At 40.6% G+C, this 144179-nt stretch overlaps 5 protein-coding genes across 10 annotated transcripts; 2 read left to right on the top strand and 3 right to left on the bottom strand.

The window, feature by feature from the left end:
• The first annotated feature begins 8717 nt into the window (after nt 1–8717).
• Nucleotides 8718–30173, top strand: rag2 (recombination activating gene 2). Of its 5 annotated transcripts, XM_069905961.1 has the most exons (5): nt 8718–8868; nt 12963–13081; nt 16595–16751; nt 22977–23047; nt 27951–30173. In XM_069905961.1, the coding sequence occupies exon 5, from the start codon at nt 27989–27991 to the stop codon at nt 29546–29548; it is 1560 nt and encodes a 519-aa protein (XP_069762062.1). In that variant the 5' UTR covers nt 8718–8868; nt 12963–13081; nt 16595–16751; nt 22977–23047; nt 27951–27988; the 3' UTR covers nt 29549–30173. The 5 variants fall into 5 exon arrangements, with proteins under 5 accessions (XP_069762062.1, XP_069762082.1, XP_069762071.1 ...); XM_069905981.1 differs by lacking the exon at nt 22977–23047; XM_069905970.1 differs by lacking the exon at nt 12963–13081.
• Nucleotides 30174–34490: 4317 nt separating this feature from the next.
• Nucleotides 34491–42200, bottom strand: rag1 (recombination activating 1). The gene is made up of 2 exons (XM_069906000.1): nt 42116–42200; nt 34491–39800 (listed from the first exon to the last, which is right to left on the bottom strand). The coding sequence occupies exon 2, from the start codon at nt 39779–39781 to the stop codon at nt 36647–36649; it is 3135 nt and encodes a 1044-aa protein (XP_069762101.1). The 5' UTR covers nt 39782–39800; nt 42116–42200; the 3' UTR covers nt 34491–36646.
• Nucleotides 42201–46584: 4384 nt separating this feature from the next.
• Nucleotides 46585–66590, bottom strand: ndufs3 (NADH:ubiquinone oxidoreductase core subunit S3). Its single transcript, XM_069906032.1, has 7 exons — nt 66481–66590; nt 55623–55685; nt 54740–54837; nt 53184–53333; nt 49516–49641; nt 47967–48086; nt 46585–46882 (listed from the first exon to the last, which is right to left on the bottom strand). The coding sequence occupies exons 1-7, from the start codon at nt 66539–66541 to the stop codon at nt 46715–46717; spliced, it is 786 nt and encodes a 261-aa protein (XP_069762133.1). The 5' UTR covers nt 66542–66590; the 3' UTR covers nt 46585–46714.
• kbtbd4 (kelch repeat and BTB (POZ) domain containing 4) lies at nt 59111–83862 on the top strand. Of its 2 annotated transcripts, XM_069906021.1 has the most exons (5): nt 59111–59571; nt 64473–64650; nt 68101–68705; nt 74058–74164; nt 79995–83862. In XM_069906021.1, exons 3-5 carry the CDS (start codon nt 68120–68122, stop codon nt 80850–80852), a joined length of 1551 nt encoding a protein of 516 aa, XP_069762122.1. In that variant the 5' UTR covers nt 59111–59571; nt 64473–64650; nt 68101–68119; the 3' UTR covers nt 80853–83862. The 2 variants fall into 2 exon arrangements, with proteins under 2 accessions (XP_069762122.1, XP_069762114.1); XM_069906013.1 differs by lacking the exons at nt 59111–59571; nt 64473–64650 and adding an exon at nt 66318–66729.
• A 3909-nt stretch (nt 83863–87771) lies between these two features.
• Nucleotides 87772–107283, bottom strand: ptpmt1 (protein tyrosine phosphatase mitochondrial 1). The gene is made up of 4 exons (XM_069906041.1): nt 107059–107283; nt 97038–97118; nt 95406–95597; nt 87772–88574 (listed from the first exon to the last, which is right to left on the bottom strand). Exons 1-4 carry the CDS (start codon nt 107203–107205, stop codon nt 88407–88409), a joined length of 588 nt encoding a protein of 195 aa, XP_069762142.1. The 5' UTR covers nt 107206–107283; the 3' UTR covers nt 87772–88406.
• Between the last annotated feature and the right edge of the window lie 36896 nt (nt 107284–144179).

Consider the following 144179-nt stretch of genomic DNA (forward strand, 5'->3'; position numbering starts at 1 on the left):
TTAAACTATTAAGCCCTCATGTCTGTTCTACCATTCAATAAGACAGTGCCTTTTCATACAATAATCCCTTATTCTGGATTTCAAAAATATTTCTCCAGATCTGGACACAATATGATGTGGTCTTTCCAGGTCCTTGTCTAAATAGAGAAACATTTCTTATGTTTCAATCTTCCTGCAATGAAGACCCTCATCTTGTTTGCCTTCCTAATTGCTTCTAACTTTCAATTTACAAGGGCAAACAAATCCCTCTAAAAACTGACACCTTCTCATTTTTCAGCACTTAAAATGTACTCAGTGTATTTTTTTTCTCCCAAAGTGGATGATGTAAAGAGTACCACACCAAATACACTAAATGAAGCAGATTAGGTTGGACAATGCTCTGCCTCACCTGGAAGGTCTGTTTTTGGCCCAGGATGGAGACAAGGGAGGAGATGTAAGGATAAGTTTTGCACTTTTCGATCACAGAGGTGAAAGATGGATGGGTAAGGAAGAGCAGACCAGGGAGTTTTATAAACTGTCAGAAATAGCAGGAGACCTGTGAATTGGGAATGTTATGGAGCGCAGTAAACCCAATAAATTGATCTTAAAGAAGACAAGATAAAATATGTAAGTAAAAACAGAATGCAAGATCTCCTAAAAGAATGTAAAAAAAACAAAAAGCCAATAAGGTTAAATGTGGCTCCTTTGATGAGGAGAGATTTCATAACAGGGAATAAGGAAGTGGCAAAGAAGTCAAATAATTACTGAATGTTTATCTTTATAGAAGGTATAAGAATCATGCCAAAATTACTGCAGTTTTGTAGGGCCTAGGCGAATCTGCTCCAGGAGTTTTGGATTCCAGTGAAGTGATACACGGAGGGAGTACAGTGAAGATTCATTCAACTGCATCCAGGGATAACAGGCTTGCCATGAGAGGAAAGATCAAGTCGGCTAGGCCCATGTTCTCTTGAGTTTCAAAGAAATAGAGGAGATTTAATTGAAACATAAATTTCCTACAGAGCAAAAAAGATATGGGGAAAGGATTTTCCCATGCCTCGAGAGCCTAGAACCAGGGATACATACTCAGAATAAAGCAGGCTGTCTCGATCTGAGATGAGTAGAAATGTCTTCATTAAGTGGTAAATCTTTGGAATTCTCTACCCCCAAGAAAATGTGGAAGCTAAATATTTGAGTTCATTCAAAACTAAGACCAATAGATATGTGAATATCCATTGGAAAACAGAATTAAGGTAGCCTCATCTTTCTCTTATTTCCTATGTTATTTTGGTGATCCCTTTGTTGAAGAACTGCCTCTGTGTAATCTGTGTTATGTCCTCAGTTGTACAATCGGAGGTCTTAAAAAACTTTAAGAAAGGCTTGTAGGTTTAGAAGCACAAATCTTTACTCACATCAGGTACTGGTCATGTATTGGTACACTCACACTGAGCATGCTCACCATCAAGTGTGATGCGGCTCTTACAGTCTTGCAGTGTTCATGCTCCAGCATAAAATAGTCCCAAGTTTCCTCTGTATATAACAATCTGATAAAAATCAAAACACATGTAACTCGATATGTTAAACTCTGCATTTCAGGGTCCAAACGCATTTTCATCATCCTTAAATAACTGTCCTCCCTTTTCAAGATAGTATGTCACTACTTCCCTCATATCCAGGCATTTTCTAGCATCTTCTGCTATCTTCATAAAGGCAGGAGGTGACAGGTTTTGTTTCTTCAGGTCTTCTGGAAATAAAAAAAACACCATCATTACATTGAAACTTTAAACTATTTTTGTTCACAAGTCAAAAGGTTTGGCATTAGTTTCATCAAGAAGCAATATATATATATATATATATATATATATATAATATTTTCCCAACAGTATCAGATAGATGTTTTCGCTGTAAGAAGGAAATGGGAAAACAGTACATGCAATTTGGGCATGTGAGAAAGTGGAAAATTTTTGAAAAGATCTAAATCAGGTATTAAATAAAATTACAAAAAGCAACATACCAAAAAATCCAGAGATATTTCTTCGAAGTAATATAAGAAGTAAAGAATTAGGTCTCAAACTGGATGAAGCGCAAAAAAAGATTTATTATGATAGCCTTAGCTGTAGCAAAAAAATGTATTAATGTCAACCTGGAAATCAGAAGAGAGCCTAAGAGTACAGCAATGGTACATTGAGAAGAATAAATGTATTCCATTGGAAAAAATAACATATAATTAAAAAAATAAAGTCACATTATTTGAACAAATTTGGGAACCGTACATGGAACACAACAGAGAGGGCTTGCCTCGGACCTCCACCCCCTAAAATGAAAGAATGAGAAGAAGACGAAATGAACTGACCCAGTGTGTAAAAGTAGATGACACAATTTTCTTGCTTATTTTCATTGTGTGATGACATTGTTTAATGGGTTTATTGTATTGTATATGTTGTATGTTTAATGGGTTATATATTTTATTGAGTAATCTGTGTGAAGGAAGATCATAGCGGCATCTGAACCTGCACTCAAAAACATGAAATTCTATATGTGTTAGGACTTTTGCATAGATTCCTCAATGCAATATTGGTACAAACAATCTTTTGTTGCACAATTGACTTAAAAAAATCCCCTCTCATTTTACTTGCTGCCACTTAGAACATCAAGCACATGTACAGCCAAACAATACATTTGTAGGGCAAGTCTTTAGCTATACAAAAATAAATAAATAAATAAATAGATACTGTTTTGTGAATATGAGCATTTCGGTAGGCCAGTGGGCACAGTTCCTTTGGTCATTCAGCATTCTCTGGGAAGAAGCTGTTCCTCGGCCTGGTGGTGCTGGCTCTGATACTCCTGTATCTCTTTCCTGCTGGGAGCAGCTGAAAGATGCTGTGTGCAGGGTAGAAGGGAACCTCAATGATTTTGCATGCCCTCTTCAGACAAAGATCCAGCAGTTAGATCATATTGATGGGGGAAGGGAGACTCTAGTGATCCTCTATGCCACTCCTATATTCCTGTGGATTATCTTCCAATCCATTTCTCAGCAACAACCGAACCAAACGCTCTTGAGAGAGCCGGCCAGCACGCTCTCGATAAAGCTCCTATAGAAGGTTCACATAATTGTGGCTGGTAGCTTTGGCCACTTCATTCTTCTCAGGAAGTGTTGTTATGCCTTCCTGGCAAGTGAGGAGATGTTGAGTGTTCACTAGTTAAGTGAACTCCAAGGAACTCAGTGCTCTCCACTCTCTCTACTACCATAATGTTGATGTATAGTGGAGGGTGGTCATTCATGGTCCTCCTGAAGCCCACGATCATTTCCTTCATCTTGCCTATGTTGAGACTCAGGTTGTTATTCTCGCACCATTTCATGAGATTTTCCAATTCCTCTCTGTACTCTTCATTGTTGCTTATGAGGCCGGCTACTGTTGTACCATCCACAAACTTGATGACACTGTTAGAGCTGGAGATGTGTTAGTAGCATGAGCACACAGCCTGAGGTGCACTAGTACTCAGCATGATGGTGCTCGATTCTCTGCTACTGACCCGGACAGACTGAAGCCCAGAATCCAGTTACAAAGAGGGGGAGTTGTCCCAGTGAGGAGAGTTTATCCACCAGCTCTGGGGAATGATTGCATTAAACACCAAGCTGAAATCAATGAAGAGCAAGCAGCCTGTTCTCCAGGTGGATCAGGATGGATTGAAGGGACAAGGCTATAGCATCATCTGTGGAACAGTTTCTTCTATATTCTTCAGGTTGGTCAGGAAAGAAGGAAATCAAATTGAGTCCTCCTTGAGACAAGTCCCTCATAACAAGTCCGAAGATCAATTCTTCAATAGCAGCTGGGAAAGGTCAACAAGGATAGCAATTCACTGGGGAGGATGTGGGGAGTTTAGATGCCCATTTGTGAAGACTAATAAACCCTGAGCACAGCTACAAAAAAAACACACAAAAATGCGAATGAACGGCGACACAGTTGGTGCAGCTGTTAGCGCAACGCCTTTACAGCACCAGCGATTGGGGACCAGGATTCAAATCCCACGATGTCTGTAAGGAGTTTGTACATTTTCCCGTGTCTATGAAGATTTTTTCCTCGGGGCTCCAGTTTCCTCCCACTGTTCAAAATGTACCAGGGGTGTTGGTTAATTGAGCGGCACAGACTCGTGGGCTGAAAATGGCCTGTTGTCGTGCTGTATTTTGGCTTTACATCAAGAAAGCTGAAATCCATAAATTGTACACAATTTGGATGAGATCCCTTGGTTGTTTTCCATTAGCTTTTCTGATTGCCTTTTCATCTCTGCTGATTTTCACAATAACAGATAAATCCCTATCCTCCTTCGAAATTGGACATACCATCAAAAGAATATTCAATTTGTTTTCTCAGCTCATAATGATTGGCATCATATTCTGCACTAAAATGTATCTGCCATCATTACACTCTTTCAGTTACTCTGCACTTTTCTAACTTCCTGCCGCAATACACACTGGCTTCTAACTCTCCGTTTCCAACTTGTTTATACTATTATACATGCCATCATTCAAAACTTTAGTATGATGAAAAGATATGATTTCACTACGTTTCTAGGTAACATTACTTATTACATCCAATATGCAGAAAATAAACTATTTATTCCTTTCTCTACTTAACATGCAACAAGTTTACTCCAATTCGGATTGCTCTTTTTCACATTCTTCTCATCTTCAGACAAGGGTAGACATACGGCACAGTTACAGGGCCTTTCAGCCCACGTCCCCATGCCACCCAATTACACCCAATTGACCTACGTGTTTTGAATGGTGGGAGAAACAGACACTGGGAAAACGAACAAATTCCTTTCAGACAGCACCGGATTCTAACCCGTGTCGCTGGCTCTGTGGCAGCGTGGCACTAACCACTATGCTAACTATTCCATCCTTCTCTTTGCAAGTACCATAAATCTATTTCCTCTCACTTTTAATGCGGAATGAAATTAAGGGATCATAAACTCTATGAGCCAAATGGCCTCCTTTGGTGTTGTAAATATGATCATTAGAGAGCAATGATACTTAAATACACTTAAATATGCTGCCCAATTGCGTTTGTTAATTGCAGATTTGAACTGGTGACACGCAAATAATTTTGGGAAAAACTCAATTTGAAGAAATACACTTTTTAAAAGTTTGCCATTTTAGCTACAAATTGTGCCAGAGTTGCCTTTTACACTTAATGTAGAATATTTGTTTTTTTTTTTCTGCCATAAGGGAGCATAGTAGACTAGCTGCAGAACTCGTTATCCTCTGAGATAGACTTGATTCCTCTTTAGTTATGTGGGGTCTGACATAACAGCTGAGGTAAATGCAAAACCCACAGGTGAAGCAGGTTGGGAGGAGGTGCACACCTTCCACTACTCATGTTGAGCTTCTGTGTGCTTATGAAGAATTTACTCAAGGTTCTCAATAGCCACTTAAATTATTTTTCTATTTATTTAGTCAGTCATGGATCAGTATTCCCCCATGTTAGGTTCATTCAAACGTTCAAAGAGATTTTGGTGCCTGTTCCAAGAATCTGCCACCATGGTCTGCCCATCAAGTCAATTCAATGCAATTAGGATCTCAATGCTGGGAGAGAATTATAACTGGGGTTTGCTTATGCTGCCTGTGTTTTGAAGGATTTTGCAAAGACCTTATTGGTGATTTCTGCATGATTTGAGATACCTGCTGCAGATAGTCCTTGTCTTAGAGATAGAAACTCATTGCAGCCAGGAAATGTAAAAGTCACCCATGACACAAATACCAAGAATCCTGCCTCAGCTAAAGCCATAAATGAGGATGAACTCTTCAGTGAGTTAACATCCACAGGAAGGAACACTTGGAAGACCTTCTCAATTCTGACTCTGTCCTCGACACAAAGCCCTTTGATTCCACCGCACAAAAAACCCATTTAAGCCAGCATGGCTACCACTTCAGATTAACAAGAAGTTGAAAAAAATATCTTAAAAGAGAGTTTCAAACAGGAATCTACAATCTGGTAAGAGCAGGAGAGGCCAGAAGAATTATGGATAGGATCATCTTAATCACCATTTTAAAAAAAAAGGAGACAATTCTGGTAACCATAAAGGAATCTCTCTCCTGTCTGCTACAATGTAAGTTATTGTCAGGGTTCTTTTGAACTGTCTCCTTCCAGTGGGTGAAGAGATGCTTACGAACTACATTGTTAATTATCATGTCCTTCTCTAGGCACAATGGACAAGACCTTCATGCACAATTCTCAGAAAAATTCAAATAGCAGCAACAGCCTCAATACACAGCCTTATTTAACCTTCTCTTTCCTTTTAAAATATTTTTATTGATTTTAATAAATAACATACAAACAATAAAGATATAATTCAGTAAGATTATATGGATAGTTACACAAACAAAATAAGACATTCCATTTAACACTAACATACATAAATTGTAAATCATATCCATGATTCATATTCGAAATACTATCTACCTTTTTTTGGAAAAAAAAACCTCTAATAATGCAAAAAAAAGTGAAAGAAAATAGAAAAGGAGAAAACTAAAACTCCTTACCTATAACCACATTGCCAGATGCTTATAGGATTGGTATTAAAATAAAAACAAAGGTAAAAAAAATTAATATAAAGAACGTGGAAAAGATACAATTAAACAATTTAATATTATTTAACCTTATCAAACCCTTTGAATCTATCTATCACAAGAGACTGTGGAACACACTCCTCAAATTCAGATCCTCACAGAAATTGGTCGGCCACTGATACAATCTCAGTCCTACATCCCCAGCATCGATGCTCTGCTACACCCAGACCACTACACTGGGCATGTCACTTGCAGGCCCAATTTTAGACTCCATTACCACCTGACCTGGCTTATTGAAGATTCCACTCCACAACATTAGTCAGCCACTCCGTTCAGAAGCGGTCAGTAAGTGTTGGCTGAGATAGCGATCCCCAAATAAATAAAATAAATTCTACCTTTTTTAATTCAATCTAACAGAACTGCTTACCTTCTCTGAGGTGTACAAATGACTTCAGAAATTGCTCATACGCTTGCTCATGGCTCTTGCAGAACTTTTCCGATGCATCACAGGTTATTCCTTTCTTCTCCGTAATTCATACTCTTGACATGAATAGCATATCTAATGCATTTTTCTGCAATAAAAAGAAAGTATAACAAATTATACTGTATAATACCTATAATCATTTCATATCAAAGATACAAATATTTTCAGTAAATGAGTAAATTCAAGGCAAATAGAATGAGGGGAAGAAATTCTTTAAGTCAAATCAAATAACATGTGCTGAGCTAGCATATTTTAATTCCAAGCAGTTCAATGAAACTTGATATTTAATAGGAATTGATAATTGGTTATGTTTTTAATTGACAGTGTTATAGATAACTTGCAAATGAATGAAGAACAAACTTGTGCTTATCCTGCTCTCAAGTACAAATAAATTATAAGTGCACAGCATTGCAGTCACCTCTGTTGTGTAAGTAAATCTAGTGTCAATTTGGACTCAATAATTTCTCACAAACTCCAAAATAGATGAATAAATTAATTAATCCAATTTTGTTGCCATTCATGGCGCCACATATTGCTCCTTCAAATTTTGCAACCAATTGGATATACGGGCAACCCATTCTGATCCTATTATTTTCTAAATGCTCAAAATTCAAGAATTATGGAGAAACATATTTATGTTAAAGTATGGAAATGAACGCTAGTGAACCAAGAAAAAAAGTTTTCAGAGAGCTGGAATGTAAAGGGAATGAACTTAAGTGACAGTTAGAGATAAAATCACAAAGTACTGAATCAAGTTTGAGACACCATATCTTTGGATTGATGTATGAAGCTATATTGACCTTGGGAGTTTTGGGGCGAGATGGAGGGCCATGCTGGTGCACACAGGTTTACCCAAACAATATAGGGATGAAGACAGAATGTACAGCTCAAGCTTGGTGATCTGATTGATCTGTCTGATATAAATTAAAGGTGTATCACAGAGCATAACTTTAAAATTACAGCTGTGCCATCAAGGATGGTATCAGGAAAGAAAATCAAAAATAGTAGTAGCCCATACATTTCAACAGGGCTGGGGTTTTTTTCATTGAATAAGATCATGTTCGAACTTTTACATCAACTTCATTTTCCCACTTCAAATATTGGGCAGCTTGCCACCAGAAATCTACAGACACTAGCTGAGTTGAAAATGTTAAAACCAAAATCATTAGACTGGTGTTAAGTAAGGTATTACAGGATGATACTGGACTAAAGATATAGATCAATTTTGATCAAGCTAAATGGAGCATCATGCATTAAGGTTTCAATAAAGCAGAATATCATCAAATAATATTTTTCATTTAGATTTTTTATTGAAAATATAGGTTACCCTATTTTGTGATCATGACTTCTAATAAGGATTAAAATAACTGTTTATAAATGTCTAATGTTTTAATCAGAAACAAAAAAACATCAAATTGTGAACCTGAATATAGTTGATATTTTCAAAATGATTTACTTTTCAACAATGAAACCAGGATTCTACATCACAAACACTTCAAAACATAACAGTTAAAATCTGTAACACAGCATGCATTCAACTTCTGCAAATGTGTTCTTCGGGGAATTGTGGATGAACCAGCACAAGATGTTTACACAAGGCAACCTCAATGATTTATGCAAAACTTAGCGGTTTGGTAACAGGAAACATAATTATCTATTGTTCTGACTTCTACCATGGATAACTACATTGGGATACCTACAAGCTGCTGCAGTATTTTAAATTTGTCTGAAAACGTTGTAGGTAATACCCTTTGAGTAATCACACAATTTATTTGTTGACATAATAACTGACATCAAGAAGTGAACATGATCCCTTGGGGAACACTCAAGTTATCAAGTAAGTGTTCATATTATTTGTTCATAATGTGACTGTGTTATACAAATAATTGTGCGAGAATGCGAACAGAGCTACAGCAGATTGTAATCTTTCATAGGTCTTTGATAAAAATGAACAAAATCAATTTCCTCAAATGCAATGAAGAGATACAATTGTGTTTTTCATGCTCTATGATGGCATAAAATATGCCTCTACTAACAAAGTATAACTTCCACAAACAGTGATTGAGATGTAGTAACCTGCTGTTGTGTGGTTTATAGTGGAAGAAAAATACTGGTGAGGAAACCAGGAGAACACACCACTCTAATAAAGAGTCACGGTAACTTTCAAATCTATGAAGTTGGTCATATGACCCACCAAGTCCTCGTCAAACATCAAGCACCCACCAGTCTACTCAAATCTCTCTTTTATACACCATTTCTCCATTCAACTCTGCTGTGATTCTACAACTCACCATATACTCAGGCCAATTAACCTACTAACGTGTGTGTTTTTGGAATGTTTGGGGGTAACTGAAGTCACGGAAGGAAATGAGGAAACCCATTCAGTCATATGGGAGAAAATGCTAACTCCACCCTACAGTGCAGAAAATCTGGGCTGAAGCTGGGCTGCTGGATCTGCTTGGCAGAGCCCTTCTAGTTTGCCAGTGATACACTGGTGGACAATTATTAGCCCAAAAGTCCCCTTAATTTCAAAATCTGCCATATATTATAATTTAGAAAATAGTAATACATAATGCAGAAGGGGCAGGACTGGCAGCTCAATGTTTCTAGGTTCCATTGTTTCAGACTTGATAGAGGAGGAGGGAAGAGATGGGGAGAACTGGCATTGCTAGTCAGGGAAAATATCACAGCTGTGCTTAGACAGGACAGCCCAGAGGGCTGGTCTACAGAGGTCATATGGGTGGAGGTGAGGAATGGGAAAGGTATGACCATGCTATAGGGTTGTAGTCAGAGAGAATTGGAGGATAAAATATGTAGAGAGATAGTGGACTGATGTAAGAAACAGAAAGTTGTGATGGTAGGAGATTTTAACTTTCCACATATTGATTTAGACTCCCATACTGTAAAAGGGCTGGATGGCTTGGAGTTTGTCAAATGTGTTCAGGAATGTTTTCTAAATCAATATATAGAGGTACCAACAAGAGAGGATGAATACTTGATCTCCTACTAGGTGACAGGTGGAAGAAGTATGTGTAGGAGAACATTTTGGGACCAGTGGACATAATGTCTTAGTTTCATTTCTGGATAAGGATAGGTGTGGTCCTCAAGTTGAGGTTCTAAATTGGAGAAAGGACAATTTTGTGGAAATGAGAAAGGATCTAGGAAGAGTAAATGTGAGTAGGCTCTTTCCACTTAGATAGGAGAGGTAAATACAAGAGTTGATGGTTTTAGGGTGAAAGGGGAAAGGTCAAATATTGGGGGAACTTTTTCACTCAGAGTGGTGGGAGTGTGGAATGAATTGCCATCTGATTTGGTAAATGCAGTTTTAAAAATACACTAGATAGATGCATTGATACGTGAGGTCTGGAGGGTTATGGAATGGGTGCAGGTCAGTGGGACTAGCGGTATGATGTTTTTAAGACAGACTAGAAGGGCCAAATGGCATGTTTTTCTGTGTTGTAATATTCTATGTTACTATCATGGCCCAGGTTCGCACCACCAGGTTCAGGAAGAGCTGCTACCCCTCCACCATCAGACTCCTCGACAACAAACTCAATCAGGGACTCATTTAAGGGCTCTTGTGCACTTTATATTTTTCTTTCGGTATTGCACAGTCAGTTTGTTTACATTTCTTTATTATTTACATGTGTATGTAGAGTGCACATATTTTTTACTCTATCAATAAGTGGTAATTCTGCCTTGCCCGCAGGAAAACTAATCTCAGATTTGTATGTGATGTCATGTATGTACTCTGACAATAAATCTGAAATACTTTCCTGTCTGTTTGCACCATTCCTACACACAGGTTAAGGGTCTTATATGCAGCCATATTCCATAAGTAGCATCATGTAATCATTTTTACTGATGATGGTCAAGAAACAAATGTTCAAGATGATATTAGGACAACTTGCTGTCCATCAAACACTTTTGTGCCAACCCATGAGGACATCAACAGATTTTGTTCCATGTTTCCACCTTGCAGCACCTTCATAAATGTAGCATTTCCTCAGTAATGCATGGTATTATCAATCTAATACTAGCAATGTCGCACAATGAATCACATGGCTTGTACCATCAAATTCAGGAACAGTTACTACCCCTCCATCATCAGACTCCTCAACAACAAACTCAGAGTCTCGTTTAAGTGCTCTTTTGTCAACTAGGGGTACTGCGCCTAAAGCGAAGCTGGAGCAGCCTCTGCAGGTTGCAAGCCAGGGCAGAGTTGATATGGGGATTCATCTGTTGCCCATGCAGTGGAAACCTACCCACCCCAACTTCATGCGAATATCGATGCAGTTTGGCACCAGCAGTATCGCAGGAGTTGCTGTGCCCGTGCTGGTGCTGGGTACAGCAGTCAGCCATCTTCGGAACTCCAACTCCAGATTTTTCCTTGGGGTTTACTCCCAATGACCAGGTACAGCCACAAGGCCACAGAGGTTTGAAATCGGAGTTTTACTCAGAGTAAGGATTCTTACTTTGCCCATTATTTATTACTGATTTTTTTTCCCAATTGCAGCTTGTTGACATTTCTCTCTTTTGCATACTTATCTTTTCTTGATACGGTTTTTGCACTACCGATATATAGAAATTCTGCAGGGCCTGCAGGAAAAAGAATCTTGCAGTTGTATCTGATGTGTCATGTATGTAGTCTGACAATAAATCTGAACTTGGAACAATGTCACTTGAATCACTGATCTTCTAATAAACTGAAGAGCCTGTACTTTGTGCTGTAAGTGCTCTTACATTATGCTTTTAGATAAGTCATTTCAGGATTTTGACATTGCAACAAGAAAATCATTAGGCTGCGACAACATGCTGGAAACTATGGCAATGGCAGTCATCAGAGAGGTTATACCTTTGGAAGATGGTGCTGAGTAAGTTACTGTGGTGTATTTAGTAAATGGTACACAATGCATCTCTAGAGAGGAGGAAGTTCGGGAAGATAAAGAACAGAGTTGTGGAGGGGGAGCCAAGTTGCTTTGTGCTGGATGGTTCTGAAAATCTTAGCATCCTTAGAGCCCACTCCTCCAAGTAAAAAGGAAATTACTTTATCATGTTGTTCCTTGAATATGGTAGAAATTACATTAATTACCCCTCATAACAGATACCCACTGTATACTTCCCAACCCCAGGATATTGATGGTGGGAATTTAATTATGGTATGGCCATTGATTGTAAGGGAGGGTGGCAGCAGCTTTAGATTCTGTCCTATTGGAGGTATGATTGCCTGGTACTCATGTGGTGTGATTGGTACATGCCAATTCAAGCTTGAATGCTGCCAGATCTCAATGCATGCGATAACTATCTGCTTCATTATGCAATGAGCAATTTACTTTTTAGACAATCTTTAAAAATAAGTTTAACAGTTTCCAGTCCTTCACCAATTTGATCAACTGCTAATACTCTCCCTTCAGTTGAGCATTGTTCCTCAGTTAGTAGTACTGAGCCCGGAGTCAGAAAGTTGTAATGAACAAAGATTCTGCTCCAGAGATTCAATGCAAAATTCGTGGCTGAGGCCACAATACACAACCATAGAAGTTCTGCAATGTTGGAAATGCTATCCTTCAAATGCGATTCTAAGGAATAGCCTCATCCATCTTCATAAAAGTCTACTTATGATTACTTTCAGAATTTCTTATTCTCACCGATGTCCTGGCTAATATTTACTCCTCAATCAATTTATTCTGATATAGATTGCTGCAGGTGGGAATTGTATATTTAGAAAAATGAATTACTGCAAAAGTGATCTCACAATATAAATAGTTCTTCTTTGACTGTAAAGAATCATGTGACACAAGAACTAGCAGCCATCAACTTTAAAAACGCTCACATTTACTCCACCATTTAAAGAAATAATAGCTGGTCCAATCTTTGTATCAACACTAAATTTATTCATGTCAGACAAACTTTCTCTAAGTATCTACTTTTCAGGCTCTCTCTCAGGATGAAAGATGGTACAATTTTACTCAAAATCCATGGATCCAGATGACTGATGCATCCAAATGAATCTGCAGACTTGGCCATAAATGGGACACATAGCGTTTTACGGGGTAGGTAGATAAGTACAGTCGTTGAAGATGTTGTGCAGTCTCCACTGTCTGCATTTGGCCTCTGCTTGCAGCCGTTCCAGAAACTCAAGTGACCACTGGATGCCCCTCCTCCGTTTTATCTGGATAAAGGCCTGGAATTCCCATGAGTCAGCACACATTTCATTTTATCAAAGAGAATTTTATGTGTCCCTCAAGTATACACTCTTCTTTGGGAAGACACTTGGACATGGTGTATCTCAGGATAGGATTTTGATTTGGCTTCCAATGTCCGTCACACAGACTTTGTGGTCACTTATTGGAACTGGTTGATTTGGAGAGGAAACTGACATTAGTTCACCTATCTTTTCAGTGGATTTTGCAGAAACAGTTTTGTACTTACTTCTCCAATACTGTAAGGATGCACATTGCTGGTTTTCTGTATGTTCAAAGTATACACGTGGGTTGGATCACTGCTGTTCATTATGCTCGGTGACAGGTTTAAGGACTGTGTCTTTAAACATTTTGCCGAAGCACTGGAAGATGTTGTCACCAATGCTGAGAAATTACCCCAAAAAATGGAAAGTGAAATCTCTTTGAGTCTGCGACAATGACTAGCAGTTGCTCATTGACAAAGTGAGAGAAGTATGTTAGGGAGTGCCTAGTAATGTACCTGCGTGACTTGCCTCACTTGGATAAATAGCTGTAAACATCTTTAATGTGTGCAAGTAAGTTTTGAAATAGTGGCAAAGTGAGTTTTGGGAAAATGTATGTTAAACAGTGAGAGCTGAATGATATAGATTGGTGTTTATTAACAGTAGAGAGCCAGCTCTTCAGCGCTGGACGTCCTGTTTTGCGGAAACTGCCAAAATGTTTGGCCTGGAAGTCAGCCTGAAGAAAACTGAGGTCCTCCATCAGCCAGCTCCCCACCATGACTACCAGACCCCCACATCTCCATCGGGCACACAAAACTCAAAACGGTCAACCAGTTTACCTATCTCGGCTGCACCATTTCATCGGATGCAAGGATCGACAACGAGATAGACAACAGACTCGCCAAGGCAAATAGCTCCTTTGGAAGACTACACAAAAGAGTCTGGAAAAACAACCAACTGAAAAACCTCACAAAGATTAGCGTATACAGAGCCGTTGTCATACCCACACTCCTGTTCGGCTCTGAATCATGGGTCCTCTACCGGCATCACTTACGGCTCCTAGAACGCTTCCACCAGCGTTGTCTCCGCTCCATCCTCAACATTCATTGGAGCGACTTCATCCCTAATATCGAAATACTCGAGATGGCAGAGGCTGACAGCATCGAATCCACGCTGCTGAAGATCCAACTGCGCTGGGTAGGTCATGTCTCTAGAATGGAGGACCATCGTCTTCACAAGATCGTGTTATATGGCGAGCTCTCCACTGGCCACCGTGACAGAGGTGCACCAAAGAAGAGGTACAAGGACTGCCTAAAGAAATCTCTTGGTACCTGCCACATTGACCACCGCCAGTGGGCTGATATTGCCTCAAACCGTGCATCTTGGCGCCTCACAGTTCGGCGGGCAGCAACCTCCTTTGAAGAAGGCCGCAGAGCCCACCTCACTGACAAAAGACAAAGGTGGAAAAACCCAACACCCAACCCCAACCAACCAATTTTGCCCTGCAACCGCTGCAACCGTGTCTGCCTGTCCCGCATTGGACTTGTCAGCCACAAACGAGCCTGCAGCTGATGTGGACATTTACCCATAAGTAAAGCAGATACCCACGCAACTAAAATCATTGTTTGTTTAGCTCCGAGACTGGAAACTAAGACTACGAATTAAGATTAGATTGTAAGGACGTCACTCCCTTTCTTCGGCTCCCTGATGGCCCAGCTTATGACTCTACATCTCAAGCATAGGCAGTCCTGGTCCCTTAACTACACAGTTATCACTGTCTTGGAATCCACTGCTATGTGTATTTTGAGGTCAGCCTTTTGCCAATGTCTGGCTTCTCACAATTTCTCTAAATAGTCACCAAACAGTGCGATAAATGACACCAGTGGCTATAGGCAGCGAGCTTCCTTCCTTTAAGAAATGCATGCATGCTCTCAATTAATACAGGTTACTTTCAGTGTAGCTCAAAACTCCTGAAATTGATCCCTGTTACAGACTAACACTGAAAAATTTGCAAGATTGCTACTACCACATCAAGTCAAACTGGCATGGATCCCAGCACAACCATTTTAGCATGTGGTTTGCTGCATGGACATATTAACCATATAACCATATAACCGTTTACAGCACGGAAAAAGGCCATGTCGGCCCTTCAAGTCCGAACCGGTTCACTTGAACAACTCCACTAGCTCCTCCGCAAACTCCTGAGGAAGTAGAGGCTTTCTTCAATGTCGCACATCAGAGGTAATAATCAGAAGACTAATAAAAGAAAATATTTAAAATTTAAAACAATTATATTAATCAATCATTTGGATCTCCCCTAGAATATGAACATTTATCCCACTTGTAGCGAGTCCTGAAAATTATCCAAAAACACAATCAAGGACAATTCTCATTATGGATCAAACACAAAAAAAAAAATTAAAGCAATAATTATTTCACAATCCTTTTTCCATATAAGTACATGTTTCTTAGGATTTACAAGCCCTTTTTTATCTCTTAGCAATGACGATCTGTAAGATAATTTTGGGGACAAAATATTTTTTACAATGAGCTGATCTCACATTCATTGCATCTTGTATTTGTACAACAATCATAATTACCTTGATTATATAAGGCTTCCATTTTATAATTTTAAAAAATCATATTCTTCTCTTTGGCTTGGCTTCGCGGACGAAGATTTATGGAGGGGTAATGTCCACGTCAGCTGCAGGCTCATTGGTGGCTGACAAGTCCGATGCGGGACAGGCAGACACAGTTGCAGCGGTTGCAAGGGAAAATGGGTGGGTTTGGGTTGGATGTTGGGTTTTTCCTCCTTTGTCTTTTGTCAATGAGGTGGGCTCTGCGGTCTTCTTCCAAGGAGGTTGCTGCCCGCCGAACTGTGAGGCGCCAAGATGCATGGTTGGAGGCGAGATCAGCCCACTGGCGGTGGTCAATGTGGCAGGCACCAAGAGCTTTCTTTAGGCAGTCCTTGTACCTCTTCTTTGGTGCACCTCTGTCTTGGTGGCCAGTGGAGGGCTCGCCATATAACACAATCTTTAAAACACAATCATAAGCTACAAGCATACGGAGTAAAATTTCCAGAGAAGCATTTCATAAATGATGAATTAAAGACTGCCTGGAACTTCTCTTCATTCTCTTTTCATTTTGTGGTTTGATCTGATGAATCATAAACATCTGTCAACCACTTTTCTGAGAAGAACTTTTATACAATAATAACCACAAAGAATTGTTTGGTAAAGTACAACATGAAGAAAATGAAGTGATCAGAGAAAGTTAGTATATGCTCTTTACAGTCACAATTGAAATAGTTCTCCTTGACCTCATTGTCAGTGATTAGTTCATCAAATATCATGCAATTGCATTGCCTCATTTTTTTTTGTAGGTCCGTTTGAGATAATTCACAGAAGAACGGTTGAATGACAATACTTTCATGATAGCAGTACGTAGTTTGGAAGAAAATTTATTCAAACACGGACCATGTTCGAAATTCCAGATTATCAGTACACCGGCCACCTACATCGCTCTGAGCAAGAAATAAGGTATGTTCTCTTTTAAGTGAAGTGGAGAAACAACATTCTACTTTCTAAAAAAAAATCACATTGTAAGATTGCAAAGGAAAAAGGCAAGCAACAAAGTATATTTGCTTCTGCTTCTCCTTGAATTTTTTAAAGGATTAGTTGAATACTTTAAGACAACTGTGTCTGTGCTAGCTCAGTGCCCCACATTTCTACATTTCATTTTAAAAAATGATCAACACTTTTGCAAAGCATACAAAGCTCTCCACTGGCCTCCGTGACAGAAGTGCACCAAAGAAGAGGTACAAGGACTGCCTAAAGAAAGCTCTTGGTGCCTCCCCCATTGACCACCGCCAGTGGGCTGATCTCGCCTCCAACCGCGCATCTTGGTGCCTCACAGTTCGGCGGGCAGCAACCTCCTTGGAAAAAGACCGCAGAGCCCACCTCACTGATGAAAGACAAAGGAGGAAAAACCCAAAACCCAACCCCAACCCACCCATTTTCCCTTGCAACCGCTGCAACCGTGTCTGCCTGTCCCGCATCGGACTTGTCAGCCACAAATGAGCCTGCAGCTGACGTGGACATTACCCCTCCATAAATCTTCGTCCGCGAAGCCAAGCCAAAGAAGACAATATCCTGTGCCACAAATACTAAAACATGATTTATTCCAGCAGCCTTTTCCATGAAACAATTTCTTCCAACATTTGTTCTCACTTTCCAAACAGTGTTTAAGTTGATAACTCCTCTTACGGATTTACCAGTTTGTGGAAGTATAACTCATCTTAGCTCTACAAAAATCAAATAGGCTCAGTACATCTGGCATCAGTGGCCTAGATGTTACGGCATAACGCATAGAACACATGCCTAACCTAAGTTTGAATTCTATATCTGAGAATTTGCCTAACAGACTGGTTAAAGTTTGAAAGAATTTAAAAGAAATCCTTAGCCTTGTTCCTGATAATTCATTGAATCTAATAAAATTTCCAGTGAAAGGGAGTCTTCTTCAATCAGTACGCCAATGATTGCAGTCAATAAAAATTAGGAGATTGCCTACAGAGTGCTGCCTTCCACATGTATGTGAGTGCGTGCGCGCGTGCTTGCGTGTGTGCATGTGCGTGTGTGCGTACGTGCGTGTGTGTGTGTGTGCGTGTGTGTGCATGTGTGTGTGCGTGTGTGTGCGTGTGTGTGTGTGTGTGCATGTGTGTGTGTGTGTGTGTGTGTTTGTGTGTGAGAAAAGCATGACAAGGTAAGGTAAGATAAATTCAAATAGAAACATAAGATTCCAGGAGTGAGTGCTGTGAAGCTACTTCTTGGTGAAATCTATAATTAGGGAACACATAATGGACCATCCTTTTAAGAGAACTGAATTTCTTATTTTGAACAACTGAAAGCCTTTGGACGTCTCATTTCAGAGTGCTGTGAATGCTGAGTTATTAGGTGTATTTAAAGTTTGCAAATAGGTCCATTTTTAACAACATTGGAATTAACAGTAATGGGGAAATCTGACAGGAAGTTGGAGTAAAAGCCAACATGCAGATCAGTCATAATCTTAAGGAACTGCTGAGTAAAAGATGAGGGCCTTCAGCCTCCTGTCACTCCTGTTTTATATTTTATCATCAGATATACTCTCCATGCACAACAAAAGCAACCTCCCCATAGCCAACCATTCTAATTCTGAGTCACACTCTCAAGCTCACATCTGTCCATGGCCTTTCACACAACACCGCCCTGACCACAACATCTCATTTTTTTGTCTGGGCACCCTCCAACCCCACAGCATGAATATTGAGTTCATAGCATTCCACTAATCAGCTTGCCTCCCCCCCCCTCCCCCGCCCCCTTAACTCGTTATTCCAGTTCCTACTTCCTTTCTCTCCTCCCCCTCCTGCGGTGTTTCCCCCCCTCAACCTATCATCTCCCACCCTCACCACCTCCCCTCCCCCCCCACCCCATTCCCCCTTTTGTTCAGACATCTCTAATGTTCCCCCACACCTTGATGAAGGGCTCAAGCCCGAAATGTTGGTGATGTATCTTCAACTTTGCTACATAAAGGCACTGTTTGACCTGCTGAGTTTCTCCAGCATTTGTGCATTTTTTCACTGAACCACGGTGTCAACAGAATCCTGTGTTTTACCCCTACATAATTTTATGGATTGATATTATATCTCAATTTTCATTTCATGGATTCTGTTCAGTATAGGAACAATTCTACGTGAAATATTCTATTATAAATAACCATAGTGTAACTGTTAACCAAGAACTGATGAACTCATCACATCACTATAAAAGCCATGAGCAATAGAAGTTACGGATTAGAGATTTGAATAGCAAAATCAGAGCTAGGTCATAATTCATCAATTGTTTTATGCTGATTTAACAAATTCTTTATAGATTGCAAGGATGGCATAGATGTAAATATACAGAACTTCAATACCCAGAGTTAAGGATTTAGTCTTAATTCAGGATGAGATGTCCAAGAGATTCCACATGCTAATAAAGGGCAAGGCTAGGTACTAGTATTTTCAGTAATTTATACATAAACATATTCATTATCTTCCACATTTGAAATGCACTACGTCATTGATGCATCTGCTATGCACTAGTATTTGATCTCAACAAGAAAGTGCTTTGTATCATCTCCACCAGCTGTAAATGCTCTTTAAAATATCCTACATTGCTTCTGTACTGCACATTTACCAAGTGTTCTGCAACTTCTAGTTCTGCAAGCAATCCCAGTCTCCTCAACTTTTTGCACTGTACAGGTAATATTATTTTGCTGTAATGATCATATAAAAGGCAAGCATACTCTATTGTTTTGGTAGTCATTCTAACTAACGGCTATCGTGTATGTAAAATTGATTTCTATTATTGAATGCAAAACAAGTATTTTCAGGAAAATTAATTCTTGTCTCTTATTTGCTACTATCATTTGATGCTCAATGATTTAAATAGCTGGATTCCATATCGAGTTAACTTACTAAACTTTAGAACAATATTAATTAACTTTATCCATTAAGCTTCAGGTTAAATAACGTTACTGTTATTCTGCAAAGGAATAAACTGCTAAGAAATAAAGATCATGTTTCATTGTGAATAAGTCATTTCCTAAACACCAATTAAAAATGAGGAACCCCTAGAAGTAGTAGTTATTCAATATATCTACATTAAGGACAAGGAAGGTCTATGTACGAAAATGATACAGATTACAATAGTCAATCAAGTGCAACTGGACTAATGGTTATGTAATTGAAAATGCAGATTTAGAAAAGGTGCTGAATTAAAATATGTGAGTCATCTTACTGGCAAAAGGTTAAGGTGACTTGAAATACATCAATAAACAAAGAGAAAAGGTTAAAAAAAAAAGCACATTTAGGTGGGGTTTTTCTCATTCATCTTCTGAAGTCCAAAAGTTATTTATATCTGCAAGAGTATTTCTTGAGCAACGTGGAAAATTATTTACTGAAACGTAAAAATTAACAATTCAGAAGTGGGCTCAATATATCTGTGCCACCAAAAGAAAAGCAATCAGTTTAGTCCCATCTTCTGGTTCAATCTGTTATCTTACAGGCAGTGGCTCTTTCAAGTGTTCTTCTGGGCAAAGTTTTAATGTGATTAAAGTTATTGCCACCACCGTTCTTTGCATGGAAAAATCTATTCATTTGTAGTTCTTTCCCCAATTACCTTAAATCTATCTTCCCTAACTGAACATATCTGCCAAAGGAAATTAACCTTCTTTGACATCCTCTCCTCATTTTATATATCTCAAATCTACAAAGAATGGTCAGAATATGCAAAGGACTAATGAACAACTTGAAGTCAATCTGAATCTCTGTGGAAGCAAATGAAAGACAAAATGTGCCCAAAACTAACATTGGTTTATATCACAACTACAGTTAACAATGGCTTAGTAACAGTTGGTTTTTTGTAAGAAAAAATATATAAAGTATTGCTAAACTCTTCTTAGAAGCCAAAATAAATATAAGAATAAATACTTAAATATTAAAAGTTAATGCCAAGTTATATTAACTAATAAGAACTTGTAATACAAAAACAAAGGCGAGAAATCAGACTGCTCAAACTACAGGGGAATCACATTGCTCTCCATTGCAGGCAAAATCTTCGCTAGGATTCTACTAAATAGAATAATACCTAGTGTCGCCAAGAATATTCTCCCAGAATCACAGTGCGGCTTTCGCGCAAACAGAGGAACCACTGACATGGTCTTTGCCCTCAGACAGCTCCAAGAAAAGTGCAGAGAACAAAACAAAGGACTCTACATCACCTTTGTTGACCTCACCAAAGCCTTCGACACCGTGAGCAGGAAAGGGCTTTGGCAAATACTAGAGCGCATCGGATGTCCCCCAAAGTTCCTCAACATGATTATCCAACTGCACGAAAACCAACAAGGTCGGGTCAGATACAGCAATGAGCTCTCTGAACCCTTCTCCATTAACAATGGCGTGAAGCAAGGCTGTGTTCTCGCACCAACCCTCTTTTCAATCTTCTTCAGCATGATGCTGAACCAAGCCATGAAAGACCCCAACAATGAAGACGCTGTTTACATCCGGTACCGCATGGATGGCAGTCTCTTCAATCTGAGGCGCCTGCAAGCTCACACCAAGACACAAGAGAAACTTGTCCGTGAACTACTCTTTGCAGATGATGCCGCTTTAGTTGCCCATTCAGAGCCAGCTCTTCAGCGCTTGACGTCCTGCTTTGCGGAAACTGCCAAAATGTTTGGCCTGGAAGTCAGCATGAAGAAAACTGAGGTCCTCCATCAGCCAGCTCCCCACCATGACTACCAGCCCCCCCCACATCTCCATCGGGCACACAAAACTCAAAACGGTCAACCAGTTTACCTATCTCGGCTGCACCATTTCATCAGATGCAAGGATCGACAATGAGATAGACAACAGACTCGCCAAGGCAAATAGCGCCTTTGGAAGACTACACAAAAGAGTCTGGAAAAACAACCAACTGAAAAACCTCACAAAGATAAGCGTATACAGAGCCGTTGTCATACCCACACTCCTGTTCGGCTCCGAATCATGGGTCCTCTACCGGCACCACCTACGGCTCCTAGAACGCTTCCACCAGCGTTGTCTCCGCTCCATCCTCAACATCCATTGGAGCGCTTTCATCCCTAACGTCGAAGTACTCGAGATGGCAGAGGTCGACAGCATCGAGTCCACGCTGCTGAAGATCCAGCTGCGCTGGGTGGGTCACGTCTCCAGAATGGAGGACCATCGCCTTCCCAAGATCGTGTTATATGGCGAGCTCTCCACTGGCCACCGTGACAGAGGTGCACCAAAGAAAAGGTACAAGGACTGCCTAAAGAAATCTCTTGGTGCCTGCCACATTGACCACCGCCAGTGGGCTGATAACGCCTCAAACCGTGCATCTTGGCGCCTCACAGTTTGGCGGGCAGCAACCTCCTTTGAAGAAGACCGCAGAGCCCACCTCACTGACAAAAGGCAAAGGAGGAAAAACCCAACACCCAACCCCAACCAACCAATTTTCCCTTGCAACCGCTGCAATCGTGTCTGCCTGTCCCGCATCGGACTGGTCAGCCACAAACGAGCCTGCAGCTGACGTGGACTTTTTACCCCCTCCATAAATCTTCGTCCGCGAAGCCAAGCCAAAGAAAGAAAAAAGAAGAATACATTTTAAATGGGTGAAAATGGTACCACGTTTACCTCATTTATTGTGAACCATAAAAATGATTTTTAAAAATCAGTTTCAATATTTCTCTGATTTTCCATATACAGGCACATAATCTTTTATCCAAAACCAATGAGACCAGACACTTTTCAGAATTTGGAATTTTTCAGATAATAGAATAATAGTAACGTTGGTACATTAAGTAATCGTGCTGATTTCAGATTCACATAAAAGAAAGACACACTCCAACTAGAAGGGTTTCTGGACGGTGGGGGGGGTGTTGCAACAGCACTGGGTGGGGGGGGTATTGTGATGGCGTTGGATGGGGGATGTTGGTGGCGCTGGACGGGGGGGGGGGGTTTCGAACCCACTCAACATACAGTGAAGATCTGCGTTTTTTGCGCAATGCTATGTTTTCCTATTTTCCATTGGTTTCTGGTCATCACTGTCACTATGTACATGATGGTAATTTCCACTCCATAACCTTCAGTAAGGCACCGCACAGATACACCATGATCAAGCTTCTGCAAAGGTTTCACTTTCTGTGCTATCGATAATGACAGATTCTTCCTTTTCTGTTACCTTTAGGGGACTCTGCAGCTCTTCTTGAAATTTTCACAGTCTTCAAATTCCGTGAGCAGCAGAGGCCTGTCTGACTGGTAGGAGCACTGAGACATGCTGAACAGGTTGGGGGGGGGGGTGTCGCATCGGATCATGTAGGGCGCCAAACGCGAGCTTTGGTGTGCAGACGACATCCATGGAAAAAAATGTTTGGTGTTCGGAGGTTTCAGATTTTAGAATTTTGGATAAAAGATTAAGTACCTGTATTACCACTTTATTCAACTACTGATGTTAAAAAGTCATGAATAGATCATTAATGTACTGAAAGACCCACACCAAATTACCAGATATGATGCCAATAATTGAAATTCATCATAAGTACAGACATTTCTCATTGTTGATTCAAGAGTAAGTCCCAATTTCAGATGTTATTACGTCCTGCATAAGGCAACTTCACTATGCACAGGATTCATATTTTAAAAACTGTAAAATCTTCTTTAACTTACCATGAAGTTAAGTGACTTAAAATATTTAAGATATGGATGTAATTATGCTGCAAGTTGACCTACTATGCATATAGGATTTAAATTTACAACTGTTGTATTTTAATATGACACAAATCAAGTGCCAATTACAAGGGGTCAACATTATTTACTTTGACTTCCAAACAATGAACAAAAGCCAAAACCATAAATAAAAACAATGGAACATTATATGTAAATTCAGAATGAATAACATTAATATTTACTCCATCGAGGACATCTACATGAGGCAATGTCTTAAAAAAGCAACCACTATCCTCAAAGACCCCCACCACCCAGGCCATGCCCTCTTCACTCTGCTCCCATCGGAAAAAAGGTTCAGGAATCTAAAGACGAGCACTCAGCGGCACAAGCACAGACTCTTCCCCACTGCCATCAGATCATCAATGAACCAAAGACACTGCCTTTCTTTTTGTGCATTATTATTTTTTTGTTTATAGTAATGTTGTAAGATGGTTATAATATGAATGTTTGCTCTATGATGCTGCGGCAAACCATCAAATATCATGACTTGTTTATGGCAATAAATTCTGATTCTGATTCTAATATCAGAATATTCTGTCCCTGTCCCTATATTAATATCTAATATTCAGTCCCTACTTGAAATTACTGAAAGATTTATAAGCAACAAGTCATCAAAATTGCTCAGTGGTCAATAATAGCTAAGAATGGAACATATAACTAGCTTATTCACCACTTGGATCTTACAAATTCAAATATTAAAACCAAGTGAACAACATTCAGGTGCCAGTCCGGACTCGTGCTCAAGTATCAGTAGAGGTGTTTGAACAAACAAAACTTGTGAATCAGGAGAGCATTAGGAACTGAGCTATGGCTAACACCTAATTACAGAAACACACAATAAATCCAAACCACTCATCCTGCCAATCTCATTAAAATTCCTGCAGATTTTTCACATCTATTGCTAAAAATAAATACATCTATTCAATTAAACCCCTTTAGCACCTCAGGTGTTATAATAATCTTATTCCACCTGAAAATAAATGTAAACATAATTCTGGGGTAATCATCTGGTTATACTAATAGAAATTATTTTTCCACTTTTAAAATTACAATGAAGAATCAAATGCCCATTGCTTAATTTTACATGATATTTATGAATCATGGGGTTCTATGACAAGAATAATCAGTGAAACAGATGCATGTCCATCTAAGTTTCAGATTAAAATTAAATTCGAGGAGGAGAATATAAAATTTTGGAAAGAATAATGTCAGTAACATTTGATCAATAGATTTTTAAATATTAAGAAAATCAAGAAATATGAGGCTCGTAGAAAAATAGCACTAAGGTAACATGATCTTTCTGAATGGAAAAACAGGCAAGAGAAGCCAAGCCTTTTATTCCAGCTTTGACTTTTTTTTTGCTCCTATTTTCAAATTCACTCTCTCATTAGATGGTGTCAATTTCTTCCAGCAGTGAAATGAAAAATGAGAAAACAATGATCCCAAGCCATCTGATGAGTAATAACCATTTGTGAAAAAAATAATACCCGTATTAATAGAGGAAATGCAGAGGGAATGGGTTGTTGGGTGATACTGATTTGTAGAGGAAAGGTGGCATAAATATTAAATGAGAAAATGGAATTAAATATATGTGGGGGTAAAGGGTAGAGGGAAAATACATGGGAATTAGATCAAAATGACCATTCTTTCAGAAACATAATTTGACATTAAATCTTCCCCAGTATTTAGATTTAGAATCTTCTTTGGGAATTATATAATTTTACACCTAATTTTAAAGGATTGTTTTTTGCCTTTTATAGATTACTTCTAAGATCTAGGGATAGTTTCCTAGGTGATATTCAGAAAGTATGGGAACAAGATTTTCAACAACCATTTGCCGTAACCATTTTGAAATGTGTCCACATTTTGTGCTAGGCATTCATTAATACAATTTCCATCATGCACACTTTTCTAAGGTTCAGTTAACCAATTTTCTCCTAATTTTTCTTCTAAACAAAGGTTAAGGCCTGCATTCTGACTTTACCTTTCACATTAGCAGATGACTAATGGGTCCAGAAATTCAATGGTGCCCTGTCAGCTTTTCAGTCCAAGAAGTTACGTTGCCCTTCCTGACCCCAGATTTAAGACCATGAGATAGTTCTTAATGAATACCAGACACGACTAAACTTTTCTTCCTGGTTAGTTTACCCAACCATCTAGAATATTTCTCTCCCATTTCTGTTCCACAATCAATTCTCCTCTATCTTGATCAACCCAACCTCTCTCTGTTCTTTCTTTTCCCTTTCCTAGGACCAACCATGGGAATGCCTAGCAATGATCTCAGGTTAACAGCCCCTTCTATCTCTTTCTTCTTTCTTCTTTGGCTTGGCTTCGCGGACGAAGATTTATGGAGGGGGTAAAAAAGTCCACGTCAGCTGCAGGCTCGTTTGTGGCTGACCAGTCCGATGCGGGACAGGCAGACACGATTGCAGCGGTTGCAAGGGAAAATTGGTTGGTTGGGGTTGGGTGTTGGGTTTTTCCTCCTTTGCCTTTTGTCAGTGAGGTGGGCTCTGCGGTCTTCTTCAAAGGAGGCTGCTGCCCGCCAAACTGTGAGGTGCCAAGATGCACGGTTTGAGGCGTTATCAGCCCACTGGCGGTGGTCAATGTGGCAGGCACCAAGAGATTTCTTTAGGCAGTCCTTGTACCTTTTCTTTGGTGCACCTCTGTCACGGTGGCCAGTGGAGAGCTCGCCATATAATACGATCTTGGGAAGGCGATGGTCCTCCATTCTGGAGACGTGACCCATCCAGCGCAGCTGGATCTTCAGCAGCGTGGACTCGATGCTGTCGACCTCTGCCATCTCGAGTACCTCGACGTTAGGGGTGTGAGCGCTCCAATGGATGTTGAGGATGGAGCGGAGACAACGCTGGTGGAAGCGTTCTAGGAGCCGTAGGTGGTGCCGGTAGAGGACCCATGATTCGGAGCCGAACAGGAGTGTGGGTATGACAACGGCTCTGTATACGCTTATCTTTGTGAGGTTTTTCAGTTGGTTGTTTTTCCAGACTCTTTTGTGTAGTCTTCCAAAGGCGCTATTTGCCTTGGCGAGTCTGTTGTCTATCTCATTGTCGATCCTTGCATCTGATGAAATGGTGCAGCCGAGATAGGTAAACTGGTTGACCGTTTTGAGTTTTGTGTGCCCGATGGAGATGTGGGGGGGCTGGTAGTCATGGTGGGGAGCTGGCTGATGGAGGACCTCAGTTTTCTTCAGGCTGACTTCCAGGCCAAACATTTTGGCAGATTCCGCAAAGCAGGACGTCAAGCGCTGAAGAGCTGGCTCTGAATGGGCAACTAAAGCGGCATCATCTGCAAAGAGTAGTTCACGGACAAGTTTCTCTTGTGTCTTGGTGTGAGCTTGCAGGCGCCTCAGATTGAAGAGACTGCCATCCGTGCGGTACCGGATGTAAACAGCGTCTTCATTGTTGGGGTCTTTCATGGCTTGGTTCAGCATCATGCTGAAGAAGATTGAAAAGAGGGTTGGTGCGAGAACACAGCCTTGCTTCACGCCATTGTTAATGGAGAAGGGTTCAGAGAGCTCATTGCTGTATCTGACCCGACCTTGTTGGTTTTCGTGCAGTTGGATAATCATGTTGAGGAACTTTGGGGGACATCCGATGCGCTCTAGTATTTGCCAAAGCCCTTTCCTGCTCACGGTGTCGAAGGCTTTGGTGAGGTCAACAAAGGTGATGTAGAGTCCTTTGTTTTGTTCTCTGCACTTTTCTTGGAGCTGTCTGAGGGCAAAGACCATGTCAGTGGTTCCTCTGTTTGCGCGAAAGCCGCACTGTGATTCTGGGAGAATATTCTCAGCGACACTAGGTATTATTCTATTTAGTAGAATCCTAGCGAAGATTTTGCCTGCAATGGAGAGCAACGTGATTCCCCTGTAGTTTGAGCAGTCTGATTTCTCGCCTTTGTTTTTGTACAGGGTGATGATGGTGGCATCACGAAGATCCTGAGGCAGTTTACCTTGGTCCCAACAAAGCTTGAAAAACTCATCCCACCATGAATTAATCTCTAGTTGAAGTACACTCAACCCCACACAGGCCTCTAAAGATTTAAAAATTCCTTTGATTCTATACCCACTGATGTTCTGAAGGAAGAACAATACTCAAAATCAGAAAAATACCCTGAGCTAGAATTCCAAAGATATGGAGTCTACAGTATGAATATTTATTGAAAATGAATTCTTGTAACAATGTGGGAATACAATGACAGTGTGTATTGTTAAGAAGTCAATTTGCTTGATACTCTCATGAATAGCACAAAGCAAAACTGTAAGTAATTCAGTTTTAAAATATCTTATTAATCATCAGTTTATAGCTAAGTAACAGCATTTATACACGTAATGTCAAAGAATGATCAGCTCACCATCCTTACATTCTGTAATAATCAGTATGTCTTGATTTTCTTTTCATTTCTAACCTAATTTTACATTCAGTTTCCTTTCAGAGGTCCAACCAGAATTCTACTGCAACAATGATTCTGCAAATGGTTTCAGAGAAGACCACTACGAACCTCATCCACCCAGGATTCTCCTTATTGAATTTTCACAATGAAATCTTTCTTTTTGGACAGAAAGGGTGGCCTAGAAGATCCTGCACCACAGGTGTTTTCCTTCTTCATCTCAAGGGTCATCAAATGAAGCTTAAACCCGTTTCATTTTCATCTGACTCATGCTACCTTCCACCATTGTGTCGGCCTGCAATAACTCATTACTCTGATCCCTCAGAAACAGGAAGCCTTTTTTATCTGATTCATGGAGGGAGAACTCCAAATAATGAGCTGCTTAATTCACTATATGTCATGGTGGTTCATGACAATTCTGCCAAAAAGAGAACATCTCTTTGTTGCAGCGAAAAGAACATAAAAGGAAATGTCCCCAAAGGAAGATATGGCCACACCATCAATGTGATTCAAAACAAGGGACAAACTATATGTGTCTTGCTTGGAGGTAGAACCTACCTTCCTCCTGGTCAAAGAACCACAGAAAACTGGAACAGCTTAGTGGATTGTTTGCCTGAGATTTACCTTATTGATATGAACACTGGCCTTTGCACATCCCACAGGCTTCCAGAAATAGAAGAAGGTTTTTCATTCCATGTTTCCATTTCAAAAATTGATACTGTCTATGTATTAGGTGGACATTCCATTAAAAACAATTATCGCCCTGCAAGGTTACTGAGTCTGAAAGTAGATCTTTCAGATGATTGTCCAAGTGTAAAATGTACAATACTGGATGGAGGCATCTCTGTATCAAGCGCTATAGTGACCCAGTCGGGTAGAGATGAGTTCATCATTGTTGGTGGCTATGAATCTGAGAGTCAGAAGCGTATGATTTGTAACACCATCGCTTTGGAGAATGATAACATTCAAATTTTAGAAAAGGATCCCCCAGTATGGACTTGCGATATCAAAGCAAGCAAAAGCTGGTTTGGCAGTGATATGGGAAGCAGTAAAGTGTTAATAGGAATTCCAGGAGAAACAAAGCAAAATGTATCAGATGCAAACTACTTCTATATAGCAAATTTTGGAGAGCCAAAAGAAGAGAGCCAAATGTCTGCCAGCCAGGAATCCTTTACCGATCCCGAGGAATGCAGCACATTTGAAGATTCAGAAGAATTTCATTTTGAAGTGGATGCAGGTCCCTCTGATGATATGGAAAACTTGGACGACGGTGATGAAGAAGGATACTGGATCAAATGCAGTTCCATCTGCAATCTAAATATCAAGATCTGGGTGCCTTATTACTCGACAGAATTCAATAAACCCGCAATGATCTTCTGTTCGAATACAGGTGATGACGGACACTGGGTCCATGCTCAGTGCATGAATCTTACCGAATCACAGCTCATTCAATTCTCTCAAGAGAACATAAAGTACTTTTGCAATGAGCATTATATTGACAGAGGAATTAAAACTCCACACAAGAAGAAGCAGCTAAAGCGAACACCAATAAAATCCCCACGCAAGAAGTCACCAGCAACATTGAAAAGGACACCAATGAAGAAGAGCTTTCTCAAGAGACTGTTTGATTGAAATTCTAAAATTTACAACAGTAATTCTGCATGTGGAAATTTTTAAACAATGGAGCATTTTAAATATTGATAATTGAGATAATAGAAATATTTCAACATTTTGATTTTAGCTTATTTTAGGGTTATTACTGTGCAAAGATAGCCATCGTCGTTTTATGAAATACAAATGTCGTATTCACCAAGCCAAAACCTAATTCTAGATTAGCTTTATATCACTTATGGTGATTATAAGGTGTGAATTATTTCTTTTTACACAAATATGTAAATAATCTGATTCCATAAGAGATACTGACTGGTCACTGTGATGCAGAAGATTCGTAGATTAGTACAAGTCACAGCACAACACATTAAAATGCAATTAACCCTGTTGAATAATGGGAACCCATGTTTGAAGGATGTGTGCAAAGACTGTGAGGCTGTTGTGGTTTGATCTTAAGCTATTTTGCAACATTAGCTTTAGTATTTATTAGGAGTTACTGCCTTGAAGTCAACATTTGATGCTCAAATGGATTTTTTTTTAACTGATTGGAAGTCTTATTTTGTTGCGAGGCAATGATTATCAAGACAATGTTTATTAAATGTACAACTGTGGTGCTATGTAATAAAGAAACAAAAATGCTGGAATTGAGACTTTTGGAGACTTGCACAATAACCTTCATTCATTGCCAAGAAGTAAGTCAATGTGACAAACCTTAACATTTATGTTCCATCCCTTGTCCCATTTTTCTCAGAGTATGTCTTTTTTCGTGGATTCCAGTTTCAGATCATGTATTATAGTTGTCCGCATTCAATCTGGATATTTTCGGGTATTTAGTTGGCAAGCAGGTATTGTACCCTCACAATCTAAACCATTTAGACATACATTAATAACAAACTCTGGTATCAAATCCTAACTTGGACCAATTCACATTCACCGATCAAATGCAATCACTGACCTAGTATATCCTCCTAGCAATAGCCCCTTTTGCACTAGCACTGTCCCAGGAATTAATGGGAATTTACTGGGACAGGGAACACTCTCTGAACGCCGGCGTCAAATGACGTCATTTCATGTTGGGGATTAAACGCCTCTACCCCTACTCATAACTCTAGCATTTGCTGACACTGGTGCGTGCTGATAAAACCAGTGAAAAAGGGGCAGCAGAAAGTCACCCATTTCCATTTGAAGGTGGAACACTCCGATCCCCGGGGATGAGTTATGTTCAGTGGAAAAGCAATTAGTGGCCCAGTGGAAACAGCACAAAGGGCTTCCTATCCCGGGACACTTCACAGCCAATTAACTGAGATGCCAGTGGAAAAGGGGTTATAGATTCAACATCTTGGAATATATATTGTGTTCTGTGGAGAAAAATACCTTGGATTCATTAGTCTCTGAGTGAATAATTTTCTTACCTTATTTATAAGTCATTTAATTTGAGACTAGGGCCTTTGGTTTTACTTCACCTCCTGGGCCATCGGAAACATCCTTCCCTGCGTCCCATCTGTTAAGCCTTGTCAATTTCATTGAAATCTCCACTTGTTTTTCTAAGCCGTAGTGAGTGTCAGCCTAATCAACCCAATTTTTCTTCATGCAGCAGTCCTGCCATCCAAGGACTGTCTAATAAACTTTCATTGTACATTTTCATTGCCATGTATATTCTTCCTTCAATAAGGAGGCCGAAACTGAATGCAGTGCTCCAGATGTGGTCTCACCAAAGCCCTGCACAATGGTAGCTAGACATCCTTGTTCATGCACACAAAACCTCAAAGCCAATGAAAGCCAACACAATTCTTAACTGCTTGCTGCACCTGCAAACCTGCTTTCAGTGATAGGTGTACAAGATCTCCAAGGTCGATTTGTATCAATCTAAACTTCCTCATCTATCATGAGTTAAATCATTCACTACCTCTCTGCTTTGCCAACCAATGTGACAACTTTGCATTCTTCCCACATTATAATGCAGTGATTTGCCACCCTCCATTCAAATGGAGCAAATCCATAATCTATCGAATTTTGGAAGGTAACAAGTAGACAAGAATGAAACACAAAACTATACAGATGCTGTGATTGTAGTAAAAACACAGAAATGCTGGAGGAACTCAGCTGGGCTCGCAGTATGCATAGGAGGTAAATATATGTTATCAATATTTTGGGCCTAAGCCCTTCTTCATATCTTGAAGGTATGAACCCACTGCAATTCGGCCATCATCACAATCACTCCATAGCAAATGCAATATTGCTGGCTCTCCACTCAGCTTTGGATCACCTAGAAAACAGAAATGCATACATATGGCTGCTCTTCTTCGACTACAGATCAGCCTTCATTATTCCTCAGTGCAGGTCAAAAAGCTTCAAACTCTTAGCTTCTACACCCCTTCTGCAACTGGATCCTTGACTTCCTCATTGGAAGACTATAGTCAGTACAAATTGGAAACATTGTCTCCTCCACACAGGTGCACCTCGAGGATGCGTACTTAGCCCACAGCTCTATTCATTATACACCCATGACTGTGAAGCCAACCACAATTCCAATGCCATCTACAAATTTGCTGATGACATCACAGTTGTCAGCAAAATCACAAATGGCAATGAGGGATCAAGCAGGAAGGAGATAGATCAGCTCGTTTAGTGGTGTCATGCCAACAACCTTGAGCTTAATGTTAGCAAAACCAAGGAAATGATTGTTGACTTCAGGAGGAAGTCAGGGATACATGACCCAGGCCTCATTGAGGGCTCAGTAGTGGAGAAGGTCAAGAACTTCAAATTCCTGGGTGTCAGCATCTCCAATGATCTGTCCTAAAACCTTCATGTCGATGCAATCACGAAGAAGGCTCACCAGTGGCTATACTTTGTGAGGTGTTTGAAGAGACAGAGGCTCTCAGAAACTTCTTCAGGAGTACCGTGGAGAGCATTCTGGCCGGTTGCATCACTGTCTGGTAAGGAGGTCCCAACTCTCAGGACAAAAATAAACTCCAGAGGGTTGTTAACTCAGCCTGCGACATAACAGGCACCAGAATTCACTCCATCGAGGACATCTACGAGGAGGTGTCTTAAAAAAGCAGCCTCTATCCTCAAAGACCCCCATAACCCAGGCCATGCCCTCTTCACTCTGCTACTATTGGGAAAAAGGTACAGGAGCCTAAAGACGAGCACTCAGCAGCACAAGGACAGTTTCTTCCCCGCTGCCATCAGATTCCTGAAGACACTGCCTTACTTTTTGTGCACTACTTTTTTTATTTATTGTTGTAAGGTGGTCTATATGAATGTTTGCACTATTACGTTGCCACAAAACAACAATTTTTGTGATTTGTTCGTGATAAAAAATTCTGATTCTGCTTCTAAAACCTCATGGGATCCAGAGTCAATGTTGAAGGTTCCCTGGAGCTTTCATCCTCAATTGCATACAATTGTGCCACCATCTCTGGTGGATCAGTTTGCTGTAGAACAGGATTTATTGCTGAGACATTGGATGAAAAGTAGGACTTCATTATTTTGACTAGATTAGACTTTTACTGACCAGTCTGTTGGACAGCTCTTCTAATTTAGATCGCAAACTCTTGATATTTGTGAGGAGGACACTGCAAATCGAACTCGGCACAAGCAACTGCACTGCTCAAATATAGTGCCAAGGTCAGTTAATTGGTATGCTTTAATCATAATCCTTTGTTAGGACAATTTAGAGGGCAGATAAGAGTCAAAAACATTGGTATGAGTCTGGAGTCACATGTGGACCTGTTATAAGTGAGCCAGATGAGTTTTAACAACATTCTGATAACTTCAGGATCATTGGGGCCAGCCTTTTATTAAACAGTTACAATATCTGTTATCCTGTTTAAATTTAGACATACAGCACAGTTACAAGCCCTTCTGGCCCAGAAGCCTGTGCCACCCAGTTACATCCAATTGACCTTCAACCCCCGGGTATGTATTGAAGGATGGGAGGAAACCTATGCTGATACAGGGAGAATGTACAAACTCCTTATAGATAGCTCCAGATTCGAACCTGGGTAACACACACTGTAATTGCCTTGTGCGAACCACTATGCTAACTGTGCTGCTCCTTTTAACCACCCCTCTCCCAATTTTAATGGCAGAGTTTGCCATTAAAAGATCAAAAGGATTGAACATTCATCCTTTTTATTCCACCAAGTGTTGAATATCTTACCTCTGGAGCAGTGATTCTCAACCTTTTTCTTTCACTCACATACCACTTTAAGTAATCCCTATGCCATTGGTGCTCTGCGATTAGTAAGGAATTGTTTAAAGTGGTATTTGAGTGGGAAGGGAAGGTTGAGAATCACTGCTTTAGAACAAATTGTTGCTGAAATATTTTGCATGAGAAAAATTGTCATTGGCTCATTTTCTTTGGAGTTATGAAACCGAGCACATAACAAGGCAATTAGGTACAATTAAAACAGTGGTTTTCAAACTTTTTCTTCACACCAATTAGTAAGCAATTGCTTACTAATCACAGACCAACTATGGCATAGGGAATACTAGTGGTATGTGAGGGAAAGAAAATGATTGACAACCACTGCTCTAGTGCTTTAATGTGATTCCTGAAAGATGCTTCAAAAAGCATGCATTCAAACTCAACTTTGGTGCCCATCGGCTGTGTGGGAGCTTTTGTACTGGATTCACAGGAAAATCATTATCCCATTTGATGTTCCCCATGTCTCCTGCTCCTGCCTTGTGATCGTCTTCTTTTCCAAACCTGGGGGTTTGGGTCCAACTAATTCCTTTCCCACAGAGCCAGTCCGCAGCAGCTGAGTAGTTAGACAGCAACTGCAAATCACCATTGGCAGTTAAATGAGGCCGAAAGCAAACCCTTTTCAGGACATGACAAATAAGCCCTCAAGCCAGTTCCAGTGGTCTGATGTATTGGTTTTAGTCACTTGAATTGCAGTGGCACTGAATTTAAATAACTGTTAAGTGTAAAATACAAATTACACATCACCATCAGTTTGAAAGCTTGAAATTTTTATTTTGAAAAGAAGCAGAAAAAAATATTTGACAAGGTACATTTCCAATCTTTACAAAGAATTCAAAGACTTGGAGTTATTTAACCACAACACTCTCCACAACTGCAAAGTGTAGTAAAATTACGACCAAGCATTCTTGATTTGAGACATTTGCACTACTTCTCTGTCCTTTACAGTCTGTCTGATAAGTATTCCAGGATGTTAGTATTTTTAGTAGTTGTTTAACCTCTTGGTATGACCCTTAAGTAAATAGGTACTGTGATTGAGCAAAGATCTTTTTAAACAATTTTTGAACTGGCTTATTGAAAGCACAGAGTTTATTTGATATCAAAATTTGCTTTTTATACCAGCCAAATACAGAAAATTGACTTGATTGAATCAAACTGCAGCTTGAAATGCAACTGTATCTAGTCTGACTCATATAAGCCCTGTAATATGAGAAATTAACAATGCACAAAAACTGATTTAAATTCCATGTAGAATATAAAAAGGATAATGATTTGACAAAATAAAAATTCAATTTTAAATGAACACATTCTACCCATGATCAAAACACTTACATTTCAGTTAAGTCATATTTGAATCTGCTTTAACCTCAATCAATTAAAATATAGCTCTTCCTTCATCATATTTTTCTTCTTCAGTTGAGAGGGAAATAACGTTAGCTTATATGAGCAACATATGTCATCGTTTCCTTCCAGCTTTTTGATGGCAATATAGTACTGCTGCCAAACACACCCATAAGGATTGCAATAGCTGCATTTGGCAAGTCCCTGATTTTACATTGCAGCAGAGAGTTAAACATCAAAGCAGTTGTGTCCATTCTTTGGGATCTTGTACTTTCATATATTATTTATTTCAAAAGTAAGGAAAATGCATTGGTATTGAAAGAATAAATCTTATGCATTTATGAAACACAAGTTATACATTTGTGACACAATTTATTGCAGACTAATCCCATTCCTGTGACATGACAATGTACGATTTTCTTTTATATTTTGACAATGGAAAATAAATCACACCCGGCCATGAAACCAATGTTATATGTTCCCTGTAATTTATTGTGTCTGTAGAAAACTATCAATATAAAGCACAACCTGGCTTTCACTTGCCAAAAATGATGTAGCAATGATCATCATTGGAAAAGAAAACAGCGTCTGCACAGTGACAAAACTAATGATGCATATACTTAGGTAAGAAGATAAACTACAATGTTTTTTTTATACCTAATAAAAACCACCAGTAACCAATAAAACAAGATGTTCCAAGGGTAAAACGGTTATATGGTGGCATCAGAAGTTACAGTTTCTTTGGCTTGGCTTCGCGGACGAAGATTTATGGAGGGGTAAAGTCCATGTCAGCTGCAGGCTCGTACTGGACAGTAGAACTACGTAAAAGAACTAAGGGATGTACACTTTATGCTGCCTACTTTGAGGTTCAGACTCAACAGCTTACATCCACGAAAGAGGCCTGAGTACTGGAAAAACTCATTTAGCAGGAGTGATCTGGATGACTATGACGAGCTGTCAGTATACCATACGCTTTCACAGGCAGCTCTCTCATTGGGAAATAATTTGAGCCACTGCATTGGTTGCAAAAATCACTGGATGCATTTTACCTCCCATCTTCAATGTAATAAACAACCTTGAAGTTTAAAATTAGACAAATACATTTTTTTCAAAGCGATCAGCAAAGCACAGCAAAGCATTACAATTAATTTAGTGGCATTACGTGACTCACATGGGTTGGTGATTGTCATTTTATCCCAACAAGAAACATGCTCTTGTTGCTTTTCAAAAGGTTTTCATTTAGCATTCATAAAATTAAACAAACTCCTTCATTTGAAAAATTTTCTCTTTCAACCGGAGAACTTAACCAATGTTCTGTGATAATCTAACAAGATCCAAACAATCCAGCAAGGTTCACTGATGTGCGGTTGCTTTCCACTTGGGCTGCAGTTGGTACATACATACATATATCAACTGGCCTTGTCCACCATATCCTGATCATATTCTCTTCATCACACCACTGAGACTTCATCAACACCAACACTGCTTCTTGGTGTTGGCTACAATAAGCCACCACTGTACAGACTTCTATGGTTAAAAATTCTTTGAACCAAATTCAGCCCTAGAACTCAAAATAAATCATTATCATCTATTGGGTTATTTTTGCTTATTATTGCATCGGGGTCAAATGGAACTGTTAAATTTTCCAATGTTTTCTGCATGTACATGAACCTCTGTAAATACTTTGAAGTATACAACCAGTGGTGCTTCAGAATATCTTCTAACTCATAGCTCTTGGACTGCCTTGCATTCATCTTTCTGAAACGCCGGAAGAGCTTATTGCCTGATTCATTCCCTTCACTTGCCCACGCCCCTATTGAGCCATCTCTTTCAATGATCTCAGGGACATGAGCCAAAGTCTTATGAAGGTAGTTGGTGATCTTCCCATCATATCGGTACTTGAATTTGGTGCAAAGAAGTTCGGCAAATCTCTGGGAATGAAAGCTGTACTGGCAAAGAAGATCAGGGCACTCTCTGTTTGGGAATGTGGATCGCCACACAGGTTTCATGAGAATGTAAAGTTGCATCAGCTCTCTGAGAATCTCTCGTCTTTCTGCAGAGGGAATCAACTCGCACACTGCTTCCACAGTCTCTTTAGTCATTAATTTCCTTGCAAAGTTTCCATTCAGCCTCATGATGGGTTTCAGGTTCATCCTCTTCCGAAGATGCTTATCGAGCATTGTTTGCCACCTTTTCCTTTCCTCCTTAGACGGGTGGGGATTTTTGTGCATCTCTCCAATCTCATCCTGGAACAGCTTGTAGAATTCAGTTGCATTCCCAATGTCACAGTGCAGGGCATCAATGGAGGGCTGTGTCTCGATGAATGGTTTTGCAGAAACCCCCTTCACTCTATCGCGTAACTCCTCAGCTGTCTCATGATATGGATTTGTACGCCAAATCTCATAGCGTTCCAAATTCTCTTCATGGCTCCTTGTTATGGAATGAAGGATCAAATTTTGTGAAGCCTCCGCTCGAGTGGCATCACATAATGTGCACACGTACATAGAGCCTGAGGCTTCAAGGCCTTCGATTTCACGGACCAGCTTTTCGTCATACCCCGTGCCTTTGAAAATAAACTGAAAGGACCTGAGCAAATCCCCAATTTCAAGGATTAAATCACTGTTTTTCATTGCTTCCCGTTCTGCAACTACTGGACCCAGTATGGCTGTCAAGGTTTCGTGGTCAGATTCATCTGCCAGCATCAGGCAAAGTGGCTTGCAGCACAACTCAGAATTTGGCTTTAACTCTTCAAAGATCTTTACTATTTCATTATTTTCATTCACCACACTTATAGTCATGATCGTAAAAGAATACCTCACTGCCTTTTCTGGAACTGAAGGGCCACATCCATGTTTTTCACTAACATCCCCCATTCCATCACAGGACTCTTTGATTGTCACAGTAAATGGTCCACCAAAACATTCATCTATATTTTGGCTTTTTAAACCTTCCAAAATGTTATCCTCAAGATCTTTCAGCGCCGAAACAATTGCCACATCATATCTAAATCGTCTTGAAATTGTTTCCATTGAGCAATCATCAATATAACGTGGCCAGCCACATGTGCCATCTATTATTCCCACGTCTGCTTTGGTGGAGACATTTGCTAGAGGAGGTTCCCATTCAAATGAATAATAACCTGGCAACAATGTCTTCTCTGTGCTTCGGAGTACATGCAGTGGTTGGAAGATTTGCTTCCCAGTAGCTGCTTTAACGGTTTTGTACATTTTATGGTACTGACTGCAACTCAGAAATGTACTGACCCTGATGGCAAGAGAGACTGCTGGTTTCAGCGTCGATCCTTGTCCTTGCATGAGAGCTTCCAGTTCATCTGCTTGTCTGTGCTCATTTCCAGCTCTCAATACTAACAGAAACAGAGTGAGGCACACTGATTTCACATCACCACCTTCCTCCTTATCCGCAAATGCCTTCACCTGAAGTTTGAGCTTTCGTAGACGGTGTTTCTGAGCCCTGCGTGTGAGAGAGAGTAAATGTTGCCGTGGCCGGCCACCCTTGTTTATTGGTGAGTAGGCATGCAACATTCTTGTTTCTTTGTGATTCTTGGCATGATTGGGATATTCACCAAGTCTCACCTCCTCTCCACAGTCTGTCACTGGGCACTTTAGAACTAATAAACTGAGGACACTTAAGAAAGATTTCACTGGGCTTTTGAAGTCTGAAGAATCACAGGGAAACCAACAAACTGGACAATATTTTCCTAACACTGTGGTACATTTGAGAATGCATGTTCTGCAGAAAAGGTGCTTGCAGGGTGTCTGCACAGGATCAGCCAGCAAGTGCTCGCAGGCCTGGCATGTCACAGACTGAATAAAGTTATTGGGATAATCAAGCACAAGAAGCTTTGAATTTAGATGGCACTTCTTGCAGTTCACAATCTTTTTAGCCAGTGAAATGCTCACTGAATTTATTTGATCTTGTCTTTTAACAATCCTTGATCTAATTGGTATATCAACTGTTATTTTGGGCTTCTTAGCGACTGGAGGACTTCGCTTAAGAACTTTACGTTTGCGAGGGCCACTAGGAATATTGCACATGCTGCAAAAAGTGGAGTGTGGTTTCCACTGCACAGTCGTGCCAATGGGAAAGAATGCATCTTCGTTGGTTGTGTTGTTGATTGTCTGAATAATAATACGCCAACAATTGTAGCAAAAGTGGGTGGGATGCCTGGCTTCCAAATCCGTCCTGACATCTATGTTAAATGTGTTGTGGATGAGTTCTGGCCAAAAACTGTTTCCGAATCCCATTTTTCGCAGAACCTCTTGGGTGACCTCATCAACAGAGCCATTGACTGGGTATTTCATGTCATAACTGTTAGTATCAAAGGAAACTCCACAGATGCGGCAGAGATTTTGCAATCTTAACATATGTTCTTCTGAAGATTTTGTTTCCATTTGCCTATATTCATAAAATTTGGCTTTTGGTGGGCCGACCTCTGAGGACATATGTTCCAGGGATTTATCTTCCAAAGTCTTCTTGTCCAAGGGCAATGTTTCCAAGGACATAACTCCCAGTGGCTTGATCTGAGGGGATGACATTTGCCACATTGGACTATGAACTGGCAGAACAGCCTGAGACTCAAAAGCCTCTGCTGCAGAAATGTTGGCTTTCTTTGGGACATTATCTGCTAGTCTGGTTTCTGAATTCCTGAAATATTCAGGAATTATTTGCATAGGCATTTCCATTTCCACGAGAAAGTGATATCTAATGGAGACATAAGAGTGATTATTGATTAAAATGGGATCACTGTTCATCCTCTTAGTTTAAGACAGTATGCTTTACATTCAACGTTAACATGGTTAGCACACCAGTCAGTCCAATGTTGTTACATCGCCAGCAACTTGGGTTTGAATCCAGTGCTGTCTCTAAGGAGTTCTCCCTGTGTCTGCATGGATTTCCTCTGAGTGTTCTCATTTCCTACCACCATTCAAATGCATACCAGAGGTATAAGTCAATTGGGTGTAATTGGGCAGCACAGACTCGTGGTCTGAAAGGGCCTGTACTATTGTCTACGTCTAAATCTTTAAAAAATTTAATTCAAAATGTAAAAACAACATTCTCATTTCAATGCTAACATTGTGCTTTTCATTCCAAGTGGTATCGATCATAAAGTTAATCAAATCTAATTCAATATGAGAAAGTGAAATATAATTTAACTTGCTTGGCAGGAAACTGCAGAGTTAAGTAATCCACTCTGTCAGGGTGTGAAACAGTCCCCTATGAGTAGATTAAATTAAAGTCACCTCTAGCATTTGATGGTGATAGGGGAAAAAATGAACCTGGGCCTTACAAACTAATTCTGCTTAACCTTGGTGATGGAAAGACTTTGAAAAATAAATAATCCCAAAGAAACTTAGCAGGACTTGGTTAAATATATGGTAATAATGGAAAACTAATACAGAGTTAAAGACAAATCATGTGACAATTTTATTGCATTTACTTTTGATGAGGCAACAGAGAAGATGGGTGAGAACCGCAGAGCTGATGTTTTGAATGTAGACATTAAAATTATCTTTCAATTAGCCTGTTAACCTAATCCTTCAATTCGTATTAAACTATTTGAACTAAATTGAAGACCATGGAATAGAAGAGGCAAAAGAAGCATGAATATAAAATAAGATTTTAAAAATCCATAGCCGAGATTGGGTGATGATAACATGGTGTGACAATAATAGCTGTTAGTCAAACTTGGGGGAGAATGCAGGAGAATTGGAGTAAATTTTGCATTTAGCTTCAATTCACAGAATGGTACTTTGTTTAAATGATAAAACAAGAGACTTGCATGTTCTGGGGAAATAACTTTCAAGTTGTCACAAAATTATCATCTCCTACAATTGTTTGATCAGTAAATAATTTCCACTAAGCTGACATAAATCTCTAAGAATAATATCTATTCATAACTTAAGCAGTTTTTAGATAAAACTGAAAATATCACTTGTGTAATGAGACCAGTTACCACCATCAATTCTTAATATAATCCCAATGTTACAGGATACAAAACACTTCTGTATTCTCTGCAATTAATTAATTTTGTACTGTAAGGATATCCCCATTGAATGTGGTCAAATGACAACTAAGGAGATGTTGGTTGAGATTTATGATTACCATCTTTACTTATACCATCTTAGAGAGTAGTTAATCAGCTGGAAAAAAAAAGTTAGGATACAAAACTACAAATTTGCATCATTTGAACTACGAAACCAGAACAGAGCGCATTAAGGTTTTACAATGTTTGTCATTCTGTTTAACTAAAGGGCAGCCTCAATGCAAGAAGTGTGTGGTGCTTAGTTTGGAAACCAGTACAAATTATTTGCCATATTCAGAACTCTAGACTGAGCATGCATTATCTGGCACCAGATTGTTGGATTGCCTTCAAGCTTTTCATGCCCTTTTTAACAAATATAATTTTAAATTCATGCTCCTTTTACCTCTTCTATTCCATGGTCTTCAATTTAGTTCAAATAGTTTAATGATAATTAATCCACCATTTTAGGCATTTACCATGAATGGGATAGGACTTTATACAACCTTGAAACACTGAAGATAGACATATTGCCACACAGTTGTTAGCAATATACAAATATTAATATTAAAGTCCACTTTATTCCTGTAAAACAAGCCAGTATAGTTCTGTCTATTTTATCAAGTCATCTGGTGTAAATTTCACAGAAATCCATCCCTCAGTTTCCTATTCTGCATTATCCAGGAGAGGCTTTCTACCATCTCTCTACAACTTTATTAGAGGCTCTTCTAATGTAATTTCTGAAATAAATGACACCACCATCCAAAATTAACATTGCAATGTTTAGAAAAGCAGCTAAATTAAAACTTTAACACATTGCAATTTGTTCAGAGTTTAATGACATGGCTATTACACTTCAACTTCATAAAATGTTCTATATAATGTTAATATGATATGGCTAAAGATAAATAAACATACTCAAATGTTAATATATAGCTCTGCATCAGATTAAAACAGTCATTTTACGTGCTGGTAGAAGTGCCATTTCCTGCATTACCTTTCTCTTGCAGATTTTTTTTTCAGAAAGATCTTCCACCTGTTTCAGACCATGAAGTTAACTCTGAAATAACAGGAACTCTGTCTCCTCTGCAAGCTTTTACTTTGGCAGCTGATGTGGTGGCCTGCCTCTTTGGCATGTCACTCCTAAACTAGTGGTCAGACTTAACCACATTGTCAAACCCTGAATGTCATTTTGCATTATATTTTTTTTTCTTTAGTGGATTAGGACTTATCTACAGTTCAACGTCTGTTAGAAATGTGTGTAGTCTCAATTTTTTTTAACCTCAAAGTATGATTAAGTATGACCTTTAATTTAGGAGGAAAAGCACAATATCTACTGTCACAACACGTTTTATATAACCGTTAGAATCTATACAGTACGTATTTTTAGTTTTGTTTCATCCTTTTTTTAATGACTTTACAATAATTCTTGTATAGTATGTGCAATATTGATAGTTATTTTACCTTATGGTTAGAATTTGTAGAATTGTGTTAATTTCTTGATTGTTATTTTGCATCCAATTTGCCCAAATTCTTAGTCTATCTGCAGTATAGATGCTTCTGAGTGCCTGCAGTAGCACGCATCATCCATGGTTATTTACCTGCATGATACTGCCATCTTATGGATTAATTTAACTTCACATAATTTGTCTGGAGCTTGAGGCTCAAATCTTATTGGCCAGACCCAACATACAAAAACAAAGTTAAAAAAATAACAGCATTACTTCAACAACAATACCTTTAAAATAAGATCGAAATTACTCCTCTAGATTTTCAGGATAAAAACTTGATAGCACTGTCATTTACTGCGAGACCAATCACGGCTGCATCAAGGTCTGGTATGGAGACATCAATACCCCTGTGCATAAAGCCCTGTAAAAGGTGGTGGACAAAGCCCAGGATATCACGGATAAAACTCTCCCCACCATCGAGAACATCTACAGGGAGCACTACCATTGGAGAGCAGCAGCAATCATTAAGGATCCACAATACCCTGCATATGCTCTGTTCTCGCTGCTACAATCAGGAAAGAAGTATATGTGCCACAAAACTCATACCACCACATTCAGGAAGAACTGCTACCCCCTCACCATCACACCAGTCCACTATCAACCTGAAGGTATTGGAGATCTGGTTTGAAGGGGCAGAAGCATACAACATAAATTGGCTGGAGCAGATTGCAAAGGCCCACCAGAAATTAAAATTGTGGGCATGACTCTCCCTCTCAATAACAGTGAGGAACCTGGTTTTTGGGTGCAATGTGCTCATGGTACTGCTGCATGTGGCACAGGCATGGCCCATCCCAGGCATTCACCAGAGCAGTCTTCTAGTTCATATGGGAATCCAAGATGGAGAGAGTCCGAAGGATCGCTAAGTACAAGTCGCCATTCGACGAGAGCAATGGCATACACAAGATGGCCATCATTCTGATGACTGATGACCATCCTCGTGACTGCCATCATTCTGATGACTGATGACCATCCTCGTGACTGCCTCGGGCTCTGCATGGAATCAAGTATGAGGGCATCTAAAGCTTCTATGTGGTGAGGTTCTACCTGCCCCCGTTGCCACACAATGTCCCACGAAACTGAAATTTCCCACTCTACCTATCCTTTCCAAACACCTTTGACCAAAGATACATCCTGCAGACACTGAAAGGCGGCTCGATGGACATGTCAGGGTAGTTCCCAGAGTCTGCCCAGGTAATCTGGCAGACTGCCTCACAAGTTGGCCTTGATAGCGGTGAGAGGAGTTCTCCTAGTCAGATCCTTCCTGTATAACCAGATTATCACCTGCAACACACATTGTCTCCAAGACAACTGCAGTAAAGTGGAGTCAGTCACCCACCTCTTGCAGAATGCAGATATGCTAAGACTGTATGAAGAGGGATGCAAGGGTTTTTGTCACCAGCAACAGTGCAAGAGGACTCTGATTTAAGGGCTGTTCATGGGGATGCACACAGAGTCTGACATCCAGATTTGCTGGAAGGCCATCAACTCAGTGAAAGGCTAATTTTGAACAGCACACGGAGATATTGGTGCGGGAGTGTTGCCAACTGGCACATTCCAGGCTTCAGGAGGAAGTGCTAAGGGATACACTGGGGTTTGCTGTGAGGAAGGACCACAATCTGGAGCCTTGTCATTACTAGGCATTGAGGGGCTAAGAACAAAGAGAAGTCCCTCAAATAACAGAGGGGCAGTTACAACAGGTTGCCACAGTGGTAGCAACGCTGTAAATAGAAATGAATGTAACAATGTACAGTGATGGAAATGTATGGATGCAAAACTAATGGATTCGAAGAGACTTTCAACAGTTTTCCTTTGTAAAAAAAACGTATGTTCAATTAAACTAATGCAGATAAGCAATTTCAAATGCCAAAATATTTTCTGCTGGTTTGCAACATTGACTGACCATTCTTTTTATTCATGCTTGACCTATTGATGATTTGCAGATTTTCCCGTTTCATTCTTCATTGGAGTAGCAGACTCGTCGAAAATGGGGTAAGTAGCATGTTGTAGAGGGTTTTATTTGCATAAAGGTTGTGAATAGGGTAATTAGTAACATTCTGACTCATTCTGAAATAGTACTTAACATCCTCTTTTATTATTAATTTTATTTTCTACTTTTGACTTGACAGATATATTACATTGGGGTTTACTCATTTTTTTTGTATCCCTATGGTCTTACATTGCTCCAGTTTCTAACAGCCATATATGTGGGGAACAATCTCCTTGCCTCGAGCAATCATCAACTTATACAGTATGCTTATAGCCAAATTTAAAATCCTCCATTATTCCAATAAGGCTAAACAGCTAAAAAAAAACCTCAAAAATAAAATAGAAGATGCTAGTATTTCTCGACAGGTCAGGCAGCAAATGAGAAGAGAGAAACAAATAATTGAGCATAACTTTAAATTTAAACATACAGCACAGTAACAGGCCCTTTTAGCCCAATTACATCCAACTGACCTACAACCCCAATACATTTTTGAATGGTGGGAGGAAACTGGAGGATCCGGGATCCAGAAGCAGAGGAATCCACCATGTGGGTAATATCTGGCATAAACGCAGAGTTGTTAATCAGCACAGAATCGGACCCCAATCCAGGCACATCTTTGTGAATCTTTTTTGCACTCTTTCCAGCTTCATGCCATCTTTCCTAGAGTCGAATTGCCAGCATTGCATATAATATTCCAAGTGTGGTCTCACCAGTCTTGTTCTGCTTAATCACAACACAGCAGCATAATGCTCTGGCCGATGAAGGCAAGCACACCAAACATCATCGTCACCATGCTGCCTGACTGTGTGGCCACTTTCAGGGAACTATGTGCTTGCATAACCAAGTCTCTGTTCCACAATACTCTCAGGGGCACTACCATTTAATGACCAAAAAGTAAGCCTGCACACTTGTCAGAGCTAAATTCCAGCTGCCATTCCTCGGCCCATTGCCCCATTTGATCCAGATCAGGGGTGGCCAAACTTGCTTAACGCAAGAGCCACATACAATAAACTTCAGATGTTTGAGAGGATGAGACCGCTATTACCCTAATTTTGTCGTCATCTCCAAACTTATCATCAATGTTAATATGGCTTTTCCGTTTTGTAAATAAAATGTTAATTTAACTACTTTGTCATCCAAGTTGTTAATATCAATAACAAACAGCAGTGGACCCTGCACCAACTAGTCACCCAATCTTAAAAAACATTCTTCCACTACCTTCCTCTCAGTCCTTCAAGTTAATTTTGAATCTAATTAGCTGGCTCACCTGGATCTCATGTAGTCAAACCTTCCAGACAAGTCGAAATGTTTGTGTGTATTTTGGTCAGTATGGTTCATAGTGTGAAAATTTTTTTTAAAAATTAAAAAACCTTCCAGACAAATCTTGTCTGAAGCTTTAGTAAGAAATGAATGATATTCCATCAATTTCACAGCACATGGACTGCAAACAAATTCAAAATTAAAACCATAAAACCTTATGAACAATATGTCTATACATCCTGAGATTTGTTGAAAGGCTACATAATTTTGAGTTCAGGAACTACACAAGTAGCAAAATGAGTGTGTCTGATACGATTTATAGAGTTCTTTAAAACTGCCAGGATTACACAAATAATTCTCCTATATGCAGCAAATGGAAGATATCCTGGTTTAAAAAAAGGACACCAAATATTCATGATCCCACCCCTTCCATGGCTTCGTGCATATCCTCAGCAAGTCTCCTGCCCCACTCCAATAAAGCTTGATGATTCATCAGTTCATTTCAAATTCAGTGGTTTGTAAAACTGGTAAAGGCAGCATCTAGATTGGATTCAGTCAATCACAGAGCTAGGAAATCCATTGCTGGAACTTTAAAAACAAAACTATCAGAAATTTTAAAGGCCAAATCAAAAGACCTTGTATTTATCTCAGCATTATTCATGACACAGTGAAATTAAGAGTTGAAATCCAATGAAAACTATACATAGCAACCTTATTCAAGTAATTTATTTACATAAATATCACACAGACCAATAGGCATTACAGAACAACTGCTACTTAGGTCCACATAGGAAGTTCTATTACTCAGAGCTCTCCCAAAGATTCAGCTGCCCTTTGTTCACTTAGCCTCAGGTTTTTTCTCTCCTGCATCAAGTTTTGGTAGTTCAACTGGCTCACGGTGTGCTGGGAAAGCTTCCCATGGGCTATTAAGGTCAAATTTGCGGAATTCTTGGGCAAGTTCAACAGGCTCAGCAACCACACGTTTCACCTCATCGTCATAACGTATCTGAAAGAAAAAAAAATTATCTGACAAGCAACAGCACCTGATGCGAATATTGTTGATGCGATATTTAGGATGCAACATTTTTCACACAGGTTTAATCTATTCTTTATGATAAGCTAGTGGGTTTGAGACATGCCCCTCTCGCTAAAATTAAAAATGCCTGGGAGCAGGATTTAACCCTTACATTATCAGGTGAAGTTTAGGATCTAATTTTTAAGATGCTTACATACCTTATATACCCGTCAGTGCTCATTACAATTTAAAATTGTATATTGGGCTCATATGTCTAAAATTAAATTATCTCACATCTATTCAGATGCAAATCCTTACAGTGATAAATGTAAGAGAGAAGAGGCTTCTTTAATTCGTATGTTTTGGACACGTCCTTGTCTTGAAAAATACTGGAGGGAGGTATTTCAAACTCAATCTTAAATTTTAAATCTAAATTTAGACAATCCTCTGATTGCTCTTTTTGGCACAATTGGAGAAGATGATATTCCAACTCCAATTAAATGTCGTATTCTGTCTTTTGCATCTCTCCTGGCTAGATGTGCAATATTGTCTAGATGGAAGGATGCTGCCCTGACCATTCGTGCTCAATGGCTCAGGGACATCATGTCCTGCTTAAATTTAGAATCGATACATTATTTAATTAATAATTCAAATATAAAGTTTTAAATGTTGTGGGGGCCATTCTTGAATTACTTTCATAACTTATAGACATAATATTTTTTAAATTTTTATATTTGGCATTTTATTCTATGAATGAAGTACATATTTTCCTTAGTCGCATACCTTGGGTTAGGGATAGGGTTTAGAATCACGCTGTATGTGGGAAATTTTTTTTAAATTTTTGTTTTAATTTTGAATTATGGTTTTATGTGCTTTATAGCTTGATGAGTTATCAAATTTGTCATTTGTTATTAATATTATGTATTCTATAAATGTTTTATATATGCATGCATATATTTGAAATTAATAAAAATATTTAAAAATACAAGTGCTTCATGGGATAGAACACAGACCCAAGGTGATGGAAAAGAAAAAAAATTATCATCCACATGATTAAAGATATCAGAAACTGTACCTCCACGTAGCCAGATAATGGAAAGTCTTTGCGGAAAGGATGGCCTTCGAATCCATAGTCTGTGAGAATTCGTCTTAGGTCTGGGTGGTTAGCAAAGAATACACCAAACATATCCCATATCTAGAATGAATAGCAGTAAGACTTACAAAATTGATAGAGCAAGACATAAATAAAAGGCACAAAAGATTTGTGTATCCATCCTGTAAGATGTAATATTGTCTTCCAGGTTTAAAAAAAAAAGTACAAATTAATAAACCACACATAATTACACTGCAAGGCCAAATGAAGAGAGTTATTGCAACAAAATTTCTTCAATCAATTTAAATTTAGACTACAGCATTGTAACAGGCCCTTTCAGCCCACGAGCCCAATTTCACCCAACTGTCCTACAGCCCCGATAGTGGGAAGAAACCAGAGCACCCAAAGGAAACCCACGCAGACACTGGGAGAATCTAGTGTCCTGTTTCATGTTTCCTTCCAAAATCAATGTACAATTGGACAATAAATATCTTGTAACAGTTAATGTCAAGCCACATGATTTCTCACTTAAAATTAGAATCATCAAACACAAATGGAGAAAACACCACTCAGTTCATCAAATCCACTCTTTCCAGACAACTCAAAGCCAACAGCTTGGACTCTATTACAGCTGGCCACATACCTCAAGCTACATCCCATCCATCTCCAAAATTCAAAAACCTGGACTGCTCTCATTCATTAATAAACAACTTTCTTCCACTAATTTAATTATCTAGTCATCCTAGCATTTCTATATGCATGCTATTGATTCAATTACTATGCAAGTTACTACACACACACACACACACACACACACACACACACACACACACACAAAGTATCTCAGCAAGATCCAAATACAGAAAATTTTGGGGTATTGCTTTTTAATCAAATCAGATAGGATCCAATAGCTCAGTGGTTAGAGCACTAGTCTTGTAAACCAAGGGTGCAAGTTCTTTCCTCACTGGGGCCTCATTTCTGTGAGGGATGTTGGACAAAGTGCTGAATCTGTCTTCCTTACGGTAGATAAAGTTAAAGAATTTCATGTATGTTACATTCTAAATGTAGTATTATGTGACAATAATGGAACCTTTACCTTTATAAAGAGCTCCGAATACAAAAAAAGAATACCTTTGCAATTTTCCAACTCATCTCCAATCCTTCTAAGAAACAGAGACTTGAAGTTTTGCTTCCAAATTTAATTAAATGTACAAAGCTTTAGCCAAGATTACATTATTATAGTGCTACTTTCTTCTCTCTATGTCTATCAGATTCTATCTGCACTCTCACCTCAAATATCTAACATTGATCTGCACTTAGTTCCAGTATCTACAACTTTGTACAGCCACCTCACTCTGAAGATTGTACTTTGATTTCCCAGAGATCACCTATTAATAAAAAGGAACAAAAACAGAAAATGCTGGAAAAACTCAGAGTACCCAAAATCTAGGGTGAAACAAAAATGAATGTTTCAGGTCAATGACCCTTCAGCAGACTGGAAAAACAATTGAATTGAATTGCATCAGCTCACCTCTCTCTCGTACCAGTTTGCAGCTTGAAACACGGGTACTAAGGAATCCAGTGGTGTCAACTCATCAGTGTAAGTCTTCACACGGATACGAGAGTTAAACTGCAGTGAAAGCAGGTTATATACAATCTGTTGAAAAGCAAATAGACAATATTGTAAAAGTAAATTGAGACCACCTCTAATCAGAAAACTGAAATAAGACGGCAAAGTGAAATTCCATCAAATTGTCCACTTTTCTAAAACTCTACATCATAACACATTCTTTATTTTATTAGTAAGAGTGGAATCAAGCAAGTTTTGGTTTTCAAGGTTTTTGTTAATAATTACAGAAGTCCAAAAATCCAGATGCCAGAAACCAAACCACCTGAGAATCCAGACTTTTTCAAAAAAACTCAAACTTCTTAAATTTAGTGGGCTTTTGTGGATGTGCATGCATGTGTAAGTGCCACAGATGCACAGCGGCCACAAGCAAAAAATTTTGTATTTACATATTTGTCAAGTATTGACTTTAATTTTCTTTAAAACTGCTCGCTTTGATAATGAAGCAAGCTGCATTTGCTATTGAATAAATTATCAAAATGTATCTATTCATGTCTTCTTTATTCCTCCTTAAATTTGACTTTTAAAAGTACAGCCCGAGAATCTGAAAAATCTGAACCAACCCAAACCCCAAGCAGCCCAGATTTTTGGACTTTTACTGTAACTCTACTTTGTTTAAACACTAAAAGCAAACATAAATTCAAAAAATATTCAAAGTGCATTGATTTACTTTGAGCATCATTGTCTTTGCAAATAGCACTGATATTTAGAAATATAATGTTTACTCCACTTTACAAAAAATAAAGAGGTGAAAGTCCATTCTTGGTGTAATAGGCAATACATGTCTTGTCAGCATCTTATTTTTTTTTATTTTTCACACCATAAACCACAATGACCATGATACATACATTTTCCTTTTCAAATATATACAGTATCATTTTCTCCCCCCCCTCCCTCCTCCTATCCCACCCTCCCTCCCCCCCCATCCATTTAAAGTACAAAATCTAAGATACATTAAACCAGTCAAACAATGTTGTCATTCAATAAAAAAGTAAACAAGAAATTCCACTGAGTCAATTCTTTTCATTTCCTTCTCCTTTCGTTAATTTAGGTAGTGAATGTCTCCGGTAGGTTTTCTCTATTGTGTTTCATGTAAGGCTTTGTCAGCATCTTATTGATGATGTCATAAACCATCTGTGACCATGCACACAATCCCATCTGAACCTTTAGACTCAAAGCTGCCTTTCACACCAGAGCTAATTTTGTTAATTTCACTCAAAAGATTTGCAGTTTGATCTGGTCAAGACTGTCAGTGAGTCCTGTCCCTTTGCCTTGTCTTTTGGACTGTCATTGGAGCTTTAAATTGCATGGATAACTTTTTTCTCTTCTGTGCCAACTCCCCAAGGACACGTCTAATTCATTATTGTTTTTAATCAACCTATCCACATGCTCAAGAACCTTAATACTGGTCATTCTATCTGGCCATATAATGCTTATCATTGAGCAGAGGGAACGTGCATAAAGCATTACATTAGAAAAAGGTTCATGTCTCAACTTTTTCAACTATGCCATGGAAATCTAGACGCAGAAAGAGAAAGTACAAAGCGATACTACAGTGTAGCAAAAATCAGTAGCATTGTTAGAGACCATCAAGAAGGGGACAGGGTAATACTTGCTTATGATCAGAGCAGAACATGGCACAAAGAGAAAACTGAAGGCAATCTGTTTGAATGTATGTTGTGTTTATGGCACAAATAAAAATAAATGGATATAATCCAATAGCCATTACACAAATACGGTTGTAAAATAATCAAGGTTGGGAATGAAATATTCTAGAATATTTAACTTTTAGAAGAGACAAGCAAAGAAAAAAAGTTGGCCTGATATTAAAATATTTAATGAAAGCAATAGCAAGGAAAGATTTGTTTTAAAAATCAAGTAGATACATGTTTTGGGACAATGAAATAGTTTGTTGGGAACTTTGTTGCTATTCCAAGCAGTAGTAGCAATGCAGGGCAAAGTATAAATTTGGTAACAAAGGTGTGTATAACAAGGATAATATAATCTGCATAAAGACTATCCAAATCAAATTAGTTATAGAGAGAACAATAAATTCTTGAAGCATTTAAGAGATTTTATTTTTAAAAATCAGGATGTTCAAGAATTAACAAGGGGGGAAAAAAAGATGGAAGTTTTTCTTCATGCAAATGGTGGAGTTCTACATCTAAGAAGGCTATATTATTGAGTATATTTTGGAAAGTAATTGATCATTCATGTTAGTCAACAGCCTCCAGGCAGAAACCACAGAGACGTCCAAATTTTATGAGCATTTCATTAGGACAACAGGAAGCTCAAATATACTGATTGCCGATTCATTCCGTGGATCCTATCATTGCCTTCTACTTTACCATAAGAAATTCCCTACATAGCTCACTAATGGAACAATCTCTACAAGTCTAGGCTTTTATAGTGCCAAAATATCACTATCAGACCTTTTTGTGGTCTCATCGACAAAACTGCAAACATCCCAGACTTTTAGAATACATGTTCTTTCATTGTTGTTTTTCCTGCTGCAGGAAAAAAAACGACAGGGCACCTGCAGCTGTTGGCTAAACCCTTAAAAATGAAATGTGGTTTCTTCTTGAAGGCTGCTGAATCAATTAGGATGCTGCTACACATCTGCTCACCCAGAGATCCTGGGCCCAAGGTCATCTCTGAAAAAAGCTGAGCAAAATACTTAATGAGTACCTTGATTAAGTGTATTCATATGAACAGAAAGTGCCCATTATCTATCACAGCAAAATAAAAACAGATGTGCACATCTAATTGAGCAATATCGTGGGCTTAATTGGGTGTCAATATTGATAAAACTATTCCAAGAGAACATGATATGTTGACTTAGCAGAGATACCAATTCTATACATGGAATATTTTAACCTAGACATATAGTTTCTAAAGGCTTGGCTCTATTAAAGTCAAATGATCAATTTGGATACAGAACAGAGTACATATTTGGTACAAAATTGTAAGTTTAGCATTTTTGGACTAGAACTAAACTTTACTCAATATATTTGTTTTTGCAACAAACAAATGAGCACCACATAAAATGTAATAATTGCAAAATGGCGGCATGGTTAGTGAAGTGATTAATACAACTCTGTTACCAGCACCAGCAACCCAGCTTCAAATAAGGCATTGTCTGTAAGGAGTTTGCCCATGTCCTCCAGACATTCCAAAGGGGTTAATGGGTCACATGGGTGTACAGTAAAACCCCTAGAATCCAGCACCTATGGGGATTGGTAGATAAGTGAATTTTCCGGTTGCTTAAGAAGGCGTTTTGTGTGGATTGGAAAACTAATAGTGAGGTGCGCCAGTTTTAAACTTCCATTTTTTTTTAACCTATTTATTTTCCTTTTTTTTGCCAGTTGCTTGAATTCCAGATAACTGGAGTTTTACTGTATTTTGGCTGCACGGACTTGTGGGCCAGAAGGACCTGTTACTGTGCTGTACCCCTCAAGAAAAATTAAAATTAAAAATTGTACACAATTTAAAAGCTGCCAGAAATGTAGTGCTTCAAAACCTAATTCCCTTTTCATAATCTTTCCTGTTGCCCTCTCCATTTATCCCGTTACCTCAAATCTAAATGGACGAGTAGGGACATCCACTGCAGTCTCATCAGCAAGTGATTTAAATTGGGCGTTGGTATGATCTCGCAGGAATGTTATCACAGGTACTATGCCATCTGGATGGATTAAAAGTTCCAATTCATTGAAACAGGTCACCTGTTGAACAAAGGCAAGGAAAAGATCTTTAACTGAAAATCAAATGTTGAAAGTTTAAATACCAAAAATGCTGATATCAGTCAGCAGATCAAACAATAAATGTGGAAAGGAAATACTGAATTAACATTTCCAGGCAAAGATCAGAACTGGTAAACTGAAACCTAATATTTGGGATGTATTAATACATACAACTGATCTGAATAATAATTGGTACACAGAATACACCGCTGGACAAGAAAAATAAATTTTCAATTTTGTCATGAAAATCATTTATCACCACTTTAAAAAATTTAAAAATGAAACCAAAAATTAAGATATTTTGAGCTTTGCATGTGGCTTTTGCACTTCATTGTCACGAGTGCCCCAATGCAATAGCTTGTGCAAACTTTCACTTGCTATTCTAAATCAGGGTGACTTTTTTTTTGGTTGTGGACCACATACAGAAAAATATAAGAAATCATGGGCCAAACAATACTAAGCCAGCAGTTTTCCAGCAAGTGTTTTTAGAGCAGAAAATCCCTGTCATTGAAAATTAATTTTCTATCAAAATAACTATACGAGACTACTGAAGAGTTTAACTGTTGTCATTTCAGTAGCTTATAGATGTGCTCACATATTATCGAATGCATTTCTCTATCTGCTGCTCTTAAATCAATACAATAAAACTCTCATTCAAAAAGCAGTGCAAAATAAAAAGCTGGGTGCAAAATAACAACCGGAGAAAAGATCAAGGGACAAGGGAGTCTCCAACATTCCTCCACGACTCTCAGTGCTCACCTTATTAATTGTGATGCAATGTGTAAATCTGTAGATAGGCTATTGAAATTAATAGATTCCTTGCAAATTAAACAAACACACTTCCCCTTGTCTTCTGTGAAAATGTATTAATTTTCCCAACGTGTCTGAAATTTTCACCACTCCCATGCTGTTTTCTATCCTTTAGGTTCCACCAACTGAGGCAAATGCATTTTTTTAAAAAACTGAAGTAAACATTTTCATTGATGAGTATAATTGCAATGGTCAGTCTAGTCGCTGTTCAAAATGGCAGTGACATCTACTCTTGAAACAAAGAAGTGCAATGGTGGCCTAGTAATGGTTCAAAATGGCACCAGCATCTCGTGATAAAACTAAAAAGCGCAATGTATATACAGTGTAATTCATTGCTAGTGACTATATTCTAATTGGCAGGGGCTGTAATTTGTCCAACACAACGCTAAATGGCATTGTTCCCAGTGATAATTCTAGAACCTCATGCAAATATCTGCAAGTTAGTTGTTAGACCAAGTTTGTAGATATTCGAGTAAAAGTTGAATGTCATATTCACCCAGGTATATTTGACCATTCAGCAGGTAAAAGTAGGTAGCTTAGTGACACCTAAAGTACCACCAAATGAGCCCAAGTCCTACCTGCACTCGTTGGATATATTTGGGAAGAATTTCTGCAACATATTCTCCAAACTGTGACAGCTGGTTGCGCTGTAATTCATTCTTTGGTCGGACAGTAGCTGCAGGATAAACAACCAGGTAAACATAGGTATGGAATTTCTATCATGCGCTCTCCCTGTTAAAAACATCCAAACATCTTGCTGCACCTTACATCAAATGTCACCGAGTTTTATTCGATTTTATTTCAATTCTGAACAGAATTGCAATTCAAGGAAGTCAGAATTTGATTAATTTGCACCTGGTTTCTAGCACCACAATATCTCTCCATCACCAAATGAAGTCAGGAGCTGTCCGTATGAGCAGAGCTATAACTCTAGTCCAAAATTCAACAACATCCCGACAAAGGTAGATTATAGGGAACCCATTCATTGGCTTAACCATTCAAGCCTTCCACTATCTACAATACACAAAGCAGACAAAGCTACATCAGCAGCACTTCACATACTAGATACCATTATCACCCAGAAGGACAAGAGTCTGTCCATGTGTTGCAAAAAGCTCATCAATCGCTTCACAAAGTCAACTTAATAGTTGGCATTAAATGGCAACACTGCTGTTATCCCAAAGGGCAATGGGATATTAAAAGAAAATCACAGCTTGCAGTTGCATTTCCAAGTTATCCCAAAGCACATGATAATCAGAATATGGAACATTATCTATTATTACATAGCATACAAGTTTTCCTTATAATTTATGGTCTTTTATGGTGCTCTCAAATAATTGCTTCCCACTCCCCAGTACAGAATTATAACTATTGTCTTTACTTCAATATGACCCCAATGTCATTTGTGGATTTGTGCATTAAAACAGAGATATAAATAAATCATATTTGGCAGTTACTTACGACGAGTCTCAGGTGCAGATCCCTCATATCTGCTCTGTGATATGGAAGCACTCCAGCCGAGAGCTAAAATGAAAACACAAGCAAGATTTTTTTTTACGTAAACTCAAATTATGTTATGAATCAAAAGCACACAATGAAGAATTACATTTAAAAATTGTTTAAAAAGTTATAATTAATGAAGTCCAATCTAAAAATGTAAGCAAATATTTTGGGTGGGTAACTTCTGTACAAAATTTAAAGAATTAATTTGTAAATAGAATCGTCTGCCTGGGGCTAATTCGAGTCAGAAGAAGAACCAAGGTTCACACCATTTTGTCCATAATCTAGGATGACACTTCTCTGAATTCTAACAAATCACTACAACTCAAAAGGAATGAAGACTTTTTTTCTGGACAACTAGACTAGATGCAAGTAATTTCATGGTATTACACTAGAAATTGTCTCAGTATCTTTAACATTTATCCCATTTAAAAAATATCATTAACAATGCAAGCAAAAACAAAACTGATCAACTTCTGATTGGCAAACTTAGGAAACTGGTTTAGATGTAACATGCTAGCAAGAAAATATTTTGCCTTCCATGCACCAGAACACGAGTCCTGATGTCACAAGTGATGTGGAGCTGGCTTCAGCTTTTCGCTGTATTTATCAATAATGGTGGTTAGGCAATAAAATTGTAGATCCAGCCAAGGTTAGGTGGCATGCTACATGAGAATAGAAGATTCAAGGTTCCTTTATTGTCATGTATTAAAACAGGTGCAATATTACACAAAATTGCATTCAGATGCTGCAAGGTAAACAAAGATTCACCATCAGCAGAAATTGCCCAGCGTCCATTACGGTCTGAGAAAGAGAAGTAAAAGAGTCCCTTCAGTCACTAAGTGTTCATGGATTCGCCTCCCGCGCTCCAGCAGCCTCTCCAACCTCACAGCCTTCAGTCCAAGTCATCAGTAACCCAAGCTCCAGATCCAAACCTTAGCCCCTTTTATACTGCAAAGCCATGTTATTCCCGCAGATGTAACCTGTCTGAGGAAGCCGACTTGCATGTTCATACAGAACCGATAAAAATGAGCTCCATGAGTCAAACACATTCCATCAAAGATAGGCAAATCTAAACCCCCCACCCAATCCACCTTGTGATTCTTTCACACAGCTCTCAAAAGATGTAAAAGGGGCTTTTGACATGAACAGGAAGCCTTCAGCACCCTCTTGAAAACTAGTTCAGATATTTGGTACCCCTTCAGCCAGTCTCCAGTCTGGTGTAAGCTCTTTGACCACAGTTGCCAGCAGTCTGTGAGAGTTCCTTGCATTGAGTCACTTTGTGGCTGTGCGTTCTTCAGCCACAAAGCCCCTCACTGTCTGCCACCATGGTCACCGTTCCATGGGGTCATCTCCCGTGCTCTTTCTCAAATGGAAGAGTGGTCTCCCTGTTTTTTGGTGCCCTGCACCAGTCCTCTGCTTCCCCAGAACCTACACCCCTTGAGGCTGCTGCCAAACACAGGACATTGATTAAGTATTCAGGTAAAACAGTGGTAAATGGAGTTCAATGTCGAGACATGCTGACCTCTTGCAAACTTGGAACTGTAAAAGTAATGTTATCTATATGCTGCAAAGTAAAGAAATGCAGACAAGCATGTAGACAAAAAAAAACAAACAAGAAAATGGAAGGAGTAATCCATTTGATCTCTTAAACCAAATGATTTGAGTGTTTGGGGAACCATTTTGTTTCATGATGGAAGTGAATGGGGAGCAAGCTTAAAAATAGAAATGGGCATTCAGAAGAGACATCAGGAAATAAATTATATAAAAGGGGAATAAAAGAAAATCATACATATTCCAAACACTGGGATAATTGAAATTTTAAATATGCGATTCATATGTTCTTGTTAGACAAGTGAATTAAGGGATGTCAAAGCAGTAAATGGTATGAAGTCCATTCACTGTGCAAGGCCACACACAGCAATGATGTGGATTCAATCATTTGCTAGTGGGTAGCAGTTTGAACAAATAAGATATTGAGAAATGAACCCCTAACCAGTCCCTCTCTCCCAAAATCTTCAGCTATCCTAGCAGGTAGGATTTGGAGAGAGTTAAATTCATACATCAGTCATGCAATAGAAAACCACACTTCCATTCCTTGTAAAAACTTAACGTCGGCACTTACTTTAAAATAGCCCAATTTCATGAAACTTATTGTTGCATATCATCATGTTTTCCCTTCCTCTGGAAACTATTTTCTTGCTTATAAAAAGATTCATATCTTCTATCCAGTATTATCATCAACCTGGACACAATGATACCATGACATCCCTTTGTTTAAACTCCAATTCCTGCCAAATTACATGTACTAACAGCTGTGTGAAAGTTTGCTGTCTTAGAACCATAGAACAATAACAGCACAGAAACAGGCCATCTTGGCCGCTCTCGTCTGTGTCGAACCATTTTTTTTTCTAATCCCGTTGAACTTCCAAAATGAAACACCTCACGTTTGCCTGCATTAAACTCCATCTGCCATTTTTCAGCCCATTTTACCAGCTGGTCCAGATCCCTCTGCAGGCTTTGAAAACCATCCTCGCTGGCCACAAAACCTTCAAACTTACCGTCATCTTCAAACTTGCTGATCCAATTTACCACATTATCATCCATATCATTGATATTGATGACAAAAAACACTGGTCCCAGTACCAATCCCTGCGGCACACCACTAGTCGCAGGCCTCCAATCCGAGAAGCAATCTTCCACTACTACTCTCTGGCTTCTCCTGTCCAGCCATTGTCAAATCCAGTTCACTACTTCACCATATGTGAACCGTCCCGACTAACCTTGTCAAAGGCCTTACTAAAGTCCATGTAGACAACATCCACAGCCTTTCCTTTGTCAACTTTCCTGGTAACCTCCTCGATAAACTCTATAAGATTGGTTAAACACGAGCTAACACGCACAAAGCAACGTTGATTATTCCCAATCAGTGCCTGGCTATCCCAATAATTGTATATCCAATCTCTTAGAACACCTTCCAATAATTTACCCACCACTGTCATCAGACTCACCAGCCTCTAATTTCCAGGATTACTTTTGAACCAAATCCCCAATAATCCCTCAAAAACCAAGGTTCCCCGTATCTTTGATCCTGACAGGGACATACAAACATTATACTCTCCAAATTTCACCTTTTACCTCGCACATCCTTGCCGGAAAACAGCCTGTACCAATCCTTCCGCTTTTCCTCAAAATTGACCTTTCTCTGATTTAGAATTTCAACCCAAGGCCCAGACCTAGCTGTTATAGATAGAGAATTTAGGTTAAAAAGGGCTTAAGTTAAAATGTGATGATTAATCAGAAAAGGGGAAGCCAGAATAGACAGGGAGCTTACCATAAAAGTTCAGCTGGACAATGTTATAACAAACAGAGATTTTTCATGGTCACCAAGAGACATGTAGGAGCCAAAGATTGATAAAGGAGTGAAAAACAGAATTTAGTGTGTGCAGAGTTCGTAGTGTACGTGACTAACATGATAATTACAAATGCAAGTGTACTTAGAATGATTTTGCACAAACTAACCAATTAAAACAGTGTTAAAGAGGAGGGGAAGGACAAGCAAAAAGGTATAAAAATCAATGCACTGTATGTATCGGGGCTTGACTTGGCGAGAAGCCAGTTGAGTCCAACTCTGCAGACTTGTAAATAAAGCTTGTCGTGTCGCCGACTTTAAAGAGACTCATGTGTGAGAATTTGTACTTCTGACAACTGGGGTTTCGTCCAGGATCTGCACTCCAGCCGTGGGAGGAGGCGAGAAAGGGGGACATCGGAGTGGTGCATCCCGCTGAGTTCAGTGGCTCCTAGTCCCTTGCTCGTCGCCTCAGGCGGCTTGAGCGAGTGGTATCCGGACAAGGTGACACGACAAGACGAAAAGGAGAGGAGTGACGGTTCAATCCCCAGGAAGACACCGGTAAGTGACGACTTACGATTTTGGTGTGGGGATTGACGGATGAGACCACCCAGGTAACGGTCATGACGGAATAAAAAAAATATAAAACGATAAATCAGGTGTAGAGCCTTTGTCGTGGCGTGAGGACCCTGTCGTGGGACCTTAGGATAGACCCCAGGGAAACCTCGGCGGGAACCGGCGGAGGGATAGTACCTCCGACGAGGCGTCCGAGACGAAAGGGTCCCGAACGGGGGGGTCCTCAGCAACGATAAACGGATCTAGGCGGGAAAAATGGGAGGATCAAAATCTAAGGGCTCGTCTTAAAGATCAGGACTTTTCACGGGGGTTCCCCTTGACAGCCCTTTGGGGAGAATGTTTGAAAATTGGGATAGTAAACGATATCGAGACAAAGACAAGAAAAAGATGGTTCAATATTGTCTTCTTTGGTCGAAACAGCCTATCAAAGGTTCCTCGGTCTGGTGGCCGAAATTTGGATCTGATGAGGATTGGGTTAGACAAGCATTAAACATATATGTAAACTTGAGACAAAAGGTGAATCAAGAAGAGTCGGCGTATGCATTTTGTTGGGTTCCCTGGCCAGGATCCTTAACAAAATGTTTTAAATTGAGGGTAGCGGGAGAAAAGAAGTGGGAACCTTTGGACAACCTCCCCCCTCCTTATGTTATCCCGGTGCCCACTGCGCCCGAGGGAAGCTCGCTGCTGGAGGGGAAAGGTGATGAATCTGATTGTCCCGGAAGGGGCCGGGAACAAAGGGATGAATTAAGGGAGTCGGACCCTAAACTTCCACCGGTAAACCGACCCTGGACCAGATCCCGGACTGGTCCAGGACCATCGAAGGCTCCAGTAAGCCTAAATCCCCTGAGGGAAGTTCCTATGGGAGGACTGGGAGGGGGAACGGGATATGTAAACGTTCCCCTAACCAGTACTGAGGTGCGGGGATTTAAGAAGGAAATGAAAAGTCTATTGGAAGATCCCATGAGACTGGCCGAACAGTTCGACCAGTTCCTGGGACCAAACACATATACCTGGGAAGAGATGCACGCAATAATGGGAACATTATTCTCACCCCAGGAGAGGCAGATGATTCGACAGGCTGCCCTCCTCATGTGGGAATGTGAACAACCTGGGGACCCCAGACCCCATGAACAAAAATATCCCCTGAATGAACCCAGGTGGGACAAACGAACACCCGAGGGATTGGCAAGTATGAGACAATACAGAGAGTGGACGATTAAAGGAATACGGGAGGCTGTGCCAAAGGGTCACAATTTCGCCAAGGCATTTGGGAACCACCAGGGGAAAGATGAGTCCCCTACTGATTTCTTGGAGAGGGTGAGAAAGAATGTCCAACAGTATGCGGGTGTGGACCCTAGTACACCAATGGGTGAACAGCTTATTCGAATTGAATTTGTGTCCAAATCGTGGCAGGACATTAGGAAGAAACTAGAAAAGGAGGAGGGCTGGAATGAAAAACCCTTGAGCGACCTGTTAAAAAAGGCGCAAAGAGTATATGTGCCAAGGGAAGAGGAAGGTCAAAAGAGGGCAGCGAAGATTATGGTACAGATTATCCGACAGATAAATGCCGAGTCCAGAGGGGAAAGGAAACAAAACCCTCCTCTAAGCAACCCAAGATATCCAAGAGAGGGGAGACCCAAGAGACCCGCTAAGTGCTATTACTGTAACGAGGAAGGACACTTCAAGAGGGAATGCCCCCGATATAAGAGGGAAGTGCGGACCCTCGAACTCATGGAAGATTAGGGGGGTCAGGGGTTCCGGGTGTTGGGGACCAAGTATAAGAGGGAACCCTTGGTAAAACTGAAAATTGGTCCCCAGGGAGAAGAGGTGGTGTTTATGGTGGACACGGGAGCGGAACGAAGTAGTGTAATAACTGTGCCGATTGGGACCGAGCCTGTAAAAAGCAATTTGAAAATTTCTGGGATAGAAGGGGCTCCCAGAACGGTATCGATAATTCCCCAAGTGACAGTGAAGCTGGAAGGGAGAGAAGGGGTACAGGACCTCTTGTTGTTACCGTCGGCCGGATTTAACCTCCTAGGAAGAGATTTACAGGCTCTCCTAGGTTTGAGTGCTCTCCCCGTGGATGGAGAAGTGCGAGTCCACCTCTGTGCTCTGAAGGAGGAGGATGAACACCAGGTCATCAGCCGGTAAGGAAACGTCAGTATCCTATTTCTTTGGAAGGGAGGAAGGGGCTACAGCCGGTAACTGAGACCCTAATACGAGACGGACTTTTGGAGGAATGCATGTCACCCTATAACACCCCTATACTCCCAGTAAAGAAGCCGGATGGATCCTATCGTCTAGTTCAGGATCTGAGAAGTTTGAATGCTATTGTTCAAACCCGCCACCTGGTGGTGCCCAATCCCTATACAATCATGAGTCGGATTCCCCCAGACCATGAGTGGTTTAGTGTTATTGACCTGAAGGATGCCTTCTGGACGTGCCCACTAGAAGAGGGAAGTAGAGATATGTTCGTGTTTGAATGGGAGAATCCATGGACAGGTAGACGGAGGCAGCTTCGGTGGACCGTATTGCCCCAAGGGTTCACTGAATCTCCGAACCTGTTTGGACAAATGCTAGAACAGATCTTGGCGGACTATCCACGGTCCGATGACTCCCAATTGATACAGTATGTGGATGATCTGCTGTTATCAGGGCCCAAGGAACAAGAAATGAGGGGAGATACAATTAGACTCTTGAACTATCTAGGGAAAAAGGGTCTGCGAGTGTCCAAGAACAAGTTACAGTTCGTTGAGAGGACTGTGGTGTACCTGGGGCACCAGATAAGTAAAGGACAGAAACGGATTACCCCTGAAAGGATTGCGGGAATCACCAGAATGCCGTTACCCCGTAATAAGAAGGAAATAAGACAATTCCTGGGGCTCTTAGGTTACTGTAGGTTATGGATAGAGGACTACTCAGCATTGGTGAAGTTTATGTACGAAAAGCTGACAAATGAAGATGAATATCCATTGAAATGGACCCAGGAGGAGAAAGGATGGTTTGAGGACTTGAAACATCGCCTGACGTGGGCCCCGGTACTCACTCTGCCCTCTTTAAAACAACCCTTCCAGCTATTTGTCACTCATAACCAAGGAACAGCTGTGGGAGTTTTGACGCAGGAAAAAGGCGGTCAGCGACACCCAGTGGCTTTCCTGTCCAAAATGATGGACCCAGTGTCTCGCGGATGGCCGACGTGTATCCAGGGAGTAGCGGCTGCTGCTCTGTTGGTGGAGGAGGCACGCAAACTCACTTTTGGAGGAAGGATGACTGTGTACACCTCCCATTCTGTGAGTGTTCTATTAGCACAAACCCTCCTTCGATGGCTGACTGATTCCCGCATATTAAAGTACGAGACCATTTTAATGGTCGGAGAAGACCTACAGTTTGCTAAGAATAATAGTTGCAACCCAGCTCAGTTTTTATACGGCGGTGAAACAGGGGAAGAAGTGGAGCACGACTGTGTCGAGTTGACGGATCTCCAGACCAACACCCGAGAGGACCTTTGCGATACTCCCCTGGGAGAGGGATATGAATTCTACATTGACGGCTCCGCCAGATGTGTTGACGGAATGAGGAGAAGCGGGTATGCCATAATAGAAGGAGATGCTTGGGAAGTGGTAGAATCCGCGAGGCTACCCGGAAGCTGGTCGGCACAGTCCTGCGAACTATATGCCTTGCAGAGAGCCCTCAGAGTACTGGCAGAGAAAACTGGAACAATTTACACTGACTCCAAATACGCATACGGGGTAGTGCATACCTTTGGTAAGATCTGGAAGGAGCGCGGTCTGATTACATCAAGAGGAAAGGAATTAGCACACGAACAGATGATTACTCTGACTTTGGAAGCCTTGACATTACCCCGGGAAATAGCAGTGGTCTACATACCAGGCCATCAGAGGGAAGATACCCCGACCACAATTGGGAACAGACTGGCTGATGAAGAGGCCAAAAGGGCGGCCATGCAACAGGAAGTCCGTTTGCTGACCTTAATCGCAATAAGACAAGGTATAAAAAAAGCTTCCATTTTCACTGCTAAGGAAGAAAATGACATGGCTCAGCTGGGCACAAGCCAGCTGCCTGATGGAACATGGAAGACACTGGATGGAAGAATGGTTCTAAATAAGGAAATAACTTGCAATATTTTAAAACACCTGCATCATCAGAGCCACTGGGGCACCCAGGCCTTGTGCGACACAGTGCTTCGAGACTATGTGTGTAAGGGGATCTACACTTTGGCCCAACAGGAAGTGCAGAACTGCCACATCTGCACAAGAATTAATAAGAAGGTAATGAGGACGGGCACCGTGGGAGGTCAACCGTTGGCAATACGCCCCTTCCAAAGAATCCAGATAGACTTCACGGAGTTACCTCAGGTCCAAAAGTGGAAGTATCTGTTGGTGATGGTAGATCACTTTACCCGATGGGTGGAAGCCTTCCCAACAGTGAATGCTACTGCCTCCACGGTAGCTCGCCTCCTCCTAGAGCATGTGATCCCCAGATATGGCATAATGGATTCTATAGACTCGGACAGGGGTCCACACTTTTGCTCCAAAGTTCACCAATTGATTTATGATGCATTGCAAGTCTCTTGGAAATTGCATACCCCTTGGCATCCACAAAGCTCAGGGAGGGTTGAACGTATGAATGGAACCCTAAAGACGCAATTGACAAAATTAATGGTGGAGACTAAAATGCCTTGGATAAAGTGTTTGCCCCTGGCCTTATTGAGAATTCGTACTGCCCCACGCAGGGATGTGGGTATCCCCTTATGAGATGATGTTTGGGCTTCCCTTCTGGAGAAAAGTTGAGGGGTGTCCCACCTTGGGGGAAAGGGGATATTTTTGTTAGGAACTATTTACAGGCACTGTCACGCTCTCTTACAGATTTACGAAAGAGGGGACTATTGGCACAAACACCACCTCTAGACTTTTCTTTACACAAGGTCAAGGGAGAATTGGTCTCTTTCCAACATCCCCTCCGGTTTTTATTGCCTCTCACGAGCCGGCAAGTACCCGGTAGGAAAAAGTCCCTGCAAGCCTGTATGGATCCGCATTTCGCCTGGTAATTTCACTTGGTTTCCTAAACCCCTGACTTGGTTCCTATCCACTGTTTTTAAGACTGATTGCTTACCCCTGTCTAATAGCAGTTTTCAGCTTTGGAATTGTAGCAGCTCCACCATCACAGGACCATACCAATCAAACCCCACCCTTAAAAGGGTTTGGGAACGGGGATATGGAGTCTCCCCAAATGGGTTATTCTGGGTGTGTGGTGATAAAGCGTATACCCGCCTCCCCTTGCAGTGGAGTGGAACTTGTTTCCTGGGAATAATCCGCCCAGAATTTTTCCTCCTACCCCACGATCACGGTCATAGATTGGGAGTGAAGGTTTTTGATGCATTACACCGTCGACCCCGCTCTAGCACGGTGCATTTGCAACAGTGGGGAGATGATTGGCCTCCAGAACGAATAATTGAATATTATGGTCCCGCTACATGGGCCCAAGATGGATCCTGGGGTTACCGTACTCCTATTTATATGCTAAATCGCATTATTCGCTTGCAGGCAGTCCTTGAGATTGTTACAAACCAAACGGCTCTAGCCCTGCAATTGCTTGCATCCCAGCAGGGTCAGATGCACTCTGCCATCTATCAGAACCGTCTGGCCCTGGACTATTTGCTGGCCACAGAAGGGGGTGTATGTGGAAAGCTTAATTTGACTAACTGCTGCTTAAAGATTGTGATAATGGCCAAGCTGTTCGCAAAATCGCTGATAATATTCGCACTTTGTCCCATGTACCAGTCCAGACTTGGCATCCTTTCGCAAAATTAAATTGGTTGGACAAATGGTTTGGAGGAACCTGGTGGCGCACCTTATTGTGGGTCATCGGGGGTGTTTTGTTCCTCCTGCTTGTTTTACCCTGTCTTATTCCCTGTCTGCGCAGCCTAGTGATTTCGATGGTCCAGCAGACCATGCAGCCAGGGGGCCTGGGAGACCCAGTTAGAATTTTACTTCAGCACGAAATTGATTTATCAGAAGATGGTTCTCTTCCCTGGGTTAAGGCCCCCATTCAGAAATAGTACACACATTTTAAAGAAAGAAAGGGGTGGATTGTTATAGATAGAGAATTTAGGTTAAAAAGGGCTTAAGTTAAAATGTGAAGATTAATCATAAAAGGGGAAGCCAGAATAGACAGGGAGCTTACCATAAAAGTTCAGCTGGACAATGTTATAACAAACAGAGATCTTTCATGGTCACAAAGAGACATGTAGGAGCCAAAGATTGATAAAAGAGTGAAAAACAGAATTTAGTGTGTGCAGAGTTCGTAGTGTACGTGACTAACACGATAATTACAAATGCAAGTGTACTTAGAATGATTTTGCAAAAACTAACCAATTAAAACAGTGTTAAAGAGGAGGGGAAGGACAGGCAAAAAGGTATAAAAATCAATGCACTGTATGTATCGGGGCTTGACTTGGCGAGAAGCCAGTTGAGTCCAACTCTGCAGACTTGTAAATAAAGCTTGTCGTGTCACCGACTTTAAAGAGACTCATGTGTGAGAATTTGTACTTCTGACACTAGCCTTCCCCATAACTAACTTGAAACTAATGGCATCTATGATCCCTGGACCCAACATGTTCCTTCACCTCACATCTCGACATCCTCCTGAACCCTGCAGGGCTCCGACACCGTGCAGCGCATTGCCCCGGTTACCGGCCGTGCCTGGGGTCACCCGAGCCCTCCGCCAACCGTATGGCCCCGGAGTAACCAGACTGCCGTGTCCCCAGAAGGTCAAATGGCGGCGCGGCCGCGGGAGGCTCGGCTCCCTCCCGCCCCACTGCTCCGTCCTTCATTCCCCGGCCCCTGCTCTCTCCCCGCCCTTCTCCCTCCTCACCCGATCTCCGGACGCCGCTCCGCAGTCCGGCGCCAACCAACCTCACGAGCCTGGCCGCCATGGCAATGGAAACGGAAGCGGCCGGGCCTGCGTCCGCCCGCTAATCCCGTCCGCCCGAGAGAGAGGGGTGGGGGGTCCGTCCCAACTCTTCCCCCTCCATTCCACACGGAGTCGAGCACGGCGCTGGGGACAAATAAAGGGATCGGCAAAAGTTGGGCGTAAAGGGATTATTTCCCCACCACACTTTGGGTAGGAAGATGATCTCAAACGCAGTGAGGTGTTTATGGTCTCCATGAGAGACCGCTGACAGTGCTTCCTTATTGAGCTCTTCCTCGGCTCCAGGCCCGAGCTCCTCTCTGAAGTCTGAGGAGGATCCCATCAGGGCTGATGCTCGGCGGCAATGCGCAACTTCTTTTTCCCTGGCTTTTTTTAAAAAAAAATTGTATTAATGTCCTCGTAAGAAGGTTATTGCAAGAAGCCGAATGTGAAAACCGAGTCAAAAGAATAATCCAAATAGAAGTTAAAGAACAGAGAACATTGGCGGCACCTTGTGCATCATTTTCTATTTGGAAAGAACTAATGTTGTTCACTCGAGATCTAGCATCCTTGCAGGGGACTGGGTGTGGTTGTGGGGGGCTGGTCGGTTTGTGAGAGAAAGAAAACGCCTCAAGCTTGACTCCCGAGGTGGAGTCCGCGTGATCAAGACGGGGGAGAGTTGGACCAAGTGGAAACGAGGCGTTTTTGAAACCTGCTGTGCGTTTTCTGAAATTCTGCGATTTGACTGGTTTAGTTAGATTTGTTGGCAGTGTTATGTCACATTTTAGTCTCTTTCTCCCGATTATACTGGCGATTTAAACTTAGAATAATTAGAAGGGTTGTTCGAAGATAAGCAGTAAGTCTGAAAATCGATAACATTTTAGAATTCACCAATTATGAAAGTAAAAGGAACGGAAACAAAAACACCAGCATTGCAGGATAATCTGTTGTGTTATATTTAAAAAAATGTAAAAGATTAATGAGGGCCAGCATGGGTCTATCACTGGCAGATGAAGAACTTTCAATCCATTGGGAAATGTTGTTTTTTAAAGGCAGCAGAAATGAATAAAGGCTTTCTATTTATTTTCATGGATCAAGTTACAAAACAAAATTGCCCAAAATTATGGAGAACCAATCGTCCAGTGCAAATAAGAAAATAAAAGAGATTATCAGTAAACAAATACCATTAGAGATTTGAATAAGACTGAAAACTGATACATTACAAGGACTTGATAATTTTTTTTTCTCCCAGGGCTTTTAGAAAGGTGACTGTTGAGGTGATGGACCCTCTGGTTGCTATCTTCCAAAATTCTGTAGATTCTGCGATGGATCCTGCAAAATTGGAGCAAATGTGACTTTACTATTTAAGGTTTAAGTTAGAGAGAAAATGAAAATTACGAATCTGACTTCAGAGATTTGGTTGAGCTCTTTACGACCATCACAGAAATGATGAGCTGAATGGCTCTGTACTTTGACAGGATACTGAATGTGTGATAAAATGTTCCTGATTTTAGACAAAACATTATAAATGATAAAACAATAGAATGATTTAAAAAAATAATATGATTAATTTTATTCCCATAGAATCTTCACTGGTGTGACTATGGATCCTGCAAGTGACGTGGGTCCAACTGAGGAGAGTTACTTTATGAGCTATACCTTCACAGACAGATTACACTCCGAACGAGTTGCTCAAAGCATAATGGATCTGTGTCTTGAAGACAGGTTATTTGCAGATGTCACCATCTCTGTTGAAGGTAAAGAATTTCAGCTACACAGGCTCGTTCTTTCTGCTCAGAGCTGCTTCTTCCGCTCCATGTTCACGTCTAATTTAAAGGAAGCTTACAATAATGTTATAGAATTAAAAGATGTGAATGCAAGCGTTTTCCAGCTCCTTGTGGACTATATCTACCGAGGAACTGTAAAACTGAGAGTGGAGGACCTCCAGGAAACGTACGAGGTGGCTGATATGTACCAATTGACCTCACTTTTTGAAGAGTGCTCTCGGTTTCTGGCTCGGACAGTAGATATCAGAAACTGTTTACAAGTCATGTGTTTGGCAGATCAGCACAGTGACCAGAAACTGTATACAGCAGCAAAACAGTGTGCAAAAACACACCTGTCCCAGCTTCACAAAACAGAAGATTTTGTGAAACTTCCTATAAGGCTGTTCACAGATATCATTAAAGGTATGTGTTTATTTATTTGTATTTCATTTGATGGGGAGAGATAAAAAAACATTTAAATGTTATTCATTAAAGAAAGGTATGGGAAAAATGTATGTGGTATACAAAATTTTACCTAAGGTAATTATAATAATGAGTTTACTGTGATCTACATTATACTATGTATATATGCATCAAATTTCTTGCATGCTGCAAATGAGCAGGTACTTTGCAAAAAAAACCTAGAAAACAATCTCTGTATTATCTGTATACTTAATGAAAAAGTGACAATAAATTTAAAAATAATAAATATTCATAGTTATTCTTCTGCAAAACAAAGTGACTTAGTCATAATCCAGACAATCCTCTAGTGGTGTCAGAGGAGTCCATGATTAATGTAACAAGGGGAGGTTCAGGAGTCTGATAACTGCTAAAAAGAAACTTTTCTTGAAGCTGGAGTTGCTAGTCTTCAGCTTCTGTACCTTCATACTGAAGGTAGCAGTAAGAAAAGATTGTGACCAGGGAGCTGGGGTCCTTTACAAAATTGGCTGCTTTCTTGACAAATTGCCTCACAAAGATGAATTTAGTGGAGGATAAACTGGAACCCGTGATGGACTTGGTTATCTTTGTGACCTCTGTATTTATGGGCATTCAGGTTTCCAAACATTTCTGTGATTCAACCTATCAATATACTTTCTACAGTGCACCTGGCCAAATTTCCTCAGACTCCTTCGAAAGTAGAGGCATTAAAATAACTTATTCAAGGTTGCCTTGATGTGCTGGCTTCAGAAGAGATGGGAAATATGAACTCTAACAGGAAAGTGGAGTCCGGGGAAGTATATTGGCCTGGATTGAAAATTGGTTGTCTGACAGAAGGCAGGGAGTCGGAATAAATGGGAGTTTTTCAGGTTGGCAGAGAGTGGTAAGTGGGGTGCCGCAGGGGTCAGTGTTAGGCCCACAACTGTTCATCATTTACATGGATGACGTGGAGGAGGGGACAAGTTTGCGGATGACACCAAATTGAGTGGAAGAGCAAACTGTAATGAGGATGTGGAGAGTCTGCAGAGGGATATAGTTAAGCTGGATGAGTGGGCAAAGGTCTGGCAGATGGAGTACAATGTTAGTAAGTGTGAAGTTATCCACTTTGGCAAGAAAAATAAAAGAGCTCAATATTATTTAAAGGGTGAAAAACTACAGCATGCTGTTGTGCAGAGGGACTTGGGAATGCTTGTGCATGAATCGCAAAAAGTTAGGTTGCAGGTGCAGCAGGTCATTAAGAAGGCAAATGGAATGTTGGCCTTCATCGCTAGAGGAATTGAATTCAGGAGTAGGGAGGTAATGTTGCAACTGTATAAGGTACTGGTGAGACCGCACCTGGAGTACTGTGTCCAGTTCTGGTCTCCATATTTGAGGAAGGATATACTGGCTTTGGAGATGGTCCAGAGGAGGTTTACTAGGTTGATCCCTGGGATGAAGGGGTTGACTTATGATGAAAGATTAAATCGTCTAGGATTGTATTCGCTCGAGTTCAGCAGAATGAGAGGAGATCTTATAGAAACATATAGGATTATGAAGGGTATGGATAGGATAGATGTAGGAAGGTTTTTTGACTGGCCAGGAAAACTAAAACGAGAGGACACAGTCTCAAGATTCGGCGGAGTAGATTTAGGACAAAGATGACGAAAAATAATTTTTCCCAGAGAGTAGTGAATGTTTGGAATTCTCTAACCAGGGAAGTGGTTGAGGCTGCTTCATCAGACAAATTTAAAATTCGGTTAGATAAATTTTTACATGATACAGGAATTAGGGGATATGGGGAGAAGGCAGGTAGGTGGAGTTAGGTCATAAATTAGATCAGCCATGATCGTATTGAATGGCGGAGCAGGCTTGATGGGCTGTTTTTGGCCTACTCCTGTTCCTACTTCCTATGTTCCTAACCCTCTCCTCCTCCATCCTGTCAACACGGATAGGTGTGTGGTCCCTGTTCCTTTCCTTCCTAAAATTAATAACAAGCTCCTTGGTCATTATTGACGTTGAGAGAACGATTGTCGTTGAGGAACCACCCAATCAGATTCTCGATCTCCATTCTGCATTCTGACTCATCACTTCCATTTATTCAACCAGTAATAGTGGTGATCAAGTTGGTGCTGAACTTAGCTATGCAACCATGAGTGTACAGGGCATAGGTAGACGACTAACCACATGGCCTGTGGGTGCCCTCATGATCAGTGTGGAGGTGTGCCAATTCACATTGATTAGCATCATTGATGAGGAATTCTAGGATCCAGATACAGAAGGATGGAATCCCAAATCATAGATTTTGCTGGTATTGAATGCTGTGCTGTAGTCAATGAACAGTAGTTAGGTGTTCCTGTGGTTCAGGTGATTTAATTTAAAGTAGAGTGGAGGGCCAACGAGATGTCATCTCCTGTGGACCTATTGTGACAAAAAACAAATTAATGGTTTTGCCACTTGATGTTGCATCCTTGATGTAACAAATAATGGAATGGATTTTCCTGGAAAAAAAAAATCAACTTTATTCCTTTATGCCGATTACATTTTGTATCTACTTAGTCATTTGGTCATGGAAAAATACAAAACACAAATATAGAGCCAACTTCAGGTTATGTCATATCTCTACTGCACTTTTATTTAGATCAGGAACTTCCTAATGACAGGGTTATACAAACATGATCAATTCCTTTTAAAATATTTGAGGATGTGTAAACCCAAGAGTTCATCTTCTCTGTTTAAGTGGTGATATTAACTATTATCACTATTCAAAGAGCAATTGTCTTTTTAGAATCCAGAGGGTTTCTGCCCCTTCCCTGTCAAAAACTGACCACCATGTAACCTTTCAAAAACACGCAATTAATCTTATTTCAATGAAAATCGTATGTACTTTTAACTAAAGTAGAACATAGAATGCTACAGCACAGAACAGGCCCTTTGGACCTTGAAGTTGTGCCAACCCACACCTAACAAAAAAAAATTAAGCCATTACTTTTAAAGATGGCTCTTTAATGTTGCAGCCTCCACCACCATCCCTGGCAAGGCATTCCATGCACCCACAACTCTGTGTGTGTGTGTGTGTGTGTGTGTGTGTGTGTGTGTGTGTGTGTGTGTGTGTGTGTGTGTGTACAAATATATATATATATATACATATATCTCTCTTAGAAAAAAAACTTTCTCGTGATGTCTCCCCTAAGCTTTCTTCTCTTTGCTTTGTACAGATGTCCTCTGATGTTTGCTACTTCTGCCCTAGGAAAATGCCTCTGGCTGTCTACCTTATCTATGCCTCTTAGAATCTTGTAAACTTCTATTGTCACCTCTCATCCTCCTTCAATCCGAAGAGAAAAGCCTGATCTCTGCTAACCTTGCCTCATAAGACTTATTTTCCCATCCAGGCAACATCCTGATAAATTTCCTCTGCACCCTCTCCATAGCTCCCAAATCTTTCCTATAATGAAGTGACCAGAACTACCATATATGCCAGTGTATAGAACGATTCTCGAAACATAGAAAAATTTCTCCTTAAAATCAGGGGTTGCTGATGTGCTGGGTGAAAAAAATTGAACCTTGACAGTGAAGTCTCAACACCACTACCATCTTCCTGCTGGATTTGGTACAATCTTAAACATGTCGTGTTAGCTATCAGCTAAGTCTCAGTGCTCTCTCGTGGCGTCCATCTGCCCAGTCTGACTGCTGTCAGTTCTGTACCGGCTTTAAATGGCCTGTTACAGAGACGGGAGTTGGTTTATTTTAGAACAGGCAAATAAAATTAAAACCTTTACATGGTCATTTGTTATTAAAATATTGTGATTTGCTTTTAAATGCATCTACTGGTCAGCTGTAAGTGGCCAGATTTTGGCATTGTCTTGTACAAAGGATATCGCTCAAACCCTAAAATTTAGGTGGAAATTCCGGGAGTCGTCATATACATTGGCATATACGGTAAACACAATATTCTAAGTGTGGTCTCACCAGAAATCTGTAGAGCTTCAACTTGATCACTTGACTTTTAAACTCGCTCCCCCAACTAATGAAGCCCAGCGTCTTATAGGCCTTCTTAACTATTCTATCAACCTGTGCAGCAACATTGAGAAATGTATGGATTTGGACCCACATTAAGTATCCGACTATTAACCCTCTACTCGGCCTTTAGGTTTGATCTTCCAAAATGCATCACCTAAGCTGAATTAAACTCCATCTGCCACTTTCACGTCCAACTCTAAATCCTATCTATATCCTTTTGTAACCCACAACAACCATCAACAATACCCACAACTCCTCCAACTTTTGATTCATCAGCCATCCACTTCATCATCTAGGGGTCACTTATAGAAATGACAAAGAGCAGAGTCCCAGAACAGATGTGGAACTCTACTGGTCACTGATCTACAGGCAAACTACTGTCTACTTTCTACATTCAAACCAATTGTGAATCCATACAGCCAAGGTTCCATGGATCTAATGCCTCATGATGGGCTTTGTCAAATGCTTTACTAAAATCCATATACACCACATCTACTGCCTTACCTTCATCAATTTATTTTTTTTACCTCCTCAAAAATATTTTAATTTTTTTATGGAGCTACTTTTTCACAAAAACACCAAATTTTGATTTCTCCAAATGGCTATACTATAAGATCAATAAATTATTTCATTGAGTTTTTTTTCCCCTCGAGCAATAAGAGATGATAGGATGATTTTCTTTTCCATTAAAATTAGTCAAGAAAGAGCAGAGACCCTGACAGTGGTCATAGTTTGGCATGGCAGGATGCCGACACTAACTGGGTTGCTTCTGGATAGCTTCCTCTTGAGAAACATAGAAGATAGGAGAAGGAGCAGATCATTCAGCCCTTCGAGCCTGCTCTGCCATTCAATGAGATCATGGCTGATCTTAAAGTTCAGTACCCCGTCCCCGCCTTCTCTCCGTAACCCCTAATTCCCTTATACTGACAGTAGTGCCAACATTGATTTGGGGGGAATCAATTTATGATGGTCAAAATTCTCAATAATAAAGAATGTGCACCAGACCTTTTTTATTTATAACCTTCTCTTATTGCAGCAAAGGATCCCTTCAATGTTTTAAGAAGTCATCTCCTGACAGGTACTGTCCAGAATTTATGGGCAGATTGGGGAAGCACCCTTGGACTTGCGATTAACATCGCAGTCAAGTTGTTACTGCACTACATGGCCCCAATTTCAGTTTTTGAATTAGATTTAAATCAATGTCTCTCTTGAAACCATATTGGTGGAACACGATGGAGGAATGATCAGGGCAGTGGTGAAGTAAAAGTCAGTGGAAAACAGGATTTCAGCAACACGTATTGGGAAAATAAAACAAAATAACATTTTCTTTTACGACACTAGATGGTGTTCCCAGCTCTCAGAAACCTGCTAAAGCGATAGAAACTTGGATTGATCATGACAAGGAGGAGCGAGCACAATACTCTGAGAACCTGGTATCCAGTTTAAAGGTACTGTATCCTCACACCAAACAGTGCAAATGTTCCAACAGTGAGACTCCTACTTCCCACATCTAACATTGTTCCAACAGTGAGACTCCTACTTCCCACATCTAACATTGTTCCAACAGTGAGACTCCTACTTCCCACATCTAACATTGTTCCAACAGTGAGACTCGTACTTCCCACATCTAACATTTCTTATTGCAAAGTTCAAGAGGAACATGATAGCTCCAGGGTACCCGGGTGCAATCCTAACTTTGGCAATGATCTTAGCACACTCAGCCCTCGACCACTCTGTTTTGCACTTGATTCTGCCGTTTCCTCCTTTGTCCCAAAGTCATTATGTAGGTTATCCCTCAGTGCAGGTAAGTAGCAGAAAAATCAAAGGGCAATTCCTGTATATCTGAAATTGAATAAGTTGCACAGCAATCGGGAAATAAGACTGAACAGATTTGATTGCTCTGTTGGGAATTGGCATGGTCCTGACGGGCTTAATGGCCTTCTATTGTATTGTAATAAGTAATTCCAAAATGATATTTTAAATTGTATAATTGTAATACTGTAGTTTGCAATGATGTATTTATGTTGAGAGAATAAATACAACGTGAAACTTTGATAAACAGGAGTAATGAATGTTAGATCAACAAATATGTTAATAAGATAACATTTCCAAAATGGAAAAAAAAACATATTTTGAGATTCCCAACATCAAGCTGAAAACATTGAACATTGGGAAAATAAAACTGCAGATGGTGAAAATCTGAAATAAAAAATAACTGTACTGAAAACATTCTGCATATCAAGCTGCATCTGTGGAAACTAAAACACAGTTAACAGTTCTGGCCAAAGAGCTTCATTTAAGACTAATCAGAGAACCTCTCTTTCAGGAGATCAGGTCAATGACCATTAGCTAATAATTCTACAATGTTCACCGCATTTGCAATTCTACTAATTATGGACCTGCCCATTGCTGGCCTAGGTTAAAATCTAATAATATCTGACAAAGTTTCAGGAACGTGGAGATGTGACAAAGAGTACCCTGTACAACAACTTCAAAACTTGAAACATCACTGGATTATCTTGATTTGACCAAAAGCCTAATGCGTGCATTTTTATCAACACAGAAAATATTCTAAATGTGTGGGAAACCCTAAAGCCTATCCCTGTGGCTTAAATTAGGAACATCATGGAAGACTCAACACTTCCTTCTGTTAACAGCTGAAATAATAGTTTACTAGGTACTCTGGTGTTCACCTCTTAATGGCATGTTGGTAGGATAATTGCCTTTTGTAAAATACTTCTGATGTAGCTGGATGGCAGGAGAGTTTAGAGGGACTAAGACCGTAACATTTAGGAGCAGTATTAGATCTTTCAGCCCATCAGGTCTGCCTCACCATTCAAATCATGGATGATGTATTTTTTCCTTTCAACTCCATTCTCCTGCCTTCTCCCCATAACCTTTTTTTTTAAACTTTATTTATTCATTCAAAATACAAATAATAAGTAACATATATAACAATAAACAAAGCATGAACATTATATTTTATATATATATAAAAAAAAGAAAGAAAAAAAAAGGAAAGAAGGGGGGGGTTTCTTTCCTTAATCTATTAATATCAATCATATTCGTATATTTCCACGTACTAGTAATACATTTTTCGCTACAGATAGCGTTAAATACACAAAAGCAAATTGAAGTTTATCTAGTCCCAAACCGCATGACTGTTTAAACCCCGAACATTAAAAGTAGCAAACTTCAACTTTGACATATCCACTAATATTACTAAAAACTAATATCAATATATAAAGACTAAAATCAACTTAAATAGGCCCTCCAATAGGAGAAAAAGAAACCACAAATTAAAGACTAAATAAAATGAAAATTAAAAAAAAAGATAGAAGGAAAAAGAAACCCCCCCCTTCCAAAAAAAACTACCAAAAGGTAGTAATCCCTAAATAAAACTTGGGTGTGGATCACCTACCAGTGGCTGATGACTAGTAGAACATAGAACATATTTCTCCCTCCCCAGCCAAACAAAGAATAACAACAAGATATCATAATGACATAAAAAGAAAATAAAAATAAAAAAAGTTCTTCTTTTCATCCAAGAAATTCCAGATTGGCGACCCCATTTCAAGGGAACGGACTCTTTCCATTCCCATTTCTCCCGTTTCTTCCATTTCCAGAACAGCCAGATTTTTCTTTAGGAGACAATGCTGGGCTACGTCTTTGTCCTCTTACATCTGGCAACGAATCAGCAAAACTCATTGCTTCACGCTCATTCTCAAAAAACCGAGATTGAAAGTCTCCACAAAACACCTTCAACACTGCCGGATAGCGAAAAGTAGACTTATAACCTTTACGCCACAAAACTTCTTTAACTAGATTAAATCGACGCCGACGCTGAATAACCTCTTGACTCAAATCAGGATAGAGAAAAACTCTACTATTCTGAATCATTAATGGGGCTTGTTGTTGTCTCGCGTTTTGCACTGCTAGACGAAGTATCATTTCTCTGTCCAAATAATTCAAACATCGAATTATCACGGGTCTCGGTGGTTGACCAAACAGAAGTCTTCCTCTTAAGGCTCTATGAGCTCTTTCCAATACCAGACCTCCAGAGAAAAATTCCTGCCCCAGTATTTGTGGAATCCATTCGGTAAAAAAACGAAGAGGGTCTTGTTCTTCCATACCTTCTGGCAAACCAACAATCTTCACATTATTCCTTCTACTTTGATTCTCCAAATAATCTACTTTCCTCTCTAATTCCCTCTCACGTTCTCGCAATTTTTTTAACGGATTTTTCCACCTCCAACACTTTTTCTGTATTAAAAGCCACTTGTTGTTGACATTTCAAAAAAGCAGCCTGAATTTTTTTAAAAATCTTCACAAGATGCTTCCACACGTATTTTAACTGCATCCAGTTCCAAACTGAGCCTCTGAGACATTTCATTCAGCATAGGCTGAATGATAAGGCTTAGCTGTTCACATTGTAATTCAGAAAAGCTCAGCCCTGCTTTCTCTTGTGTAGTGGCAGAACCAGGTAACTGCAGCTCCTGCTGCATCTCAACAACAGGCAGTTTAACAGTTTTACTGCGGGTCTGGACTCCCAGCGACGGCACCCCGACTTCCTCAGGGGGCCGACGCTGTTCTCCCCCCACAGCCCATTGTTGTTTAAAAAACTCACAAAGAAGATCAAAATATTCAAATTGGAGTATTTCCTGGGGTTCAAGCAATGGAGTCGTCTTCTTGTGTGCCCCCTCCATTAAAGTCGGCAGGCTGCCAGAATCGGGATCCACTTCGGGGGCATACGCACCTTAACATAACAATTACAGCACGGAAACAGGCCATTAGGCCCTTCTAGTCCGCACCGAACCAAACACCCCTTTCTAATCCCACCTCCCTGCACAATGCCCATAACCCTCCATCTTCCTCTCATCCATATACCTGTCCAACCTTTTCTTAAATAATACAATTGACTCCGCCGCCACTATTTCTCCCGGAAGATCATTCCACACAGCTACCACTCTCTGAGTAAAGAAGTTCCCCCTCATGTTACCTCTAAACCTCTGCCCCTTAATTCTTAACTCATGTCCTCTTGTTTTAATCTTTCCTCCTCTTAACGGAAATAGTCTATCCACATCCACTCTGTCTATCCCTTTCATAATCTTAAATACTTCTATCAAATCCCCTCTCAACCTTCTACGCTCCAAAGAATAAAGACCCAATCTGTCCAATCTCTCCCCATACTCCAGATGCTTAAACCCAGGCAACATTCTGGTAAACCTTCTCTGCACTCTCTCCACTCTGTTTATATCCTTCCTATAATTAGGCGACCAGAACTGCACACAGAACTCCAAATTAGGCCGCACCAACGTCTTATACAATCTCAACATCACCTCCCAACTCCTATATTCCATGCAATGATTGATAAAGGCCAGCATACTAAAAGCCTTCTTCACCACCCTATTCACATGAGTTTCTACCTTCAGGGAACGATGTACCGTCACTCCTAAATCTTTCTGCTCTTCTGTATTCCTCAATGCTCTCCCATTTACCACATATGTCCTATTCTGATTCTTCTTACCAAAATGAAGCACCTCACACTTATCAGCATTAAATTCCATCTGCCATTTTTCAGCCCACTTTTCTAAGCAGCCCAAATCCCTCTGCAATCCTTGAAAACCTTCTTCATTATCCACCATTCCACCTATCTTAGTATCGTCTGCATATTTACTAATCGAATTCACCACCCCATCATCTAGATCATTAATGTATATAACGAACAACAATGGCCCCAATACAGATCCTTGAGGCACACCACTGGTCACTGGCCTCCAACCTGACAGACAATTATCCACTACCACTCTCTGGCCTCTCCCTTTCAGCCAATGTTCAATCCATTTGACTATCTCAAAATTTATACCTAAAGACTGCACCTTCCTAACTAACCTTCCATGTGGTACCTTATCGAAGGCCTTACTGAAGTCCATATAGACAACATCCACTGCGCTACCCTCATCCACATTCCTAGTCACCTCTTCAAAAAATTCAATCAGATTGGTCAAACATGACCTTCCTCCCACAAATCCATGTTGAGTGCTCCTGATCAGACCCTGTCTATCCAGATGTTTATAAGTACTATCTCTAAGAATTTTCTCCATTAATTTACCTACCACAGACATCAAACTTACAGGCCGATAGTTGCCAGGCTTCCTCCTTGAACCCTTTTTAAATAACGGAACCACATGCGCAATGCGCCAATCCTCCGGCACTCTCCCCATATCACCTTCCTTCTGAGAACGGGTAATTCCAGCGATGTCCTTCTCCTGGTGAGTAGTAGTCATTTTTTCAGCTCCCATAGGCAATCTCTGTGGTTTAGGCATTAATAGCCATAACAATTCCTTGATACTTTAAGTTTTAAAAAATTTAAACCTGAAAACAAAGAGTTAAAAACGGGTTCTTAAAAGTCTGGCCAGAGAGGTTGAGATTACACATCTAGACTCTACGCCATCTTGCCATGCCCCCCTCCTCCCCATAACCTTTGATGTCCTATTAATCAAGAGCCTATCAACTTCTGCCTTTCAGTATGTCAAATGACTTGGCCTCCACAGCCGTATGTGGCATTAAATTTCACAGATTCGCAACTTTCTGACTAAATCATGGAAATACAACAATGAAATATGATTAGTGTTCATATTAAGTTCCAGGCAAGAAAGTTGCTGCACATCAGTGGTACAAACAGAGTATTTAGTTGGGCCAGTAATATTACTGTCAGTCCTCAAATTTAAATACTAGTTTCAAAAAGGTTAGGATTGGAGTATAATTAAATGATTGAACCTTAATGAATATTGCAGTAATTACAATTACTACTAAATACTTAATTCCAGTTTAAAAATGAAAGTTCTCAATAATTGTAAAATCAAATTAAAACATTCTAATCTTAATTCCATTTGGTGTTAATGTACTACATGTATTCATTTTAACTAATCTAATTCGTATTGCTGAAACTTGCAGAAATGTCAGCTTTTGGGAAGAAACTTATGTCAAAAGAATGGTACAGATGTTTTTCTTCGAGTCACTAGGTTTTCAAATCTTGTATGAACAAAGGGGTTCAGATTACAGATATTTATACCTCCTACTTCAGCATGAAACATTTCAATTGGTGAACAGAAAAATTATTCAACGGGACATACTAGCTACTTTAGTCATTCTGTCTAAAGATAAGAATGGAGTCAGCCAAATAATAAAAATGTTTCCACCTGCATTTGCATTTATTTAAGATTATTAAAGAAGTATCAAGATTACAACTGGAGTATTTTTGTATATTTCAAACAGGAAATTGGTGAAATTGTTCATATTTATCTGATTGGAAAGGAAGACACTCGGACACACTCACTGGCGGTTTCTTTGCACTGTGATGATGATGCTATCAGTGTCAGTGGACAAAATAGATTACGCCAACAGATTACAGCTGCATGCAAGCATAGAAGTGACCTGTATGTGGTGGGTGGACCTATCCCACGACGTATGTGGAAGTGCAACATGGAGACAATGGACTGGGAACAATGTGCATCACTGCCAAGAGATCGCCTTCAGCACACGCTCGTATCCGTCCCAAGTGAAGATGCCATTTATTCATTGGGTGGGAAAACCCTTCAAGATACGCTGTCCAGTGCTGTCATTTATTATGTGGTCTGCGATAACGTGTGGGTTGAAACTAATCAGCTGGATACAGCAGTGTCTTGTGCTGCTGGGGTCAACCTCAATGGAACTATCTATCTTCTGGGAGGGGAAGAGAATGACCTGGACTTCTTTACCAAACCATCTCGTCTCATCCAGTGTTTTGACACGCGTTCCAGAATGTGCCAATTAAAGTCATATCTCCTCCCTTTTGCAGGCCGTATGCATGCTGCCATTCACAAGGACCTGATTTTTATTGTAGCTGAGGGAGATTCTTTGGTTTGTTACAATCCACTGCTAGACAGCTTCACCAGACTACGCTTCCCAGAGGTTTGGAGTCGTGTGCCCTCCCTGTGGAAGATCGCTAGCTGCAATGGTTGCATTTATGTTTTCAGGGATAAGTGTAAAAAGGGTGATGCAAATACATTAAAACTGAACCCAGCCACATCTGTAGTCTCAGTGATAAGTGGAATTGAGATATTGCTGACAAATTGGCAATTTGTTTTGGCATGAGTCTAATCAAATCCTGATAATAAACTTTCAGTAAAAGACATTTCAGGGCTGTTTTGCATTGTGAAAATTTATAAACTTGAATGTCGTAAAGTAATTCAGTCAAACAACAGCTATTTTTTTCAAAAGCTGACAGTGATAACTGATTACCATTTATATCAATACTGAATTTAACTGCAGATTTTAGATATTTGATTTGTTGGCCACAAAATTATTTTCTTAAATTTCTGCAGTTGAAAGCAAAACTTCAGTACAACTTTTGTTTTCTAAGACATTAATTGTCAAAAATATTGTCAGTTCTATTTCAGCCCATCTTTAAGACTGAGCTAGAACCAATAAAATCACAAAAATAAAATAAGAATGACAGTATTATACACAATAGTTTTTTCAATAAAAATACATAATATTGCTTCACATGTAATTTCAGTTCCTGATAAAATAGGTTAACCACAAAGAAATTATGTATTTCTTCAGCAGTATGTCTCCTAACAAATGCAGTTTTATTGTTTTAAATTTGTATCGAGAGAGAATTTCTTGTGCTCCTGTGTTTGAAAAGTAAAAAAAATGAAAAATATTTATAAATCCACATACTAAGTAAATTTTAACTGCAATATGATTTCACTTAAGTGCATAGCTGAACATGATCTTGTGGAACAGGACACTTTATTATGTAATTGACTGGTAGTCTGTATCCATACTATTGACATTTACACATTCTGAAATTTTACCAGGGATTCTTCAAAGAAAAAGAAAATCTTAACTCTATGCCATTCTGTTTATGCAGTGGTTTTTACAGACTCCTCAATGCATGTAACCTATTCACTTTCTATCTTGGAGAAGAGGATAACACAGAGTGAGATGGAGAAAAATGATGAACAAAATGAGATTTGATACAAAAAGCATGAGGGGCATTAGACAGAGTAAATGCAACTAGACTTTTGTTCCCCGGGATTAGGTGAGATACAAACCAGAAGACATGGGTTAAGGGTGAAAGGAGAGAAGTTTAGGGGGAACTTCTTCGCACAGAGTCATGGGAATGTGGAATGAACTGCCAGCTAAAGTGGTGAATGCTTGTTTAATTTTAACATTTAAGAATTTGAACAGGTATGTGGAGGGGAGTGGTGTGGCAGGCTGTAGACTGGGTGCAGGTCAGTGGGGCTCAGCAAAATAATAGTTTGGCGCAGACTGGAAGAGCCTGTTTACTGTGCAATAATGTTCTATGGTTCTATTATGGAAGGAAACTCATCATTGTTAGAAATCAGCTCTGCTACTTACAATATGTAAAAATTCCAGCAACTAAAGATTCAAATTAATTCAATCTCTAAAAGGAGAAAGGATGTCTGTGTTCAACTACTTTCACAAAGCAAGCCAATGACATTTGATTTCAATGGAAAAGATGCTGATAGTTATATTACTCATTCAAAATAAGAACAATTTGACACATGCCTATGTAATCTTTTAAGAATGCAAACTAAATTTTATTATATGCCCTGTGTTACTGCATTTATTTCAACTGTCCTTGGCAGATTGAACATCTACTTCATGACCCCTCTAGCTGTAAAATAAGCAAGTCAATGAAAGTTTCAATACAACCTTTAATTTTTAACTTTCTCTGCACATAAATGCTCTTTGGTTGTAATTTTTTTAACCAAAATAACAAGTGCAATCTTAAAGGAAAAAAGAACCAAATTCAAGTAGAGAGGGGAGTAAAACAGAAGTCTGCAGATGCAGTGACTGAAGTAAAAACACAATACTGGAGAAACTCACCAGGTCAAACAATATACTTTATACAGTAGAAATCCTAAAATCCAGACTGCTCAAGGATTGGGTCAGTCCAGATTTTCTAGATTCTCGAGTAAAACATTTAAAATTCAAATTTAAGGAGAATAAAGGAAATATGAACATAAATTTTGAAAGTTTATTAACAAAACATGTCTCCATACAAAGTACAAAAAAATTATTATTTTCTGCGACTTCTGTGCATGTGCTGCATTTACTCAGGCACGCATGCGCACAAAAGCTTGCAAAATTTAAAAATTTTAGAGTTTTCAAGGTCCGGATACTCGGGTGGTCTGGATTTTTTTGAATTTTTACTATGTAGCCAAGATGTAGATACATAACCAATGTTTTGGGCTTCTGCCCTTTATCAAAGTATGAGCAAAATGCCATTTGTACACTTTCTAATAAGGTTACACCAGTATATGATTGATTCTCACTTTTGAAGAAAGGGAACGTTTCAGACCCCTAAAATCTTACTTTTGGATGACATTTCTGTGGAGCAAGCATGTGAACCTCCATCTTAGCCACTACTTTTATCAAAACCATCGAAAGAGGCGAAATTCTATCACGAGGGAAAGTGAAAATTGCTGAATTGTTATACAAGCCTCGTTGTTCCTTAATATTCTTCAAGGTAACTGCATTGGTCCTGACTGCACCAAGATCAGCAGGGAAGAAGTCCACGTGTGAATGCCAGAAAATTAATTTTTAATGACATGTTGCACATCATGGTTTTGTATGCTTGAAGCACGCTGTCAATCAGCTGGATGTAGTTGGTGCTCTGTAGTTGGTAAGAAAATTCTCAACCACATTTTTAAATTCTCAACCACATTTTTAAAAGACAACATTTGCATAGCAGCTGCCCAGGCATGTTTGGAGTGACCAAAACAGTTTGCTTTGTGGACAATATTCTAGTAAAAATATTCTAGTAGAAATCTCAAAACTAGTTAATAACTTTAAAAACAACGTGATAGGATCTTTTTAAAGATGATTTTCATGATCAGCAGCCAAAAATCCATAAAGTAGATCCAAAAGTGTTCAGGAAGAAAAAAAAAATTGAATTGTCCAGTGCAATGTTCACATGAAGCACATTTGAATGTTTAAATGTTAAAGGTGATATTTAGCACATGGTTGTATGTAAATTCAAGTTCCTTGCAACAATTGTATTCATCATTGCTGTTATTTCATGTATTAATGCTTTTTTATACCCTAAATCCAGATTAAATGTACAATTCAATCATGAGATTTCAAGCATTTTTTGAACTGACAGCTGACTATATACACTTTATAACAGTCCACGTTATTTTAAGCATGTTTTTGAAATTACAGGTCATTTTATTTTTTTAATTTAGAGAGACAGCACAGTAATAAACCCCTCCAGCTCATGAATCAGTGCAGCTCAAATACAGCCATGTGACCAATTAACGTATGAACCCCATAACCTTTAGAATCTTGGAAGAAATTGGAGCGCCCACAGGAAATAGGGAGAATGTACAAACTCCTAACAGGCAGTGCCGGATTTGAACCTGGGTCACTGGTACAGTAATAGCACTGTGCTAACCACTATCCATGCTGTTGAGAGCAACCAAGACTTTTTTGAGATACTTTTAAAACCATATTCTGTTAATGAAAAATAAATGCAATTGAATATTGTGTGAAATGAAATAGTATTTTAATAAGACTCCATCTATAATTAAAATATAAAGTATCCAGACCCTTCCTATGGACAACAATAAGATATACACAAATAGCATCATTTGAGGATCTGAAAGTTAATTCTACTACCAATTTACTGCAATGAAACATTCTGCTATATTGGAAGACTACAACATAGGAGTTCCTCCTATACATCAAATTTGCTATCAAGCAAAGAAGACATTTTTGTCAAAGTAAAAGACTGGATATTTGCATTAGTGTGGGATGTGCTATAAATGTTTATTGCAACTCAAAAGTACAAATTAAATATCTGTAAAAGACTGCCAACATTGAGGTTTCACAGCAAACTTAGAAATACCGTGAACCAAGATTTCTAAAATATTAATGTCATCTTGATTTAAATTAAGTGTTTATTTGAGTAAGAAATATTTATGAAACATATCTTTACACAACAAATTGAAATAATACATCAATGCTAACCACATTAACAATAATTACTGCAAGCATAATAAATATCTGCTAAATATTCTTCTCCCAATTTGAAGCAGTCATTATTGCAAGGAAGAATGTTGCTTCACCACTCAATAGTTCACTGATTTTTAATCACTGTTTTCATCAGTTTTTGTTTTAAATGTTGAGTGTACTGTGATGGATTATATCATATTTTATATTGTATATAGATATGTTTTTGAAGGAGATTGTGACCTACTCCCACAATCTAAAACACACACTTCACAAAACAGATCTCATTTAAAATGCCAGAGCTCTGCTCAAGCCAGACAGTTCAGGCTCCGTGTGCCTTTGCAAAAACTTTAAAGAATGCTTATAAGGACTTCACAAATAGGTGTTTGTTGGACATGCTGTGGAGTAATGGATTATTGTTTTGAAAGCAACAGATAAACGGACTGAGAAAATTTGGTCCGGTGCCACAATCTGAATGCAATTTGCCGTTCTAAGAAGATCATGTGGTTTTGCAAACAGAGAAAGAGAGAGAGGACACAAACAGGCTTTCTCTAAGAGAGAGAAGTGGTTTCTGCAGCATAGCAAGCTGGAAGCTTGTTGAAACCCCATTTTGAAGACAGGTTCTGAGTTCAGCTTGTTGAAACAACCCATGTGGTTCATACAAGAGGAAATGGCTGGCGAGAGTGTTTCACCTGAAATAAGGGAAACAAAAAGGAACTCTGTAGTGACCTGCAGAAGAAGAGGTTATCATTTGGAAAACTCTGATGGGGCAAGTTTCTTCGGCAAGACACTGAAGTGGCTGATCAGAGGGAATCAGTTTGTGTGTGTCGAACGAGCAATGAGTCTCTCTCTGAAACCAACAAGAACCTTCTTGAGTGGTAACCAATTACTTTTAAATACCAGAGCTTGGTAAAAATTCATAAATGTAAAATTCTGTGCACGTATAGGAATTGCCTGATACTGGTGAACTTGAAGGAGTGAGAAGTGAGATTGGACTGTGAATCAAAGAACTTTTCTGAACTTATACACATTACAAACATGTGCACTTAGAATTAGAAGGGGGTTAAGTTAGGTTAAGTTAATAATAATGTTAAAGTTTGATCCTTGAGGGTAGAGGCTGCTATATTAAGACACTGCTTCTTGTAGATGTCCTTGATGGAGTTAAGGCTAGTGCCCTTGATATAACAACCCTTGAGTTTTTTCTTGTCCCGAGCCTTGGCACTTCCATACAAGACAGTGATGCAACCAGCCAGTATGCTCTCCACAATACACCTGCAGAAGTTTCTGAACATATTCAGTGACATACCAAATCTCCTCAAACTCCATTTATTCTTCAGTTAACCTGATTTTCAATATTAGCTACATTATTATGGGAAATTGACAAACAGCAACATGGCTGGGGCAGCGCACTTGGAGAAATGAGATTTGATGATGAAAAAAAACAGCAAGGACAAATCTGAGCACAGTCCTCAGTTATATACCATGAAAAAGGCTATGCGATCCATCATGTCCACACCTAACCAGTGGGCCCTAATCCACATTAATCCCATCTTCCATCAGTTGGCTTGTAGACTTATCTGCCCAGACGATTAAAGTGCTCACCTAGATATTTATTAAATACTGTCAGTAAATCTGCTTTCACCACCTATTCCAGTATTTCAAATATTCACCAGATGAAAAATGTCTCCCTCAGATCCCTTTTAAATTTCTTTCCCCTTACCCTCTATGTCCTCTAGTCTTATTCACCTCTGACAAGGAGAAATATTTCCTGAAGTCTTCCCTACCTATACACCTCATTCTTTACTAAACCACAATCACACCTCTGCAGGGGAAAACAGGCCCAGCTTCTACAATCTTTCCTCATAATTGAAATGCCCCATCACAGGCAACACCCTGACGAATCCCCTCTGCACCCTCTCCAGCACAATTATATATTTCTAAAGTGTAGTGTTCAAAAATTAATGCAGTGCTTGAGCAATGTTTTATAATGTTGGAGCATAACCTCCCTGTTCTTATACTTATAGCCCTGAGTAACGAAAGCCAGCATCTCCACATTACCTATCCACACTGTCATATTCAAGCAACTTTGGACTTGGATCTTTTGTTCCTCATACACCCAAGGACCTCATCATTTATGGTGTATGTCCTAGTCTCATTTTAAAATGCCTCACCTCACATTTATCAGATGCTAATATCATACTGTAGCCCAATACTACTTTCTATATTGTCAACACCTCCACCAAACATCATGTTATCTATTAAGTACCTAATCATAGAGTTAAATGAAATCATGTTAGAAAATATAAATTACCACATATTTCTAAAATTGACTCGAGTACAGAAAGTTTGTGTGAACATTATTTATTTGATTAAGATTTTTCTTGCTGCTTTTGAAGCTTTCCATTTACTTAAGTAAATATGGAGTTTGGGATGTTCATTTTGTAAGATATTACATTATTCCACAATCCTGGATTTTCTTGAATAATTTTCATATAAATTTTGACATGGTCGCAATACATATAAAGTCTTACAGGACTTTAATGCAATTTGGTTAATTTGGCACTTTAGAATGTACTTTTAAAATGTTCAAACTAAATTTGTGTAATGCTAGTTTGAATAATTAAATGAAGTACCATTGTTTTCAGTGATGCAAGATGGTTCAAACTGATGGAATGAAGTCTCTGGTCAGAGACAACCTCAAGGCAAAAGAGTTTGAATGGTCTCAACTTGATATCTGCAGAACTTGAAAAAGGAAGCATAAAACTTTCTGAATATCTGAACCTATTCATGTGATAGAATTAGGATGTCAGTTATAAAAGTCTATTTGCGTAATACTCCCAATTGGAAAATACTCATTAAATATGAATATTTCTATAAAAACACATCTTTAAAGAATGCGCTCAAATGTATGCTACCTTTAGCAAAGGGAAAACAAAATCAAGAATGTTGATGCTCATATCTACAATTAAAGAAACATTTAATTTTACCAAACTCAAATAGTTAGTGTAAAATTATTTATTTATAATTTTATTTCAACAACAAAATTCATTAACACAAACTTTTTTTAAAAAAAAGTATGCATGGGAGTAATTGTCCAATCTGAAATTCTCAACAGAACGTGCATTTGAACAGCTCCTCTTAGAAATCTGGGATTATGGAATTAATCCCTTTCAGATAATATTTACAATCACATCAACAACAAAATTGTTCATTTTATCTAGTGTCTGAAGACGATCCACCTTCATGAACAAATAATATGGAAAAGAGTGCAATATCCTTTTACAAGCACAAGATGATGCAGCAATTTTAAACTACTCCAATATAACAGTTATTACATGAGTTCAGAAAGCTGACATGACATTTTCTCTTAAATTAACAATTGGTAAAGAAGATGTGAACATCTCTGAATTGTTCAAAATAACTATTCCCTAGGATTGGAAACTTTTAACACCATCTTTCTATAAATTCAAAATGGACTGAAAGCTTTCTCAATGCATCCATAGTAAACATTTCTCCTATTATAAACACACATGAACAAATATCAACTTGTGGCTGACATCTGGTGATTGCAAAGTTGAAACCCAACTGTAACTTCCTTTTGTTAATTTCTCAGCAGGAACCATTTAAAGGCAGTAGCATCTTTATATCTGGAACTTGAGGGCTTTATGACTTGAAAGCAGCACTTTTTGTTTCGCACAAGACATCTGGGTCTTCTGAGAATAGTTCACAGTAATAGTTCTTCAGAATCTTAAACTGACCACTACGAATAATAATATGAGATCTGATAGATGCAATATATTCACATGCCTTCTTTGGACTCCAATGATGTAGCTAAAACAAATTTAAGAACCACCAGTTATGAAAGGATTTTTTCTAAACACCATCAAGTTAGCTTCAGAATGTTACAGCTGAATTAATTCAGTATTACTCTAACAAATCAATATAACCTGAATTTAAATAATTGTTCAATTATTTGAGTATTAGAGCTGAAAGCATTCCATTTACTGGTTACTCCAAAACAGAAAGGAATATTAGGCAGCAGAAGGCAATGTCAAAATTGTGCCGAAGTACTGGCTTCAAATTGGTGGAGTACCAGGAAAGAGAAAACTGCAGGAACAAAGTGGATGCCATTTTAGATATAAAAAAGGCAAACAAACAAGGTTACACTGAAGAACATGGTGATGGAATGCAAGGCATCCTGCCAGGTCAAAACAATCTCAACACAAGTATTTCACAGGATATAGTTCAATGCAGAAAGGTTAATAAGTTTAGTAAAGAATAAGTCACAGCAGAAAGAAAAAAAACTTCTGGAAAATGAATGGGCCATACTTGAAACTTTGTTCTGCAAATATAGAAAGCATTAGAATTAAAGATATGGAATTGGAACTTAATTAGTATGAGCATATATTCTGAATGAAAGCTTCCCTATTAAACATTAAACAAATTCCTGCCAATAACAAATACAGAAAAAGTTGCTCAATCAATCCTGAATATTTCAATGATAAGAGGAAACAATTTTGAATTTCCACATGTGGTGAAATGATTAGAAAAGACAGAAATGTAGAAGATAGCAAAATAAGGTAATATAAATGACAAAATAAATATGACAAAATACAAAAGAGAGGTGGAGTGCAAGGGCCAGTTGTTTATTGTTTACACAGAAATGTCAAAACCTCCTAAGTAGTTGTAACAAGTATACAGATAGTGGTTAAACCCCTTAAACTACAGAAATATTTCCAGAGAAAACTCATGAAAGTGTTACCCCACTCCCATACAAATAATATGGGACAGAAAAAAAAAAACTAAGAAAGAAATAAGATGTCAGCAATGCATGTTGATATATTTTATATTTTCTAAATCTTCCAAAAATCAGAATTGGGAATTGAATAATGCAATTTGTGATTTGTTCTTACAGTTAATAAATTCTTACAGCCATTTAAAGTAATTCTGGCTTAAGCTTCCCAATCAAGTTAGGGGATACTCATTTCCCTGTTTGTAAAGCTAGGCATTAAAATTATGACATGAAGAATATTTGAAGCAAATTTACATTTCAATCTTACAACCAGATTAAAGATTTAGGAGCTAAATATTATATGGTAAGATTAAACTTTTACTATTTTAAAAGGAAAATTAGGATAAATATAAAAAGTTCCCATTTAAGGTAAAAATTCACTTTTGTGCAAATTTATTTTATAACCCAAAAATTGTCCAAATTGAGTGAGCATAATTAATATATTTGGTATAGAAGCCTCTGGATTTGAAATAAAAAAATAATAGATCATCTGCATACTTTATGTTCAATTCCATTTGTGGTTATTCCTTTAAATTCTCTACCCTGTTGCATTTTCCGATATAGCCTAAACATTTGACTGTTGTAATTAGAACAAATTGAAGCCATAGGACATGAATATAATAATTTAATCCAATTAATGAAATCTAGACCAAAATTAAATTTCTTTAAAGTAACAAATAAATATTCCCATTCTACTCAATCAAACATTTTTTTTTTCAGTTATGGGGTAGAAGGCAAATATAGTATATTCAGTACTTGATATATTATAAGAATAACAATTTTTAATAAAACCTGTTTGGTCAGAGTTAATAATTATTGGTAAAATATTTTCTAATCTATGCACTAAAACTTTAGATAAAATCTTCACATCAATGTTAATTAATTAAATGGGTCTAGAAGAAGCACATTTTGTTATTTCTTTCCCTTTTTTCAAAAAAGAGAAATACTAGCCTCATTAAAAAACAAGGGAAGCTTTCCCTCTTTAAATGAATCTTCAAACACAGAACTTAAATAAGGTACAAGCCATTTAGAGAAGAGTTTATAAAATTCTACAGGGAAGATTTACCAAACTGTAATGAAGTGATTGCAAGAGAAATTTCCTCCTGAGAAATATTGATCAAATTGATATACTATTTGCTCAAAATAAAGATCTGGAACTATACAGAAGAAATGAACTCAAAACAAAATTTAATATTTTCTCTACATACCCTATGGAACAACAATTGTTGAGAAGTAAGAGTTACTTTTAGATTTATTGTGAAAATCTGGCAAGTTACTTGCAGGACAATTGAAAGGTATTACAAAGACTACAGATCATTCTAAAAATTAAAGAGGCTTTTGACAATTTTATTATCATCTCTATAGTTCTGAATTTAAGAATAATTTTATTTCAATGTCAGAGTTTCTAGATCAAATAAATGTACTCTCCTTATCACAAAATTAAACTTAATATTGTTCAACATTTTAATTTTACTGATTATAAAAGGTCATTTGCGAGTGAATTCGCCAATCCAAATGGAGAGGGGAGATGTGGTTGCCCGACAAGGGATAAAGGGCAACTCAGGAAGGGGAGGGGATAGTGGGGTTAAAGGAATTTTAGATAGGAGAATAAGGGAAATGTTTTATGTTTTAGAAATGTTGTCTTATAAAGTGTTCAAAACAAGAAAGCAGAAATGGATAAGAAGGAAAGGTGATGATGAGGAAATGGAAAGGAAAGATAAACAAAGTATGAAATGGCTATGTTGAACTATATGACTTTAAATATTAATGGAATACATAACCAAATCAAAAGGAAGAAACTGCTAAATTTGCTGCAAAAAGAAAAAAAATTGATATAGCATTCGTACAAGAAACACACTTAACTGAAGTGGAGCACAAGAAATTAAAGAGAGACTGGATAGGACATGTAACAGCAGTGTCATATAATTCAAAAACTAGAGGAGTAGCTATATTAATCAGTAAAAATGTACCAATCAAAATAGAAGAGGAAATAATAGATCCAGCAGGGAGATATGTAATGATAAAATATCAGATATATTCAGAGTTTTGGAATTTACTCAATGTATATTCACCTAACGAAGAAGATCTAAAATTTATGCAAGATATTTTTGTGAAGATAGCAGACATGCAAGGCAACATACTAATAGGAGGGGATTTCAACCTTAATTTGGATTCAAACATGGATAAAACTGGGAAAAAAAATTAACAGAAAGAACAAAGTAACCAAATTTATAATTAAATCGATGCATGAAATGCAACTTTTGGATATATGGAGGAAACAACACTCAAAGGAAAAGGAATGTTCATATTATTTGGGTAGACATAAAACGTACTCAAGAATAGACCTATTCCTGTTATCAGCTCGCATGCAAGACAGAGTTAGGAAAACAGAATATAAAGCTAGACTATTATCGGACCACTCACCCCTGATATTGACAATAGAGTTAGAGGACATCCCTCCAAGAATGTAGAGATGGAGATTAAACTCCATGCTACTTAAAAGGCAGGATTTTAGAGAATTCATTGAATGACAAATTAAAATGTACTTTGAAATAAATACGGAATCAGTGAAAGATAAGTCTATACTATGGGACGCAATGAAAGCGTTCATCAGAGGGCAAATAATAAGTTATGTAACCAAGATGAAGAAGGACTACAATCAGGAAACAGAGCAGTTGGAGAGGGAAATAGCAAATATAGAAAAAGAATTAGCAATGAAGGAAGAGACAACTAAAAGAAGAGAATTGGCAGATAAAAAAATATGAAACACTACAAACATACAAGGTGGAGAAGAACATAATGAAGACAAAACAGAAATATTATGAACTAGTAGAAAAAATGCACAAAATTCTAGCGTGGCAGCTTAAGACAGAACAAACTAAGAGAATGGTATTGGCATCAAGGAAAAAGACAAGCAAATCACATATAATCCAATGGAGATTCATGAAAACTTCAGAGAATTCTACGAACAATTATACCAAACTGAAAATGAAGGGAAAGAAGACAAAATAGATGAATTTTTAACTAAAATTGAACTACGAAACTACAAACAGGAACAAAATAAATTAACAGAACCATTTGAAATAGTAGAAACACAAGAGATAATAAAAAAAGTACCGAATAATAAAACACCAGGAGAGGATGGATTCCCAACAGAATTCTATAAAACATTTAAAGATTTATTAATTCCTCCCCTCCTGGAAGTAATCAACCAGATTGATAAAACACAAAGCTTACCAGATTCATGCAAAACAGCAATAATTACAGTAATACCAAAGACAGGGAAAGATCCACTCGCACCAGCATCATATAGACCAATATCTTTACTTAACACAGATTATAAGATAATAGCTAAACTATTAGCAAACAGATTAGCCGACTATGTACCAAAAATAGTAAATCTAGACCAAACTGGATTTATTAAAAAAAGACGAACAACAGACAATATTTGTAAATTTATTAACTTAATTCATGCAGTAGAAGGAAATAAGGCTCCAAAAGTAGCGGTTGCTTTAGACGCAGAGAAGGCCTTTAACAGAGTAGAATGGAATTATTTATTCAAAGTACTACAAAAATTCAGCTTACCAGAGAAATATATTAATTGGATTAAAGCATTACATAAGGGGCCATTGGCGAAAGTGACAGTAAATGGATATATATCAAAACAATTTAACTTAAGCAGATCAACAAGTCAGGGATGCCCACTATCGCCCTTATTGTTCGCGTTAGCCATAGAACCACTGGCAGAACTGATAAGAACAGAAAATAAAATAAAAGGGATAAAAATAAAAGACAAGGAATATAAAATCAATTTATTGACGTTATAGTATACTTAACAGAACCAGAAATATCAATGAAAGAATTACATAAGAAATTGAAGGAATATGGAGAAGTGTTGGGGTACAAGATTAACGCAAATAAAAGTGAAGCAATGACAATGAATAATGCGGATTTCTCAAAATTTAAGAAAGAATCACCATTCAGATGGCAAACGCAAGCAATGCGATACCTAGGTATACAAATAAATAAAAACCTCGGCCATCTATATAAACTCAATTATTATCCACTAATGAAAAAAATTACAAGACGTCTTAGAGCATTGGAAAGACTTACCACTAACACTAATAGGAAGGATAAACTGTATTAAAATGAACATTTTCCCAAGGATACAATACCTATTTCAGGCATTGCCAATACACTTGACAGAGAAATTCTTCAAGGAGTTAAAGAAAATAATAAGGAAATTCTTATGGAAAGGGGGGAAACCGAGGATAGCACTAGATAAATTAACAGAATGGTATAAACAAGGAGGCTAACAACTGCCAAATTTTAAAAATTATTATAGAGCCGCACAATTAAGATACCTATCAGATTTTTATCAAACAAGGGAAAAGCCAGATTGGACTAGATTAGAACTAGATAAAATATGGGAGAAGATATCTGAACATATATTATATAAATGGGATGAAAAATTGGTACAATGTAGGAATTCTCCAGTATTACAACATCTGCTCAATATTTGGAAGATTCATGTAGAAAGGAATAAAACAAATTACCAACTACCAAAACTAATACTGATGCAAAATCAGCTAATCCCTTTTGCAATAGATAACCTTTCCTTTAGAGAATGGGAGAAAAAAGGGATCAAAAGAATAGAAAATTGCTTTTCGGGAAATAAATTATTATCCTTTGAACAAATGAAGGATAAATATAATACAACTCACGATACAGTGTTGGCATACTACCAACTGAAATCCTACTTGAAGGACAAATTGGGAAGCAGTCTGAGGTTACCAGAGGGAAGTAATTTTGAATATGTGATTACAGACACAATGATAATCAAAAAATTTGTAACAAACATGTATATTAAACTACAAGAAAAGGAGAATGAGGAAACAAATGGTAAAACTAAACAAAAATGGGAACAAGATCTAAACATAAAGATAAAGAAGGAAACATGGGAGAAGTTATGCTCAGGAACTATGAGAAATACAATAAATACGAGGTTACGTATGATACAAAATAACTGGACACACAGGCTATAAATTACACCTCAAAAGTTAAATAAATGGGACCCAACAGTATCTGACAGATGTTTTCGCTGTAAAAAGGAAATGGGAACAACAATTCATGCAATTTGGACATGTGAGAAAGTGAAAACATTTTGGGAAGATCTAAACCAGATATTAAATAAAATCACAAAAAGCAATATTCCAAAAAACCCAGAGATTTTCCTCCTAAGTAACATAAAAAACAAAGAATTTTGACTTGATTTGGATGGTGCACAAAAAAAGATTTGTTAGGATAGCCCTAGCTGTAGCAAAAAAATGTATTATGTCAGCCTGGAAATTAGAAGATAACTTGAGAATACAACAATGGTATATAGAAATGATAAATGTATTCCATTAGAAAAAATAACATATAATTTAAGAAATAACATTACAATATTTGAACAAATATGGGAGCCATACATGAAAGATAATAGAGAAAACCTACCGGGGACATCTACCACCTAAAATGACAGAAGGAGAAGAGAATGAAAAGAACTGACTCAGTGGAATTTCTTGTTTATTTTTATTGAGTGACAACATAGTTTGACGGGTTTAATGTATCTTATTTTCTGAACTTTAAATAAATGGGAGGGGAGGTAGGGAGGGAGGGAGGGAAGGGGGGGAGAAAACGACACTATATATTCAAGAAGGAAAATGTATGTATTTTGATCAATATGGTTTATAGTGTGAAAAATAAAAATAAAAATTTTAAAAATTTCATTTGCCAATGCTCCAAGCAACTGCCTTGGAACACAAGATACAAGTACTGGTTGTTGCCATTGTACATTACCATTTAAGATTTAGTATTAGTCAACATACATGAATTAAGTACGCTGCCACCATAGTGGCACTACGGGAGCGTCCAGCCTTGCAGTGCACATAGACACAGCTTCCTTCATTACGATATTTAGTAAGGAAATCAACACCCTTTTTCAGGTCTTCCAATTTCGGTACGCCAAGTATGTCAACGGTGCTGAGTCTTAACTGTTCAACTCCAAGTGACTCCCATTCCTGAAACACAAATTCTACTCAGAAATGGGCAGAGTTAGGATGAAAATAGAGAGAGTAAAGGTACATCTCAAACCATGCATTTTTTTTTCAATAAATGTCTCAGTTCCATTCATTGCAATATAATCTCAGGATAGGGTCAACGTTATTTGACGAACTTGCTTCCAGTCCCATGGCTAAACTACAAAAGATGTTGCACGCACACACATTGAAATGGGTAATAAAATTTCAACAAATCTCTCATCTATTGAAAAACTGGTTTATCTAAATTATTGCGACACAGCATTATAGTGACTCTTGCAGTTTCTTTTTAGGATAGGCAAAACCTTTCATTAACTGATCTTGCACTCTGCAATATAGAAATGAAACGAATTTTCAAAAAAGCAACAATACCAAACAAAACTGAACCGAAACTGTATAATTCCAAGGTTCACTACTCCTGCTGAATTTTAATTTACAAGTCAGCGAGAACATCTGGTAAAACTGGTAAAAATAAAATTCATATGAATACAGGTCAGTTAAGTTGTGCTACCATTAACTAATAGAAAGCTCAAATTGTGCATTCTTGACCTCGTTGACAATACTAACAATATGCCTGCTCTGAAGCATGGCCCTATTCAAATACAAGGTGAGTAACATAAATCCTGTTTCCTGAATTTTCTTTGAATATTTTGCTTTCATTCAGCTTCTATGACATGAAAAATTAATATTATAGAGATATCAAGTAGTAGATTGGAAGGTCTGAAAGCGGGCCAATTGTAAGAGCATTTAGCTATCAGGCCAAAGGAAATAGCATCAGTCAGCAACATTTCCCTTCATTGTTTACTTTGCTGTTCACTCTTCAAGATTTATTATCAGAACTCTCCTCCAATCTCTTAATGGCAACGTCACCCAAAAATTCTATCAGTTCCCACACATAAAATGATGAGATTCAGCTTTACCTCACCATGGCTGGACTTAGGCTGTGAGACTATAATCTGACATTACTACTGGATTTTCAGCAATTTCTTCCAACTAAATATCAGAAAGGCCAAAACATTTTCAGTCAACATCATAAATATCCACTATTCATTCATTTCCTCTTTATGGAAGCTATCTGAAACTGAACCAAAATGTCTCAACCACATTAGCATATCTAACCACAGGTCAAGATTTGACCATACATGGTAAAAATCACCAGGGCTAGCTATTTCTACCAATGTAATGTCGCTTAAGCTTTCTTAAATGCGACAAAATTATTTAATGCATTCCTTGCCCAATTCTCTCAACCTTCTCTCAGCAGAAAGGTTTGTTACCATGACCGGATTCATAACAAATGCCATTTATGCATGCATTTGCGTATCAACATACCCTCCTAAATCTCTGACCACACAGTGATTTTTTTTCCTTGAAAATCAATAACTTGGAAACCTATTTTTATTAGATTTAATTTTTTCCACTTACCTCAGATGTGTTTACAAAGAATTTTGTTTCATAATCTTCATTCATGGTTATCACACCTCGTACATTCTCTTTTCTCACTAACTGAAAATCCAAACACATTAAAATTATTGAAAGATGTAGATCAGAAAGAAGTGGAATTTTTACATATGGAGCTTTTGTGTCCCAAGTATGCTTGTACAAAAGGATGAACACGAAGGCTCATGAAAATTCTTTATCACCCTTTGATAAAGAAAGAACATCAAAAATATGTACAAGGTGAAAGGCAAATTTGAAGATGTGAAGTTGTGCTCGACACAACAGTAAATCTCTCAAAAGGATTAAAGTAATTATAAGCATACAGATCGTTTAGAAAAAAATCTGGGTTAGAGATGGAGAAGAACCACAAGCATGTCAAAATAAGATTGTGAGAAACACACACTGAGATTGAAGTAAAAAAAAAAGACACACACAAACATTCTGGAAGAACTCAATCAGCCCCTGAAATGAATACTTTGCCTCAGTCTCTTCTCTTTGGCTTGGCTTCGCGGACGAAGATTTATGGAGGGGGTAAAAAGGAGGGGGGGGGGGTTGCCCATTCAGAACCAGCTCTTCAGCGCTTGACGTCCTGCTTTGCGGAAACTGCCAAAATGTTTGGCCTGGAAGTCAGCCTGAAGAAAACTGAGGTCCTCCATCAGCCAGCTCCCCACCATGACTACCAGCCCCCCCACATCTCCATCGGGCACACAAAACTCAAAACGGTCAACCAGTTTACCTATCTCGGCTGCACCATTTCATCAGATGCAAGGATCGACAATGAGATAGACAACAGACTCGCCAAGGCAAATAGCGCCTTTGGAAGACTACACAAAAGAGTCTGGAAAAACAACCAACTGAAAAACCTCACAAAGATAAGCGTATACAGAGCCGTTGTCATACCCACACTCCTGTTCGGCTCCGAATCATGGGTCCTCTACCGGCACCACCTACGGCTCCTAGAACGCTTCCACCAGCGTTGTCTCCGCTCCATCCTCAACATCCATTGGAGCGCTCACACCCCTAACGTCGAGGTACTCGAGATGGCAGAGGTCGACAGCATCGAGTCCACGCTGCTGAAGATCCAGCTGCGCTGGATGGGCCACGTCTCCAGAATGGAGGACCATCGCCTTCCCAAGATCGTATTATATGGCGAGCTCTCCACTGGCCACCGTGACAGAGGTGCACCAAAGAAAAGGTACAAGGACTGCCTAAAGAAATCTCTTGGTGCCTGCCACATTGACCACCGCCAGTGGGCTGATAACGCCTCAAACCGTGCATCTTGGCGCCTCACAGTTTGGCGGGCAGCAGCCTCCTTTGAAGAAGACCGCAGAGCCCACCTCACTGACAAAAAAGGACCTTGATCAGGAGGAGGCCAGAATAGGGACAGGCTGGACAATGTTGAGCTTCAGGAAGTATTGGATCATCTTAAAAACAGTAAGACTGACAATTCTCCAGGCCCTGACAGGATTTATCCCAGGTTGCTATGTATTTGTTGGCTGTGATCTCGGAGTCCTCCTTGGCCACAGGGAAGGTGCCGGAGGATTGGAAAATGGCAAATGTGGTCTCCTTGTTTAAAAAGGGTAATAATTAGAATCCTGGGAATTATAGATCAGTGAGCCTTACTTACTTGATTGTCAGTGGTGTGCGAACTATTCGAGAGGATTCTTAAGGACAGGATTTATGAGTGTTTGGAGCAGTCTACTCAGGGATAGTCAGCATTGTGAGGGGAAGGTCATGCCTCACATAACTAATGATTTTTTTTGAGGAGGTAACATAAGAAATCGACATAGGTCAGATACTGGATGCTGTGTATATGGATTTTTGTAAAGCAGTTGACAAATTCCACCATGAGAGGTATCCAGAAAGTCATGAGGCAGGGATGGGATTGATGGAACCTTGGCTGTGTGGATTAAAAATTGGCTTGCATGTTGAAAGCAGAGAGTAGTAGTGTTATGAGCCCAAAGGACCCCAAAACCCAGCAGCAATAGACATTCACCAAGTCAAGTAGTTTTTAAAACACAAAAGTTGTTTTTAATCAACTTTAAACATGAAAACAGAATTAAACTTTAATTTATCTCTATACTTCTTCTTCTTTGACTTGGCTTCGCGGACGAAGATTTATGGAGGGGTATGTCCACATCTGCTGCAGGCTCGTTGGTGACTGACAAGTCCAATGCAGGACAGACAGGCACGGTTGCAGCGGTTGCAAGGGAAAATGGGTGGGTTGGGGTTGGGTTTTGGGTTTTTTCTCCTTTGTCTTTTGTCAGTGAGGAGGGCTCTGCGGTCTTCTTCAAAGGAGGTTGCTGCCCGTCAAACTGTGAGGCGCCAAGATGCACGATTGGAGGCGAGATCAGCCCACTGGCGATGGTCAATGTGGCAGGCACCAAGAGATTTCTTTAAGCAGTCCTTGTACCTCTTCTTTGGTGCACCTCTGTCTCGGTGGCCAGTTAACACGATCTTGGGAAGGCGATGGTCCTCCATTCTGGAGATGTGACCCACCCAGCGCAGTTGGGTCTTCAGCAGCATGGATTTGATGCTTGCGGACTCTGCCAGCTCGAGTACTTCGATGTTGGTGATGAAGTCATTCCAATGAATGTTGAGGATGGAGCGGAGACAGCGCTGATGGAAGCATTCTAGGAGCCGTAGGTGATGCCGGTAGAGGACCCATGATTCGGAGCCGAACAGGAGCGTGGGTATGACAACAGCTCTGTACACGCTGATCTTTGTGTGTTTCTTCAGGTGGTTGTTTTTCCAGATTCTTTTGTGTAGTCTTCCAAAGGCACTATTTGCCTTGGCGAGTCTGTTGTCTATCTCTTTGTCGATCCTTGCATCAGATGAAATGGTGCAGCCGAGGTAGGTAAACTGGTTGACCATTTTGAGTTCAATGTGCCCGATGGAGATGTGGCGGGGGAGGGGGGGGGGCTGGTGATCATGGTGGGGAGCTGGCTGATGGAGGACCTCCGTTTTCTTCAGGCTGACTTCCAGGCCAAACATTTTGGCAGTTTCCGCAAAACAGGACGTCATGCGCTGGAGAGCTGGCTCTGAATGGGCAACTAAAGCGGCATCGTCTGCAAAGAGTAGTTCACGGACAAGTTGCTCTTGCGTCTTCGTGTGAGCTTGCAGGCGCCTCAGATTGAAGAGACTGCCATCTGTGCGGTACCGGACGTAAACAGCCTCTTCATTGTTGAGGTCTTTATTGGCTTGTTTCAGCATCATGCTGAAGAAGATAGTAAAGAGGGTTGCTGCGAGGACGCAGCCTTGTTTCACACCGTTGTCAACGGAAAAGGGTTCGGAGAGCTCATTGCTGTATCTGACCCGACCTTGTTGGTTTTCGTGCAGTTGGATAACCATGTTGCATCCGAGGCGCTCTAGTATTTGCCAAAGCCCTTTCCTGCTCACGGTGTCGAAGGCTTTGGTGAGGTCAACAAAGGTGATGTAGAGTCCTTTGTTTTGTTCTCTGCACTTTTCTTGGAGCTGTCTGAGGGCAAAGACCATGTCAGCAGTTCCTCTGTTTGTGCGAAAGCCGCACTGTGATTCTGGGAGAATATTCTCGGCGACACTAGGTATTAGTCTATTAAGGAGAATCCTAGCGAAGATTTTGCCTGCAATGGAGAGCAGCGTGATTCCCCTGTAGTTTGAGCAGTCTGATTTCTCGCTTTTGTTTTTGTACAGGGTGATGATGATGGCATCACGAAGGTCCTGAGGCAGCTTTCCTTGGTCCCAGCAGAGCATGAAAAACTCGTGCAGTTTGGTATGCAGAGTTTTGCCGCCAGCCTTCCAGACCTTTGGAGGGGATTCCATCCATACCTGCTGCTTTGCCACTTTTCAGTTGTTCAATTGCCTTATATGTCTCTTCCCGGATGAGGACCTCATCCAGCTCTAGCCTTAGGGGCTGTTGAGGGAGCTGGAGCAGGGCGGATTCTTGGACTGAGCTGTTGGCACTGAAAAGTGATTGGAAGTGTTCTGACCATCGGTTGAGGATGGAGATCTTGTCGCTGAGGAGGACTTTGCCATCTGAGCTGCGCAGCAGGCTTTGGACTTGGGGTGAGGGGCCGTACACAGCCTTTAGAGCCTCATAAAAACCCCTGAAGTTGCCAATGTCTGTGCTGAGCTGGGTTCGTTTGGCGAGGCTAGTCCACCACTCATTTTGGATCTCTCGGAGTTTGCGCTGAAGATGGCTGCATGCACGATGGAAGGCTTGTTTCTTCTCTGGCCAGGATGGCTTTGTAAGGTGAGCCTGGTGGGCAGATCGCTTCTTTGCCAGCACCTCCTGGATTTCCTGGTTGTTTTCATCAAACCAGTCCTTGTTTTACCTGGAGGAGAAGCCCAGTACCTCTTCAGTATCTCTATACTTAACTAAACCAAAATAACCCCCTTCTAATTCTAAGCACACGTGTATGTAATGTGTGTGTAACTTTAAGTTTTTTGGTTCACAGTTCAATCTCACTTCTCCTTCTTCCAAGTTCTCTGGATGCAGGCAATTCTTATACTGTGCACAGAATTTAACATGTATAAAGTTCACCAGGCTTTGGTGTTTGAAAGGTAAATGTTTACTGCTCAGGAAGGTTCTTGTAGGGTTTGCAGAGAGAGATTTGTTGTTCCAGGATTTCCACAACCGAGGTATCACCATTAGTCACCTCAAGGTCTCGCTGATGAAACCCCATCAGGGTTTTCCAGATGGTAACCTCTTTCTTTAGGCTACCACAGCGTTCCATTCTGTTCCTCTTATTCCAAGAGAAACATAAGTCAGATTGCACTTCCAACTATCCACTGTTCTGGAACTTTCTGTTTCCAACCACCTCTTTCTGGCTTGTTTCAGCCGTGACTGTTCAGTCTCTTTTCAGTGTCACACACATTAGCTGAGAGGGCTTGTCTTCTCTCTCTCTTTCCCCAACTGAGACTGCCAGAAAGCCATGTGACTCTCTCACTTGCAAAAACCCCCACCTTCTTCAGCAAACCACAGGAGTTCTCCCCCTTGGTCAAGCTGTTGTCTGAGATAAACAAAACCCAGGAGTGATCTCTGTGAGCACGCTGTAAGTACTTTTTAAACAGCCAGTTTGTCTCCTCCAAAACAATGGCCTATTCATTTCACAACGTCATTTCAATTAGCACCTACTTGTGAAATGTGCATAAAAGTCTCCAAAGATCCTGCAATGTTACTAAATATGAATTTTTCAGTATTTCAAATAAGATCAATTTTAAAAGTATTCTGCCTGGAGGTGAGTGACTGGTGGAGCTTTGCAGGGATTGTTTTGGGGCCCCTGCTCTTTCTGATTTTTATAAATGATCTAGATGAATAAGCAGAAGGATGAGTCAGTAAGTTTGCAGGTAATACAAAAGTTGAAGGAGTTGTGGATAGTGCTGAAGGTTGTCATAGGTTACAAAAGGATGTCGACAGGATGCAGAGTTGGGCAGTAAAGTAGCAGATTTAGTTCAATATAGATAAGTGTGAAGTGATATACTTTGGAAGGTCAATCCTGAGGGTTAAGGTTAATGGCATCATACTTAACAGTGTGGAAGAACAGGGGGACCTTGTGGTCTAAATCCATACATCTCCAAAAGTTCCCATGCAGGTTGATAGGATAGTTAAGAAGGCCTATAGGATGTTGGGCTTCATGAGTCAGGGGATTGAGTTCAACAGTCGAGAAGTCATGTTGCAATTCTACAAATCTCTAGTGAGACCACACATATGGTGTTTAGTTCTGGTCGTCTCATTATAGGAAGGACGTGAAAGCTATGGAGAGGATGCAGAGGAGATTTACCTGGATATTGCCTGAATTGGAAAAAAAGTCTGAGACAAGGCTAACAGAGCAAGGACTTTTCTCTTTGGAGTGAAGAAAGATGAGAGGTGACTTAAATGGGGTCTACAAGATTCTGAGAGGACAGCCAGCATCTTTTTTCCCAGGGCAGGATAGCAAACACCAGAGAACATCTGTACAAAGTGATGGGAGAAAACTATAGAGGAGTCATCAGGGCTCTTTTTTTTCAATTAACACTGAGAGTTATGGGTGGCTGGAATGCCTTGCCAGGCATGGTGGTGCAGGCTGAAACATTAGGAGCATTTAAAAGACTCTTAGACAGGCAAATGGATGAAAGAAAAACAGAGAGTTAAGAGACAGAAAGGGTTTAGTATTTATTTTTGGTACGAAAGTGTGTCAGCATAATATCGAGGGTCGAATGGCCTGTACTGTGCTGCAATGTTCTCCTTTAAGTGCAAGTACAAATTTTTTGAAAAATACAAAATCCTGAGAAGTTTTCAGAGAATGGCAGGGAGAGAACAATTCATCCTGTGGAAGAATCGAGAACAACAGGATTAAAATATAGAAAAGGGATTACCTATTTAAATCATTGATGAACAACATTTCTTTACTCCAGAGTCAAGAGATTTTAGAACTCTTCCTCAAAAAGTCAATGGAAGCACACTCTAATTACAGTGGAACCCCGATTTAATGCAAATGCAGATATAACGCGATGAGACATTGGATTCAGACATCAGGCTGCCGCGAGCAGCAGGGACAGTCAGTTTACTAAATTTTAATTTGTGTTTTAACTTCAACTATAATTTGTCCGTGAACTACTCTTTGCAGACGATGCCACTTTAGTTGCCCATTCAAAGCCTGCTCTTCAGAGCTTGACGTCCTGTTTTGCGGAAACTGCCAAAATGTTTGGCCGGAAGTCAGCCTGAAGAAAACTGAGGTCCTCCATCAGCCAACTCCCTACCATGACTACCAGCCCCACATCTCCATCGGGCACACAAAACTCAAAACTGTCAACCAGTTTACCTATCTAGGCTGCACCATTTCATCAGAATCAAGGATCGACAACGAGATAGACAACAGACTCGCCAAGGCAAATAGCGCCTTTGGAAGACTATACAAAAAAGTCTGGAAAAACAACCAACTGAAAAACCTCACGAAGATTAGCGTATACAGAGCCGTTGTCATACCCACACTCCTGTTCGGCTCCGAATCATGGGTCCTTTACCGGCATCACCTACGGCTCCTAGAATGCATCCACCAGCGTTGTCTCCGCTCCATTCTCAACATTCATTGGAGTACTTGAGATGGCAGAGGCCGACACCATCGAATCCACGCTGCTGAAGATCCAACTGCGCTGGGTAGGTCACGTCTCCAGAATGGAGGACCATAGCCTTCCCAAGATCGTGTTATATGGCGAGCTCTCCACTGGCCACCGAGACAGAGGTGCACCAAAGAAGAGGTACAAGGACTGCCTAAAGAAAGCTCTTGGTGCCTGCCACATAGACCATCGCCAGTGGGCTGATATCGCCTGAAACCGTGCATCTTGGCGCCTTACAGTTCGGCGGGCAGCAACCTCCTTTGAAAAAGACCGCAGAGCCCACCTCACTGTCAAAAGACAAAGGAGGAAAAACCCAACACCCTGCCGGTCACACTCTCTCCCCTCCTCCTGCCGGTCACACTCCCTCCTGCCGGTCACACTCCCTCCTGCCGGTCACACTCCCTCCTGCCGGTCACACTCCCTCCTGCCGGTCACACTCCCTCCTGCCGGTCACACTCCCTCCTGCCGGTCACACTCCCTCCTGCCGGTCACACTCCCTCCTGCCGGTCACACTCCCTCCTGCCGGTCACACTCCCTCCTGCCGGTCACACTCCCTCCTGCCGGTCACACTCCCTCCTGCCGGTCACACTCCCTCCTGCCGGTCACACTCCCTCCTGCCGGTCACACTCCCTCCTGCCGGTCACACTCCCTCCTGCCGGTCACACTCCCTCCTGCCGGTCACACTCCCTCCTGCCGGTCACACTCCCTCCTGCCGGTCACACTCCCTCCTGCCGGTCACACTCCCTCCTGCCGGTCACACTCCCTCCTGCCGGTCACACTCCCTCCTGCCGGTCACACTCCCTCCTGCCGGTCACACTCCCTCCTGCCGGTCACACTCCCTCCTGCCGGTCACACTCCCTCCTGCCGGTCACACTCCCTCCTGCCGGTCACACTCCCTCCTGCCGGTCACACTCCCTCCTGCCGGTCACACTCCCTCCTGCCGGTCACACTCCCTCCTGCCGGTCACACTCCCTCCTGCCTGTCACACTCCCTCCTGCCTGTCACACTCCCTCCTGCCTGTCACACTCTCTCCCCTCCTCCTGCCTGTCACACTCTCTCCCCTCCTCCTGCCTGTCACACTCTCTCCCCTCCTCCTGCCTGTCACACTCTCTCCCCTCCTCCTGCCTGTCACACACTCTCCCCTCCTCCTGCCTGTCACACACTCTCCCCTCCTCCTGCCTGTCACACTCTCTCCCCTCCTCCTGCCTGTCACTCTCCCCTCCTCCTGCCTGTCACTCTCCCCTCCTCCTGCCTGTCACTCTCCCCTCCTCCTGCCTGTCACTCTCCCCTCCTCCTGCCTGTCACTCTCCCCTCCTCTTGCCTGTCACTCTCCCCGCCTCCTGCCTGTCACTCTCCCGCCTCCTGCCTGTCACTCTCCCCTCCTCCTGCCTGTCACTCTCCCCTCCTCCTGCCTGTCACTCTCCCCGCCTCCTGCCTGTCACACTCTCTCCCCTCCTCCTGCCTGTCACACTCTCTCCCCTCCTCCTGCCTGTCACTCTCCCCTCCTCCTGCCTGTCACTCTCCCCTCCTCCTGCCTGTCACTCTCCCCTCCTCCTGCCTGTCACTCTCCCCTCCTCCTGCCTGTCACTCTCCCCGCCTCCTGCCTGTCACTCTCCCCGCCTCCTGCCTGTCACTCTCCCCGCCTCCTGCCTGTCACTCTCCCCGCCTCCTGCCTGTCACTCTCCCCGCCTCCTGCCTGTCACTCTCCCCGCCTCCTGCCTGTCACTCACCCCGCCTCCTGCCTGTCACTCTCCCCTCCTCCTGCCTATCACTCTCCCCTCCTCCTGCCTGTCACTCTCCCCTCCTCCTGCCTGTCACTCTCCCCTCCTCCTGCCTGTCACTCTCCCCTCCTCCTGCCTGTCACTCTCCCCTCCTCCTGCCTGTCACTCTCCCCGCCTCCTGCCTGTCACTCTCCCCGCCTCCTGCCTGTCACTCTCCCCTCCTCCTGCCTGTCACTCTCCCCGCCTCCTGCCTGTCACTCTCCCCTCCTCCTGCCTGTCACTCTCCCTTCCTCCTGCCTGTCACTCTCCCCTCCTCCTGCCTGTCACTCTCCCCGCCTCCTGCCTGTCACTCTACCCCCTCCTGCCTGTCACTCTACCCCCTCCTGCCTGTCACACTCTCTCCCCTCCTCCTGCCTGTCACACTCTCTCCCCTCCTCCTGCCTGTCACTCTCCCCTCCTCCTGCCTGTCACTCTCCCCTCCTCCTGCCTGTCACTCTCCCCTCCTCCTGCCTGTCACTCTCCCCTCCTCCTGCCTGTCACTCTCCCCTCCTCCTGCCTGTCACTCTCCCCTCCTCCTGCCTGTCACTCTCCCCTCCTCCTGCCTGTCACTCTCCCCTCCTCCTGCCTGTCACTCTCCCCGCCTCCTGCCTGTCACTCTCCCCGCCTCCTGCCTGTCACTCTCCCGCCTCCTGCCTGTCACTCTCCCCTCCTCCTGCCTGTCACTCTCCCCTCCTCCTGTCTGTCACTCTCCCCTCCTCCTGCCTGTCACTCTCCTCTCCTCCTGCCTGTCACTCTCCCCTCCTCCTGCTTGTCACTCTCCCCTCCTCCTGCCTGTCACTTTCTCTCTCTCCCCCTCATTCTGCCTGTCACTTTCTCTCTCCCCCTCCTCCTGCCTGTCAGTTTCTCTCTCTCCCCCTCCTCCTGCCTGTCACTTTCTCTCTCTCTCTCCCTCCTCCTGCCTGTCACACTCTGCCTCCCCCTCCTCCTGCCTATCACACTCTCTCTATCCCCCTCCTCCTTCTTGTCACTCTCCCCCTCTCCTTCTTGTCACTCTCCCCCTCTCCTTCTTGTCACTCTCCCCCTCCTCCTTCTTGTCACTCTACCCCCCACCCCCCCCCCCCTCCTCCTGCCTGTCACTCCCCGTCCCTCTCGCAGAACGCATGCGCGCTCCCACCGGCGCCGCCGACAGCTCCTTCGCCCGTTCCTACCTCCTCGTTGAGTGAGCGAAATGGGAGAGCCCCAATGATGACAGTTTGGTCAATGCGGTCATACCAGTGGCGACCGAACACCTTTGACATGACGATATTGTAGCCCAAACTCGGGTAAAACACGATCCGTGCAAACAGCGCCGCCATGATAAACGATCATAGCCAATCCAAAGCTCCCCGTCCCACCACATTAAATGCCCCCCCCTGCAGCTGTCGTGGGGCCCGTGTCCCACATTAAATATCCCCCTGTAGTTGTCGTGGGGCCCGTCCCACCACATTAAATGTCCCCCCTCTCCCCCTGCAGCTGTCGTGGGGCCCGTGCTCCACATTAAATGTACCCCTGTAGCTGTCAAAAATGAAAATTCGGGCAAGTAAAACACGTTGGAGAAACTCAGCGGGTCATTTACATAGCAAAGGCAAAGATACCTAACTGATATTTCGGGCTTGATCCCTTCACCATAGACACGTCAGGTTTAAGTTTCTTTATCTTTGCTTATATAAAGTGCTGAGTTTCTCCAGCTTTGTGTGTTTTCTTCAACCCCGGTACCTGCTGCAGACTTTTATTTTACTTATAATTTGGACAATGCACAAATCCTTCAACTAGTACCTCCAAAGAGAAAAGGGAACGTCCAAATCATTGCTGCTGACTTCAGAAAACCGGGAAATGCGGACAAATAAGTGCATAAAAAGATCTGAATGCACTAAAAATTCCAACCCTGGAAAAGTCCTAATTAATATAGTTCATGGACAAAAAGTTGGACCTGCGTACTTTAAAAGGTATCCCCTTTTCTTCCGAATACCTTTGTAATTGTTTTTTTTTTAAGCATCTTATGGATGCCCTTCCAACCTTTGAAGATTGAAACCTCAAATGGAAAGGAGAACTAATTTTAAAGACCTGGTAAGAGATGCATTCAACGAAAAGTTCTCTCATTTTCGCGATGTGGCAGGATGGATCCAGGATCCAGGATGCTAGTTGTAGTGTGAATTCTATGTTTGTGAAGAGCAGTTGACAATCAAAAACATAAACCTTTGATCAAATAATCATCAGGGGCTTCATACCATGAAGGGCTCAAGCCTGAAATGTTGATTATGTTGCTACATAAAGGACACTGTTTGACCTCCTGTGTTTCTCCAGCATTGTGTTTTTACTTCAACCACGATGTCTGCAGACTTTTGCATTTAATATCAAAGATTATACATTTGCTAACTGGATGAATTACATTCCAGATAAAAGCACAATGCTGGAGAAATTCAGCAGATCAAACAGTATGCTTTACTGATGTAGATACATAACTTTAATGAACAGCTCAAGCCTGAAAAGTTGGTTATCCATCTTTATCTTTGTTATATAAAATGCACTGTTTGACCTGCTGAGATTCCCCAGCATTGTGTCTGCAGACTTTCATGTTTTACTATATTCCGGATGATGTGGATTGTTTTCAGCACCTCCCACAATGATGGCAAAAAATGTGGGTTGCAGTTGGATTTTAGCTTCTTTGTTTTGTTGGAATCTAGGGGTTAAAACATTATGAAATAAAGGATTAATCAATAAGTTTATTTGTACTGCATGAGTCAGGGAAAGAGGAATGTGGCTAAGTGGCTGTCACAGCATGGAGCAAAGTTGGCTGAACAAAATTGGCTGCTCCCAAGATACAGGGAGAGGATATGCATAAAACGATTTAGGAGGAATGCTCAACTGAAGGAGGTGGGAAGTAGCACAGGAGACACAGGCCAGATCAGAACAAAGAATGGCCCGCAAGAATCAAAGGGAATGGAAAACCAGTCTAGGAGGAAGATTAAGGCACGAGGAGGTGTTAAAGAGAACAGCAGAAATTGGTCCAGTCCCAGAGATCGTCAGTGCCACCCCCGGTACATCAGGCACCCCATGCGGCTTTAGCTCCAAAGAGACAATTCCCTTTGCTGACAGAGGAGGAGCAATATTGCCCACAGTGACGGAACCCGAGCACCCACGAGCAGGCTAGGTTGGCAGACCCTTTCCTGCAGATTAAAGTTATGGACATGGAAGTATCCTTTTTAGTGGATACGGGAGCCAGATTTTCAACACTCACTGGCACTGAATTTCAAGATAAAACATCATCCTCTAGCGTCCAGCTGATAGGGTTCTCGGGTACACCAGAAAATCTGCCGTTTTCTACACCACTAGTCACTTCTGTGGCAGGACAGACTTTTACACATCAATACATTTTGTCAGCCAGGTGCCCTACCAATCTTTTGGGCAGAGACCTGTTGGTCAAGTGCGGAGCATCGATCCTTTGTGGACCCAGCGGAATAGAGGTCACCTTTCCAAATGGATATTCTATGAACTGTTCAGTAACTACACTGCATTCCAGTTCTCAGATGTTGTTGGCGGCAGCTGGAGGATCCGCGTCTGAGGGACAATGGGCTGACATTTACTGGGGGCTGCTGCAACCTGAGGACCCACAGAAGGGAGGGCTGCTAAAGCTTTATAATCAATGGAAGCCGTGGATCCAGACGTTACACCCGTATACCCCTCCCTCGGACCCTCCCCATATGACCCTCTTTTACGATAGGGATGGGGATGAAATGTATCAGCATGCCTTTGATGAAGAGGTAGAGGGCAGGCAATGGGAAATTAATTCGGACTACATAGTGATAGGAAAGGAGGGAGTGGCCGCTGTGGTGGCACTGACATCTGAACAGCTGGAATGGTATGAGATGGCAGGTGAGGCCATCCCTCATGTCACCCTTGCAATTGGCACTACTCATCAGGCAAAAGATTTGGGACCGATGTGTCGGAACTTGAAGTCCCTAAGGGACTGGTCTGACACCCAAATACCGACAGTGCAGTTCTCCTCATCTGCTCAGGCATACAGAATTTGGTCCATTACATATGATCAAGTCCTCCTTGAGCATAGACAGATTGAACGATTTCATGGTAGGGAGAAGATGGATCACCCCGACTCAGCCCCTATGCTAGACTCTCTCCCTGAGAACCTGTGGTCAGTGGGATCAGCAGATGTGGGTTTTTGTCAGCAGGTTGATTCCAGGACCTTCGAACTGTCAGATTACACCCCTATTTGGCAGATGCAATACTACATCATCCAAAACCAAAGACAGTAAAGGAGATGCTTTTGTTTTTGGGTTTGTCAGGTTATAGTAGGCAGTTTATCCCATCGTATGGTGAGTTGACACATCCACTGCGAACTTTGGTGAATGAGCAGGGGATGAGGAATCTGGGAGCTACACTTGATTGGACTGCACAGGCTGAGATGAGTTTTATTCTATTGAAGCAAGCTCTTACAACAGCTATAGATTTGGCGATTCCAAATTATAACTACCTTTCTTTTTGGATGTTTCTGAAAAAGCACACACAATTGATGGTGTTCTTTTTCAGAAAAAAGGGGGTGGAAGATGTGTGCTCATGTATGGGAGTATCACACTAGACCCAACGGAAGACAGACACCCACCATGTACAAGACATGCAGCAGGAGTAGCAAAGATTCTACAAAAGGTGGCACACATAGTAATGGGACATGGCCTGACAGTATTAACAACACATAGTATTGTAGCATTTGTGAGCTCCACAGCATTTACAATGACTTCGTTAAGGCAGACGAGACTAGAAAAGATCCTGAATGCTCCAAATGTTACGTTTACCCATGAAGGCATTAACATGGCAGAAAATAGTGGAGAGGATGAACCAAACAATAAAAGGTAAGATCGGGAAAGTACAGGCACGGACCAAACTAAATTGGGTGGATGCGTTGCCTCTGGCATTAATGTCAATAAGGAGTTCGGTAAGTTCTGTGACAGGATTCACTCCATATGAACTACGAACGGGGCACCAGTTCCCGGGACCAGGAGCCGGAAGTCAGACTACGAAGAATGAGGTAAGTTCAATGGGATGCAGGCTGTATTATGATAAACTAACGGCTCTGGTGTCAGATTTTTCACAACAGGTCACAAGTCCCAACAGAGAAGGGGAAACACCGATACCTTCAGTCGCGGAGTGGATTCTGCTAAAGGTCATCAAGGGAAAGTGGTCGGAGCCCAGGTGGACAGGACCCTACCGAGTGGTGGAGAGGACGTCCCACGCGGTTCGACTACAGGGAAAAGGCGAGACGTGGTATCATTGGAGTCAGTGTGCAGCCACGGACCCACCAGCACGGACACTGGAACAGATTCGTACGGCGGCGACTGAGAACCTGTGAGCAACTACGGACTAAGAACTTTCTGAACGGGTCCCTTTAAAGAACATATTGGACTCCGGGGACTGTTGATGGTAGAATCTATTGTTGTTTAAAAATCGATGACAATGGGCAAGCAGTAAAGGAGATTTCTTCAGGTATTCGCAAATTAGCTCACGTCCCGGTTCAGACCTGGCGACCCTTGGGCAGCGCATGGCTGGGAAATTTGTTCTCTGGAGACTGGGGATGGATACATACTATAGTGCTAGTTGCTGGATTTGTGGTTTTGGCGTTGATTCTGATCCCATGCATCCTTCCCTGCCTCCAGTGCCTCATTCAACGAGCGCTGTCACAGAGAGACATCCCCAGACCCCAAGGCATGTATTTGTCCCTACTGCCCTCTCAAGAGTGTAATGATTACAAGGGGTCAGAAATGCCAACCCTGGCATGTAACCCGGATTTCTCTATCTAATAAGTTAACTGGTGGTTGGTCTCATTTTCATGAGACCAAAAGGGGGACTGTTGGAATCTAGGGGTTAAAACATTATGAAATAAAGGATTAATCAATAAGTTTATTTGTACTGCATGAGTCAGGGAAAGAGGAATGTGGCTAAGTGGCTGTCACAGCATGGAGCAAAGTTGGCTGAACAAAATTGGCTGCTCCCAAGATACAGGGAGAGGATATGCATAAAACGATTTAGGAGGAATGCTCAACTGAAGGAGGTGGGAAGTAGCACAGGAGACACAGGCCAGATCAGAACAAAGAATGGCCCGCAAGAATCAAAGGGAATGGAAAACCAGTCTAGGAGGAAGATTAAGGCACGAGGAGGTGTTAAAGAGAACAGCAGAAATTGGCCAGACAGGGACCGAATGGTGATTAGAAATATCTGGGGATGAATTAATTTCAGATCTAAACAACAGGATAGTCTGGCCTGGAGGATTAACATGGGAAGGCTACACCCCAGAAATCTGCAAAACAGGAGATGACTTGTGATAACCCTTATGCAAAAAGATCTAGCAGGGAAAACAACTTTTGTTCTGTGTGATAAGATTGACCTATATAAACTGTGCCAACTGGACAATAGGGGTCAGTCTCGGGGAGTAGCTCACTGGCAGGTGACCTATGAACTAACAGACTGACCCAGAGCTCTGTTAAGTTTTATTCTTGTGCTGTGTAATAAATTGACTGTTGAACCGAATACCTTCTCCTATCACTTCATTCAAAGAACGCGCTGGACTCAGACTACACATAGACTAAATTAAGAGTAAGTTAAAGCCAGAGTCCAACAGTTTGAGATCTGATGATTGCCCCCCCCCCCCCCACAAATGGATCTCGTGCCCCCTCCCCCGATAATGGTGCAGTTTACTCTATTGTGGGAAGAGCCCCTGCATAAATTATATCGATAATTTATTTTGGCACCTCTCAGACTTTACTGTTTTGTAATTTTTTTCAACGTGGTCCATCACATGAAAACTGTCAGAGTGCAAATATATTCATATCAGTTCATGACCTTCAAACACATTTCAATATTGAATAATATCTCTACTTCAATTTGATTTGCCCCATTTGATCCTAATGCCTTAATGACATCTTAATTGAAATCTGTACATCTTAGTCCAATAAATTTCAGTTGTACCAATTGTCAAAGGAACCTTTGCACCATAATTCATGAAAAAAGATCATTCCTAAATCATAGTAATCAATAGAGAGATCAATCAAGCCATGGTGTCCAAAGCCACAAAAAAAATTGAAACAAAATACTTAGCACAGAAAAGAGTGCAAGTTTCAGATTAATGTTAGGAATTAAAGTACCTTTAAAGAAATTGCTCGAGACAAAAATTGAGAACAAAGAACATTTATTACTACAACAATGCAAAGTTGGGTGCTTCCCCTTACCCTGGGAATACACACACATACTGGGGCTCACCCAACTTTTATACAGTCAATTTCAGTATCAGAATGCCCTCCCCCTTACATTCTTCTGCCCCCTGGATGGGTTTGGCATAGGTAATTCTTCCTGCCTACGTGCAGTTTCAGTACACTTGGAGGACCAGGGGGTATCCTGTGGGTGCCCCATCATGTCATTGTCCTTATTCACACCTTCCTGATTCTCTGGGCTACAGTCTCTTAATATGCAGAGTTGACTCATTCTATCTAGGGTTGGCTAATTTCATATGTATAAATCTGTGTATGGTTAGCTAATTAGAAATGTATGACTTGGTACTTCTGTCCAGGGCTAGGAGACCCTTATCTGATCCAGACTACCTCAACTTCCTACATTCTATTGTACCTTACCATTCCTTATCTTAGTCCTATGGTCTTGTCACAAAGGATAGAAGATTCTTATGTTAATCGTGCTGACTCTGCTTTCCTGCATCCTAAGCCCCAAACTTATCCTGTTTGAACTGGTTTCAGCCATTTTACTGATGAACTTTAGTTTCTTCCATGTTCATAATTTTAGGTCAATTTTCCCATCTCTCACATTAATGACTCTTCATAAGAACTAAGACAAGTTTTAAGTTGGTCGAGGTGGGATCATTGGTTACATTTAAGGAAAGACTGGATAGTTACATGGATAGGAGAGGACTGGAGGGGTATGGACCGGGTGCTGGTCAATGGGACTAGGAGGGTGGGGATTTGTTATGGCATGGACTAGTAGTAGTAGTAGGCCGAACTTGCCTGTTCTGTGCTGTAAGTGGTTATATGGTTATATAGAATGGTGAAAATGTCTGTGATAGGGTCAGGGCCAAGAGAAACTGAATGCCATTTGTGGTATTGGAGATAGTTAAGAGGGGCCAACTAATTATAGCTAATGTGTAAACAAGTGTAAACCAAAGTATGTCGGAGGAAAATTGTTCAATGTGCTTTTGTGAATATTCTTTAATTCTTTCACAAATATGACTTTTTTTAAAGCAAAAGTTATTGTTTCATTTATATAAAGTATTTGAATGGCACTTTTAAAATATTAATACTATGTACAATAGCATTTTATAAATTAAACAGTGCCTGTATCAAAAAGACAAAAATGTCAATAGAGTGAATTAATTGAAAGCCAGAACTATGTACCATTTTAAATTCTTCTGCTTGATTGTATCCTGGTTATACAAAATAAATGTGCAGGTTTCAGAACTCCTGATCTTTTAAAATAGTACTCCATACATATTAGAGAATATTATAAATTATGAGATTCAATAACTTAAATTTTACTATGTTTTTCTGAATGTTAAAATGCAGAAACTATACTCCTTGTGAGAGATAAGTAAAACTAATATAAAAATATGAAGATGAGGAAACTAGTATGGATATATGTGTAATGAATAAAGCCAGTATGAATAGGATAAGGATAGATAATAGATAATAGAATGGAAGTAAAGTTAGTTTGAATAAGATAAGGGTCTTCTAGCCTTAGACAGAATTAGCAAGTTCTGCATATAAGAAGGTTGTAGCCCTGAGAGTCGGGAAGGTGTGAATTAGAACAAAGGCATGTTTGTGAATAAGGACAATAAGGACAATGACATGATGGGACACCGACAGGATACCCCCTGGTCCTCCAAGTTCACAGAAACAGCACGTAGGCAGACAGGATTGCCTAATGCCAAACTCATCCAGGAGGCAGAAGAATGTAAGGGGGAGGGTATTTCTATACTGAAATCAACTATATAAAAGTTGGGTGAGCCCCAGTGTATGTGTGTATTCCCAGGGTAAGGGAAGCACCCAACTTTGCATTGTTGTATAATAAATGTTCTTTGTTCTCAATTTTTATTTCGAGCAATTTCTGTGAAGGTACTTCTGTTTCTCACACTCCCCACAGATGCTGTCCTCATGCTGCATCTTTGCCGCTTTGTCTCCCCACTATGTTTCTGTCTTCACTTAACATTTTGGTAATCTCTTTGATTATCTCTGTTTTGTTTACCCATTTTTTGGGTAAGCCTTTTTTTTAACTTTTCTTTTTCCTTAAGTATCTTTAAATAGTGTTTTACAGTGCTTCTGTTAATCTTCAACAAATACAATAAAATCCTCAGTATCCAGAATTAAAGTAACAGGCAAAAAAAAAATATGGGAATAAATAAATTTTCAAAAATTACAATAAGAATATTTTTTTTTAAAAAAAATAAAGGTTTAAAATTAAATCATATCGACAATTTATTTTGGCATCTCTCAGACTTTACTGTTTTGTAATTTTTTTTGCAAACTCTTGCTAAGTGTCTCCCTATCCCTTCCTCGAAAGAGTCTTTATCTTTATTAGTATATTATTAAGCATATCAGTAAGGCTTTAACAGAGACATATAAAATTCTGGCAGGACTGGACAGAATGGATGCAGATGGGATGTTTCCAATGATGGGAAAATCCAGAACCCGGGGCCATGGTTTGAGGATAATAGGCAAACCATTTAGGACCGAGATGAGGAGGAATTTCTTTACCCAGAGGGTGGTGAATCTGTGGAATTCATTGCCACAAGGGGCAGTAGAGGCAGGTTCATTAAATATATTTAAGAGGGAATTAGATATATTTCTTCAGTATAAGAGTATTAAAGGTTTTGGAGAGAAGGCGGGGTACTGAACTTTAAGATCAGCCATGATCTCGTTGAATGGCGGAGCAGGCTCGAAGGGTCGAATGACCTACTCCTGCTCCTATCTTCTATGTTTCTATGTTTCTATGCTTTATCTATAAACTTGGGGGAGGGAGTTAATTATGACTGCAGTAAGGTTAGCGTAGCGGCTCGTGCAATAATGTTACAGTGCCAGCAACCAGGCTTATAATTTAAATTTTGAAAATTACAGGAATTACCTGATTAAAGTGAATTTTACATAATTAAGGACTACAATACTGATTTTGTTTTCCAAATTACTTTACATGTTGCACTATCTTTTGGCTTTTAAACTGTTTCTTCTTAATACAAGTGTATTAGTTAGGCATTGTAAGTGTGTGTCTCAGGCAACAAGTAAATGCACATATATGGCATTTGCAATCCCTGTAGATGCCCGATACCAGGGGTTTTAATGTATTCTCTCTCATTCAGAGTTAATGTTTAAAATCTCTGATATCTTTGGTTGACTGAAAATATTTTCATATTTGAAGTCTAAAGATTGTGTGAAAAGATATGAAATGCATTCGCTCAACCATGCTCCTAGATTAAACCCTTTCAAATATTGAGACAAAAATCATACTTATTTTAGAGACATTGTCTGCATTACCACCTTTGGGATTATATTTAACATTATGCCCTCAGAATCAAGAAGCTGTAGCATGGATATATTAAAGGAGATGGCAGAGGTTGTTTTGTGGAGCCTAATAACAGGTAGGCAACTAATTAAGAGGAAGAAGGAAGCACGCATTAGATTTAGGAATTAATTAAGAAAGCCTGTAGGGTACTGGGCTTTATTAATAGGGGGAATTGAGTTCAAGAGTTGAGAGGTCATGTTGCAACTCTTTAAATCTCTGGTGAGATCACACTTAGTACTGATCACCACATTACAGTAAGGATGTGGAAGCTATGGAGAGGGTACAGAGGAGATTTACCAAGATTTTTGCAAGATTAGAAAATATCTTATGGGCAGGGATGCAGTGCTGCAATGTAGGACTTTTCTCTTTGGCGCGTAGAAGGATGAGAGGAGACTAAATAGAGGTCTACTAGATTCTGAGAGGTATAGATAAGGTAGAAAGCCAGCACTTTTTTCCCAGGGCAGGAATAGCAACACCAGGGACATCTCTACAAAGTGAAGGGAGGAAAGTTTAGGGGAGATGTTGAAGTAAGTTTTTTTTAAAAGAGAGTTGTGGGAGTCTGGAATGCATTTCCAGGGATGGTGGTGGCTGAAACATTAGGGGTATTGAAGAGACTCTTATGCAGGCACATGGATGAAAGAAAAATAGAGGGCTATGAGGTAGGTTCTTTTTATGAAGTGGGTTAGTACTTTTTTGGTAGGAATATATAGGTAAGCACAACATCGAGGGCTGAAGGGCCTGTACTGTGCTGTAATGTTCTATGCTCTAATAACCTTGGTCATCAAAATGAAATTTTCTGCCACACTCAGAATTCTTTAAGTTGTCTTCTGATGAGTCTGGGCAATGGCAGTGCATCTATGTGGACTTTGTCTACCAGATGTTGAAGGACTGTGTGCAAACATTGCTCTTGCAGTGTCAGAAACCTGTAACCACTCATCTCCAGTTGAAATTCTGTTTCTGCAGTTGTGGAACTGACAATGGGAAAAAGGGGTCCTCCGATCTGCAAGGATTCAAATGAAATCAGGTTCAGTGTTACACTGAGTCAGAAAATAAAGTTCCTTCAGCATTATCATTTAATTTTTTTTAAAAATGTAGACCTAACAGCACAGTAACAGTCCCTTTTGACCTATGAGCCCATGCCGCCCAATTGACCTACAACATTGTGAACAGTGGGAGGAAACCGGAACCCCTGGGGAAAACCCACACAGGCATGGGGAGAACAAACAAACTCCTTATAGACAGTGCGGGATTCATACCCAGAACCTGATCGCTGATGGCTAACTGTGCCACCCCTTTTGCTATTTTATTTTCCCATCCAAAAATAATCAACTTTATTTCAGGGTCATGCTATTTTGTTAGTATCAATTCATGACAAAGGAGGTGTAGATTTAACAATCTAAGGTCTAGATTGGTTTATTTTAAATAGATTATAAACTTCAATTTAACAGACATGGTGTCTTAATGTTATTTTTTATCAATTTATGTTGCTTGCGCAGCTCCCCCACCCCATCGGTGCGCGGTTCCACCCCCACCCGGTGCAAGTTCCACTCTTGTGCGCAGCATACAGCCCCACTCTGTGGGCAGCTTCCTCCCCCTTTGTGCATGGCTCCCCTGCTCTGTGCATTGGAGACCCTCCTCCCCATCCTTTTGCTAGACTCCCCCCCGCCCTCTCCGCATGACTCCCCCCGCCCTCTCCGCGCGACTCCCTGCTGCAAGACTCCCCCCTCCCTTTTTGACTTTTTTAAAAAAATTGCGTCATTTTATTGAATAACTTGTGATTTGACGATGTCTTCCCTGGCCTGAATTGCATATCATCTTTATTCCATTGATTTATTCATTTATTTTATTTTTTATTTCATTTATGGCAGCAGCAGTGCTGCCTGCTGTTCAACATATCATCAGGCCCATGCATAGTGTGAGAGATGGGAAAATTGATCTAAAATTATGAACATGGAAGAAACTAAAGTTCATCAGTAAAATGGCTGTAACCAGTTCAAACAGGATAAGCTTGGGGCTTAGGATGCAGGAAAGCAGAGTCAGCACGATTAACATAAGAATCTTCTAGTCTTTGTGACAAGACCATAAGACTAAGATAAGGAATGGTAAGGTACAATAGAATGTAGGAAGTTGAGGTAGTCTGGATCAGATAAGGGTCTCCTAGCCCTGGACAGAAGTACCAAGTCATACATTTCTAATTAGCTAACCATACACAGATTTATACATATGAAATTAGCCAACCCTAGATAGAATGAGTCAACTCTGCATATCAAGGGACTGTAGCCCAGAGAATCAGGAAGGTGTGAATAAGGACAATGACATGATGGGGCACCCACAGGATACCCCCTGGTCCTCCAAGTGTACTGAAACTGCACGTAGGCAGGAAGGATTACCTATGCCAAACCCATCCAGGGGGCAGAAGAATGTAAGGGGGAGGGCATTCTGATACTGAAATTGACTGTATAAAAGTTGGGTGTGTATGTGTGTGTATTCCCAGGGTAAGGGGAAGCACCCAACTTTGCATTGTTGTAGTAATAAATGTTCTTTGTTCTCAATTTTTGTCTCGAGCAATTTCTTTAAAGGTACTTTAATTTCTAACAATAGTAAAAGGTTGCCCGCCCCTGGCATAATTCATTGTGGCACCCAAGACTATTTTATCAAGCCCACAATCTAATAGAAACTACTGAAGCTGACCAGCCACGAGGAAATCCGACCAAAAATTTATGAAATGGTATCTTCATGAGGATTTACACGCAGGCCCCTTTAGCTGAGAATCTGAAGCATTTCACCACCATGATGTCATCAAGCCACAAAAAAACCCATCAGAATAAGAATGTTCTTCAATCGCAAAGCAAGTAAAAAGCTACTCATTTTATTTTACATTTTATACATTTAGAAATCTGGAAAATAATTATGACAAAGATGGAAATTTTGATGACCATGAACAAAATTAAAAAGCAAACTTTATATCACAAAATTGTTCAGTATTATCGGGAGCAATGAAAATGCACACCTAGATAATTTTTCAGTGTGAGTGAGGAGATTCAACAGTAGTTTAATATACGATTAGATGACACAGATTGTATCTTCAAAAGCTGGAACAGACCTGCCACTGGCAAAGGAACAGGGTATCAGTAACACCAATTTATTTAATTGGCTACATTTCAACATCATTATAACCACAAATTCTGGTTAAATCTGTCATTTCAGCATTATTCCAAACCTGAATAGTTATGGAGAACTTTTTAAAAAATCAATGTTTAAACTGAAAATTTGAGAAGTTAGGATTAGGACATGCAATTTGGCATCAAAATATCCAGTAAAACCCAGCACAAGCTAATTACTTTAAAATCTATTTATAAATATACGATAGAAAATTACTGTATAATGATACTCATTTATAGAAATACAGCAGCCATTCTCAAACTTGTTTTGGCTGTGGCCCCTTAGGAATCAGTTCAAAGTTTATGAGCCCCTTTTCCCTATGAAGCAGTTGGTTTCTTCTGTGCTTACCTCCTACCAGCTTGCTTGGCCACGGCACATGAACCATGGGTGTAAAGGGTAGGGCCAGTACTGCGCACACTGCATTCCACCTAAAAGCTCCTTTGCGCAGGCCCGAGGACATGTCAACGTCCTCCCCCTCCACGTCCTCCCCCTCAAATGATGCTTACAAACTCAAGCTAGCATGCTGGAACATCAGAACCATGCCAGACAAGGCTGACAGCCACCGGCCTGAACGTCGGTCTGCCCTCATCGCACATGAACTCCTCAGACTTGACATTGACATAGTCGCTCTCAGTGAAGTCCGCCTTGCAGATGTAGGCAGCCTCCAAGAACGCGGCGCGGGCTACACACTCTACTGGTCTGGCAAGCCTATGGAGCGACGTCTATCTGGTGTAGGCTTCATGGTCAAGAACTCCATTGCTTCAAAACTTGAAAACCTCCCGACAGGCCACTCGGACCGGATCATGTCCATGCAACTCCCCCTTCAAAACAAGCGTCGCATCACCCTCATCAGTGTCTATGCTCAAACCCTCCAGGCGGAACAAGCAGAAAAGGACAAGTTCTACACTAATCTGCGCAACCTCATTCAACGCACCCCTACAGCCGACAAGGTTGTCATCCTTGGCGACTTCCACGCTCGCGTCGGCAAAGACTCAGAAACCTGTCCAGGAATCCTGGGCAAGCATGGTGTCAGCAAGTGCAACGACAATGGGCGCCTCCTATTGGAGCTCTGCGCAGAACAGCGGCTTGTCATTACAAACATCCTTTTTCAGCAGAGGGACAGCCTGAAGACTACCTGGATGCATCCCTGATCCAAACACTGGCACCTCCTGGACTACGTCCTGGTGCGAGAAAGAGACAAACGAGATGTGCTCCACACCAGGGTCATGCCTAGCGTGAAATGCCACACTGACCACCGGCTGGTTTGCTGCAAGCTCAACCTTCACTTCAAGCCAAAGTCCAGGAACACTAAAGCCCCCAGAAAGAGGTTCAATGTTGGAAACCTGCAGTCAGACGAAGGGAGAGGAAACTTCCAGGCAAACCTCAAAGCAAAGCTCGAGGATGCAATCCGCCTCACGGACTCGTCCCCTGAAACCCTCTGGGATCAGCTGAAGACTACCATACTGCAATCCACTGAAGAGGTACTGGGCTTCTCCTCCAGGAAAAAACAAGAACTGGTTCGATGAAAACAGCCAGGAAATCCAGGAGCTGCTGGCAAAGAAGCGAGCTGCCCACCAGGCTCACCTTACAAAGCCATCCTGGCCAGAGAAGAAACAAGCCTTCCATCGCGCATGCAGCCATCTTCAGCGCAAACTCCGGGAGATCCAAAATGAGTGGTGGACTAGCCTCGCCAAACGAACCCAGCTCAGCGCAGACATTGGCAACTTCAGGGGTTTTTATGAGGCTCTATAGGCTGTGTACGGCCCATCACCCCAAGTCCAAAGCCCGCTGCGCAGCTCAGACGGCAAAGTCCTCCTCAGCGACAAGATCTCCATCCTCAACCGATGGTCAGAACACTTCCAATCACTTTTCAGTGCCAACCGCTCAGTCCAAGAATCCGCCCTGCTCCAGCTCCCTCAACAGCCCCTAAGGCTAGAGCTGGATGAGGTCCTCATCCGGGAAGAGACATATAAGGCAATTGAACAACTGAAAAGTGGCAAAGCAGCAGGTATGGATGGAATCCCCTCCAAAAGTCTGGAAGGCTGGCGGCAAAATTCTGCATACCAAACTGCACGAGTTTTTCATGCTCTGCTGGGACCAAGGAAAGCTGCCTCAGGACCTTCGTGATGCCATCATCATCACCCTGTACAAAAACAAAAGCGAGAAATCAGACTGCTCAAACTACAGGGGAATCACGCTGCTCTCCATTGCAGGCAAAATCTTCGCTAGGATTCTCCTTAATAGACTAATACCTAGTGTCGCCGAGAATGTTCTCCCAGAATCACAGTGCAGCTTTCGCACAAACAGAGGAACTGCTGACATGGTCTTTGCCCTCAGACAGCTCCAAGAAAAGTGCAGAGAACAAAACAAAGGACTCTACATCACCTTTGTTGACCTCACCAAAGCCTTCGACTCCGTGAGCAGGAAAGGGCTTTGGCAAATACTAGAGCGCCTCGGATGCCCCCCCCAAGTTCCTCAACATGGTTATCCAACTGCACGAAAACCAACAAGGTCGGGTCAGATACAGCAATGAGCTCTCTGAACCCTTCTCCATTAACAATGGCATGAAGCAAGGCTGCGTTCTCGCACCAACCCTCTTTTCAATCTTCTTCAGCATGATGCTGAACCAAGCCATGAAAGACCTCAACAATGAAGACGCTGTTTACATCCGGTACCGCACGGATGGCAGTCTCTTCAATCTGAGGCGCCTGCAAGCTCACACCAAGACGCAAGAGCAACTTGTCCGTGAACTACTCTTTGCAGACGATGCCGCTTTAGTTGCCCATTCAGAGCCAGCTCTTCAGCGCTTGACGTCCTGTTTTGCGGAAACTGCTAAAATGTTTGGCCTGGAAGTCAGCCTGAAAAAAAACTGAGGTCCTCCATCAGCCAGCTCCCCACCATGACTACCAGCACCCCACATCTCCATCGGGCAAACAAAACTCAAAACGGTCAACCAGTTTACCTATCTCGGCTGCACCATTTCATCGGATGCAAGGATTGACAACGAGATAGACAACAGACTTGCCAAGGGAAATAGTGCCTTTGGAAGACTACACAAAAGAGTCTGGAAAAACAACCAATTGAAAAACCTCACAAAGATTAGCGTATACAGAGCCATTGTCATACCCACACTCTACCAGCATCACCTACGGCTCCTAGAACGCTTCCACCAGCGTTGTCTCCGCTCCATCCTCAACATTCATTGGAGTGACTTCATCCCTAACATCGAAGTACTCGAGATGGCAGAGGCCGACAGCATCGAATCCATGCTGCTGAAGATCCAACTGCGCTGGGTAGGTCACGTCTCCAGAATGGAACACCATCGCCCTTCCAAGATCGTGTTATATGGCGAGCTCTCCACTGGCCACCGTGACAGAGGTGCACCAAAGAAGAGGTACAAGGACTGCCTAAAGAAATCTCTTGGTGCCTGCCACATTGACCACTGCCAGTGGGCTGATATCGCCTCAAACCCTGCATCTTGGCGCCTCACAGTTCGGCGGGCAGCAACCTCCTTTGAAGAAGACCGCAGAGCCCTCCTCACTGACAAAAGACAAAGGAGGAAAAATCCAACACCCAACCCCAACCAACCAATTTTCCGCTGCAACCCTGTCTGCCTGTCCCATATCGGACTTGTCAGCCACAAATGACCCTGCAGCTGACGTGGACATTTACCCCTCCATAAATCTTCGTCTGTGAAGCCAAGCCAAAGACAAGAGACACCTCCTACCAACTACAATAAAACCTCTGTTATCTGGAATTCAAGCAACCAGCAACTTCAAGCAAATGGCAAAAGAATCAAGGAATATAAATAATTCTTTAAAAATTAAAATATACAAAAGTAAATAAAAATGTAAATAAAAGTTTAAAATTGTAAAAGTAACTGTTCTCTGAAGTAACATATAAACCTTTGGTGAAAATGTGAGCAAATATTCAGCCAGGAGAGTCCTTTGATCGTGCTTTGCTCATAGCAGCTGTTTGAATAAAGTTTGAATGAAGTTGTGTTTGACTAAAATGGCATCACCCAGGATGAAAAGCTGGTTGATGCAGCTCACCATTGGGGTGACTCTCTTAAAGTGTCTTCTTATCCCTGCTTAGTATAAGTCTTTATTTTTATTAGCATATTATTAAGTATATTAATAATGCTTTATCTGTAAATTTGGAGGAGGGAGATTAATTGTGATGTTATCGTTCATCTTTTAGGTGGCTCTATGAAGGGGGAAGTACCTACAGATGCAGCAATGGTTAAATGTTTTCAAAGAATGTGACTGAAAATAAAGTCAAATTCTTTAAGGTTAAAATATTCATGCAAGTAAAGTTTGTTCAGCGTCTAACTACAGAATTGTATTTTTTGTCTTTTAAAATTTTTTTAAATATATTTTTAAAATTTAGACCATACATGTAGTTAAATACAAAACTTTAAAAATACAAATACATAAGTAGGCAAATTTACGCTGCATGATGGTTGTAACCCAAACCTTGTAACCCCCACCCACTCAAAAACAGCGTGGAGAAGAGAAAAAGAAAGAAGATAGAAAGAGTGGAAAAATAAGAAAGGTTGCTGGAAAGCTCCATTCACTCAATGGATTTCAATTCATTATTTAACTAGACCTTCTTTGGAGAAGGTTAATGTGGACTCAAGGACAGGAAGAAAATTATCTGAAGATTTACACCTGAGATCTGCAAATAGGGTCTCTATATTTGCCAAAATATGTTATATTTATTTCTTAGGTTGTAAGTAATTTTCTCAAGGGGAACACAGCTATGCATTTCTGCAGTCCAGCATGCCCATATCTAGATGGGAGTCAGACTTTCAAGCAACTGCAATACATTTTCTGGCCACTTCTAATGCAATTTTAACAAATTCAACTTGATTTAAATTTTGGTCTTATCCCCATTATATTTCCCAGTAAAAACAATTCTGGGTTTTGTGGAAATGGAATTCCAATCTGTTCTAAAAAATGTCCTAAATCCAACCAAAAAAGGTCTCACTTTGGAACATGACCTATCTCCTTGTCACATCTAAAATATTTATCTGATAAGTTTGACTTTAACTTATTTAATTTCTATGGTGTGAGATATAACTAATGCAAAAAATTGTATTGTACTAACTTGTAACTTATTGTATTTGTCACACTGTCCTTGAATAAATCAGACCAGTTTTGCTCATCAGTTCTTATATTTGTCTGATTCCCATCTCTGTCTAGATTTATGAACTCCCTGTTTAGGGAGTTTAAAGTAAGAAATAAGTTGCCGAAGTGAATTTCTTTGTGTTTCCCTTTCAAATCAGAGTATCCACATCACTATACTTCGATAAAAACATTGTTGGCCCCAATTTTTCCCTTGTGTATACCTTAAATTGAAAATAGCAGAAGATTGTGTTGTTAAGGATTCCATATTTATTTTTAAAAGTTGCCCCTGCTCATAGAAATCCTCAATATATTTGATCCCTTTACGAGGCCAAGTGTCTAAAATTTTATTACCCATTGTAAAAGGAATAAGCCTGTTTTGAATCAGAGGTGCTTTAGGAGATCGACCCCCTTTTGTTCCAATCTCCTAATTTATTTTATACCAAATATTAATTATATGTTTTAACAAGGGGGGCTTCTTTCTCACCAGATATTAATTTCACTTCCCATTTATATATAAAATTTTCTGCTATTCTCTCTCCTTTTTCCAGTTCTATTTTCAACCATGCAGGTTTGTCTTCTTCCTCAAAAAAGGAAGTAAGAAATTTCATCTGGGCCATTTGGTAATAATTCTTTTTTTAAAATTTGGAAGCTGCAGACCTCCTAAATCATATTTCCATATTAATTTTTCTATGGAGGCTAGACATTTTAACCTTCCAAAGGAATTTTCTGACATTTATTTAACTCCTGAAAAAAAGCTATTAGTTAATGAAAAGGGCAATGTTTGAAATAGCTACTGAACTCTTGGAAATATATTTATTTTTATATAATTAACTCTTCCAACTAATGTTATTGTTAAAGCTGTCCATCTGTTCAAGTCTTCAACCTTTTTAAGCATAGGTGAGTAATTTATATAAATTCTTTAAATTATTATCTGTACATATTCCTAAATATTTTATCCCATTTAAAGCCACTTAAATTGGGTGTCCCTTTGGCATTGAGTATAATCCCCTTCTGTAGGTGGCATAATTTCACTCTTATCCCAATTTATTTTGTAACCCGATACTTTTCATAATCTTCCAGTTTCAAGTAGTTTCTGTAACAAAGTTACTGGCTCTGTCAAATATATCATCACCAAATAAATTTATTTTATATTCCTCTTGGTTTACCCTGAATCCCTTAATGCCTGGATCTTGCTGAATTGCTTCTGCAAGCCATTCTATGGCTAAAATGAAAAGAGCTGGAGAGAGCGGACATCCTTGTCTACTAGATTTTGTCGACTGGAATGGTGCGGAGACTTGTCCATTTGTCACTACTTTGGTTTTAGGATCATTGTACAGTGCCTTAATCCAATTTATGAAAAAAATACCCTCATCCATATCTTTCCAGTACCTTAAATAGAAAGTCCCACCACTCCAGTCTATCAAACACTTTTTCTGTATCCAAGGCCACAGCTACACTCACTCAGATCACCTCTTTTGTTACAGATAAATTATACTAACCAATCTACTTACATTATCAATAGATTGTCTTTTTCACAAAGCCTGTTTGGTCCATATTTATTAATTTTGGCAAAAATGTCTCTATTTGCCAAGGCTTCGGCAATGACCTTATAATCTGAATTTAACAGAGAAATGGGTCTACAAGATGATGGTTTTAATACATCACTTTTTTTTTGGTACTGTAATTGTCGCTGTTGAGAATGATTCTGGGAGGGATTGTGTTTCTGACACCTGATTTAACACCTCCATAAAAAGAGGAATCAGCAAATCTTTAAATTCTTTGTAAAATTCAGGGGGGGGGGGAACCATCCTCTCCCAGACATTTATTGATTTGCAAAGAACCCAGCACCTCCTTCATCTCCATATGGATAAATGGGGGAATTAAGTTCGACCTGTTCCTCCAGATCTAACCTTGGAAGCCTAATTTGTGAGAGAAACTCATCTTTCTTATTACCGTCTCCTGAAGATTTTGATTGGTTTAATTTGGAGTAAAATTGACTAAAAGCACTTCACTATCATTACTGCAGTAAAATCTTGTGCACTGAAAGGGATAAAAACAGGAAATACAGGATCGTTGGGACTGGGCACCTGCCATTGTTTGGAATCTTACTGATTTCGGAATCAGTTTCATTTCGGTACATTTAAGCATGCCTGCCTGAGTTATGTTGCTGTCTCTAACCCCCCCCCCCCCACCCCCCACCACCAGATGTGCTGCAGTCTCTCCCCCCCTCACCCGGCCGAGTCGTTCTGCCATCTCTTCATCTCTTCCCCCCCCCCCCCCACCCTCACAAAGCATAATTTTACAAACAGTAATCTGGGAAAACAGTGAGGAATAAACTGTTCCTGAATCTGTTGTTGCAAGTGTACCTTCTGCAAAATTGGATGACAATCTGGAAATAAGGGTCTGTCAGCTGGAAACTGATCAATGTGAATTGATGCCTATATGTACCTGGCTACATAAGAGTGCAGAGGATTGAAAATATTCAATGAAGTGGGGGGCCCCATGACGTGTTGCCAGGCAACCCCAGATGAGCCAGTAAATTTCCATCAGCCTGGAATTCCCCAGATTAGTGAGTCACAAGAACAATGCCTGAGGAAAGGGAGAACCTGGTTACGTGATTGGTTCACATAATGATACAATTTACAGATGAATAGTGAGTTTCTTAATGCTGATAGTGTAATGCTTGTCACATTGGAGAGCCCTGTTTTGTGATTGGTTAACATCAGATTGTGGCAAGTTCTTTGTGGCAAGCCCATGATTTGTATGTTCGAGGAGCTCTTTGATCCTCTACATAGGTGATGGACCTCCCTTAGGCCTGTGTAATGAATACAGTGTAAAAGGAATTAGTTAAAGAAAAGGCTGAGTCCTTAGCCCCTCTCATACCACCAAGTACTTTGGTTGAACCAGCCAAATTAGTGGGTCCGGAGCAGGTAATCTGGTTGGTAAAAGGGTCCAACTGGACAGGGCATGTAAAAATCAAGAGGGCTCTTGTTGGGGGCAAGTGTCAGAGCCCAGCCAAGTTAACCCATATAATCACTCTGTAGCAATGTGAATGGTCTACTTGAATTACTGGCTCCCATTAGTGCCTGCATTGTTTCATCAGTCAAACAGAGGGCGATCGGCTGCGGTGTGAAATATAACTGTAGTCAGCGTGGCCGTCAGAGCATGGCCAGTGGGGCTCTTGGCATGTACCTTTGCTTTAAATCATCGCAAGATTACTTTTAATACTAATGTAATGTTATGTTAATTGTTGTTATATTTCTGTTGTTTAGGGAATAATGACAAGCTGGTCTGTGGGTTTGTCCTAAGTTTGAACAGTCTGAAGCCCACTGTGGTAGATTTTCCCATGGTATTTTATACATTGAGCACATACGTCTTATTAAATTGTGTGTGGTTGTTCCCACGGTCTTTTATTACATTGAGCTGCGATTTCACTGCCCTGTGAGTATATCATATGTCACTTGTGACATCACTGGTGGAGATGGGACCCCCCCTTAAAATGCCATTTTCCCGATGAACCAGGTAAATCATGGTGCAGCAGAAAAGGTTCCCTGGGTGCAGCAGACCCAATAAGCTAGGAAGGTTGGTGGTATTTCATTCCTCAAGGAAAGTAAACTGCTTTTTGGGACCTCATCCCAGAATCTGGATTGAGCATTGACACCGATCCTCCACAACAACTAGGCAGAGAAAGTATGACGTAAAATTGACCAGTTTGGCTGGAAAGATTGACAGTTACAAGAGATTGGAGGAAATTAAAAATAATTAATTAAGGAATAATCTGATAAGCCTTATTCTTGGAAGGATTGATGAGGGCCATGACAGGAAATGTGATTAAGAATATTTGGCAAAATGAACTGAGCTGGAAAGGAAACTTTATTCATGGTCAGTACTTAATTTCTATCTCTAATTGACCCAGCATGGTGGGAGAGTGGCACATTTTTTAATCATTCAGTCCACTACACGTATTAGCATTTTTTTTTTCAGTTATAAGTGAAATGTGACTGAATTCCAAAGCTGCTAACCAGATGAACACACAATTTCATAATCACTGCAGGTGTAATTTTTATAAATCAACCTGTGTTTCACATTTTCCTGCTGTCTTTTTGAAACTAGAATTATACCATCAACTGTTTTCTCGCGTTTACTTAAAGCAGAAAAATGGGTAATAACTCTCATTCTTCGATCCATGCCAATCTAAAAAAAATCTGTCTCACTCACTCCAGGTTTAGGCAGTTCATCAACATTACTGCGCTAGATGTGTTAAATGAAACACAAATGATTGTGTATGTGAAACTAAGCTTCATTGAGGCCCACATTTATTAGAATCAAAAAACAGTAACAAGACATCACCTTTGGTTCATCTCACTCCAGCTGTACCTTCGCTTTGTAAGATGGGGTCAATGTGGAAGTAAACAGCTTTCCGACAAGGAGAAAGTTGTACTGCTGGTGACTTGGCATTTATGTCCCACACCCAATGTTCCTCAACTAAGTCTCTTGAGACAGATAGCCAGGGACACAGCATTGTCAATCTAATAGCACAAGCAGAAACAGATTGTAATAAAAATCTGCTTTTACCATAAATTAAGCAACATCTTCATTCAAATGTAACCTTGTTTAAAATGGCTCCACAGATTCACCTCTCCTTATTAATATGTGCCTCCTGTCGCACAACACTTGGAAAATCTGTGTTGCTCCAATTCTAGGCTCTTCAGTTTCAGTGAATTTTAATAGCTGCATGTACCTTTCATGATACGTTACAAAAAAGACAATTTCCAAGAAAGACAAGTTATGGAAGGAACAAACAATGAGATACTGGAGGAATTTGTTGGAGAAAAGGTATTTTGGCTTGGGACCCTTCATCAAAACTAGGAGGAGGTGTTATCAAACACATCAAGGTTTGGATGTTCAGTTTAAAGGCTGTCTCCTCATAATTTCCAGTGAAGGTGTTGATGATGAATTTCGAAGCTCATGTCAAATGTAGGCAAGATCCACATCCTATCAGTGGATGACTAGGTTTGGGTGATCTTGGTTTCAGAAGGAAGTTGTTCATTCTATAACTCGCTCCAGCAGGAAGGTTGTTGGAAATGAAATGTGTGACGCAGTAAGAGAGATTGAGACGAAGAGTACAACAAAGACCACCAATTTACAGCCTGCCTTGGGATTGAGCGTGGAGTGGACAGTTGATTAGGTTTACAGTTTGCATGTCATTATGCAGCAGGCATGGAATTGAATCAAATATCTGAGAACAAGCAAATCCTCTTGGATGACAAAGCCAACAGGGTTTTGTGAGCTTAAAAAAACGTTGTCAAAAGTGGTTGATGCTTCTAACTTCATTTTCTTTCTGGATTTGTTGCACAGTGCATGTTATTTCCAATGTACCTCTTGATGGAAGGAATCCACATTCAGCAGAAAAGCAATGACATCTCCTCCTGACTTTGAAGAATACTGCCATTCACTGTGGCTGTGGTCTTCCCATGACAAACACCAAACCAGGTAAGACAAAGTACAAATTTTAGCTAATACTTTAAACATTTTCCAACATTATCTATCGTGTGTGACATACTTTTAAGATTGGGAATGAGCTTTGTTAAAGATAAAAGCATACATGCTTTTAATTCCCAAATATTGTGACATTTCTGTGGAAGGACGTTTGAAACAATATTAAATATTCTTAGAATATTGAATGCAGTTTTCTCACTAAATTAGTGATGAGGGAAGATTAATTAAGTTGGGGCATGAAAAGTCATTGAAGGTGTATTTTATGGGAAGGCCAGAACAGGGGAAAAACAACAATTGCCCTTAGTATCGGTCAATACAAAGGGGATACATTAAAAATAAAGGGAATAAGAATTAGAGGAGAGTTTAGGTATATAAATAAACACCTAAGACTCAGTGTCTGATGGAGAAACCCACATTATATTTTTTAAAACTACCCGGATTAAGAGCTAATGTGCCATAACCTACAAAGGTAAGCTCATACCTAAAAAGCAGGATTAATTTCAAGAACTTTCTTTCTGCCTACAAGGATATGGTGCAACACACACAAAAGTTCTGACATTTTATTATTCTATTACATGTTGTTATGCTGACATCAGTAGTCTGCCTAAGTTTGAAAGCCACGTAGACTGTCAGGCATCACCCAGCCTCTCCTCCTGGCCAACCAGATGTATGCCCGCCCGCCAGACAGAGCTCTCACCGGCATTGGCCAGGCCCCAAACAATGGGAGCTCCTGTTCCTCAGAGCGGGTTATTTAAACCACGGTCCCCATTGTCCACTCTCTATGCCTCCTGGTCAACTCCTCCGTTCAGTCTGGGTCACTGTCACCATGGCTGGACCCCATCCAGAGGGCAATGTAGATAAGGGATAGAAATCCCACACTCTGACCAAGGTGTCACCATAAACCAGTAGAGCAGCCACAGACCTCCACTACTGGGGATTAGAGGCTGTGTATTCCCCCTTTCAACCAAGCCACCTGTATGGTACCTCACCTGGAGTCAGAACCCTCCCGCAGGTCATTAGTCCCAAGCTGTAGTGAGTCCCCGTGCACATTCTAACACCACTGAGCTTCTTCCCCTGGTTGGGTTTCCTAAGTTGTGTGTGAGCCAGTTGCAAGTGTTCTGGTACTGTATAAGTTAACTCTGTGTGCATGCGTGAGACTGTGTTTCACTGCTGCATCTTGTTAACTTGTTTAAACCATTAGTTTAATAACTGTGTAATCCGGGACTAATAAAGCATGTGTTTTATGGCATCCTACTGTGTCTCAGACTCAAGTCCTTGCTGTACCCGAATGAACTAAAATCACATACTACACGTGGCATGTTAGTATTTTTTAGAGACAGAGATTTTATTCATTCATAATGTTGACTGAGCATATTTAGGACAATGCATAGCTAATGCAACTTCTGACCAGTGCTGTCTGCCGCGGAGTTGGCACATTCTCCATGTCTATGTGGGTATCCTTCCAATGACATGTGGGTTGGTGGGTTAATTGCCCACTGTAAAATGTGTAGATGGGTGGTAGAATATAGAGAATTTCATGAATGTTGGATAATAAAATAAGATTAGCATAGGATTAGCATGAATGGTTGCTTAATGGTCAGTGTGGAGTTGGTGGTTCAATGGCCCTGTGATCATGCAGCATTATTCTGTTAAGATAAGATCTCATCCAACAAGGCACCTAATTTTCAGGGTATGTTAGAGCAACATTGATTCAGAAATAGCTGATCGTTTGTTAGTTCAACATTTCCTTCATGGAGAAGACTATAAACTAGCATTTCACTCTGCATTAATGTCAAGGATCTCCCAGTAGCCAATGTTACGAGCCCAAAGGACCCCAAAACCCATCAGCATAGACATTCACCAAGACAAGTGGTTTTTAAAACAAAAGTTGTTTTTAATCAACTTTAAACATGAAAATAGAATCAAACTTTAACTTATCTCTATACTTAACTAGACCAAATTAACCCCCTTCTAATTCTAAGTGCACATGTATGTAATGTGTGTGTAAAGTTAAGAAAAGTTCTTTGGTTCACAGTTCAATCTCACTTCTCCTTCTTCCAAGTTCTCTGGATGCAGGCAATTCTTATACTGTGCATAGAATTTAACATGTATAAAGTTCACCAGGCTTTGGTGCTCGAGAGGTAAATGTTTACTGCTCAGGTAAATGTTTACTGTAGGGTTTGCAGAGATAGATTTGTTGTTCCAGGATTTCCACAACTGAGGTACCACCATTAGTCACCTCAAGGTCTCGCTGATGAAACTTGCCCCATCAGGGTTTTCCAGATGGTAACCTCTTTCTTTCAGGCCACCACAGAGTTCCATTCTGTTCCACTTATTCCCAAGAAACATCAGACAGATAGCACTTCCAGCTATCCACTGCTCTGGAACTTTCTGTTTCTAACCAACTCTTCCTGGCTTGTTTCAGCCATTTTCAGTGTCACACACAGACAAGCTGAGAAGGCTTCTCTTCTCTCCCTCTCTCTCTCCAACTGCCAACTGCCAGAAAGCCCATGTGACTCTCTCACTTGCAAAACCCCTACCTTCTTTAGCAAATAACAGGAGTTCTTCTCCTTGGTCAAGATGTTGTCTTAGATAAACAAAACCCAGGAGTGACCTTTCTGTGAGCACTTTGCAGAAAGGTACTTGTAGCCAGTTTCTCTCCTCCAAAATAATAGTTTTTCATTCTATGATGTCAGTTCAATTAGCAACTACTTGTGAAATGTGCATCACATTCTCCAGAGATCCTGCAATGTTACTAATATGAATTCTTCAGTCTTTCAAATAGAACTGTTTTAAAATGTGAGTATGTATGTAATCTACTAATCTGACCAAAATTCTCCCAAATATTTATAATCCATATTTATAATGTATTAACCATTTCAATTCTGCATTCCACTCCCATGCCGACATGTCTATCCATGTGCTCATGTACTTCCAAACCGAGGCCACCTATAAATTATGGGAGCACTCTCCAACTGGATGGCATTAATGACGACTTCTCCAGTTCCTGCTAGCCTACTCCCATTCCAACTCTTCCCCATCCCTCTGTTTCATTTCCTCCAGCTCTCCACTCCCTTCCCTCTCCATTCACAGAGCCATCCCCCCCCCCCTTCCTGATTGCTGGTGTGCCCTCCCACCCTTATCCACCTATTACTTCTTACCTGTGAGACTATGCTCCTCCCCCACCCCTCACCATTTTGTTTGTGTGCCTGCTTACATTTTGTTCATACCTTGAGTCTGAAATGTTGGTTACGTGTCTTTATCTTTGCTATATCAAGTACACTGTTTGTCCGGCTGAGTTTCTCCAGCATTGCGCTTTTATTTCAATCACATTGTTTGCATACCTTTGAGTTTTACTACTATAAACTAGTTTGTGAAAAACATAAAAACACTGATGACATGCTCATGCAGAAATCCTGATCTATCTCTCAGTTTCATACTGTATTCTTGGTGGATGCTGATATGGTTTGATATCCTTACGACTAAAAATTCTCAGGGGTGATTTTATGTCGTGTTTAAGTTTAGAAAAAAAAATTAGATATGCCATCAAAGAGTCAAATATTAACTTCCAAAAGACACGAAAAGACAAATGTGTGAATACAAAATTGGGAAATAGAATTCAATTGAAGTGTGAGGGATTAAAATGACAATGGCAAATGATGCAAGTAAATGCATGAGCAATGGTAAGAAACATGGAGAACCTTGGTTTGAACGTTTCACAGGTGCCTGTAGGCAGTGGGATATCTAGGTCTAGGGTGAGGATGGTACTTGAGAAATTGGTTGCAACATAGAACACAAGAGCATGGAGTTCTCGTCAGAACCATATCGAACATGAGTTGGGCTGAATGTACAGTTCCATTCATGATATCAGAGGATGGAAATGGTAGCACCTCTGGAGAGCAGGATTAGCCTAAAGTCTTGATACATGGAGTTGAAAGCCTCCTTCTGTGCCATTCATTTAAATGAGTCACCCACGCCTCCTCCCTCCCCCCCCCCCCAAAAATAAACCTTCTGAATCGTGGATGCCGCGGGGCAGCTCCGGAGATTATATAGAGAATAATTGGGGACAGATCCAGGAACCCAAGGGCATGGCATCGAGACGTGGAACAGTGGGAGGTTGAACAAACGCACAGGATTGAGACAGAATCGGGTGGGAAACGTGGTGTTGGAAGATCTGAAAGATCCAGGGCGACAACTGAGAGGTTGAAAGTTTCTGGGATATGGACACCATCTGCACCAGGGGGTCTGTGAAGGCCACCTGCCAGTGGGTCAACAAACAGAACTTGTCTCCACGTGTCCGGTGCACCAGACTTCCCCACGTTTTCTCTCATTCCTCTCCAGTCTGATCGCTGTTTACTCGGAGTGGAAGACGCGGCTCAGACCAACCCGGAATTGCTCCGTTCAGTCATTGGCTGAACACCCGCCCTCAACATGATATCGACTCCTTGTTTTTCCAGGATATGGCGAAGGGAGCGGGCTCCGCGGCGGCCAGTCTGGTTGCGGCTTCACACAGCGCACCATCCTGCTCCAGATCGCCGGCTAGCAGCGCCTCTAGCCAGCCCACCCTGACACAGGCTTTCCGCCCCTTTCCCCACTCTCCGCTTCCCTCCATGGATAAGTTCCTCCAATTCATTCCTTCTCTGCCCCAGGAAGGTTTTCAGAATCACTAAACCTTTTACTGAGTGCCCGTGTGTTTTTTAATCGGCATTCCTCTCTGGTTAGTGGAATCACATGCTCCATTTCCCCAACACAATCATGTCCCTGAATGCTGTGCGTTGGGGTATTAAACCCTGTCCGGATTTTGGTTCAAAGTGATGGTTCTGATGCAAGACAATCTACAGGATGGCATCAGCCTTTTTTCAAAAATAGACTATTCACAATAAATTATTTACAAAAGGAAAACCGTTCAGAGTCAATTCCCACCCTTACATATCCATCCATTCCCGTCACTATACATTGGAACATTTGATTCATTTATTCTACACCATCACCATTGTGGTGCCTTGTCCCTTCACCCAGCTCTGTTGTTTAAGGGACTTCCCCTCGTACTCGGCCCCTCTGTGCCCAGTAGTGGGAGGACTCAAGACTGTGGTTCTTCCCGAAGCACCCTGCACCAAGCCTCAGTACGTTCGTCCCTCAGCTCATACTCCTGCAGCCTGGAATGGGCCTGTCAGCAGCATTCCCTCACTGACATCTCCATTTGCTGAAAGACCAACAAGTTTCAGGCAGGCCAAAGTAAGTCTTTCACTGAGTTGATGCTCTTCCAGCAGTTCTGAATGACCAACTCTGTCTTCATCTCCAGGAACAGACCAGAGAGTCCTCCGTCATGCTGCTGCTGGGGATGAACTGTGACAAGGGCCCTTGCATTCTTCTCCGTGAACTCTAAGCAAATCTGCATTTAGTGAAGAGGTGGGTGTGGTGGAACACACAAGAGCCTCTAATCACTCGCTCTGAGTTTGCTTGTGGTTATTGATTGTGCTACAATTTAATTACCTGAAATGTCAGGCACGTCTTTACATGCTGCTGGCCTGGATCCAAGGCTGGTATGGAGGGAGGAGACTTGGGCTATCAGCCTTTATTGGGAATCTTACGGGGAGGAGTTACAGGTTTGGACGCAGGTCAGTCTGTAGTGAGGTCACCTCCTGCACTACTGTGCTCCACCACATTCACCCCTTCTTTTTAGATAAAGTCCGGCAGGGTGAAGTGGGACAGCATCCATCATTGCCGGTTGTGCAGTCTTTCACAGATTCAGCCAGTCCAGTGGCTTGTCAAAAGGGATGCCCATCTCCCAGTGGCAAGAGGTCCTTCTGGAGGCACTACATGACACCAGGTCCCTACTCTGTACTGCTACGAATGCCACCCCACATGATAAACTGATCTCCTTCCCTATAAGGTCAGTCTGGAGAACCACACTGCCAGTCTGGCTGATAACCCCTGGGCCATAGGAACATAGGAAGTAAGAACAGGAGTAGGGCAAAAATGGCCCATTGAGCCTGCTCCGCCATTCAATACGATCATGGCTGATCTAATTTATGACCTAACTCCACCTACCTGCCTTCTCCTCTTATCCCCTAATTCCTCTATCATGTAAAAATTTATCTAACCGAATTTTAAATATGTTTAATGAGGCAGCCTCAACCACTTCCCTGGTTAGAGAATTCCAAACATTCACTACTCTCTGGGAAAAACTATTTTTCCTCAACTCTGTCCTAAATCTACTTCCCCGAATCTTGAGACTGCGTCCTCTCGTTTTAGTTTCCCCGGCCAGCTCAAAAAACCTTCCTACATCTATCCTATCCATACCCTTCATAATCATATATGTTTCTATAAGATCTCCTCTCATTCTTCTGAACTCGAGCGAATACAATCCTAGACGATTTAATCTTTCATCATAAGTCAACCCCTTCATCCCAGGGATCAACCTAGTAAACCTCCTTTGGACCGTCTCCAAAGCCAGTATATCCTTCCTCAAATATGGAGACCAGAACTGGATACAGTACTCCAGGTGCAGTCTCACCAGTACCTTATACAGTTGCAACATTACCTCCCTACTCCTGAATTCAATTCCTCTTGCGATGAAGGCCAACATTCCATTTGCCTTCTTAATGACCTGCTGCACCTGCAACCTAACTTTTTGCGATTCATGCACAAGCACTCCCAAGTCCCTCTGCACTACAGCATGCTGTAGTTTTTCACCCTTTAAATAATATTCAGCTTTTATTTTTCTTGCCAAAGTGGATAACCTCACACTTTCTAACATTGTACTCCATCTGCCAGACCTTAGCCCACTCATCCAGCTTAACTATACCCTCTGCAGACTCTCCACATCCTCATTACAATTTGCTTTTCTACTCAATTTGGTGTCTTTCGCAAACTTGGCTACACCACATTTTGTCCCCTCCTCCAAGTCATCAATGTAAATGATGAACAGTTGTGGACCTAGCATCGACCCCTGCGGCACCACACTTACCACTCTCTGCCAACCTGAAAAACTCCCACTTATCTCGACTCTCTGCCTCCTGTCAGACAACCAATTTTCAATCCAGGCCAATATACTTCCCCGGACTCCACTTTCCTGTAACTTACTAATAAGTCTCTTTTGCGGCACATTATCAAACGCTTTCTGGAAATCCAAATATACATCAACCTGTTCCCCTCTATCCACCGCACCCATTATATCCTCAAAGAATCCTAACAAGTTTGTCAAACAAGATTTTCCCTTTCGAAAACCAAGCTGCGTCTGCCTGATTGAACCCTTACGTTCCAAAAGTTTCACTATTTCATCTTTAATGACAGCTTCAAGCAATTTTCCAACTACAGATGTCAAGCTAATTGGCCGATAATTTCCAGTCTTCTGCCTACATCCCTTCTTAAAAAGTGGCGTGACATTTGCTGTCTTCCAGTCTGCCGGGACCTGCCCAGAATCCAAGGAATTTTGGTATATGACCACCAATGCATCAACTATAACTTCTGCCATTTCCTTCAGAACCTTTGGATGCATATCATCAGGACCAGGTGATTTGTCTGGCTTTAGTCCCATTAGTTTCTACATCACTACTTCCTTTGTAACAACTATTTTATCAAGGCCCTCCCCAACATTCGCATCTTTAACTCCGCACTTGGGCATGCTGGACGTGTCTTCCACCGTGAAGACTGACACAAAATATTTGTTTAATGCCTCGGCCATTTCCTCATTTTTTGCTACCAGTTTTCCTTTCTCATCCTCCACGGGTCCTATGTTAACTCTGGCCACCCTCGTCCGTTTTATATATTTATAAAATTTTTTGCTTTCTGTTTTTATATTTTGTGCCAATTTACTTTCATAATCCTTTTTCCCATTTCTTATTACCCGCTTTGTAACCCCTTGTTGTCTCTTCAAGTTTTCCCAATCTTCCAGTTTCCCACTGCTCTTTGCAGCTTTATACACCCGTGCCTTCAATTTTATACTCTCCTTTATTTTTTTCCCTCTCTTGCTGCCCTTTTTCCTGACCGGAATATATTTTTGTTGAGCATTACAAAATATTTCTTTGAAAATCTTCCATTGTTCCTCAACTGTTTCATCAATTAGCCTGTGCTCCCAGTCCACTCTGCCCAATTCCTCCCTCATCCTATGGTAGTCACCCCTGTTTAAGCATAATATATAAGTTTTAGATCTAACTATTTCCCCTTCCATCTGAATGAGAAATTCAATCATACTATGATCGCTATTTCCCAGATGGTCTCTGACTATTACATCATTTACTCTACCTATCTCATTGCACAACACTAGATCCAGGAGAGCATTTTCTCTTGTGGGTTCCTTAACATGCTGCTCAAGAAAGCTATCGCGGATGCATTCTATGAAGTCCTCTTCTAGACTCCCACGACCAACTTGATTTTCCAAATCTATGTGGAAGTTAAAGTCCCCCATGACTACTGCCGTATCATTATTACATGCCTCACTTATCTCTCTATTTATTTCCTGTGCCATTAAACTATTGTTATTTGGTGGGCGATAGATAACACCCACCAATAATTTTTTCCCTTTGTTATTCTTTATCTCTACCCAAATGGACTCAACATTATGCTCTTTAGATCTTATATCATTCCTCACTACTGCCTGGAGCTCATCTCTGATTAAGAGTGCAACTCCACCTCCCTTACCATCCTGTCTATCTCTTTGCACCACCTGATACCCTTGAAAGTTTAATTCCGATTTAGGGTCACCTTGTAGCCATGTTTCTGTGATGGCTACCAAATCATAGGCATGGGTACCGATTTGCGCCTCAAGTTCACTAACCTTATTTCTAATACTGCAGGCATTCAGATAAAGTGCCCTTATGCTCTTTGTCCTTTTAATATCTAGTGACTTCTGTAACCTTTTCTCTTGATTTTTCTGTCCACTATTTTTCTTTGTAATTTTCTTAAGACTATCATTGACCCGAAAACTCACTGCACCATCTGATTTTTTACTTTCTCCTCCCAACATTACTTTTCCTATTTTACTTTTCCTGACCATTTCTTTATCTTCCCTACCCTTTTCCTTATCACTCTGGTTCCCATACCCCTGCCAAATTAGTTTAAACCTTGCCCCGCTGCTGTACCAAACATACTTGCCAAAATGTTGACACCTTTTGGATTTAGGTGCAACCCGTCCCTCTTGTAAAGATCATGCCTTCCCAAAATGAGATCCCAATGATCCAAGAAGCCAAATCCTTGCCTTGTACACCAGCACCTCAGCCACACGTTCATTTTCCTTATTTTTACATTCTTTTCATCACTTGCATTTGGAACAGGTAGTAATCCCGAGATCACCACCCTAGCGTTCCTGTCTTTCAGCTTTCGTCCCAGCTCACTGTAATCTTTTTTCATTACCTCCTCCCTTTTCTTGCCAATGTCGTTTGTACCCACATGTACCAAGACATCAGGCTGCTCTCCCTCTCCTCTCAGAATATTTTGGACCCGATTTGTGATATCTCGTACCCTTGCACCAGGGAGGCAGCACACCATGCGGGTATACTTATCTGGCTCACAGAACCTCCTGTCTGTACCCCTGACAATGGAGTCCCCAATAACTACTGCATTTCTCCTTTTCCTTTTCTTTTGCACCACTCTGACAGGCTCATTGCCATTGACCTGGTGCCCATGGCCATCTTCTGTCCGGTCATCTCCGGTGCTACTCCACAGACACAAGGCAAACCCGCTGGTCTAGGAAGTGCACCTCCTGCATGCGAACCCCCAGTGTGCCCACATACAGATGGGCAGGAAGACATGGTGTCCATCGATGAAATGGCTTGAGCTGGGGCCCAGACAGAGGAGGCGCACCCAGAAGCCCTATTCAGCGACCAACCAATCCCATGTCTCACCCAGGCAAATTACCACTTGAACCAACCATCACTACCCTTCAGGCCTCTGCCCCCACCATCCCTACAACAACCAACTGAACCCCCAACACCCCACACCCCCGAAACCCATTTGGACTAACACAGATCAGTTCCCGGACATTCTGCCCACAATACAGGTTCCTGTCTTGCAGGAGCCGACAACAATGCAACCAGTGCTGCACATTAGGGTTAGGGTTAGCAGCGGATAAAGCCACTGGACCAGCTAAATCTGTGAAGGACTGCACAACCGGTAATGATGGATGCTGTCCCACTTCACCCTGCTGGACTTTATTTAAAAAGAAGGGGTGAATGTGGTGGAGCACAGTAGTGTAGAAGGTGACCTCACTACACTGTACAGGCTGGCCCGCCTCTGACCCTGTAACTCCTCCCTGTAAGATTATCTACAAAGGCTGATAGCCCTAGTCTCCTCCCTCCATACCAGCCTTGGATCCAGGCCAGCAGCATGTAAAGACTTGCCTGACATTTCAGGTTATTAAAGCCTTTAATCACTCACTTGGAGTCTGCTTGTGGTTATTGATCGCACTACAGTGGGCAACTGCTGCCTTCCATTAAAGGGCAGGAATGGTTAAACAGGAGACTTAATGGCTTCCCTTTAGCTTGCAGTCAAATTTAGTTTGTTAACTGACTTGTTAAATGCATGGTTTCGAGAACAGAACATAAAGCCTGAAAGCACGGGGTTAAAACTGAAGATAATGCAAACATTTAAAAGTAGATACAAAGTTAACCCTCCAAAACACCAATTCTTTTTGAGAATAGGCTTTAAACTTCTCTGTAAATTATAGAGGAATTAAAATTTCAGCTCTGCACTAATATTCAAAGAACTATATGTCGCTGGGACATGTCATGTGTGTTACCTGATTTACATTGTTTAAATCCTCTTGAAGTTGGGGTTAATCTAGTAATTTTGGAGTAATTACAGGTTTAATTGAAAATTGTACCATGAAAAGAATATGAATAACAATTGTTGGTTCTGCATCATACTGATGGAAGTACTCTTGAATTTGGCTCCAATCTGAATTTGCCTCTGCACAAATATACAATTGCTGGTGCTATTCTAGAGGGTTTAAACTAGTGCAGCGGGGGGGGGGGGGGCTGGGAAACAGATCAGCAGGGCAAGTGGAGGGAATGGCAGATATTGTAGTAAGTGTGAGAGGAAGGGCAGGAAGGGACAGCTGATTGAAGACAATGAGGCTGATGAGCTGAAGTGTGATCAATTTAATGAAAGGACATAATGCGTAAGAATTTAGAGTGTGGATCGTAGAATTGTGACATTCTGGCCATTACTCAGACTTAGCTGCAAGAGGAACAGAACTAGTATCTCAATGTTCCTGAAGAAGGCAAAGAATTGGAGGGGTTGCATTGCTAATCAGGGAGAGAATCACAGCTAACTCAGAGAGGGTGTAAAGGAGAAGTCATCCGCTAGGGCAGAACAGGCAGAGATCAAAAATAATATGTACAATTATTCTAAAGTGACGTGCATACCTCCCAAGAGCAGCCAAGACATAGGGAACAGATGGGTGGACAAATTGCGGTATGGTGTAAAATCAACAGGATTGTTTTAATGAGAGGTTTGAATTTCCCCAATATTGAGTGGGATGTCTGGCAGGTCATTGGCTTAAATGGAGCAGAATTTGTTAAATGTATCCAGGGTGATTTCTTTTTTTTTCACTTCCAGGGTGATTTCTTGAAGCAACAAGTCTAACTGGGGAAGGCGTCATACTGCAACTTGTACCAGGAAATTATCTTGGCCAGGTAATGAGAGATTCAAAACTAGCAATGGGATTAAATAATGTAATGTAAAAACAGATAATATTTTTTCCAGTGGCAGAACATTTATGGAAATGGCCAAAACAATCAGAAGTGAGCATAGAGCTAGCGTGAGTGACCAAGAATACATTGTGATATAGACCAAGTAGTTAGCACAATGTTTCCACTGGGTCTACATCCAAAGGCTTGGATTACTAAGTGTTTCAGTCTTGCTGCACAAATTGCAGAATTTAAATTACTACACCAAAACAAATTTGTAATGAATACCCAGTATCGAAAAAGGTAGCATGAAACTACTCAGACTGATGTAAACTCCATCTGGTTCATAGATTTCCTCCAGTTCTGGGTCAATGAAGAATGGATGATTTATATTCGTGGTGGATGGGTGAACAAGTGTTATTTGAATTAGTCACAAAACGGGTCAATACATTTTCAGTATGGATTTAAAGCTAGTCAAGACCAACAATTATGTTAATCAAGACCAACATTCAGCTATGCAACGTTGCACTGATAGACACCAGCATCAATAATCTGGGCTTAAGAAAATTGTTCTTCAACAAGCATAACTATTCCTTCATAACATTCCTGATTAAAATTCTTCAGTCTGAACTGCTGTTTTTTCTTCTCTCTTTCACAGATGCTACCTTTTCTATTGAGTATTTCCACCACATTCTGTTTTTATTTCAACCACTAAATACATTTACCCTAATTTCAATTGAATTTGTTTACTCTGCTTCTTTGCATTGGACTTGATCCACTGTTACAGCACCCCAGTTAAAATCCAAATTGTACAGTCTTCTCTTGTTGCTGCTTCAACCCCTCCCCTCACCAAATAGACAACTGCCTGGAGGTTGTCAAGAACAACCTTTTATGACAATTTGTCAGATTAAATCGGTATTTGTCTTTACTTTCTGATGGAATTGGTTAACTGTTTATTTTGTTGAGTAAAAATGTAACTGGCAATTGATTCAATCAGTTTAATTTGGTTCTCATGAATTTGCTGGCATGTTTTATTTTCAATAATTTTTATTTCCTCCATCCAAAATCCAGATTGACGTCAAATTCATTCTATTCTGTTTTTATTTTTATAATAGCAACGTTCACCACAATGTTTAACAATTCATAAATGCTAAAAACACAAAACGACAGAATAATTCTATTTGGCCATGATCAATGTGTATTGTTCATGCAGTTTCTTAAATTAGCAAAATTATTTAAAAAGATGCAAAATAATCAAAAACTTAATGGAAGTTAAAAGAACAGAAAAGATTATATTTCTGAGTAAAGTTGTAAAATAGAAGAAAAATATAACAAAAATCCATTGGCTCTTTGCTTGAGTGACAGAAGAGGTTGGAGAGTTCATTGCAAAGTATTATACAGTTTGGCAGCAGATAGCATTAACATTGAAATTCAATTTTAATAAATTTTCAAAATATTTAAGTATTGCATGTATCTGCCATACCAATGTTATTTTTCAAAATGATACAACAGCAAGAAAGACTGCATGTGCTTAAGCAGTTGTTTAAATGCAATGTGTCACAAAGTTGTTAGGTGTGACTTTAAACACACAATTTCCTAAATTGCTGAGTTACTGTAAGATGAGGGGCTCCTCAGTACATTCGCTTGCAAGAAGGAAACATGAAATTATGATTGCTCATTCCTAAATGCAAGGTGTCAGGCTCTGATGGTGTTTCTGGAAGGTTACTGAAAATCTGTGCCAACCAATTAGTTGGAGTGTTCATAGACATTTTCAATCTACCATTGCTGCAGTTGAAGGTTCCCACCTGCTTCAAAAGGACATCAAACATACCAGTGCCAAAGAGAGCAGAGTGAGCCATTTCAATGACTATCGTCCAGTAGTACTCACATCTACTATGATCAAATGCTTTGAGAGGATGGTCATGGTCAGAATTTAATCATATCTAAGTAAAGATCTGGATCCACTGCAATTTCCCTACCACTACAATTGCTCCACAGTAGATGCAATCTCACTGGCTCTCCACTCAGCCCTGGATCACCAAGGCAACAGCAACATGTACATCAGGCTGCTTTTCATTGAATATAACTCAGCCTTCAACACCATCACACTGTCAGTACTAGTCAATAAACTTCAAAACCTGGGTTTCTGCACCTCCCTCTGCAACTGGATTCTTGACTTCCTCAATGGAAGACCTCAGTCAGTACAAATTGGAAGCAACATCTCCTCCTCACTGAAAATCCACACAGGTGCACCTCAGGGATGTGTGCTTTGCTCACCACTCTACTACCTGAGTCTGATTGGCTATG

Source organism: Narcine bancroftii, chromosome 1 (assembly GCF_036971445.1).
Source record: "Narcine bancroftii isolate sNarBan1 chromosome 1, sNarBan1.hap1, whole genome shotgun sequence".
Classification (NCBI taxonomy): Eukaryota; Metazoa; Chordata; class Chondrichthyes; order Torpediniformes; family Narcinidae; genus Narcine; species Narcine bancroftii.

Bases quoted from the DNA above. Each gene is read 5' to 3' on its own strand.
- rag2 (XM_069905953.1), top strand. From the start codon at position 27,765: ATGAATAGCACAAAGCAAAACT. The intron at 27,787-27,950 runs GTAAGTAATTCA...TTTTACATTCAG, and splicing joins GAATAGCACAAAGCAAAACT to TTTCCTTTCAGAGGTCCAAC.
- rag1 (XM_069906000.1), bottom strand. From the start codon at position 39,781: ATGGAAATGCCTATGCAAATAATTCCTGAATATTTCAGGAATTCAGAA.
- ndufs3 (XM_069906032.1), bottom strand. From the start codon at position 66,541: ATGGCGGCCAGGCTCGTGAGGTTGGTTGGCGCCGGACTGCGGAGCGGC. The intron at 49,642-53,183 runs GTAACGGGATAA...GCTTTTCAACAG, and splicing joins CTCGTCCATTTAGATTTGAG to ATTGTATATAACCTGCTTTC. The intron at 48,087-49,515 runs GTGAGCTGATGC...TATTCATTCTAG, and splicing joins CAAACTGGTACGAGAGAGAG to ATATGGGATATGTTTGGTGT.
- kbtbd4 (XM_069906021.1), top strand. From the start codon at position 68,120: ATGGATCCTGCAAGTGACGTGGGTCCAACTGAGGAGAGTTACTTTATG. The intron at 68,706-74,057 runs GTATGTGTTTAT...TTACGACACTAG, and splicing joins GTTCACAGATATCATTAAAG to ATGGTGTTCCCAGCTCTCAG. The intron at 74,165-79,994 runs GTACTGTATCCT...TATTTCAAACAG, and splicing joins ACCTGGTATCCAGTTTAAAG to GAAATTGGTGAAATTGTTCA.
- ptpmt1 (XM_069906041.1), bottom strand. From the start codon at position 107,205: ATGGCGGCGCTGTTTGCACGGATCGTGTTTTACCCGAGTTTGGGCTAC. The intron at 97,119-107,058 runs GTAGGAACGGGC...TTGGATTTTCAG, and splicing joins TTCGCTCACTCAACGAGGAG to TTAGTGAGAAAAGAGAATGT. The intron at 95,598-97,037 runs GTAAGTGGAAAA...TTTGTGTTTCAG, and splicing joins TCTTTGTAAACACATCTGAG to GAATGGGAGTCACTTGGAGT.